Source organism: Mesoplodon densirostris, chromosome 16 (assembly GCF_025265405.1).
Source record: "Mesoplodon densirostris isolate mMesDen1 chromosome 16, mMesDen1 primary haplotype, whole genome shotgun sequence".
Lineage (NCBI taxonomy): Eukaryota > Metazoa > Chordata > Mammalia > Artiodactyla > Ziphiidae > Mesoplodon > Mesoplodon densirostris.
In genome coordinates, this window is record NC_082676.1 from 34,285,810 (window position 1) to 34,399,074 (window position 113,265).

Genomic DNA, 113,265 nt, shown 5'->3' on the forward strand with positions numbered 1-113,265 from the left:
GTGTGGGCCTATATCATGTATATGTATAGATAAAAAAGCTTAAATAAAACACCACCAAATAAAATTCAGGACCATTTTTACCCCATGCCTCATAATTTTAATATGATAAAACAACTGTGTGTGACACAACCTAGTTATGTTATTCTTTTTTATATTTTTGCATAACATGTATTCTTCTTAGTGAATTATCTAGTTACTATATTCATGAACCTACCTGTCTACCTTCAAATATTATACTTCACCTATAATGTAAGAATCTTACAACTGTAGACTTCCATTTCTACCCCCCATCCTTGGTGCTATTGTTACATATTTTATTTCTATATATGATACTAACTCCACAATACATCATTATTATTTTTGCACTAGACCATGCATTCTTTTTTTTATTATTATTTTTTAATTTTATTTTTGGCTGCGTTGGGTCTTCGTTGCTGCGTGCAGGCTTTCTCTAGTTGTGGCGAGCGGGGTCTCCTCTTCGTTGCAGTGCGTGGGCTTCTCACTGTGGTGGCTTCTCTTGTTGCGGAGCATGGGCTCTAGGCACGAGGGCTTCAGTAGTTGTGGGGTGCAGGCTCAGCAGTTGTGGCACAAAATTTGTTTTATGGCTGAGTAGTATTCCATTATATATATGTATATTTTATATATCTATGTACCACATCTTCTTTATCCATTCATCTGTTGATGGACACTTAGGTTGCTTCCATATTTTGGCTATTGTAAATAATGCTGCTATGAACATGGGGGTGCATGTATCTTTTCGAATTGGTGTTTTTGCTTTTTTTCAGATATATGCCCAGGAGTGGGATTGCTCTATTTTTAGTTTTTTGAGGACCCTCCACTGTTTTCCAAAGTGTTATCAATCTCTCCTACAATTCTAACTGTAAGTTTGCCCCTTTTCTTTAGAAGACCCTTGCCAGACCACTGACTTCCTGTCTTATGGGATGTAAAAAAAAAAAAAAAAAAAAAAGCTGTTCCACACCAAATAACAGACGCCAAAAATGTAAAGTTGTGAGTTTATTGCATATGTAACAAAATGAACCTGACCGCCGGGGTCCAGCCTGCTGTACAATCACTGTTTGTTTTGTGTTTCCAGCTGGTTCTATAACCACATTAAATAGAACTAGTATTTCTTTAAATACTTTTGATTTTGACATAAAACAGAACATTTAGTGTACAACTTTCACAAAATAAATGAGCAATAAAAACAGTGGGAAGGATAACAAGGATAGCAGCAATACTTAAAAACAAGACATTACAAAATAAATTAAAAAATACATTATAAAGTGGTTGAGAAACAAAAATAAACAAATTTTTAAAATTCATACTACGTTTTGGGAAGGCTGCCATGCGGCACACACCTGGCTGCGGACGGGGGCGGAGGGGCGTTTTCTCGGACAGCTCCGATCGGAGGACTACCTGACCTGCATTTGGACCACGCGGCCAGGCAAGCTCTGGGGCCGCAGTTCCAGGCGCTTCTCCCTGCAGGAGCCCCTCCGTTCTCCCCACAGCACTGGCAGAGCGGTGGTTTGCTACATCCCTGAGGGTCGGCTGATGACCGCTGGTGAGGCAAGCCTGGAAGTCGGGCCCTGAAGCATCTGGGCAGAGAGCTGAGGGGACCAGGTGGGTCGCTGGGGTTCCCGAGAAGGGCGACAGGTGGGGAGGCTCCCGCAGACCCCAAAACCCACGGCTTGCCACACTGTTCTTTGGTGGGGGTGGTTGGGGGTGGGGAGTGTTCCAAAGGCCCAACCCACTGTGGACAGTTTCGGTTCTAGGAGCAGTGCCACCGACAGCCCTGCTTGGCAGGAGTGACCTGGAGCTCCGGAAGTTGCTGTGCTAGGCTCCACAACAACCCACGCAGCTGGTGAGGTGCCCGCGTCCCAGTACGAAAGCAGAGACCCAGGCCTTGCGGGCAGGTAAGTCAACTTACCCCAGCAGCCCGTGGAGGAGCCAGGACGTGAGCCTCTGGATCTTGCTGAGGTGACACCTGACACGTGAGGGCGGCCTGGGGCCGGCAGGGGCACTGCCCACCCCACCCTCCAGCCCCCGCCATCAGCAGGAAGGCAGCTTTAAAGGAGGCAAATGGCACATTCCTGCTTCCAAGTCTTTCCAACCACTAGACCCTTGTTTCCTTCCTCATTTACTGCGGATTTTGGCCGACACCACAGGATAACTGGGTGGGCCTTCCCCCCTCAGTCTTGAGGGCTTCAGTTCCTGGATGGAAGTCTCCTCCTTGCGGTTTAGGTCCATGTTACAGAGGAGACCTGTCTCGGCGGGGAGAGTGGGGGGGCGGTGTCTGTCTGTATCATTCATTTCTTCATTCCTCCAGAGGAGGACCCACGGCAGCCAGCTTCCAGGACGCCAGAAGGTGTAATGGTAAACGAGACACAGGAGAAGCCCAACAGGCAAGGCAGGACTTTGGAAAGACTCGGCCCGCACTCCAGCCTGGACATTCTGAACGGATTACATTCTCCTTCTGCAAGCCAAGGCATCCTTCCTATTCTAGAACCTCAGCAAGTCACCCAGAAGCACGGCTTTCTCTCGCTCCTGGAACCTCCAGCCAGCGAACTCTGGCCCGCCAAACGTCAGACCACTGTCTGCTTCCCGGTCAAGCAGAAGAACCACAGCAAGATGCAGAGGGTAAGTAAGTACGCCTCCAAACCTAGCACCGTCCACAGGTGTTAGTAACAAAAAGAACAGACGGGACAGTCGGCCAAAAAGCTCCTTCCAAACCCACCTCAGACCCACAGCTGGATCCCAGCACTGAACCCAGAACCTTACAAAAAAACTTCAACAGTGGAATGTCTTGCTAATGAATTACCCTGCACTCGCCCCCCAAACAAAAACCACCACCATACGGGAGAACTTGCTGCCACTGCTGTTTTTCTGCTGAACTTTAACTATCTGAAATCAAACCACTTTGTTAAAATACTATTTGATCTTCTGTGCAAATTGGGAAATGGTGGTAGAAATCTAGGGTCAAGGCTTGCTTTGGCCTTGCTCATCATCTGGACAAGTGAGTGGAGCAGCAGTTGTTAGTGTCACCATCAGACGTTGGGGAAGTGGGCTGACGTATCAGGGTGGAGTGGCCCCTCTCTGCCTTCAGATTTCCATCCACGACCTCCTTGTAAACGAGTAACCTGGGGTGGATTTAGGTCATGGAGGTTATCCGTTCTCTCTCTCCCTTTCAAGCTAGTTTGCACCAAACCAGCAGCTACAGTGATGGAATTTTGTTCTATTAGTTTAGTTCTTAGTGCTTTCCGCAGAATGGTTTGTTAGCATCCACATGGCCCAGTCGATGCCCTTCCAAGTACAGGTGGGGGCAGCAGCCACAGCCTGCGCCTGGCTGCGAGGATCTGAAGCTGGGTTTGGTCTGCTTGTTTATAAGCTCTGTTATGTGGTGTTTTCGCTGGGAGAATTTTTCAAACTGGATAGATAACGTGGCTAAAGGGACTCTTAAAAGGAAAGATCATTTTTCTCTATGCAAAACAAATTTTTCAGCCAGGAAACCCTGAAAAGAAAGAAATACCCAGGCCTCCAGCACAAGCTGCCCCGATTCCCTTACCTTTCCAAAAGGGAAGCACAGTTTTGACGCCAGCTTCCTGCAGTGGCAGAATTCCAATAAGCATATATTATACGGTTATTGTTCAGTTAGAAATTAATCTGCTACCCAGAGCAGGCTGCTAGGATGTGAAATTTGGAATTTGAGCTGCTGAACTTGAAAACCTCAGGTCTGCTTTGAGACAGAAGAGCTAGTCCAGCTACCAGGGCCGAACCCTCAGGCAGCCCTGCTCAGCTCCATAACTGTGGGTCAAGACTCCTCTAAAGCCCACAGGGCAGTGAGCCTGTCACCAGAAGTGTTACAACCGTAGCAGAATATCCTGTGTGACCGAAGCAGTGCTAAACCTGGCTGCGTTTTATTGGATGGGTGATGGAAGGGGTGGGGTGGGGTGGGGTTCTGTCAGGAGGAAAATATGGGTGAGAGCCACCAACTGAAGTCCCCCCGCCCCGCCTTGCTCCCCCTACGAGAAGCAGGGGAGACAAGGCTTTCCCTCGGGTGTTCTAGGATTCCAGGGCCTCAGCCGGCTTCGCAGAGGCACACAGAGAGCTGTCGCTTGGGGTCTGGTGGCCGTGAGCTAGCGTCTGCTGCCTTGGGCTGCACATCACTCCACAGCAAACCCACAGGTCTCCTCCACTGCTGTCAGCAGCTTCTCATAGAGCTTCTCATATGACTCGTAGGGTGGAATGTCGATCCGGTTAAAGCTGGAACGGGACAGAAAGGTGAGAGACTCACTGCTGGTGCTGCCTGGCCTGAGGACCTGCTCCCAGGACAGGGTCAGGGCCAGGCCACAGCAGAGCCTTTGTGGCCACAAGCGCACACATGGTGGGGACAGGGCAGAGAGGACGGGAAAGCATCTCATCCACCAGGTTCTGGGAGATGGAGGAGAGTTTTCCCCTCTCCTCTGGTGCTTTTCTGCTTCTTAGGCAAAGATTTTCAGTCAACACACATCAAAACAAATCTTGTAAGATCTTCCAAGTGAGTATGTACTGGTTAGGTTAGGACAAAGCTCTCAACTTGTTTTGTCTGTTGTTTTGGGGAGAAGTTACTTCTCAGACCAGGCACACCACGTTTGCAGGGCACTGCAGTCCAGGCTGGCTGCAGTCAAATCACCACTAACAGTTCACTGCCTGTGTGTCTAATCCCCTGTGACTTAGATCTGAGAGCAAAATGGGGCAGTCTGGAGTATTTCCTGCAAAAACAGAAACTGTATCTCAAAAATAATAAAACGTCAAATACCTGATAGAGGATTAAACGACTGGGTTAGCATTTCCTCAGGGAAGTTCATTCCCAAAGCTATGGCCAAAAGACACCTCTGTAGACGATATTACCTCATAACAAATCAAAAAATGCAAGATTCTGACTGAGAGGACATATAGTGCCTCTTGAATTACTAGAAGTTAAGTGATTGAGGATGGCTTTTGTCAAGAAGGAGTCGGGCTAAACAGTGTGGAAGCTTTTCAGGGGGCTTAGCACTGTGGACGTTCTTCACGTCCATTTTACTCGAAGCACTAAACCATTAGAGGACACAGCCTGCCGGGGCGGGAGCAGCCCTGTGCATCAGCACGCACCACCCCAGGACGGCCACGCTGGGTGCAGACCCTGGGCCCGGGGAGGGTGCGTCCTCTATCTCAAGGATGTGGAAACCCAGTTCGATGTCGTGGACGGCGTGGGAACCCACAGCCTTGGTTCCCAACCAGGAACCTCCCATCACATCACCATGCATCCCGGCAACATTTGGAACTGACTCTCGTGAACCAGAGGTGGCTCTCATCTCAAGAAATGGCTCCCAAAGTGCATGTCAGTGACTTGATTTTAAACCACAAAGGAAATAACCCACTACAGATATTGTTTAAGTGAAAATCAAGGGAGGAAACATTTTTCAATACACAAGGTACACCTGTCATATGCAGAGTTCTGAGAGGAGACCAATAACTCCAAACTTAAAACTGCAGTGTTCCCTCCTGACACTGCACGTGTGCGTACACACACACGCACACACGTGCGGCAGGACCCAGCGAGGTGACAACTGGGGCCGGGGAGCGGCTCCAACGTCAGTCACGTCTCCAGCTAAAACTGGGTTCATGAAAGAGCCTCGTGCTGACCCTCACGTGCGTGCTGTCCCACTGCAGAGTCCAAGTAAGAAAACAGCTCAGAAAAGTCACGCACGGAGACGGGCTCCCAGGGCGCTGGTCCTTACCAGGTATGGGCCTTGGGCAGGTTGTCTGTGTTCGCGTCGATCAGGTGGATGGTGAACAGCCGCGGCCCTGCGGCGCCTGTAGAGCCTTACAAGACAGCATTCTAGTTAACACGCTTCAGAGGCCGAGGCTGGGCCTTTGTCGCCACCCCGAGGCCCTGGTGCCAGGCGGCCGTCCTGCCAGAAGGTCACGGGGCTCACAGGGCCACACGAGCCTCTGCCTGCTTTCAGGATGCACCTACCATGACCATTAAGTGACTAACACCAGACATTTTAGAAAATCACAAGAGCAAGACAGAGCAAAGGCAGAGACCACTCTCCTCTCACACCCGACCACGAGCCTGCTCCAGGGCGCTTATCTGAAAGCAAAATCCTTCAATCGCCAGTGATTTTTTTTGTTTTTTCTTTAACAGAAATGTCTAGCAAGCAGGATATGGAGTCAGGAAACCTCCCCAGGCAGAGGCCCAGTGGCAAAAGAAAGACACAAAGGCTGGGACCAAAGCCCTAGGACGAGAAGTAACTTCTCTCACTCCAAGAGGAGGAGGAGTCTACAGGGAACGTACACGTGAAATCTATCTGCTCCCACTATTAATATGCAAAGTCCCATTTACTAAGTTTTAATATATTAAGATGATTCTTCACCTTACTCCTGCCAGTTGTCAGGGTTATCCAGTGACAAAAGCCCCAAATTTTACAAATCAGAGCCCTAGAGAGGCCTTCAAGGACTTTCCCAGTTGGCTGTGCTGAGCACGAGCCCCTCCAGGCCCCTCCTGAGGCTCAGAAGCCTCACTGTGGACGGCCTCCCACCCCCTCCTCCTCCAGCTCCAGACCCAGGTGAGCCAGAGACCCAGCCGGAGCCAGAAGGGATGCATGAGAGGATGGGGACCTAACTGGACAGGGGAGCCTCTCAGGCAGGCCCCTTGTACAGATGAGGAAACCAAGGGCCCGGGAGGACCCCTGGAGCTGTGACCCACACGGCGGCAGTGTGCTCTTAGAGACTCAGGACTGCAGTTAGAGAGCTGCTGTCAGAAGGTTCAAAAATTAATCCATGGTGCATTTTTAAATGGCTTTCTTTCCCCAAAGCCTTGTTGCTCTTTGTACCCTCTCCCTGTCACCAATTCTGTTGAGGGAGGGAAGCGGAGGCCCCGGCTCCCCTGGGCCTTCCTGGCTCAGGTCTTTCCAGACCCAGCCCTGTGTGGGCACCAGCTGGCCAGCACCCACCACTGCTATGTCATGTGGCTCAGAGGCCCTGGGAAAGGTGGTCTGAGGGGGGCGGGGCTCTGTGTGATGGACATGCCCTCCTACGTCTTTCCAGATGTTTTCTTTCAACTTGGGCAAAGGATAGTAGAGCCTCGAGCCCTGAGAGCAGCAGAGAGAAGGGCAACCGGAAGGCCATGGCCCTTGTGGAGGGAAGAGGGTCTCTCCAGCCCCTTGGCCAGGCAACACCCCTGCAGTGCCGAGTGTCTGTCATGAAGGACCCGACGCCATGTCGTCTCCTGGCGACGTCCCAGGACGACCACCCACCACAGCCCGCGCCCCGGCCCAGTGCCAGCCCCACCGCCACATCAGTCACCTTGCAGCGCCTTGAAGCCCTGGAGGGGGACCCGCGTGGAGCCCGTCACGAACTGCAGCAGCCGGGCCCTCCTCTCCTCGTCAAAGGTCTCCACCGCCTGCCAAAACCACCGGACCACGTTGCTGTCGGCCCCGCAGTGCTTCAGCCTCGTGTTGGACTTCCAGTCGTCCAGGTCGATCTTGTCCAGGCCGCCGATGATCAGCTGTGAGGGCATGAAGGCAGGTCACCTCCCCGACGTACAAACCGACGGGTGCCCAGCTCCCAGGACACAGCATTACAAACCACGTCCCGACAAACCGGACACGCGTTCAGACAAGTCGACAGACACGTACACAGCGGGCCTGAGGCCCGCGCTCTGTGTCTGCACCTCCGGGCCGGCTGCCACCCCGAGGACGCTGGTGTGGCTACTCATGAGACGTTTCCTTAGCAGCGCGTGCATGTGCGTGCATGAGCGTGCGTGTGCTGCACTGGGGAGGACGGAGGACCAAAGGACCAGCCAGAATGGCTGCACGGGGCCGCCTCCTGGGGACGCATAGGGCTTGAAGTCTGAGGAGAAAGGAACAGGCCAGGGACGTGCTTGTTGCTGCGACCCGCTCCGGAGCCATCGCTCCCCCCGGGGAGGCACCTCGGGGCCCAGAGCTCTGGCACCACCCTGGGGGGCAGAAAGGCCGGGAACAGCCTGAAAGGCAAGGGCTACTTGGCGCCAGAAGCGGATGCGGTGCGAGGGAATGGCTTTGTTCACGCCCACGAAGAAGGACCAGAAGCGACAGGAATACTTTGTTCTGGGCCTAATAACAGCCAGAATCAAACAAAAGTGGAGCAGCTGGTCATGATAACTTCCTCCATCTGAGGTGACCCCACAGGAGGGGCTTAGAAAGCTGTGCTGCTGGCGAGCCTGCCCAACAGTACAAGCCGCACAACGCCCGGAATGATGTCGCAAGAGTTATCCGGATTCCCTGCCGCCAGGCGGGCACCAGGCCTTGGCATCAACTGCTCAGGCCTCCCCGACCCCCCACTCCGCCCCCAGCCCTGCCTCTGCTCTCCTGCAGCCCCGGCGGCCCCTGGGCCTGCAGGGATGGAGCAGCCGAGGACCGCCCGTCACGCGCCCTGGCTCCGCAGGCACTCACGCACCTCCAGCTCCTTCTGGTCAAAAGGCTTCAGTAAGTGTTGAGGGATGAGTTCATTAAACCCCTTCTGAAGAGCCAGGAACTGGGCCTCAATCCCCCTCATAAACCTCCAATTTACATATAACCTGAAAGAAAAATTCACACGTTGGAAGCAGTATCAACTGGTTCGTGAACATCATTTTTTTCTCCATTAGTTGGTTCTGATATCCACTCAACCCTGCCCACCATCCTCCCCTAATGGGGAGGAAAACCCCACTGGCGGGCAGTACCCAGCCTAAGAGTCAGGTTAAACCTAAATCAGCCCCTCCCTTAGATGTTCTGATTCTTTGCTTGAAATAGCAGTAGGATCTAACCTGACCTGTGACAGGTGCCATAATGTAAAAATATGTTTGAAAAGAAAATACAGGGCACAGTGAGAACTACACACCAGTCTGACAGCCTGAGCACAGACATGCCCACGTGTCTCAATTTCCCATGGAAGTCACTAGTCATTTATTTGCCTCAAGAGGTGGGAAAACAGACTATAAAGAGGTGGACTTCCATCACACCAAGTTCAAGGAAACTTCGCCAAACTTGAGGGAGGCCTACTCCTCCCTCCCGTGGCTATACCACCTTCACACCCACAATCAGGCGGTCACTTGAAAGCTACCCCTTGGGCTCTGGGGTCATGAATGGCCCCCTTTAACGGGTCAACCCTGGAGCCCACCGCTGACCCCGCCGGTTTCTGGAAGTCTCTGCCGCTACCATGACTCTGGTCCAAGCGCTCCGACGACCTAAATGCGGCCCCCCATGCCCAGGACAGTCCCAGGCCCCGCCAGTCCCAGCGGCAACCCCCAGGTGCCCCCGAGCATTACCTACCGGACGTATTCTTTCTTGTTCTCCTCTGTGACAGGGACATTCCTGCCGTTGGGTTTCAGTTCATGCTGAAGAATCCTCCCGAAAGCGTTGTGCTCCACACAGAACGTGTGGTCCAGCACAGGGGTGATGTCGTTCTCTCTGGGAAGTTAGGACAGAAGATGGATGTCACTTAGGCCTCGGCCACCGCGCGGGAGCAGATGGAACACTGAATCAACAATCGGTAGGAAGAGGGACCGGCTCCTCCTTTGCAGAAGAGGGGTGACGGTAGTGACACTGCCCTGTGACGTCACGGGACAGAGCCAGCCGACTGCTTTGTACCCTGCGTCTCCGAGCGGACAGGAGGGAAGGATGAAGGGGTAACTGAGTCAAAGGGAAGCCTCGCCAAGAAAATACGGCGCCCCCTTCTCCAGGCAGCCTTTCCAAGGGCATCAGTTCAAGGAAGCACTTGAAAGTCAGAACTGGCTCCTTCATCTGCCATGTTTCTGGAAACACAGACTAGGAGGTTCTCTATAGGATAAAGGCCCTGGCCCCCCGCAGACCTGCCTTTCAAGCTGGGACACGTGGAAGGAGGTGGACAGAACACAGGACACGATCGAGTCCTCGGCTTGTCCCCCAGTCCCAGAGCCTGGACCTCTCATTCCCGTGAAATTGGTCCTCACGAGGACCCCCGACACCTACGGTGACCGTGTAACTGTGCCTGTTGCTTTTAAGAGAGTTTTAGGGTAATCCTAAAACAAAGGCACCTAAATATTAGGGTGATTTTGGATACCTTCTTGGCTGGAGACACCCCAGAGTGTCACAAACCAACCAACCACCAGGCCTGGGGATTAACATTCACAATCATAACTTAATAAGTCAAGGAAACAGCAAAAGAAACTAGTCCATGATGAGAAACTGGCCAGACATTACGAGGAAAATGTCAATTAAGTATTTTTGTTGAATCTACTTTTATGTTTCTGATAGTTTGTTTCTATTCTCCGATTTCACACCCATCCCCCAAATACATACCCACGTGCACACTACACAACACAAATGGATTTGGGGCACGCTAAGACAGGTGACGATGGATGCATTTTCAGTTAACTGAGTCAGTACTTACAGAATCCACACTAAGCTCTTATGAAGTTCCGGGTCCACCGATTCCAAGTCAGAAAGCTGGATGGGTTTCCCCAGTAGCTGCTTGTAGAAGGGAACTGTGAAACCCCCGTTTATGTAGTGTCCATGGAACACAGCCAGACCCATAATCCGACCCACAAAATGGAAATAAGACAAGTGGTCCTGTAGGGGGCACCAGAGAACATGAATTCGTGAGAAAAATGACCGGCCAAGGCAGATGGGTATCTTGTACTTTCTCCAGGTTTCTTGAATTAGTTACTCACAGGCTGCACTCATGACCAGATGAAAGACCGCTACGTAGGAGGTCAAATTTAGCGCATGACTTTTGGAGAGGTCATCTGAACGATACCTTATATTATGCCCTTGGTTCAAACACCTTCTCAGAATTGCTACCTAATTTGCGGGACCCAGTGCAAAATGAAAATGCAGAACCCCTTATTCAAAAGTTGAGAATATCAACATGGTGACGGCAGAGAATCAACCAACCCTGGTCCCTTTTCAGCACAGGGCCCGGTGCTGGCACAGGTTACTCGCCCAGGAGGCCGCCGGCCCCTCCCTCCCACTGCACCACGAGGAAATAAAGGGCAAAAAGATAACCCCCCTTCTTCCTCTGCCATCCCTCCCCCATCCCACAGAAGAGAAAAAGTCCCAAGGGAGTTGAGTCAGGGACACAGAGGAAAAAAACTGTGAACAACCCAAGTAAGAGAACCGTTCTAAAACCACCGCTGTTCTGGTTTGTAACTAGGGAACCTCCTGTTTCTATTTTTAGGTTGGAATTTTAATCAGAGAGTTAGCTCCCATGTTGGTAAAAGGTCCTGTCACATCGACTGCTCGTCAGGGGCCACGTGCACGGCGAGGACTGCAGGACGCAGCCCCACATCAGAGCCTTCCTCCTACCCGCTGGCCACCCTCAGACCAGTTACACACACACCGCGCCTATCTCCTCATCTCTCTGACAAGCAGCTAAGAACATCAGCACCAGTGGCCAAAAAGGCCAATTATGGGAATATTCCCATTTCGATTGGGAGGAGGATGGACCTTGTAACCCACGTCTCAGAATGACACCCACCATCAACAAATACAGCCGTCAAGCCAGAGCTCCCCTGAAACGACATACTCAGTGATACCAGTCACTGAAAATACGGGATTGAAACCGTCCATCTTAATCCAGTTCTCACTCTACCTTGCAATGTTTTATTTACCATAGACTCTGAGTAAGTCTACAATGAATCAACCAAGAATTGAGATTGAAACTGGAAATCCATTTAAGAAATTCTCCAACTAAGTCTCCGACCTCTTTATTCATTAATACTTACAGGGTTGATGGAAGAATCGGGATTGATTTGCAACATGTAAATGTTGTCCGTGGAATATTGGAAGAGTCCATAATACGGATTCAACATCTCATGGCACAATAAGTAAAGCCACTCCCTAGAAACGACAACAACAAGACATTTTAAAACTTCCTAGTTTCAGGTCTTAACAAAAGGACTGATTCACCATGCCCTAGAAAGCCAAACTGGTAAGGCTGCCTGAGTCTGAGAGGATGTGATTTGTGCCGATTGGGCAAATAAGCTTAATGAAGTAAAAAGAATTGCTTCTGGTGGCGTCAGAAATGGATTTTCTGGCCAAAAGTCCAGTAACTCTGAAGCTGAGAAAGAACTGTGGTTGCCTGGAATCAGTACCAGCTCAGAGGCACAGTGTGCTCCACAGTCTGTCAGCTTTCTTGCACCCCAACTAAGGTTTTCTCTGTTACTTTGCAGAGATCAAGAGCTCAGGTGATGATGTTAACAATGTGGTAAAAACCAACAAAAGTGCAACAGAAAGCCGTACGATCCTACTTCTATGTCAAAAATGCGTGTGCACGTACACGAAACAGAAAAAATATATACGCAGAGCATAGAGAAAGATGGGAAGGATTTATACTAACATGTTGACAGTAGATAAATGGAGAATTTGCATTCTGGGCGTTTTAATTTTTTTTCACTTCTTTCTAGTTTTTAGATTTCTGATGGTATCATGTTATTAATGTTTAAATAAGGAGAAAACATTTCCCAGTCTAGGGAGACAGGGATTATTTAAGAATGACTTTTGCCCTCATAATTTTCTGTCCTGTTGAATTCTTATTTTTTGCCATAAGCGTTTATCACTTTTATAATTTAAAGGACTAGTTTAAAATTTTTAAATGTTAATTCTAAGAGTTTAAAAATCTGGATAGGGTACGTAAAATGGATTATTTTCTGAATTCCTTTATTTCTGAATTATTTCATTATAAAAAAGCCCCAAATCAAAACCAGACAAAAAAAGCACTCTAAACAACCCATATGACTCAGCTGCTGTGGCCAGATTGTGATAAGCCCAGGTATGGGGGTCTATACAACACTGTGTAGCCTTTTATTCTTTCTACTCAAGACTCCTTTAAATGGACGAATCTTATTAAGATAGCTGCCCCAAGTTTTACTCTGGAATTTCTTACTCCTTCAAACAGAAAAGACAGAATTGAGAAAATACGAAAAGGATAAGCACAAGTGCAAATCATCTGTTGGAGAAAATTGTGAAAATACACACAAAATGATTACACCAACACAAAGTTGTGTATCAAACTCAAAAGAACAGGAAGGAACTACCAGAAGAGATGAGACAGACACCAAATCTTATGAAGCCTCTTTACTAGGAAGGCAGAATTTCCCAACTCTGGTGCTTTGATTTATCCCCAAGTTTTGGAGTTTGGATTTATGAAGAATTGTTTTCATAAATGCCAAGGACCTGCAACTGTCTAGACAGGAAGTGATTAAAATACAAGCAAACATTCTGACCGAGCTGTGGACAAGGTACAGAGCACGAGGTATGTTCTGGAAGTGGTCAGGGAAGAGCTAACTACACAGGCAGAAGAGGGAGAGAAAGGAAAAGGTTCAGAGCCAAACACTGGGGAGATGAGCATAGACTGATTGCCATCCACCAACATAAGGGACACAGACACACATGTATGTGTAACACACATGTAACTGACATCTCTCCTCAGCCCTACACGACAGGTGTGAGCCACTCAGACACGAGGAAGACTCAGCTGAAACAACACGAGATCAGACTGGAGGCAGAAAAGCAGGGCTTCTCAGCTCTTCCCTCTGTAGCATCATGTTAATCAAAGGAGCTACACAAAGACTTGATAACCACGGAAAATGCAGAGGAAAGTGAATCCTAACCAGACCAAACCTAACCCAGCTATTCACGTGTGTGCCTAGGAACCTATAACCCCAGCTGTGCACGGGAGCAACCATAAAGCAAAACAGTTCAGGATATTGACTTGAGATATCTCGAGACTATAAAGGAAAAGGCAGAGAAGAGAAAATGGAAGTAGTTTGATCTGAATTTAGGACAAATATGAATGAGGAAGTAGGAAGAGCCTCCCTGAAAAGGGGGACGGAAAGCCTAAACCCCTAGTCAGGAACCGGAATTCGTGTCTTCAAGGGCAAACAGAAGTTACATTCGCCAGAAGAAAGATGGTTCCTAGAATCAATATTGAGAAGATCAAGGAAGAAACTTGGAACAACCTGGAAAGGAAAAGCATTTCCCATGGAGAGGCAGTGCCAGTGCAAGCGCGCTATCAGGAAAGCTGGGCTTTTCTGCATCCCTCACCCCAGACGGAGTCAAGATCAGCTGAGGAGCAGGAGGGGAGACAAAGGAAGACAGCGATGGGAAGAGGCTGGAGGAATGACTCTGTTCTGGGGCCCAAGGGCACATCATGGCTTTTGTAATTATTTACTTTGGGCTGCTGAAAAAAATCCCAATTCCACCCAGAAACCTGATGAGACCCCCTATAATGCTTCTCAGAACCTAATTTTGCTGGTGCTGACTGCTGCAGCGCTGAGAATCCACTTGTGTTTTCTAAATTGTGAGGGTACGAGGCTCTCCTGTCCCCTGAGCCCCAAGGCCGGGCCACTATCACACGTCCGCACAGGAACGAGGCCCCTTGGCAGCATCTACCAGCGGTGTGGTCACTTGTGCAATGTTATGATTAATGTCTGGACCTCGTCAGGTTGAGGACTCCTTTGCACGGGGGGCGGGGTGGGGGGGTGAAGGGAGCAGGGGACACGTTGCTTTGCTCACATTGTATCCCAAGTACCCAGTCCGCGGTGGAGTCTCAATGCTTACTGGTTAATGAATAAATACAGAAAATACTCCCTCCGAGGGCCCAAGGGTGCACTGGCTCCGGGCGGGAGGGGGGCATGCAGCACAGAGGGAGGCTGTGAGGACCACCCACATCTGAGCCACAGGGGCTGGGTGGGCAGTTCAGTGAGGAGGGAAAGAGCAAGGAGCAGCTGGGGGGAGGGGCAACCCGAAATGTTGAACTGTTAGGTTTAAGAGGCTAAATACCCAAGCACAGATGAGAGGCAACTGGTCAACAAGTCTGGAGCTGAAGGAGGGGCAAGGAGGGGTGGCCAGGAGGCTCCAGGGCTACGCTCAGATGCCCGCAATGTCCAGTGGGAAGGAGGAGGGGGACGCACAGCAGAGGAGCCTGAGAGGGAGATTCGAGGGAAACCAGGTGCCCTGGAAACCAAGTGACAAAGGTGTTTCGAGAAGCAGGGGGCCAACAACTACATCAGTTCCTGCTGACAGACCAAGACTGAGTCGTCATCACTGGGTTTGGTGAGATGCAGGTCAGGGGGCCCTCGACACAAATGGCTTCAGAGGGCAGGGAGATCTGCTCAGAACGTGTTCAAGAGAGAGCGAAGGTGTGGCAGCGGGAACTGGGGTCGCACGACTCTTTTGAGGGGTTTTGCTACAAAGAGAACAGAGGAACAGGGCGATGACCAAGCTATGCATTCTTGAGCGCATCTCTGTCTTTCCTGGAGTTTTTAATTGTTTTTCTTTTTCCTGTGCTTTCTTTGCCTTTATTGCCTCCTTTATTGAAGCTTCAACAGGAAGCGGATATAGTATCTAGGAAAGGTTGGGGGGGGGCATGTTTGTTTCTTTTAAGAAGGGGAGTTGCCGTAGCACATCTGTATGACCCAAGAGAAAGGGACATTCTGATGAAAAGAAATAGATGTGAAATAACAGGAAAAGCAAAAGGGCCCGGGGTGCAGTGTGCCAGAGGCAGGGTTGCTCTTATACGGGGACATGCGTGCGCCACTCAGGGCCACGGCAGGGAAGTCTGACTGTACGAGTACAGACAATGGCAGACTTGGTATCTGGTGGTGATGGTGAGGAAGGACCTTTCAGATTGCTTCTGTTTCCTCAGATAAATAGGAAGCAAAGTCAGCAGCTAAGAGTGAGGATGGGTGGAAGTGATGCCAGAGATCTGAGAAAGAGAACTACAGGGAACTGAAGTAGGTGCTGAACCCTCCTTGCGGCCGGTGGCTATCGATGCAGAGAAAGGCCAGCAGCATGGAAGTGTGTTCTCCTCCAGCCACATTCAGCCGCTCAGGCAATGCTCAGAGCAGCCTGAGGAGGGGAAATCTTCAGAGCTGGCACTTTGCCAGGTAAGCACAGCAAATGGAAAGAGGCAGGGAAGTTACGAGGGGGCATAAGGGAGCAATTATGAGGGTGGATTACAGGTAAGGAGGAAGTGAAGACAGGAGGGGTGTGAAAAACAGAAAAAAGGTGGTGGAACCTGTGGATGATGGGTGGCCATGGATGGGGTCAAATAAATTAGACATGCCCAAAGCCAGACTGTTCTCCGACAGTGACTCTGGGTGCTGAGAAGCAGCGGAGCAGTGTCGTCAGAGTTCTGAATGAGAACTGTTTTCCTTCTAGAAGCCTATAAAGAGCTAAACTACCAGTCAAACTGTAGATTATGACATTTTCAGACTCAAGATCTTGGAAAACCCCCCTCCCATACACACTCCTTCTAAGAAAGCTACTTGAGGATATATTCCAGTAACATAATGGCGTAAGCCAAAAAAGAGGAAGCCATAGGACCCGTACGACAATGGCTCTAAGCCAAGAAAGCAGTGAAGTCCCATGAAGGCAACTGCAGCAGGTCCAGAGAATCAACAGTCAGTCTGGACAGAGTCTCCACAAGAGAGATACATGGAGCAAAGAGGGTGGGTGAGGATGGCAAAAGGTGAAGTTTAATGGGGCAACAGAGACAAGACCTGGTTTTAAGAAAAGAAGAAGAAGAAATTCTTGGGAAAATTAAAATTTGTTCAAAAGGATAAACTAAATGATAGAATACCACTTAATCCCTCAATGAACAATATTTAAATTGTCATAATAATATAAAGCAATGTATTGATTTTTCAACTCCTATAAATAATAGGTAGACAAGCATGAGAGACTGACTTAATTTTGGTGACAGAACAAAATGTAAATCTCGAACCTTGACAATATAAAAGTAATACTACAGATGACAGAATGTAAGAGGTAAGAGGTGGAAGGAATGCTGGAATGCTGAAGGGAAAGTCAGGAGTATTAATATCCTTTTTGTATGAAAAAGAGAGGTCAAGAGATAATGTCTCTAGCTGACCATGAAAAAATAATGGTGAAAAAACATTGTATAAAGTTACAAAGACAATGATAGAAGAACTAAAAATACTGATATTACAAAACTGAGAAGTGAGAGTATTAAATTAGATCCTCACCACAACCATTACCTGGTCTATCTGTGCCTATGACCATACATCATGAAATCAGTAGATAACATCAGAACTTGATCGAGTTAGTGATCTAGATGGTTGGTTATATTAGAAGAAACAGTTAAAAGAGCAGAACAGTTGTCTCAAAGGTGAAAAGAGGTAAGACAGGAAACAGAATATAATCATGAAAAGCTACTATCTTTAAAATCATTTGCATGAATTATTTTGACCAAAATCTCATTTTACAAAACTTGTTTGACACAAATGCAACGTATATGCCTTCCTCTCACCCCTGAAAGTCGTCTAGTGAGAGAAGCAAGGCTGCCTCCGTATTAACTTCGGGTTCAAGTCGGGCCACATGGAGAAGGGAGTAAGGGTAGAAGTTTAATAATTCATACTTTCTAAAAAGGAAAGTGATGGTGAAGTGCACGTGCGTTCTGATGGGTCCTGGCAGGATGCTAGCGTGGCACATGCTCTTAGGAATTCTTTTTCTAAGAACGCTCTCTGATGGCAACACCTGAAGTCCTGACTGCTCCAAGACCAGCACCAGAAAGGGGCAAACGACTTCTCTGCAAATATTTGCTCACAGGTGTGCTCAAATCCATGCAGTAGGGAGGGGGGTACACGAGCCTCACCTCGCCACCCCGCCATAGTCCAAACCTTCTTCTCCTCGGAATTTCACCATCAGTCGCTTTTTCAAGTCTTTTGGTCGCATCTTCATTATCTGGCGATAAGACTCCTGCACATCAAAATTACAGTTTCAGAGAGAAGAGCTTATCTTATTTTTAAAGTTATAAAATTATGAAAGGTTATTTATAATGGAGCTCAATTACAAATAAGCATCTGAGCTTATTTTAAGCCTTTGAATCTGATTTTTGTCTGGTTCCTATTGAGAATGTTTATTTGGCATCTAGGACATTGCTGCTTCCTTCACTTTTTCTCCCTCAGAAACAGCAAAGCACATGGCAGGGGATACTGTACCTAAAGGAAACACACATTTATTCTCAGCACAATCATGACTAAAGAGTTGAACATCCTCGCTAGGGTTGACTTCCTCTACACAAATTAATTCCAACGTGTCCTATAAATAATTGATATATTTTAACCAAAATGAAGACATCACAAGAGAGTCTGAACATTAAAAGAATTCTGAGCCTGATTTTACATCTGAAGTCAAAAATCACACTTTCCCATGGAGTCAAAAAACCCAAGGAGTGTTTAAGTAAGACATAAAGCAGCTTATCAGACACAGAAAACATGTGGTCAGCCTAATAGTCCCTCAGATTCAGCATCTGGAGTGGAACCAGCTAAATGTCTAGGTATTTTCAGTGAAAAGGCACTTAAGGATCTTTTCTTGCTTTAAATTTAATGTAATTCAAAAGCTGGATCCCAAGAGGTAAGAGGACACTGAGTGGAAATGATCTGTCAGCAGCACCTCAAGAATTCAGCTCTTCTCTACCCCCAACAAACACTTACGATGCTCAGTGGGCAAAATCAGGCACTTCAGCTGATCCACTCATCTGGCTGTGCCCAAGCCTCCATCCCTCTGCGGCCCCCTCAGCTGCTGTGGCCCAGTGAGAATCTGTGTCTCGTTTGATCATTTCTGCCAAGGATTCCACAAAGGCCCAAACACAGCTGAGATTCTACTCATGATCGTGGGCCTGAGAAACGGGCCCTGCCTAGCAAAGGCCCTGCCTGTTTAGGGACCCTGATCCCGCAGGGGAGCTGGACAAAGGCCAGAACCCTGCTCAGAACCATCAGTTCTTCCTCCTTCCAGAAGGGACAACAGGGAGGCCACTTAGCTTCTCTGAGGAGGCAACGCCACGAGGGGAAATTGCGTGCAAGGCTGCAGCAGAAGGAATGCTTGATTCTAGGAAACTGTGCAGATGGCAGGAAATAGAATCTGTACAATGCGGGCACAGGGATTTACAATGTTATTTAGTACTAGTTTCTGTACAGATCTCTACCTTTTCACTCAGAAGTCAATGATTTTTAAACCTTTACCACAGGAGGAAATACAGTTCCCTCTCTCACCTTGGGCTTTGGCCCTGATAAAGCTCTGCATTTCACTGAGCGATAAAATCAATGTCCGAAACACCAGACAGAAAGCAGAACTCACTGTCTACTGACAGGAAGATTCTGTGCCCGAACCCCGTACCTCAAATATTTCCTCTCTGGATACTTCGATGCGGCAATGGCCAGCTTGGGGTTGCTGAAGTGAGAGCTCGTGTCTGAGGGCCTTCAGTTTCTGGACTAAATCTCTCTCATATCTCTGGGCGGGAAGCTCCTCATCTTCCACAGAGCCCTCACTGGGCAGTGGCAGCGGCTGGCTGGGCTCCTTTAGTTGGCACTGGTGACTGGAGAAGAACAGAAGCATCGAGGTCGCCCCAAGAGCAGCGGCCAAGGTTGCTGCCAGCAGTGCGCCCACACAAAAGGGACTGAGAGGGGAAGTCATTTCACCAAACTAGTAGTCAAAATTTCTTATGGAAAAACTGCTGGTGGCCACCCTCAGGCTAAATACATGTCTAGGATTCAGTCAAGGAGACCCTCCATCTCCGTGTCTCATACATTATCATCGCCATAAGTAAAAACAGAAACTGCTAGCATTCGTCGTGCACCTAGTGTGTATCTGTGAGCCTGACCAACGCGCTATTAGATGTGCCTTGGGTGTGAGAGTTAAATGGAGTTGACGAGAGCACTTTCAAAGCAGATGACTGTGGAGGGGGGCAAAATGCACAGGAGCAAACAAGTGAAATGCAGTGGTAACTACTCCTGCTCATAACCAAGAGATTTCCAAGCCCACTCATCAAAGGCAGAAGTCCAGAGACCTTTTGGACACAGTAGCATCTGTCCTGTTCAAGTTTTGCCGGTTGCGTCAGCTGTCAATGACAAGTGCCCCGTGGGCTCTCATGTTCTGAGGACACAGCAAACCTGGAACGTGGAGTGTGGGAGCCAAGGTCATAGCGAGGTCCACGGCCCCCGGGCATCATGGCCCGGGAAGAGGTTCCAGCAAGCAGTGCTCTGGACCAGCCCTCCCAGACAGTGGTGAGCAGGCACCAAGGAAAGCCTCACTTCACTGCTTCTCTAAGGCCATGTATCCCATCAGAGTGCTCGCCACGGAAGCTTCGCGAGTGAAGCTGCCCCATACTGCCAGCTCAGGGGATTTCATTTAGGCTGCAAGCTAGAACAGGGTGAACACAACATAGGACTTCAGTACTGCTCACAGCGGCTTGAGAGTTTAAAACGCAATTGTCCACCAAGTATTTATCGTATTTTGCTTACACTTATTCTCTGCTAACCAACAATGCAATCAAGAAATGAAGAAAAAAGTTAGTAGGAAACATGAAATTTTAACGAGGTCAACAAAGATTTGTTAAAAGTCTTACTTCATGATGTGGTGTAACCTTGGGTCTGTAAACTGGGTTGTTCGGTTATTATGATCTACAAAATATATTCTCCCGGAAACTGTACTTCGGACTTCCCAACCGGGTGGCAGTGGTCCAAGTTCATCACAGTTCACGCTGTTAAGGTCTCTACCAAAATGGAAGATACAGAGAGGTTTGTCCATCTGTGTGTGGAGGCCTAAGACCAAAACTTCCATGAGAGAACCCGGGGCGTCCCCTTATCCAGGGGCCGTGTCCTGGTCCTGCTAAGAGGGACAGTCGCGGTGTTACTTACGCCAAACTTGCACCGAGCCCAGGCCTCTGTGCCGCAGGTGGCAGCACAGTCCCACGGATAAACCACAACCCTCAGAGCCTTGACCATGACAGGGAATGTGGTCTGCCCGGGGAGTACCGTGCCATGAAAGAGGGCCAAAACACTAGGAAGTATCTGAAGGCTGCTGGAAAACTCTCTGGATTCACAATTAAATGCTCAAGGTCAGAAAGGTTTCTGCGTGGAAAGGCTCCCAAACAGTACAAGTTTTTTCAAGCTGATGGGGATGTATGAACATGCCTTCAAAATCTTCCAATTCTAGACGTCTGCACCGGGTAGAGGCCATCTCATTTTTTTTTTTTTTTTGGCGGTACACGGGCCTCTCACTGTTGTGGCCTCTCCTGTTGCGGAGCACAGGCTCCGGACGCGCAGGCTCAGCGGCCATGGCTCACGGGCCCAGCCGCTCCGCGGCATGTGGGATCCTCCCGGACCGGGGCACGAACCCGTGTCCCCTGCATCGGCAGGCGGACTCTCAACCACTGCGCCACCGGGGAAGCCCGACCATCTCATTTTTGAGTTGGCTTTGTTAATAAGCAAGTCTTTCTAATTCTAACCTCTTGATTCATTATTTCAGCACACCCCACAGTCATCTGGGAGCACAGCATTACTGACCAAGATGCTTTTCTAATCAAGACCAAAGCCTGACATTCCTTCCAGTGAGTACTAAAGAGACACCTCATTCATTTGCAGGTAATATTTCCATTCCAGTTACAGACACTGAATTGTAAATTCAACATAGATTTGGAAAATCAAAGACAAGAAGCTTGTTCTCAGATGAAACAAATTATGAATAAAAACAAAATGAGCATTACTAAAAATGTTATTAGGAAGTAATGCTATTCTGAAACAAAAGAAAAACTTTTTTAAAGAAAAAAGGAAAGCAAAGCAAAGAGAAAAAAAGAAACTTAACTCCATGACGGGGTGGGGGTGGGGTAGGGGTCTCTCTGACCTGGGCTCAGATGTATGGCCTTGTAGAAGGAATTCGTATAGAAAAGCTTCATCTCCCCCAGGATTAGTCCCCAAGGGACTGAGGCAATAGGGACAGTAAAGTAGAAGAGAGAAAGGGTAATAGTCTTTATATTTCCTTTTTAGCTTTTTATTATGGAAAGTTCTAAGCATATTAAAAAAAACCAGAGAGACACCATAGTGAATAACCAACTCTAACAACTACCAGCTTATCACCAACCTGTTTCCAGTGCTCCCCTATTCGCACCCCAATTATTTAAAGCATCACATCAGACATCATATCATTTCGCTCAGCAATATTTTTAGTTTAGAATGAGAGCAACACATCTTTAAGGGTTTAACGGTTTTTTAAGTAAGTGCATTTGATTTAATCTAGGGGTGAGGGTCTTGTGCAGTTACGTGATCTAATTTCAAGATCCAGGATTGCTTTCTGAAGGGCCCCTTGCATTACGGCAGCTGCTGATCTACCAGCTGGAGAGTCGGTGGGGGGCATCAGAGCTGGGACCGTCACCCAGAGAGCCTAAGTCCAGGACCCCTGTTACAGATCCCTCTCTCCATGCTGCTGCTCTTCCAAGTTTACATCTTCACACCAAAGGGGCTCTATCACCCACAGTCCGGGGTGGGGGGTCCAGGAAACTCCTGGAAAATGGCCTTGATGGTGAGAATTTTAGGAAACTTACCTGGGTATCCTGGGGTCGTGCCACGTGCTAACTCCAGTCTGCGTGTGCAGGAAGTAAACCTGCCCCTGCACCGTTGTTCTCTGTTCTGCATGAGAAAGTGGGGGATACGGTAGTTACATTCAATTCCAAAGAGAGTTTTCAACCAATCCTGTAAGCACAGAGTCCCAGCTTCCTTCCAACAGTCTTTAAAAGCACCAAGAGAAGGGTTTGAAGCACAGCAGTTAACTTCTGCCTGGCATCTGCGAGTCACAAGCCCTGGTGGACCTTACTTCTCCTGTTCACACTTGGAGAGGCGGCCACACCCCTGGACCTGCCACCTCGGACTGACCCTACCTTGACCTCTGTCCCCTGCATTAGCTCTTACTTCCGGTCTGATCTGCCACATCTACATGGATTCCTCCTGCATTTAGGTGCTCCCTCTGTGGTTGTCAAAAGATCCCATCCTTTCACTCGTACCCAAGGCCATCCTTCCCACGTTCAAATCCCAGGGCACTACAAATACCCCCATCCAGACCCCTGCCCCACTCCTCTCGGTTTTCTTTGATATTCATTTGCCTAAAATCTTCATACAACTGCTACACGGGGAGATTGGAGCAATCGCGGACAAATTCATGACGAGAAAGATTTGTCAACCATCTCGGTTTACTTTTCTTTACACAGACACAACTCGTGGGGCACACCTCTGCAAACATCAGCACTTCTGGCAGGTATGAGTCACTAAAAAAAGCTTAAAACATTAAAGCTGTCTGAAACATCACCGATCACTCTCGGGACAGCGGGGTGGATGCTCTCACCGTAGCCTTCAGGCAGCTCCGGGGACTGGTGGCCGTGAGGTCGGTTCTGCGGCGTCTGGAGTGACCCTCGGACCTCAGGACTTCGCAGTCGCTGGGCCTGAAGTCTTTGATCCTGACTTGGGGATTCCACAGACCTGCAGCCACCCCCGCCAGCAGCAGCCCCAGTGCCATCCGTGTAAGGGGCTGGTTCCTCCATGAAGCAGCTGAGTGGCCTTCCAGGCCCTGAGTCTTCATACGCAGTTCTAGAAGGGGAAGACCACAGCCCACATCACACCACCAGCTGAAGACCAGGAAGCACGTGAGAGTTCCATGCCACGCTCTCACTTCCATTTGTTTTGCTTTTCTTGAGCAATATATTGATAGAATGTCCCCAGTGCTTAGTTTCATATAATTCGTCCTGTCCTATTTAATTGGAAAGCCAGACTTTTTCATGAGGAACCAGTGACCAAAGGGAGCCATGTGTAAAGTGCCACTGAGGCCACTCGTAGGATTTCATCCTCAGGCAGAGCCGAACGGTTGGAAAAAACCAACCTTGTACTCTAAGAAGCTCAGAAAATGAGATTTCAGTTTTCTTGACTCAGAATCATATCCAAACATTCCATTTTCCTTGTCATTTTATTCTATAATAGAACTCCTGGTTACATAAAATACCACAATGACTTTAAAAATGACTTTTAACATAAATCTTGATCCCCTGAACAACTGTGGAGACAATTTACCTTAATAGGCTATCTTCCCTTATAAACAAGTACTTCTGAAAAACGTTCTACATTGAAAAAGTGCAAAGAGACACACAAATTGAGAGACTAGTTCAGTGAATGCCCTGGACTCATCACCCAGCTCCAGTGATTGTCTCGTGGCCACGTGCCCAACTCCTCCCCCCCTGAGCTGGGTTATTCTGAAACCAATCCCAACATTTTACCATTTCATCCTTAAATATTTCAGCACAGACCCTCTGGAAGATAGGCCTTTTACCATTATCATGACCCCAAAAATGTACGTTAATTTTTTTAATATCATCAAATACCAGTCAGTGTTCAAATTTCTCCAGTCAGCTGTCTCATTAATCAGGATCCAAACGAGGTCCACACACCGCATTTAATAGGTACGTCTCTTAAATCTCTTTTATTAACTTATAGGTTCTCTCCCTTCCTTTTTAGTTATTTTTCTTGCAGTGTATTTGTTGAAGACACCAGGTTGTCTGCTACACTCTACAGGGTGCCCCCCTCTGGATGGAGCTTATCCCTGGGGCTGTGCAACCCATTCCCATCCCCTGGACCTCCAAGATGTAAGTTCATGTCAGATTATCTCTCTTTCATGATGTTGTCAGCAACTATTAATGACATTAATAGTTAACTCATTGGGGAACTGAAAAATTGTGATAGTGACCAATGAGAATTTTTGAGGGTGTTTTTCAGTTTGGGGTTTTTTTAGAATTTATTTCTCCTTGTATCATTATGAACTCAATGGATTGCTTCAATCCACTGCAGTTATAATTCTTTACTGATGCTTTTTGGCCAGCGGGAACCTCTGTAAATTGGATCCTGAGCCTTTGGGGCACTACCCCACTAGTTTTGACAGCTTCCTTTACAAACGAGGAAACTGGATCCCAGTGTTATCCCAAGACTGCAACTCAAGTATTCAACGCAGTGAAAAGGTGTGAAGGAAACTTTCATACAGTGCGAGAGCCTGGGCAGCAGAGAACTCAGTGGCCATCGCTGCAGTGATACGTACCCTTCATTTTCTAACAGCCCTCTGCAGTCTACCACGGACCCTCCAGTGCCTATTCTGTCTCGTGTCTGTAAACTGACTAAAAAGAAAAGAACATCCTGCATTAAAATCCAGTGGTATTTTACACAACTGTAACACAGTGAGCCATTGCAAATGTGTAATTTATGTATGATATTATTTTAAAAAGTGAGGCATATGTCTATACATACACATATACATTCCTATGTTTTCAAGTATGACGCATCTCACTCATTGGCTGCACAGAACGCATACCACTTGGAAGACTCCTTGTAAACGTGGAGCAGAAAGAGATGCTGTATTGTCTGTGCTCTTCATCAAAATAACAGAACACAATATTCGCTTCCTCCAAGGTACCTGATATTTTAAGAAGATTTTGACTTATGTTTAATAAGGACACGGAGAGCACTGTCAGTATGTGCAAGGTCTGGATGCACCTACGTGTCGATTCTCTGTCCCTACTATGAACAACAAAGACACTTATGAAGCTGCTTCCAGTTATTCATTTTTCCCCGGCACATCCCTCCACAAAGAAAAGAAGAAATCACAAACAGAAAGGCAGTAAGTGGGAACTCTGTCATGACAGGAGTTTTCAGGATGGATACTCACTGTCCATTTATCTTGGGTCAGGTCTACAAAAGACAATACCTAAAAGATTTGGGGCCATAAGTCACTCTGGTGTGCTGCTGAAATACTGTTTTCTTTGATTGCTTGCAATGCATACAGTCAATATTTGGGTTACCCTGAAATGCTAATAAAAATGGGATGGATAACAGGATGAGCTACTTAACAGATAAATTACTTCCAATGGAATACCTCCAGTCAATGCTTTATGACATGAGCACATTTTATTTCTCCATTCTAAATAAGTCAATCCTCTGTAAAATCATATTACATGGAAGTCTTAAGAAATTCTCTTTGCCTTTTACATATATGATGGGTCCTCCTGAAGAAACTATTTCTTAACTCTTGCATATGTGGCCATCATTTTTATCATCTGCACTTGGATAATATGACAAATTGTCAACTCATGTGATGATTAAAATTACATTAAAAATTATAACCCTACATCTTTTTGTACCTTAGTTATTTTAACTCCACCTTGAATGACAGAATGAAGGGAATTAGATAAAATAATAAAAACCACATAAGATGAAATTTTTTAGTCCTTGGAGAGATGGCCCCCGTATGGGGCCTGTCCTTCGAAGTATGTCACCATCGGTCAGTGCCTTTATGTGTTTTCTCAGTGATGAAGAGCTGAAGGTTAAGTCTGTAAAAGTTATCTCTTTATACAGATGAGAAAGTTCTTACCCACTATTTGGCCACGAACTGCATCAGTATCTGAGGGGTTTAGTTTGCATAGATCCAAACGCTGGTCTGCAAACAAACAATTCAAAACTTAACCCAGGGAAATGTTAACTAGAGAGGAAGGCAGGAATTCTGTATTCAGTACTCAAAAAAATAAAATAAAAAATGATGCACCATAAGCCTTCTTCAGTTGCATTAAGAGACAGAAAAACGTTGGGTTCTTACATCCAGTATCTTTTAATCTGCTGATGGCATTGGAGAGCAGCCGCACGCACCCCAGGAAGCCAGCTCCCTGCTTCTTGTGAATTTTCTTGTGGTTCCACACGCTGATGGTTATAGAATCTGTTTTCCCAACGTATCTGAAACCAACATGCAAACTCATTTTTAATTGTATTTCTCAATTGCGATAGCCCATTGAGATTTTATCTGATTGACCTGTTAGTCCAGAAGAATCCTTTTAAAATAATGTTGGCTCTATATCCACAGCTAACAGGCGCTTAATAAGTATATATCTACTAACTTCAATGGGCTGGGAAAGGACTACAACCGGTTATGTAAGAAACACATGTAGACAACCACATAATGATAATAATCTTTTAACAGAAATTTACTATATTTTTATATTTCCAGAGGATAATGGCAGGATTCAAAAGTTCCCACCAGGACTTCCCTGGCAGTCCAGTGGTTAAGACTCTGCACTTCCACTGCAGGGGCACCAGTTTGATCCCTGGTCGGAGAACTAAGATCCTGCATACTGCATGGTGTGGCCAAAAAAAAAAAAAAAACCCACCAATTAGTCTTAATAGAGAATACTAATTTGCAACAAAGGACTACTTACAAACCCTCCATCCACCCAAAGTACACAAAAGGGCACTAACTCAGACAGGAAACCTGCCACTTTCTCTCAGTGTAGGTCAACCACAGAAGAGAGCTTTCAGGACATGGACTGACAACCACTTTCCAGGCTACTTCCGGTGCCACAGTGTAACTGCAAATGAGCCTCAGGATCCAAATGCTAAAAATCCCACTCAAACCCAGTTCAATTTGTGTTAGTAAAAAGCCAATAATCACTCAGCATTACTTGGACAAAAATTTCTTAGCAGGGACACGAAAACATAGGTGCCTACAAAATAGAATTTCAAAGTGCAATCCATTTAACAAATGAATATAAGAAATTGTCTGATCGTGTGTGGGCTTATATACCTCCAGTCATACCAAACTTTATTTTCTCTTGCAGAAAATATATTTGTACTAAAAAGCAAAATTTTAAAAAAATCAACAGAAATATATATATATTATATATTTGTATCATAAATATGTAAAATAATAATAATGTATTTCAAATAATGCATTTTACAACCATGTTCAGGGTTTTGCTGAAAAAAACAGTAGCATATAGAGGACCTGAACTATGGCCCTTTTTTCCTGTTAGTATGGCCAGGAGACTGAAAGTTTGAAGACCACAGTTACAGAAGCAAACCATTAAAATGTATGAAAATGTCAAACACAAGAACTTCCAAGTATATGAATTCTAAAAGTAGGCAGTATGTATTTGTTTAGCCATCCACGTTTGTTATCAGTAAGAAGTTTAATAATCTCTTTTTAAAAAAAAAAAAATTAAATGCTTCTCTTACAAGTTAGATACCAACTTTCCTGCTGCTCCCCAAGTGGCTTATAGGATATTCAACTCACAGATCGTAGTGCTGGTTCCACTTTGGGTCCAATGTGTTCTTCACAGTGTCCGTTGAGTGGCACTGCCCAGATCCATCCACAACGATCTTTGCAAAAGGGTCAGGGAGTCCTAGAGGAGAGGGGACAGCCACACTGGATGAGAAGACAGAACCCAGTCCCGCAAGTAAAGCGAGCTTCAAGGTCATCTACTTGATTAAGAAGACTACCCTGGTATATTTTATTCTCAGGTTTAAGGTTAGTTTCAATCAGCAAAATAAATTATTTCCATTAAGCTTTCTAAGAAAGACAACCCGGAATGACATCCTCCTCAGATTTTTAGAGGCTAGAAATGAAAACTCTAAAAATAGGCTTAAATTCAAATTTCCATTTCTGATGATCACTCAGTGGGGCTAGCTAAATGGAGGGAAAGGTGTCTACAATTACTTATATTTATACTTTCTAAAAAATAATAATACCTAGAAATCTTGTTTACTGGTCTTCATCTATTTTACCTCTGAAAGCAAGTATTCACCGAGTTTTAAATTAGGTAAGTTCCTAAATGCTGGAGTATGAATCAGACAGGTTTATAAGATCAGAGAGGTGGCCAGGTAAGGGTTTAGAGATAGACCTGGATGTGAGCCATCACTCTGGAGCTTCTTAGCTACTTGAATAAAGCCTGCGAACCTAAGTTTCTTTACCTTTAAAGCATGAGTAGAACCACTTAGGAACTGAGCAGCATTCTTGTGAGGGCAGAAAGAGTGTGAAAAATATCATGCTGCAGGCACCTACTTTATAGTAGGTGAACTTCTTATGAGGTGATTCCTTCCTTTAGAAAAGGATCCTCCATTTATATTTTTATTACAATTCCTTTAATTACAAGGCTTTTAAAGTGTGATTTAATTGATCAAATTTGACCAACAATTTTACTCAAACCCAGACGTTTTATAGAAAAATGTCTTGTCTGTATAGGAGCTGAGGATACTTCACCCAGCAGAAAGCAATACATTAATGGATGGAAAGACAGAGAAAACAGGGTGTGGCCAGAATAGGGAATGAGAGAGAGTTGTTCTCCTATGAGTTATAAATTCTGTGCCTTGGAGCTACAGAGTCTCTATGTGGTAGTCAACTGGGAAAGGAAGCTTGTCAAACTGTGGATTTCTAGTCAGCAAAGGGCAGGACTTTTAGAAGAATACTCCCAGGGTTGGTTTTTTTTTTAAGTTTTAAATTTCAGAAATATGTGAAGAACATTAATATTGTAAGAGAGCAAAAATGGGTGTTTTACTTACTGAAGAAGTCTTTCTTTGCAAGGTTCTTGGCACATAATACTAAACACAAACAAAAAAAAATGCTAGGGTTAGCACTTATGGACAAGATTTCCATCATAGTTAGTTGCTATGGACGGAATCGTATCCCCACCCAAAATTCATATGATGAAGCTCTAGCCTGCAATGTGATATTTTTAAAGGTGGGGTCTTTGAGAAGTGCTTAGGTTTAGATGAGGTCATGGGGATGGGGCTTTCATGATGGGATTAGTGCCCCTATAAAAAAGAGACCACAGAGCTTGCTCTCACAGCAAGAAAGAAGGCAGGAAGAGGGCCCTCCCCAAGAACCTAATCTGTCAGCACCTTGATCTGTGGCTTTTGCAGCCTCCAGAACTACAAGGAATAATTGTTTGTTGTTTAAGCCACCAGTCCATGGAATTTTGTTATAGCGGCCCAAACTGACTGAGGCACTAGCCTATATTTGCAATGGGGAAAAAAAAAACTCAAAATTATCTTTGCCATAGATAGACTGTCTTTCAAATTTAGCATTACATTAAACAAAAAGCTGACAAGTAACAAAAAGTCTTTCTCCTCCCATTGGGCATCAACTATAACAAATGCAAAATGTTTTAGTTTAAACTTGAAATCTTACTTAAACACATGCAGATGGATTTATCAATGTGCTCTTAAAACTCACAGGATCACATTAATACCAATTCCAATTAAGACCTACAGTATTTACCTTCATAGCTACTGCTAACAATAAAAGGAACTGTCCATTTTTGATATTCTGATAAATAATACAATTTTGTAAATGTAAACTTTGGTATGTTGGAGAGAGAAAGGGGAGAGTTACAGAAAATACGGGGCCATCATCAAGTGTTGTGAAAAACAAAGACAAAATGCATGATAAGAATTTCGCACAGTGTTGGCATACAGAAAGAATGCAATAAATACTAATTGTTGTTAGTATTTTATTAATGAGGGGGGATCGATTACTGGTAAGAAATTTTGTCACCAGATTTGTTACATGATTAAAGCTACTATATCACTAATGTCTCTTACACTTATGCAAACTTCACAAATTTTGCTAATTTTTAAGAATATAGTGTTTTATTATGAATTTATACTATTTCACAAAAATATATTCATATCATATATTGTTCTGCAAACTTTTCACTTAGTACTTTTTTATACAACAATTTTTATCAAGATATAATTCATACACTATACAATTCATCCATTTGAAGTGTATAATTCATTGGTTTGTAATATACTCACTGGGTTGTATAACCATCAGCACAATCAACTTAGAACATTTTCATCATCCCCAAAAAAAGAAATCCTGTACCCATCAGCAATCACTCTTTATTTAACCTCAAACCCCACCAGTCCTAGCAACCACTAATCTACTTTATGCCTCTGGATTTGCCTATTCTGGACATTTCACATAAGTGGAATCATAGAATATGTGGTATTTTGTGACTGACTTCTTTCACTTAACATGTTTTTAAAGTTCATCCATGTTGTAGCATGAAATCAGTTCTTCAATCCTTCTCATGACAGTGATATTCTATTGTATAGATATACCATATTTTCTTTATCAACTTATCAGGTGATGGGCATTTGGCTTGTTCCTACTTTCTGGCTATTGTGAATAACGTTGTCCAGGTTGTTGTGTAGACTTATATTTTTATTTCTCTTGTAAACCTATGAATGAAGTTGCTGAGTTATATGTTTAACATTTTTAGGAACTGGCAGAATGTTTCCCACAGCATCTGCACCATTTTAAATTCCCACCAGCAGTGTATGAGGGTTCCAGTTTCTCCCCATCTTCACTAATACTTGTTATTGTCGGTCTCCGTGGTTTTATATCTCTGTGGTTCTAATTTTCATCTCTGATGACTAATGACTTTGAGCATCCTTTTGTGTGCTTTATTAGCTACTGATATATCTTCTTTGGAGAAATTTCTATTTAGATTTTTTTTTTTTGCCCATTTTTAAATTGGGCTATTTGCCTTTTTATTATTGAGTTGTGAGAATTCTTTGTATATTCTAAATACCCTTATCTATAGATATCTATATTCAGTTGCACCCTGCCACAACTCCATATCACAGGTTCCGCATCCATGGATTCAACCAACTATGAAATGAAAATATATATTTTTTTAATTCCAGAAAGTTCCAAAAAAGCAAAATGAATTTGCTGTACCCCGGGCAACTATTTATACAGTGTTTACATTGTATTAGGTATTATAAGAAATCTAGAGATGATTTAAAGTATATGGGAGGATATGCATAGATTATATGCAAATACTATGCCATTTTATATAAGGCACTTGAGCATCCATGGATTTCAGTATCCAGCAGGGTGGGGGTGGTGGTCCTGGAACCAATCCCCAGCAGATACCAAGAGACAACTGTATATAAATATCTACGTATCTATAGATAAAATATCCTTATCAGATATGTGATTTGCAAATATTCTCCTACTCTGTGGGCTGGCTTTATACGTTGTTTGAAACACCAAAGTTTTAAATTCTGATCAAGTCCAATGCATCTGTTTTCTTTGGTTGCTTGTGCTTTTGGTGCCATGTCTAGTAAGACTTTGCCTAACCAAAAGTCTCAAAGATTTACTCCTATATTTTCTTCTAAGGGTTTTATACTTTTAGCTTTCTTTTATAATTTTAGCTCTTAAATAGGCATTTAGGTCTATGATCTATTTTGAGTTCGTTCTTGTATTTGATGTGAAGAAGGGGTCCGACTTCATTCCTTTGCAAGTGGATATCCAGCTGTATCAGCAACATTTGTTAAAAAGCCTATTCTTTAAAAAAAAAAAAAAGAGCCTATTCTTTCCCCACTGAATTATCTTAACACTCTTGTTGGAAATCAACTCACTGTAAATGTGAGAGCTTATCTGTGGTCACTCAATTCTATTCCATTGATCTACAGGTCTCTCCTCATGCCATGACCACTCTGTCTTTTTTTTTTTTTTTTTTTTTTTTTTGCTGTACGCGGGCCTCTCACTGCTGTGGCCTCTCCCGTTGCGGAGCACAGGCTCCGGACACACAGGCCCCGCGGCCATGGCTCGCGGGCCCAGCCGCTCCGCGGCATGTGGGATCCTCCGGGATCGGGGCACGAACCCGTGTCCCCTGCATCGGCAGGCGGACTCTCAACCACTGCGCCACCAGGGAGGCCCAGACCACTCTGTCTTGATTACTGTCTTAGTCCATTCGGTCTGCTAACAAAATACTATTGGACTGGGTAGCTTATAAACAACATTTATTTCTCACTGTTCTGGAGGCTGGAAGTCCAAGATCAGGGTACCTGCATGGTTGGGTGAAGGCTTTCCTCCAGTTTGCAGACTTCTCATTGTATTTATACAGAGCAGAAGGGGCTAGAAATCTCTCTGGCATCTCTGTTATAAGGCACTAATCCTACCCATTAGGATTCTACCCTCATGACTTAAGTACCTGCCCCAAAGGCCCCACCTACTAATACTATCACTTTTGGGGGTTAGGGTTTCAACCTATGAATTTGAGGGGGACACAAACATTCAGACCACAGTAATTACCATAGCTTTGTGGTAAGTTTCGAAACTGGGAGGTATGAGTGCTCAAACTTTGTTCTTTTTCCAGATTGTTTTGGCTATTCTGGATCTGTTCAACTGTCATATGAATTTTAGGATCAGCTTGTCAATTTCTACAAAAAAGCCAGCCTGGATTTTGATGGGGATTTCACTGAAGCTGTAGGTGAATTGAGGGAGTATTGTCATCTTAGCAAGATTAAATCTTCAAATCCATGAACAAGAGATGTTCTTCCACTTATTTATGTCTTCTTTAATTTTAACTGTTTTGTAATTTTCAGAGTATACATTTTATACTTCTTTTATTCAATCTATTCCTAAATATTTTATTATTTTTTATGCTATTATAAATGGAATTTTTTTAATTTTGCAATATTTCTTCTTTATTATTTTTGAAGAAGATATCAACTTTGGAGTAATCCAAACAAAGTTTCAGTTTGTTTTTTTTTTAAGAATCAATTTTATTTATTTATTTATTTTTGGTTGTGTTGGGTCTTCGTTGCTGTGCATGGGCTTTCTCTAGTTGCATCCAGTGGGAGCTACTCTTTGTCGTGGTGCACGGGCTTCTCATTGCGGTGGCCTCTCGTTGCAGAGCACGGGCTCTAGGCGTGTGCACTTCAGTAGTTGCAGCATGTGAGCTCAGTAGTTGTGGCTCACGGGCTCTAGAGCGCAGGCTCAGTAGTTGTGACATACAGGCTTAGTTGTTCTGCAGCATGTGGGATCTTCCCGGACCAGGGATAGAACCCGTGTCCCCTGCATTGGCAGGCGGATTCTTAACCAATGTTTGCAGGAAGCCAAGTCCCCAACACATTCCAGACTTCTCATATGGTACCTCTGGGATCTTAGGGCCTCTCATTACCAGAGCCGGACCAGACGTTTCCTGCATCCAGAGTTGCTGCCGTCACTGCGGCTGCTTGAAACTCCCCAAAGTTGCGAGCCAACGACTGGAATTGTTTTCTCAATTTCATTTTCAGATTGTTCATTTCTAGTGTACAGAAATACAACTGACTTTTGTATATTCAACTTGTATCTTTCGACTTTGTTGAACTCCTTTATTATCTCTAATATTTTTGAATTTTCATATATAAGATCACATCATCTACAAATAAAGATAATTTTACTTCTTCCTTCAAAATCTGGATGCCTTTTCTTTCTTTTCCTTGTCTAACTGCCCAGTACCCTCAATACAATATTGAATAGAAGGGCTGGACATCCTTGTCTTGTTCCTGATCTTCGGAGGAAAGCATTCAATTTTTCAACCATTGAGTATGACGGTAGCTGTGGGCTTTTCATAGATGCCCTTTATTAGGTTGGGGAAATTTCCTTCTGTTCCTAGCGTATTGAGTGCTTTTATCATGAAGAGGTGTTAGCATTTGTCAGATGCTTTTTCTACATCTCTTGAGATGATCATCTGGTGTTTGCCCTTTACCTATTGATATATGTAGTACATTAACTGATTTTCAATGTTAAACCAAACTAACAGTCTGAGATATTGGGTTGGCCAAAAAGTTCATTTGGGTTTTTCTGTAACGTCTTATGGAAAAACCCAAACAAACTTTTTGGCCAAACCAATAAAGTCTACCTGGTTATGGTGCATAACTGATCCTTTTACCATGCCTGGGCTTTTCTTTGTAGAAAGTGTTTTCAATTACTAATCCATAATTTCTTTACTCTTTATAGGTCTATTCAGATTTTCCATTTCTTCTCAAATCAGCTTTGGTAGGATTATGGCTTTCTAGAAGCTTGTCAATTTCACTTAAGTTATCAATTTGTTGGCACACAGTTGTTTACAGTATCTTCTGATAATCCTTTTTATTTCTGTATAGTCAGTATTAATATTTCCTCCTCAGTGTAATCCTTATACCATTGCTTTCCAGTGGAAACACACACACACACACACACACACATATACATACACACATACAAACTCTTCCGTCTTTTTTGTGGCTAGATCATAATTTATTACAGCTCCTGTTAGTGTTTTATTTCTTGTTTCTCTAATTACAAAGGTAATATGTACTTATGAAAATATGAAAACTCACAGATGTGTAAATAGAAACTGCATGCCTCTAAAACCTCATCATTACTCTTTGTTTAGCATTTTCCTGGCTAGTCTCACATGCTTATTTTTTCCCATTTAACTTTAGAATTATTTTCAGCAAGTTTAAAAAAATGACTTCATAAATAAATTTGAGGGGAATTTACCTCTTTACAATATTAAGTATTCCCATTCTTGAATGTAGCATATTTATCCATTTATTAAATTCTTCTTTAATGCCTTTAAGTGACGCTTTCATAACGTATATTTCATAAACGTTTTCCACATTTCTAATTGGGTTTACTCTTAAGTGTTTTGGTTTTTGTTACTATTGTAAATGGGAGAGTTCCTTTCATTGCACTTTCTTTTTCTTTTTTTAAATCGTCAAGATACCTTTTTTTTTTTTTCATTGCACTTTTCAATTGTTATTTGGTTATAGGAAAGCGATTAATTTTCTTACGATAATTCTAAATCTGCCACCTTTTTCAACTCTCCTCAAAGAGGCCTGTGATGTCCTGTTTCCTTCCACTTCCCTTTGCTTTTACACAGCTGCTTCCAAATCTTAAGTTGAAATCTTCCCAATCTGCCTAGAAACCTGGTCCTCGCCCAGGGTTCATGACTTCAGATCATCAGCAACACCCATCTGCTGTACAGGCCAGAAATCTGTGCACCATGCTTTGACTTCCCAGCCTCTCTCAGGTGTGCTGACTTCTCACCATCTCCACCCTTGTTCAAGCTCCCAACATCAGCTATCACAAAGTCATCTCTTCAAAATTTAAATCTCATGTCTTTTTCCTTTTTAGAAATTCCCCAGTGGCTTCCCATTGCAGAACTCCAGACCTGTCAGGCTCTGACCCCAACTGCCCTCACCTCCAGTCTCAAACATTTTCCAACCAGCTCGGGGCTCTTGTTTTTCCAAGGTGCTGATGCTGGATTGCTTCTGACTGGAAGAATTCTGGTAACATCTCAAAAAGATTATGTACATATGTTCATATGTATAAGACTAGCAATGTCTTGTTCATATGTACAAGATTAGCAATGTCTTAATTTAAGGGTCATTCCAGTGGAATTTGGTTATATCAAAAAGTGGAGAAGGTTTCAACAGAGTCAGCACAAAGAGAACTTTGCCTCGATTTTGTGCAAAGATCATTTAGGGTCATACTGAGTTTAGTTCATGGCATATGATTTCTCCTAGTAGAAAAATTTTGTGATCTTGAGATAGAATTCTCTTTGTCCTCTCTACCAGATATGATAAAAGATAATTTATTACACAGCATAAAATCCACTCTATCTAGATCTACCACTCATTTTTAAAGAAATATGTTATGCACCAATTATGAGTGAGATTCTGGGGATACAACAGTGAGCAAAAGAGACATTTACTCTTAGAGAAAATGAAGCTTATTTTTTCAGAGTATACTACCGCATGGTTTCTTCAGCTCCAACTCTGAAGTGCCCCTCTTCTTTGGACAAATCATGTCTAAATCCGTAATTTCCTAATCACATACCATAGTTTCCTAATTTGGGGGGATAAAGAAAGAACAAAGTACATAATGTTCACTTAGCTTCTGAAAACACATGGGAAGGAAATGTTTTGCTCACATTCAATTAGTAAATCAAGCTTCTTTACCAGGTCCCTGACAGAAGCATAGGGTCCCCAAAATACTATTTGTGGTTTCACCCACTCCCAGGATAAGCTACAACAACACAAATTTAGTACTTTATTACATCAACTAAGAAATTGTCAGGGAGAGGGATAAATTAGGAGGTTGGGATTAACAAATACACACTACTATATATAAAATAGATAACCAACAAGGACCTACTGTAGAGCACAGGGAACTCTACTCAATATTTTGTAATAACCTATAAGAGAAAAGAATCTGAAAAAGAACATATATATGGATATATACATAACTATATATATATATAAATGAATCACTGTGCTGTACACCTGAAACTAACATGACACTGTAAATTAACTATACTTCAATAAATAAATAAATAAAATTACATATATTTTCTAATTTGTGTCAATATTTCCACTATTTTTCAATTCTCCAAGGCTAGAAACTTTGGCTGTCATTTTCAGTCCTCCTCCTCTTATGTTTATGTGTGTCACCAAGTCCTATCTTTTCTTTCTTCTGAAGTTTCTTGAACTTGACCTTTCCCCTACCTGTGTACCCACTCTCCTATTCTGGGCTCCACCCACTCGCAACTTAATCTAAGAGCAACAGGGCCCCCAGCCCCCACTCAAACCTCCCAAGTTCACAGGACATTAAGCCACCAGATCGATCTTTTGAAATGCCATTTTCATGTTCTGAGGCTCAAAAAGCTCCAATGGCTCTGCATTGTACATACGGCAAACCTGAATTTCTCCCTGGGTTTTAAAGTGCCCCATTCCCTAGTCACTTACATTTCCCGCTATCCTTCATCGCCCCTCCTGTGGGCCCCAGCCATTACCACCTCCAGGTGATTTTTCCCAGTCCTTGATGCATTTGACAACCCCTCTCTCTTCGCTGTGCTTGGTCCAGGCAAAGTCCACTTTCTCAGTGACGTCTCATTCAGGCCAGTGTTTCTTAAATACCACTCTGTGATAACATTTTCACTAGTGCCGAAATTAAAAAGATAAGGACGCTATCGTGGAGGTTTTCATAAAACTGAACTAATTTATTTTAAATGCCCGCCCTTTGTTCTAGTGTAATGTCTTTTCTCTTTTTTTCATGTTAAAATAGCTTCCCCTTAATGAAATGAGGTAACAAAAAATGGTGATAATTTCAACAATGACTTGGCATGACAAAAAGTTGGCAATTTTAGGTTGATAGCCACAATTACATAAATGTTTTGACTGATCTGGGAATCCCTTCTCTAGCCACCAGCAATCTCTTCCTTCTTTTTGCTCCCATTTACTTGAAGGGCCACAGAGTTGAGCGCTCAAGGTCTCTGCATTCAGGTGGCTTTGTGCCCCCAGCTAAGTTCTTCTGAAGAAGGAACCTCTGCCCCGACCCTGTCTTCCACCCCTTTAGACATGGGCTTCACGTGGTGCTGGCCACCCAACAGGCAGATGACACAGACTATGATGAACCAGAAACAAAAAGCCAAACACAGAAACAGTGATAAAAATATAGAAAACTAACGTATCTCAATAACTTTAAACATCTAAGTGAAATTTTAATTCATTAGGAAATATAATTTCCCACCTAGGATAGGTGCCAGCACATAAATGTGCACTTAATGTATGTTATTACCTGTCTACCTCAGCTAACTTCTTTTTTTTCAGTTGCTCCGCGGCATGTGGGATCCTCCCGGACCAGGGCTTGAACCAATGCCCCCTGCACTGGCAGGCGGATTCTTAACCACTGTGCCACCAGGGAAGTCCCCCTCATCTAACTTTTAAGTCTAAAACTCATTTCTTTTTTTTAAATCAACTTGGGGAAGAAATCCTTTAAACTGCAAAGAGGGGTAAAAACAGAATCCTGGCTAAAGGCAAAGAGGAAGTTTTCCTGATCAGTGTGTTTTCACTAACATGCCATTTTCTAGGCCAGAGTCACTCATCTATCAATTCTCATACTTTAGGAAATCCTCAAATTTGCATTAAGTGGGGGAAAAAGAATCACATTTCAGTTATATCAACAGACTCAAAATGCCAAAATCTTCAATCCGTACAGAGCTGGACTCTGTTCCATTATTTGCTTAATGAAATAAATAACTCTTTTTTACCAATAAATCCTACTCAGTAAGTTTAGACACACACACAAGACATATACGTTTCCACTCTTCAGATACCATTCGATGATAAAATGATTTCTTAAAAAACAAGGTCCTACTGTAGAGCACAGGGAACTATATCCAATACCCTGTGATAAACCAGAATGGAAAAGAAAATGAAAAAGAATGTATGTATATATGTATAACTGAATCACTCTGCTGTACAGTAGAAATTAACACAACCTTGTAAATCAACTATACTTCAATAAAATAAATAAAATGATTTCTTCTCTGCAGGGAAAATGGTCTAAGTTAACAAAACACACTTTAGCAACCACAAGCTGTCCCTGTCGGCTTTGGAGGTGAGGGTTACTCTGGGAAACTGACAGTCCTTAGATGGGCTTCCAAACGTGTTGTAGCTTCATCTTCTATACGTGTATTCAAGTAAAAGATAAGGGACAAAATACCGTGAATTATTTGAGCTCAGAAGTGTGGCAGAGTTCAGCCCATACTCCCAAACCCTGCTGGGGGCGGGGGGGGGCGCGGCGGGGGGGGGGGCGGGTGTGGCAGGGCTGCTGTGGCAGAGACTGTGCCCGCGCCTATGCCTGTGCCTGTGCTTTTACTTACTTTGTTTTCCACCTAACCTTTACAGGATGAGGCAACTGGACATGAAGGGAAGCTGTCACTTTTTCCACTTTCATTGGCTAAATTATTAAGACTCAGAAAGATTAAGTAGCCAGCCCCACTTCTACCCCATTCCATATTACACTATCACAGCAGCATCGTCGCTGTTATCAGAGCTTGAAATTAAAGCCTCTATTATTTTTATGCTGCTTCATGTCTGCCTCTCCCCCACAAAAATGTCCACAGAAACAAAGACTGTGTCTTTTGTAGGCACTACTGTGTCCAGAGCTTGGTATGGTGCCTGGCACAGAAAGGTTAACTTCTACAATATTTGCTGAGTAAACATTAGGTTTATTAGGTAACCTTTTTTTTCCCCCCTTTCCTTCACTGTCTAACTACTGACTAGGACATAAGCACTAAGAAGGAAGAAACTATTTTTTTGAACCATTACATTCCTAGCATGGAGCACGGGACCTGGCATCAATTAAATGCTCAATAAACGTTTGCTGAAATAAATGAGTGAGTGAATGAATGAATGAGACAGTTTTCCTGGAGCCTCCACTGTGGTGTCTGACTGCCACCCCATACTCCACCAGGGGTCCAGGGCCTGGCAGATTTGCTCACACACTCAGCCACCTGATAGATGATGTTCTTCGGAATGAGTTTATGCTATTTCATTAGTGACATTTGGTTGGCACTAAGGATAAAAATGTCCCCCTGCAGTTCCAAAGCCAAAGAGTACATGACAGTGAGGGAGAAACGCAGCACATGTTAGAAAGAAGTAATGAAGTCCAGAGGACGTTTGGAACTTTTTATTTGCACAAAGCCCTCATTAATGAACGAAGCCATTTTTACAACTTAAGGGATGATTTTCAAGGACTGATGAGGATATTACATTCCAAGAAAATCTATAACTGAGGGACATTTTTTAATTTTTTTAAACTTAAATTTAAAAAAAATTTAAACTTTAATCTTAAAATGTTGCTTTTCTTGACATCCTGGATTTGCCCCACAAAATCTACAGGAGGATGACTGCTTCCTGGGTGAAGGAAGACGACAGGCCTCAGAGGAAGCAATTTCCAAAGCTACTGTTGGCTTTTGTTTGATTTTTCTTTTCCCAAGTATTACAGGCTAAGCACCTTTGCCTTGGAAGATAAGAAAAATAGCTCATTTAATTTCTATCTACAGATCCTGTTTCTGTCTTAAGTAAACCAAATGGGATGTTTTTCAACCACATCAGAGTGGAACAAAGACTTCAAGAAGAATTAGGGGGATTTTCTAGGTAGAAGCATATTCCCTTGCTAAGAATATAGGAAAATTCAGGTTTCCATTAGAGAAAGTTTTGTCTAAATAATTAAAGTTATATTCCAAAGTTAATCAATTCCTTTGATCAGTTAATCATCAATGTTGTCTCCCTAAATATGTTCTTCTTTTGAATAAAGACACTTTTCTTTCAAGTGTCCTTATTCAAAAGCCATATGTGATGACAACGTTTATTAACTCCAAAACTTAAAAAATAAAACTCCAAGACTTCAGCCCCGATGTCTAGTATCTCATTTCCTGAAAAGCTCATGGTGATTTTACAACCAGGAACTAAGGAGCAATTTGCAACTTGAGCTTCCAAAGCCACCCTGGAAAGCAGACTGTCTCCCAGGCAACCATCTGACCAATTCATCTGCCAAAAACACTGGATGAAATCTATCAATGGAATCTCAGTGGGAGGTTTGGAAGGTTTGGAAACTTTGTCATTGTTTTGCCAACCTTTCAAAATACAGTCTAATTCCCCTTCCTAGACCTAATAACAGCAGCTAAAATGTATCAGATGCTTACAAGGTAATTAGGCACAACCCTAAGTGTCTGATAAGCACGATCCCGTTTTTTCAACACCACAATTCCATGAGATAGTTACTATTATATTCATTTTCCTGATGAGCAAACTGGGGCTTTACAAGATCACATAACTTGACCAACAAAAGTCAGTTAGTAAAAGCTGCTGCTTTTGCCTAGTGCATCCGTTTATCCATTTAACAAACATCCGCTGATGACCCACCATTGGCCAAGCCCTGTTTCAAGCTCTGAGAATTCCATGAAGAACAAAACAAAACAAAAAGGTGCTTGTCCTGGGAAACTTCTCATGCCTGAAGGTTTGACTTTTAAGGAAAGTAAACTAAGATCATCTTTTCTTTTCTTTTTTTCCTTTTAAACAACTGCTTAAAATTGACTTCTCAAGCTTGAACTATCTTCCTAAGGCTATACACTGTAAAATAAAACTCAACTTTGTCAGGAAGGAGATGAATTTTAACCCCAAAAAGCTTGTCATTAAGTGAATTATATTTGATTGTCACCCTAGAAGGAAACTGGACAAACTCCATTAACAGGAGATAATCCAGGGTTAACAGCCAGGAGAACCTCGCATAACCCCAAACATCCCCACCCATCTGACTTCTAAAGACCTGTTAATATACAATGAAGCTGTGCTCTTCTAACTACATCATTTTAAACAAGGTGATAACTGCTGAGGGTAAAGGGGAAATGGAGGGATTTCCTGGGAAGAAAGCTAGAGTTAAGCAAACTCACCTACAACCTAATAATCAGTCCCGACCTAAAACAAATCGGCAAGGAAAAAGTAATAATTAATAAATCATAGCCAGAGAAAGTTCTGTCCACATTTTCTTTCAGTTACTGAGCTGACAAATGAGGGTTTATTAATTTGATGCATAGAAAGGTCAACAGAATACTGAAAGGGGAGGACAGAGTTTAGCAAAGTAACACATGCAAATATCCCCACACATGGCCATGAAAAACCCACAATAAGAAATCGCCTCGAAGTCCCTTATCATTGCTTTCTTATTATCATTTTATAGTGCTAGTTTCTAAAGCACTGAAGTATTTAAAGGTATCATTTGGCATGGTTTTACCATAAAATCTTCTATAATTACAAAGCTAATCATTATTCACATCACAACATAAGTCAGGGTAAAGTTAGTATGCTCAGTTTAGTCAAGAAAAATAGAAGAGCAGGAGATTGAACAACTTGCTCAAGGTGACCTTGAAAAGTTAGTGATGGAGACAAGAACTTGATCCATCCATGAATGAAATGCACGTACCTCACTGAATTATGCTCCTTAAGACGACTGAGTGTTAAGACTGAAACAATTTGTTACAACATTAAAAAATTTAAGTCTACATGGTCAGTATCGGATTCATAAGATCATTTAAATTAAAAAAAAAAAAAGATCTTGACCCAGCAATGCCTACTTAGGTATGTAATTAACAGAAAAACACTTAGACATATGTTAAGCATGTACCATTGAGATGATCATCAATAGTACAATGAATAAAGAAGTTGTGGCATTCATAAAATAGAATATTATACAGCAATGAGAAAAACAACCTACACAGAATTATGAATGAGTCTCACAAACACAATATTCAATGAAAAACATAAAATATATTGTATGATGTCATTTATATAAAGCACAAAAACAGTCAGACTAATGTACACTGTTGAAGTCAGGTGTGATTATCCTTTAGCAGGAAAAGTAATAACTAGAAGGGATCATGAATAACGTATGTGGGGAACTAGCCAGGCTCTGCTTCTTGATCTGGGCACTGATTACACATGTGTATTCAGTTTGTGAGAATTCAGTGAGCTTTACATTTAAATATTTCTAAATCAATCATAAAAATCAATAGAACAGAATAGAAAGCCCAAATATAAACCCATAGGTATGAGATCAATTGATAGTCATCAAAGGTGCCAAGAAATCCAATGAGGAAAAAGCAAAAAACAGACTGGAAAATGGGCCATCCAGTTGAAATAAATGGGATACCCTTGGGGGGTACAAATAAACAACCCTTACCATACATCATACACAAAAATTGACTTGAAATGGAGCATAGACTTAAACATAAACACGAGGTATCATTAAGAAAATGCAAAGGTGGGACTTCCCTGGTGGTGCAGTGGTTAAGAATCCACCTGACAATTCAGGGGACACAGGTTAGAGCCCTGGACCGGGAAGATCCCACATGCCACGGAGCAACTAAGCCCATGTGCCACAACTACTGAGCTTGCACGCTAGGGCCCGTGAGCCACAACTACTGAGCCCTCGTGCCACAACTACCGCAGCCCACATGCCTAGAGCCCGTGCTCCGCAACAAAGAGAAGCCACCGCAACGAGAAGCCCGCGCACCGCAACAATGAGTAGCCCCCACTCACGGCAACTAGATAAAGCCCGCACGCAGCAACGAAGACCCAACGCAGCCAATAAATAAATAAATTTTAAAAAGAAAAAGAGAATGCAAAGGCAAGAGAAAATTCTCCCCGTCAGGAGAAAATCTTCACAGTGCGTGCATCTGGCAAAAGACTGGTATGCAGAATTTATAAAGAACTCTTCACAACTCAATAATCATAAGAAAAACAACCCAAGTTTAAAATGGGCAAAAAACATAGGCACTTCATCAAAGAATGAATGGTCAATAAACACGTGAAAACATGCTCAACATCATTAATCATCAGTGAAATGCAAATGAAAACCACAAATGAGGTACCACCACATGCCTGCTAGAATAGCTAAAGTCAAAAAGTCTTTGGGGCTTCCCTGGTGGTGCAGTGGTTGAGAGTCCGCCTGCCGATGCAGGAGACACGGGTTCGTGCCCCGGTCCGGGAAGATCCCACATGCCGCGGAGCGGCTGGGCCCATGAGCCATGGCCACTGAGCCTGCGCATCCGGAGCCTGTGCTCCGCAACGGGAGAGGCCACAGCGGTGAGAGGCCCGCGTACCGCAAAAAAAAAGTCTGATAACTCTATGCACCAAAGGCACAACTTTAAAACAATGGCTAAAACGAACATTTCTTTCAGAAACATATAAATTGTCAAAATTGATCCCCCCCAAATAGTAAAACCCTGACCAAAAACTATAGAAGTTGAAATGGTAATTGAAAATCTACCCACAAAAACAAGGCATCAAGCCCAGATAGTTTTACTGGAGAATTCTATCAAGATTTCAAGGTACAGATAATTCCCACCTCATAAAAACTATTCCCACCTTATTAAAAAAAAAATGTGGGGAGAAGCCACTCCAACTGAGTTTATGAGGCTCACACTAAAACAAGAAACTACAGGAAAAGGAAGAAAAAAAAAGAAGAAGTATAGGCTCTGGTAGACACCCCTGGTCCTCCGGCTATCTAGTCCTCCTCTCCTTCCTGGCAAACGTCAGACCACACTTTGCAACTCCCTAGAGTGGGCTTGGACCACATGACTGCAGTACTTCTAGCAGAAGCAGTGTGCGTCATGTGCGTCACTTCCGGGTCAAAGTCTAGAATAACTGGTAAGAGAACTCCGTGCCTCCGTGAAGCCTGAAGCCACCGTATGGTGGAACGGTAGAGCCTCTCTCAGCTCTGATATCCTAACAACCTTGTGGAAAACGGCCTCCACTGGCACACAATGAACACGTGCAAGAATTCAATAACGGTTACCTGGGGAATGGGGGTGGGTATAAGGGAGGGTGCAGGAGAACACCAGGGCTGGAACTGGTGGGCAAGGGGGTCTGTAGCCTAAGATTTCTGTTCTTCCTTATGGAGGGTGCATTTATATATTGTTTCTTAATTAAAAATAAATCTCATAGGTCCAAGAAAAAAAAGACAAAGAAAGAAATGGACAGAGGAGTAGAAGAAGGAAAACTTGAAAGGGGAAAGAAAAGTTGAGGGGAAAGGGGAGGAAATTTAAAATTTAACATCAGGAGAAGAATCTCAGTATTCGTAGAATCTTGGATTGGAAGAGTTCTTGAGACCACCCTTTTAAACAGATATGAGGCTATCTAAACTATTTACTGGTGCTTTTTTTTTTTTTCCTGTTTATCTTCTTTTTAAACCAGGGGAAAAATAAATACGTTAAGATCTGTTTTTCAAAAAAGTTTCTAGGTTTTATTCTGTAGGAAGCCATGTCCCTAATATGAACAGATACATCTAGAGAGAGATTTAATAATGATTAACTGTAAAACTAACAGTAACAATAGCTAATATTTATTGAGCTTATTCTGTGCCAGACATTATTAATAGAACTTTACAGATTATGTCTTATTTAGTACTCACAACAGATAAGGAAACCAAGATTAGGTGAGATTAAATTACTTGCCCAAGACCAGAGAGCCTGTAAATTTCCTCCTTGAGTCTGACTTGAGAGCCCAGATTCTCTACTGCATGTACTCTGATACAGTATGTTTCAAAAGGTATAATTATGGTGACAAGTTGACATACAACATAAGGAAGCCAGAATACTCTAGAGAAACATATTTTTGTTTAAAAAGCAAACAAATATGACTTAAAAAAGTAAAAAGGGAACTAACTCTGCTAGATCCTACTTCTAACTAGAGAATGAAAAATATAATTGTAAAGCAGTGGTATCTCATTAAGGATACATTTTAAAATACAACAACTTGTTAAGTTATAATTTACAACTATAAAGCTCATGCCTTTAAAGTATGAATTCAATGATTTTTAGTATATTCAGAGTTGCACAACCATCACCACCATTTAATTTCACGACATTTTCATAATCTCCCAAAGAAGCCTTGTACCCATTAGTGGTCATTCCCCTCATTCCCCACTTCCCCAACCCCTAGCAACCACTAATCTCCTTTCTGTCTCCATGTGTTTGCCCACCCTGGACATTTCATATACATGGTCATGTAAGGGGGAAGAGCTAAATCGACTCTACGCTGGATCTGTTTCTTTGACTTTAACCTTTGCTTTTCGTTGCTTTTGTTATTATAATCATACAGAATGGCCTGCCTCAGGGAACCCTGCCCACCTGTGAAAGGCTACAAGAAACAAGAAACTAACACATCCCCTCAGGGAGGCTGGTCGTTCCAGGAGATATCTGCAAAACTTAGGGCCTTTTAACTTTACTTCTTCATCTCCTCCCCCTCTCTGTGCTATAAAAGAAACTGGCATCCAAACCCCGTTAAGATGGTTTTTCAGAGGCACTAGTCTGCCATCTTCTCGGTTTGCCGGCTTTCCGAATAAAGTATTCCTTGCCTCAGCCCCTCGTCTCCGATTCATCGGCCTGTCGTGCGGCGAGCAGAGCGAGCTTGGACTCGGTAACAGTCATACAATATGCGGCTTTTTATGACTGGTTTCTTTCATTTAGCATGATGATTTCAAGGTTCATTCATGTTGTAGCAGCAAGTATCAGTACTTCGTTCCTTTCTGTTGCCAACTAATACTCAGTTACATGGATATATCACATTTCATTTATCCATTCATCAGATAATAGACATTTCAGTTGTTACCACATTTGGGCTACTGTGAATGATGCATGAACATTCACGTAACAAGGTTTTACGTAGACATATGTTTTCAATTCTCTTGGGTATCCACCTAGGAGTAGAATTACTGGGTCATTTGGTAACTCCATGTTTAACATTTTGAGGAACTGCCCAATTGTCCTCCAAAGTGGCTGCCCAATTTTACATCCCCACCAGCAACGTATAAAGGTTCCAATTTCTCTGCATCCCTGCCACTAATTATTTTTATCTGTCCCAGCACCATTCGTTGCAAGGACCTTTCTTTCCCCCATCTAGTTGTCTTGACATCACTGTTGAAAAGCAATTGAATGTAGATGTGAGGGTTTATTCTGGACTCTCAGTTCTATTCCATTGATCTTTATACTTCTATCCTTACTGTCAGTAACACTCTGTAGTAATTACCATAGATTAATTGTAAGTTTTGAAATCGGGAAATGTGAGTCTCCAATTTTGTTCTTGTTTTTTCAAGACTGTTTTGGTTACTCTAGATCCTTTGCATTTCCATATGAATTTTAAGATCAAATTCTGTAAATTCCCCAAATAAAGCCTCCTGAGATTTTGAGTCTGGGCACTTAACAACGTTAAGTCTTCCAATTCATAAACATGGATGTCTTTCCATTTTTTAGGTCTTCATTTTCTTTCAACAATGTTTTATAGTTTTCAGGGTGTAAGTCTTGCCCCTCTATTGTTGAATTTATTCCTAAATATTTTACTGTTTTCGATGCTATTTTAAAAGGAATTGTTTTTAAATTTCTTTTTCAGTAGATTAGTGGTTGCAAAGGGCGTTGAAATGAGGGGATTTGGGGGTGACAGCTAAGGGGTACAGGGTTTCTTTTTGGGGTGATAAAAAGTTCTACAATTGACTGTGGTGGTGGTTACACAACTCTGTGAATATCCTAAAAACCACTGAATGATACACTAAAATGGATAGATTTTATGATATGTGAATTCTATCTCAATAAAGACGTTACTCAGAGAGAGAGACAGAGAGACAGAGAGAACCCTATTGAGTAGATAAATTCTTTGCATTTTGTACTTTTTCATTTATCCCAGTAGGAAAGAGGGTCCATTTCTCTAGGTCAATGTCAAAAAGACAGTGCTTAAGACTGATGATTTACTTGGAAATATTAACTCCCATTAAATGAGTCTGAAACAAAGTTTGATTGCCATAATATTAAATTAGGGAAAGAAGAAAACAACAGCAACAACAAAAAACACCTCTGTTTACTTTTATAATGTTGATCAAGTACATTTTAGATCGACAAAAAACCTGCCCATTAAACAAGCCAACTAAAGACTGCTACAATGATTTCAAAATGATTGGAATAGTCTCAACTGAAATCCCTGCTTCCTATGTTGATTCAAACTCAAATTATTCTTAAAACATTATCAAAATCCTTTTTGATAATATCTCAAGGGTCTCCACTGCACAGACTGCTTTCTTTGGAGTTTAAAACACAAAATAAAATTTCTCTTGAGCTACTTTACCAAATTTATCACCCAAGTATGGTTTTACTGAACCTGTCCCAGACCACCACGTAGCAATTTTTGCCTCTGGGCCTTTCTTCCTGTTGCATACTGTCCTCTTTCTGTGACATCTAAGCAGTATTTTTTGGAGCCAGAATGTGGGTTCAACAATAGTGCATGATTTACAATAGTCAAGACAGGGAAGCAACCTAAATGTCCATCGATGGATGAATGGATAAAGAAGATGTGACTTTTATATATATATATATGCACACACACACACACACACACACAATGGAGTACTACTCAGCCATAAAAAAGAATGAAATAATGCCATCTGCAACAACACAGATGGACCTAGAGATTATCATACTAAGAGAAGTAAGTCAGACAAAGACAAATATCATATGATATCACTTATATGTGGAATCTTTTTTAAAAAATGACACAAATGAACTTATTTACAAAATAGAAACAGACTCACCAGACATAGAAAACAAACTTACGGTTACCAAAGGGGAAGGTGGGGGGAAGGATAAATCTGGAATTTGGGATTAACAGATATACACTACTATATATAAAATAGACAAACGTTGGGAATGATATTCAGTATCTTAAAATAACCTATAATGGAAAAGAATCTGAAAGAGAATATATATCTTACATATAATCACTTTGCTGTATAAGTGAAACATTGTAAATCAACTATACTTCAATAAAAAAAATAAAAATTCAAAAACAAAAGAACAAATTTAAAAAATAGTGCATGGCCCAGAGTAGGTGTCCAGTCAATACCCGCTGAGAGCTCTACTTCTTATTTCATGCTAGACTCTGTCCTAAGCACTTCACCTATGCAACCTCCTATAATCCTTCCACAAGCCCCAGGAAGAAACTAAGGGTCTAAGAAGTAACCTACCCAAGACTGCACACAATGAACCACTGTCCGGTCACTGAAATTCTAATCATTCTTTGGGTTACAGCTCAAATCTTATTTTTTCCCTGTTAGGCCATCAGTGATTTCTCCTTTCTCTGAACTTCTAAAGGACTTCCTGCCTTTGACACATACCTGTACCACCTTGAATTGTATTTTTAAAGTAGACTTTATTTATAGAGCAGTTTTGGGTTCACAGCCAGATTGAGTGGGAGGTAGAGAGATTTCCCATATTCTCCCTGACCCAGCCTTCCCCACCATCAACATCCCTCACCAGAGTGCCATCTTTGTTACAATTGGTGAACCCACACAGACACATCATTATCACCCCAAGTCCACAGTTTACCTTGGAGTTCACTGTCAGTGTTGTACATCCTGCAGAGTTGGACATACCCACCATCATAGTATCACACAGAATAGTTTCACTGTCCGAAAAATTCTGTTTTGCTTATTCATCTTTTCCTCCCTGCTCATTCCTGGCAATCACTGATCTTTTTAACTACCTCGATAGTGTTGTCTCTTTCAGAATATCATATGGTTGGAATCGTACAGTATGTAGCCTATTCAGATTGGTTTCTTTCACTTAGTAATATGCATTTAAGGTTCCTCCTTGTCTTTTCATGACTTGATAATTCATTTCTTTTTAGTACTGAATAATATTCCATTGTCTGGTTGGACCACGGTTGCTTTCAAGTTCTGGCAATTATGAATAAAACTGTAGTAAACATCTGTCAACAAAAGAATTAATCAATAGTCAATCTGAGAAAGAAATAGACAATTTTGTTTGAGCCAAGCTAAGAATTATAACCCAAGAGACAGTCTTTCAGAAAGCTATGAGGACTGTTCCACCTTTTAGAGGTCAAGGCACAGTTATGTAAGTTTTTGAGATGAAGGGTTATACATCAGAGTAACATATTGAGTTTCATAGTCCAACAAGGCCAGTAGTGGGTTATGGTGACCCCTTACAGCAGCGGTCCCTAACCTTTTTGGCACCAGGGTCTGGTTTCATGGAAGACAATTTTTCCATGGACGGGGGTGGGGAGATGGTTCAGGCGGTAATGCGAGCGATGGGGAGTGGCAGATGAAGCTTCACACGCTCGCCCGCCACTCACCTCCTGCTGTGCGGCCCAGAGGTTGGGGACCCCTGCCTTACAGGATTGAGAAAGGACTGTTATCTCCTAAGGAGTTACCTTGCTGGCGCCAGGGGAAATTGCTTTTTGTTTTGGCGAGTAGGCATTCCTGTGTCTTCTAAGGGGATCTAGTTAATGTGTAATGCAGATGCACAATGCTCACTAAAGGGCAGAGGGTAGTGGCTCAAACGGGCAGAGAGAGAATTTTATGTTTAAGATTTTTCTTGTCCTGACTTAAAAATAATTTTATTTCATCACATCCATGTGCAGGTTTTTGTTGTGGACATAAGTTTTCAACTCCTTTGGTTAAATAGCAAGGAGCACAACTCCTGAATTATGTGGCAAGAGTATGTTTAGTGTTGCAAAAAAAAACTGCCAAACTATAGTCTAAAGTGACTGTACCATTTTGCATTCCCACTAGCAATGAATGAGAGTTCCTATCCTTCCACATCCTCGCAAGCATTTGATGTTGTCAGTGTTTTTGGATTTTGGCCATTCTAATAGGTGTGTAGTGGTATCTCATCATTGTTTTAATTTGCATTGCCCTGATGCATATGATGTGGTGCATCTTTTCATACACCTATTTGCCACCTGTATATCTTCTTTGGTGAGATGTCTGTTCAGGTCTTCTGCCTATTTCTTAATTGGGTGGGTGAGTGGGTTGTTTTCTTACTGTTGAGTTTTAAGTGTTCTATGTACACCTGAAACTAATATTATAAATCAACTATAACTCAATTTTAAAAAAGAAAAAGAAAATATAAAAGTTTTATTATTTTGGATTATCAGTCCTTTTATCAATCAGACATATCCCTTGCAAACATTTTCTCCCTGTCTGTGGCCCTTGCATTGTTCTTTTATTTTTCACATTTTTATGTCTTTAAGCCCAAATTGGGCTTAAATATACTCAAAGTTATTTTGAGCAGCCATACTGCTTTCCTTGGGAAGTAATACTACCTAATGTTTAAAGTAACTTTGATGAAAATTCTTATCATCCATTTAGAAGACAATGGGTGGCCTTTCTGTTTAGTGGCAGCCATCAGTTAAGCCAGATGGGTGATTCGCAGTGTACTGGGAGCTATGGAGGAGAAAGAGGCTCATGTATCCCAAGCTCTCTAACCCCAACCTTGTCCCATAAAGCATGCAACCTGGCTTCGAGGCTAGTCCAGGTTATGTCATTTATTGGATTTGTGTCTACTGTAGCGGATGCAAGTGCCCAGTTCCTAAGTGTGCAACCCACAGCAAACCTAGCCATCATGGTGCCACCCACCTGCAGTTTACATGGAGCCAGAACTGGACACCACTAGCACCCTAAGAGTCCTGAGCTCTTACTACACTGGTGAAAACTCTAAAACTAAATTCTTTGAAGTTATCCTCATTGAAGCAATCCATAAAGTTATCAGAAAGATCAGAAGAAATCAGGGGTAACGCCAAGCCAACCCATAAACACAGGGAGATTCATGCCATAACATCTCCTGACTACAATCCTGTGGCTTTGGAAAGGAACACAAGTTTCATGACACTAACAGCAGTTCTCATGCTGTTGCTTGAAAAAGTCCCAATACACTCCAAATCCGCAATCACCACTAACTGAAGCAAGCTCTGTAAAATTCAAACCCAATAAATAATAATTTTTACTTAAAGTCAATATAGTAAAACAATTGATGTCTGCACCTTACTTCATGAATGTATTGTCAAACTTATGAAAATTCAGATTTAACAGTGATGCCAAGCCACTACAATGGGAAGACAGCAGTCTTTTCAACAAATGGTGCTGGGACAACTGAGTAGCCACATGCAAGAGAATGAAGTTTGACCCCTACCTCACATTATATATAAAAGTTAGAAGAAATCATAGCCCTGATTAAATAAATCTTCACATCTGGGACAAAGCAGTGGTTGCTTAGATGTAGCATCATACCCACAAGCAACAAAAGAAAAAATACGTAAGTTGGACTTCACTGAAATTAAAAACTTTTCTGTTTCAAAAGATACTATCAAGAAAGTGAAAAGACAAACTACAGAATGGGAGAAGATATATGTAAATCAAGTATTTATAAAATTTGGTAAGGGACCTGTATTCAGAATATATAAAGAACTCCTACAAACCAACAATAAAAAGACAACCCAATTAAAATATAGGCAAAGGATCTGAACTGACATTTCTCCAAAGAAATATACAAATGGCCAATAAGCCCATAAAAGATGCTCAACACCAGTAACCATCAGGGAGATACATATAAAAACTACAATGAGATACCACTTCACACCCACTAAGATGGCTAAAATAAAAAAGATAAGACAAATGCAAGGGTTGGCAAGGATGTAGAGAAACTAAAACACTCATACATTGATGGTGGGAATGTAAAATGGTACAGTCACTGGAATACAGTTTGGAAGTTCCTCAAAATGTTAAGCATAGAGTTGTCATATGAACAAGCAATTCCACTACTAGGTACGCTCAAGAGACTTGAAAACATATGGCCACACAGAATCTTGTACACGAATGTTCATGGCAGCACTATTCTTAATAGCCGACAAGTAGAAACAACCCAAATGTCCATAATCTGATGAATAGATAAATAAAATGTGGTACAGCCATACAATGGAATATTATTCAGCCATAAAAAGAAGCACTGGTATATAATCTATGCTACAGCACAGATGCACCCTGAACATTTTATGATAAGTGAAAGAAGCCAGGCATAAAGTACTGCATATTGCATGATCCCATTTATGTGAAGTGTCCAGAATAAGCAAATCCATTGCTACAGACTGAATGTTTGTGTCCCCTCAAAATTCACATGGTAAATCTTAACACCCAGTGTGATGGTATTTGGAGGTGAGGCCTTTGGGAGGTGATTAGGTCATGGGTGGAGCCCTCATGAATGGGATTAGTGCCCTAATAAAAGAGAGCTCCTTTGCCCCTTCAGCCACAGAAGGACACAGTGAGAAGACAGCCATCTATGAACCAGGAATTGGGCCTCCACCAGATACCAAGTCTCCTGGTGCCACTTCCGAGACTCCAGAATTATGAGAAATAGATTTCAGTTGTTTACAAGCCATCCAATTTTATGGCATTTTGTTATAGCAGCCTGAATGGACACCTATAGAGACAGAAAGTAGATTAGTGGTTTCCAGAGGCTAGGGATAAAGAGAGGAATAGGGGTGACTGCTAAAGTATGTGGGGGTTCCTTTTGGAGGTGATGAAAATATCCTAAAATTAGGTGGTAATTGGTTATACAACTCCATGACATACTGAAAACACTGAACCATACACTTAAAAGGGTGAAGTTGATGGTATGATAATCATATCGCAATTAAAAAATTAAATGCAGGGCTTCCCTGGTGGCACAGTGGTTGGGAGTCCGCCTGCCGATGCAGGGGACACGGGTTCGTGCCCTGGTCTGGGAGGATCCCACATGCCGCGGAGCGGCTGGGCCCGTGAGCCATGGCCGCTGGGCCTGTGCGTCCGGAGCCTATGCGTCCGGAGCCTGTGCTCCGCAACGGGAGAGGCCGCAACAGTGAGAGGCCCGCGTACCGGAAAAAAAAAAAAAAAAAAAAAAAAAAATTAAATGCAATAGTGATTTGAGGACTAATGGAAGTGGTATTTGTTCCTCATAAGACATACCCTGCAGTCTTAGCTTTATCTTATTAGAGAGTTATAGGACAGTTTTTAAATGCCACATTGTGTGGAATAACAAGTGTCAATAAATTCTTTAAACTGGAATAAAAAGACAATGGGCACCTACCATCAATACAAAAGGAGTATAAAACGTAGTGTGTGTCCCAAAGAGTTTACAGTTTAGCTCAACAGACACAATAAATCAACAAGAAAAACAAACAATAGTGCAAAGCAGATCCCTTTTGTTCATTACTCATCAAGTCATATCAATTCATCCTTTGTCATATCTTTGAAATCTGTTCTTTCCAGTCCCGCTGCTGTTGCTAATTCCAAGCCACTCTTGTCTCCTGTCTGGGTTATGACAATAGGCTCTGGCATCTCTTTTCTAGAATTCATTTTAATCATGAAATAATTATTTGTTGGCTAAATGAATGAAACACTATTATATAACCCCACACACACATAAACCTCTGAGCTCAGCACCACTTACAAAATAAAATATAAAGTCCTCCCTGTCCACCCTGCCCCCGCAAAAAAAAAAAGAGAGTGAGAAAGAGAGAAAGAAAGTATAAACTCCTAGCATCTAGCATGTAAAGCTTCCCATAATCCTGTCCCACCCACTTTCTGGTCTTATCACCCATCCGGGCCCATAAAGCTCTTCCCCTACGGTCAGACTACTGTACTGTCTTCCAGATCTCTCTCAAGCTTTTTAAAAAATTTATTTTATTGAAGTATAATTGATTTACAATGCTGTGTTAATTTCTGCTGTCCAGCAAAGTGATTCGGTTATACACATATATATATATTCTTTTTCATATTCTTTTCCATTATGGTTTATCACAAGATATTGAAAATAGTTTCCTGTGCTATACAGTAGGAACTTGTTTATCCATTCTCTATATAATAGTTTGCATCTGTTAATCCCGAACTCCCCATCCACCCCTCCCCCACTGCCCCTCCCCCCTCATGATTTTTTTAATGCTCTCCTTTGCTTGAGACCCTCCCACTGCCCTCTTCCTCCTCTTCATCCCTCCAGATCTCTGCTTCCAGTTCAAGTCTCCCATATCCTATCATCTGTCCCCTATCGTTTACTGCCCTGTAGAGTTACTTACATTTTTTATTAGTTACTTACATACCTCTCCAAACAGATTTTAAACTGAAAGTAGGATCCACGACAGAAATGAATCTAAGATTAACATCTTGCTCAATAAACTCCACCACATGGAATCAGATTTCAAAATGAGCTCTACAGACAGATCACAAGAATTCAGAGAAACACAATATTATTGTGGGAATGCTAAGAAAGGTGGTTTTTGTTTGTTTATGTGTAAGTGAGACAAGTGGGTTTCAAAGGATGGGTAGGTTTTGGATTTATGGAGAGGAAATATTGTCAGATCAGAGCGGGCTGGCAGGGACGAGGAGGCATACCCGGGATCCATGTGTCAATTGCTTGCATTTCGCTGGGAGGACCTAGACACAGATACAGATTGAATCTTTAAAATGCAATTGATTAGTTTTTTGTCTTCAGAAGCCTTTCAGATATTTACACTATTCTTCAAAATAATGTTGGAAAGGGCTTCCGCGGTGGCTCAATGGTTAAGAATCCGCCTGCCAATGCGGGGGACATGGGTTCGAGCCCTGGTCCGGGAGGATCCCACATGCCGCGGAGCAACTAAGGCCGTGCACCACAACTACTGAGGCTGCTCTCTAGAGCCCACGAACCACAACTACTGAAGCTCACACACCTAGAGCCCGTGCTCCGCAACAAAAGAAACCACCGCAATGAGAAGCCCGCGCACCGCAACAAAGAGTAGCCCCCACTCACCGCAACTAGAGAAAGCCTGCGCGCTGCAACGAAGACCCAACGCAGCCATAAATAAATAAATAAATTTATTTATTTAAAAAATAAAAATAAAAAAGAATGTTGGAAAGTAAACTAGCATTGATCCACTTAACCCGAGGTTTGCACAGACACCATCAGAAGTCTGTTTTCAGTCTGTTACTCACCTGTGATAGGAGTTGGGGTTAACTTTCCTGCAAACCTACCTGCATGGATCTTTTTATCACACTACTATTCACTGCTCACTCAACTTAAATCTCCAACTGGAGAGTGTGTGTGCAGTAGAAAGAGGCTCATTCTTCCTATTATAATATTACCCCAAATGCTTAAAGGATGTGTGGCCTTCACATGACAGCATGTAAAAGAAAAGGACCTAACACCCTGAAGAAAAAAAAAACAATAAAACAAAGCACTGAGAACTATATTCAATATCCTGTGATAAACCGTAATAGAAAAGAATATGAAAAAGAATGTATATATGTAGAACTCCATCACTTTGCTGTACAGCAGAAATTAACACAACGCTGTAAGTCAACTACACTTCAATAAAATAAATTAAAAAAAAACCCAAACCATGAATTTATGAAGCCTGGCAACTAAAAAAAACACACACACACACATGTTCATGGACATGAATTAGTAAAAGTCAGTTTGGAAAGCGGTGGTGGGAAACTGGGGGATAACTGCTGATGCTCCTTGACCCTGTGCCATTTTTCCCAGCAGCAGCTGAACACACACCATGCCTCCTCTGTGGTCTAGACCAGGCGAGCTCTGGGTGTAATCTCAAGTGTTTTGAGCAGGGGGCATGAAAACACAGCTCTTCAGAAATGGAGCTTCTACTAAGTGATCATGATTAAACCACCGTGGAGGTGAAACAAGTTATCACAGGTTGAGAGCTGGAAACCTGCCCCTTTCTTCCCCTACAGCCTAAAGCTCTCTCAGGGTTGGAGGTGGGGACATCTTGCTGTCAGGACCCCTTGTCTCTTCCTCCCACATAAATCCACACCCCCTTACAGGCAACCCCTCTAACCCAGCACATAGGGGTGATGGGGAGAGGGAAAAAAGGGAAGAAGAGGGGGAGAGAGACTGCACTACATTTTAGGGGGGAAATAAATTAGCATTCTCCACCTTCTGTCCTAATATATTAAATACCCCCCAAATTTTTCATTAAATGCACAACTTGTACTAGAAGAAAAACTAATATGATGTGTGCAAGCTGTCAGAGTTTCTGGTATTTAATTTCACCACTAACCAAAAACGGTTCAATGAACTTAATACCCTGGTATTAGAATCTTTTCCTTAAAGTGGAATTCATAAGAGATGATAAGTTTTCTATATAACATTATTTTCACTGTCCAAGGTTATAATGCCAACTTTAAAATGCCACATTCACAAAAATCTACTAGGGTTTAATTCTATAAAGATGTTATGAAGGTCTTAAATAACAGCTATGCTCTAGATCAGAAACTGGCAAACTACGGTCTGGAGGCCAAATTTTGTGAACAGGCCTACTGCCTGTTTTTGTAAATAAAGTTTTATTGGAACACAGCCACGCCCGTATGTTTACTCAGTGTCTGTGGCTACAATGGTAGAACTGAAGAGTTGCAACAGAGACCAACTCTTGGCCAGCGAAGCATAAAATATTTACTGTCTGGGCCTTTCAGAAGGTTGCCAGCACCTGCTGCAAATGCACAGTAGTACTGACTGTACATACATAATAACCTCAGTGGGCAAACTTCTTGGGGATTCATGAAGTCAGAAAAACATAGCCACACAACACCACCCTGGCTTCTGACTACTTATTCACTTATTTCTATGGATGTTAAGTACAAACAAAATTCAGTTAACTCATGCAGCGCCTACCCACCAAACCTGGACCAGATGTAAGAAATAATCATCCCCCAAGAACACCATGAAGCCTTCCTCTCGATCTTCATAGCAATCTATGTTGTAGTCTACTGAAAAATGTTTGCAGATTACAAGTAGAAAATGATAGAAAACGTCCATGTGTGTCTCTGAGCTTCTGGGCTTTCAAAGCACTCTGCTGAGTTTTGGCTCAGAAAAACCCCTCTGCCGCTGTTGGGAGGGGGGAGCAGAAAGTGCCACTGGGAGACCTCCACTTACCAAAGGGCCAGTTAGGGCTCTACAAGAACCGGGATGGCTCCCAGTTCATCTCACCTACAAGACACTGGGTGAGTATGACAAGCCCTTCCCTAAAATCACCGGAAAAAAGGATCCCTGTCTGGAATAAGTAAGACTTTGAGGAAAAGAACACTCTCAAGCCAGTCATTTGGAGAACTTTAGAAACAGCACTCACAAAATGCTAACTTTCCTATAGACGTTAGGACCTATGAAGGTCAGAAATACATATACAGGAAAGCAAATTTAAGTGCCATTCTTTACAAGTCCAGTTTTGCATAGCCAGGAAGACGACCAACACAAGCACCTGATAGCAAAGAGTCTCAAATTTACCACCTTCCTCAAAACCAAAATGTTCCTTGCCCAGATCCCCATTCCAGCTGAACCCTAGCTAAGGCCTACTCTTTCTAGCCGCCCTTGACTTCTACCCCAATCTAAGGTATGATCACTTGGATCACTCTGGGCTCTACCTCTGCCCTTAATTTCTCCACCTCTGGACAATAGGTATAACCTTCCTCCCTCAAGTGCACTCTTCTTTGCCTAACCACCTTCAGCCTCACCTGGATGCACTCCATAAAGACAGCTGCTATTATTATTAACCTATCTTAATAACTATTACTAACACCACTAGCACTTATCAAGGACTTACTCTATGTCTCCCAATGTGATAGTGACCTTACTCACTGAAGTTCACACACTTCTGATGTAGGTTATATTTATCTCCATTTTACAAACACAGAGAAATAGGGAGGTTAAGTAACTTGCTTAAGATAATACGTCTAATACAGACGGCCAGCGGGCACATGAAAAGATGCTCGGCATCACTAATTATTAGAGAAATGCAAATCAAAACTACAATGTGGTACATACCACCTCACACCGGTCAGAATAGCCATCATTAAAAAGTCTTCAAATAACAAATGCTGGAGAAGGTGTGCAGAAAAGGGAACCCTCCTACACTGTCAGTGGGAATGTAAATTGGTACAGCCATTATGGAGAACAGTATGGAGGTTCCTCAAAAAACTAAAAATTGGGCTACCATATGATCCAGCAATCCCACTTCTGGGCACATAACCAGACAAAACTATAATTTAAAAAGATACATGCTGCTATGTTCATAGCAGCACTATTCACAATAGACAAGACATGGAAACAACCTGAATGTCCATTGACAGAGGAATGGATAAAGAAGATGTGGTACATACATACAATGGAATATTACTCAGCCATAAAAAAAGAATGAAATAATGCCATTTGCAACAACATGGATGGACCTAGAGATTATCATACTAAGTGAAGTCAGAAAGAGAAAGACATACCATATGATATCACTTACATGTGGAATCTAAAAGACACAAATGAACTTATCTATGAAATGGAAACAGACTCACAGAGAACGGACTTGTTGTTGCCAAGGGGGAGGAGGGGTGCAGGAGGGATGGACCGGGAGTTTGGGATTAGCAGATGCAAACTATTATATACAGGATGGATAAACAAGGTCCTACTGTAGAGCACAGGGAACTATTTTCAATATCCTGTGATAAACCATAACAGAAAAGAATATGAAAAAGAATATATATATGTATAACTGACTCACTTTGCTGTACAGTAGAAATTAACACAACATTGTAGATCAACTCTACTTCAATAAAAGAAATTTTTTAAAAAAGATAATACGTCTATTAAGTGGTGGCGTCAAGACTCCAATCCTAATCTTTCAAGTACAGCTAATCCTCCTTATTCGTGAATTCGGTATTTGCAAATGTGCCTACCTGTTAAAATATGCTTGTAACCCCAAAATCAATACTTGGGGCACTTTTCTTGTCATTCATAGACACATGCGGAGTGACATGAGCAGTAACTTGTCACCCAGTGTACACATTCCTAGCTGAGGTTGAACAGGTGATATTTTGCCTTCTTGTTTCAAGTGTCATACTATCAATATATACAAGTGTCCTTTCTGTGGTCTATTTAGTGCCACATTTTCATATTTTTGTGCCTTTGTTGGTGATTTTGCTATTTAAAGTATAGTGTTGAAGTGCTATCTAAACTCAAGAAGGTGATGTGCCTTACAAAAAAATCATGTGTGTTAGATGAGCTTCATCCAGGATGACTTACACAGGGGTTGGCCATGAGTTAAATGTTAATGAATCAGCAATTACCTTAAATAAGATGTCAATGGCCAAACCCTGTGCCATTGGAGAAGTAGAGACGATTGAGTCTCTGCCTCTTTAGCAGCAGCAAAGACAAGAAAATGGGTAATACAAATAAGGTTCTGAAGACACTGCAGTAGGAAGATGAGAAGGGGGACTGGCCTCTGCAGAGCAGGAGGGGCAGGGGGAGGGGACTCTACAGAGAAGGAACATAGGTGAAGACATGTTTGGGAGGCACGATGCATTCAGGGAAAAGTGTGTGCTTCTATGGGATGCTTGGTTCAGGAGCAAGAAGAAAGGCTACAGCCAGACTGAAAAAGGTCTTATCTGCAAGGCTCAGGAATTTAGATTTTAGCCCCTGGGCAACCAGGAGCCAGACAGACTATGTTAGGAAGCTATAAACTCTGGTACTGGAGTAGAAAATGAGAAGTAAAGGGGAGAGGCAGGAGGCAGGAAGACTGACCTATATGGAGTTTGTTTGAAAAGTCTAAGGAGGTCTTATTCTACTTTTCCCTCCCCCTGCGGCAGCTAGCACAGTGCCTTGGGTATAGTAAGAGAAGATAATGTTGAACTAAATTGACTCTAAGAGAAAAAGACCTAAATTTCTTACGAAGTGCTTTCCTGTTTTCTAAGGCATAAAATCCTTTCTCAAGATAAGGAAAAAAAAAAGAAGAAGCCACATGGTGTACACTCTGACAATGCCTTTCACACCATTCTAATATATAGCTAAGACCTTGAAGAATGCTGCTTCTCACAAATTTTCCGCCTTTGTTTTATCACATTTTCACTGTCTCAAAATATTGGTGGGAAGAGTTAAAAAACCTGCAAAGCAAATAACCTGACCAGAGGATGCCACATCTATATTTTTAATAATGAAACTAAGGAAAGGGTTTAATACATAGATAATGCCAGTTCAGTGTTTCTTCAAAAAACTTGGACTTGCACCAAGATACAAATCTCCTATGCATATTCCCAATAACTAAGACCTGTTCCAGAAATTGAATGCAATCTACTATTGATTATAATTGCTATCAAAATTCCAGCTTTTTTTGCATAAATTGACAAGCTGAGCCTAAAATTTATATGGGAATTCAATGGACCTAGAGAAGCCAAAACAATCTTGAAAAACAGAACAAAATTGGAGACTCACATCAATTTCAAAACTTATGACTAAGCCATGGTAATCAGGACGGTGTGGTACTGGCATAAGGTAGACATATATATAGATCAATGGACTAGAATTGGGAGCCCACAAATAAACCTTTACATTTATGTCAATTGATTTAGGACAAGAGTGCCAACATAATTCAATGGGGAGACCATAGTCCTTTCAACAAATTGTGCTGAATATCCTCACACAAAACAATGAAGTTGGAGCCTTCCCTCATACCATACACAAAAATTAACTCAAAATGGATGGATCATGGACTTCAAAGCAAGAGTTAAACTATAAAACTCTTAGAAGAAAAATAGGAGTGAATATTTATGACCTTAGGTTTTGCCAGTGGTTATTTAGATACAACTTTTTAGATGCCAAAAGTGACAAAAGAAATAATATATAAATTGTACTTGATCAAAATTTAAAACTTCCGTGTATGAGGACACCATAAGTAAAAAGATAATCCACAGAATACTTCAAGACTATTTGAAAATATATGAGACCTGTATACAGAATATATAAAGAACTCTTACAAATCAACAATAAAAAGACAACCAATTTAAAAATGGGCAAAGGATCTGAAGAGCCGTTTCTCAAAAGAAAATATACAAATGGTCAATAAGTACAGGAAAAGATGTTCATCAGAGAAATGCAGATCAAAACCACATTTAGATACTACTTCATAACCATTAGGATGGCTAAAATAAATATGACATTAACAAGTACTGGTGAGAATGTGGAGAAATCGGAACCCTTTAACATGACTGGTGGGATTGTAAAATGGTTCAGCCACTTTGGAAAAGGGTTTGGCGGTAGCACAGGGAGATCAGCTCGGTGCTTTGTGACCGCCTGGAGGGGTGGGATAGGGAGGGTGGGAGGGAGGGAGACGCAAGAGGGAAGGGATGTGGGAACAGATGTATATGTATGACTGATTCACTTTGTTATAAAGCAGAAACTAATTAAAAAAAAAACTAAAAAAAAAAAAAGGGTTTGGCAGTTCATCAAAATGTTGAACATTGAGTTGCATATGAGCCAGCAATTCCACACTTAGGTGTATACCCAAGAGAATTGAAAATGTATGTCAACATAAAAACTTGTGCATGAATTTTCATTAGCAGCATTATTTATAATAGCCCCAAAGTAAAAACAATTCAAATGATGAGTGAACTAACGAAATATGGCATATCCATACAATGGAATATTATTCTATCATTCGGCAAAAAAGAGGAATGGATTGATGATACATACTGTGACATGGATGAACCTTGAAAACATTATGCTAAATGAAAGAAAAAAAAAAAAGACCACACGTTGTATGATTCCCTTGATATGAAATGCCCAGAAAAGGTAAATCCATAGAGATAGAAAATAGCAGATTTCAGGGGCTGGGGGGAGGAGATATAGGGAGTGATTGCTAACGGGTACAGGGTTTCTTTTTACAGTGATGAAAATGTTCAAAAATAAGATAGTGGTGATGGTTGTACAACGCCATGAATATACCAAAGGCCACTGAATTGCATGCTTTTTACTTTTAAAACATGGATTTTATGGTATTGAATTGTATCTCAGTAAAGCTGTTTTATATATATCTGATGGGTACCCACCCACAGGTACCACCCACCTGTTTATGAACTAAATTGGCATCTGTGTTGATGGGTTATTTTCCCTTCTATAAACAATCAAATAAGATTTATTTGGAAGAATACGGAACCAAAAAATCATCACAAAGGTGAGGTGAACAGCACAGAGATATGACTCTAGGAAAGATTCTTAACCTTAAATAATGCCAACATGTTATATACTCTTTCTAAATATATAGGATAAAATCTATTTTAAAACTGTCGGGCTTCCCTGGTGGCGCAGTGGTTGAGAGTCCGCCTGCCGATGCAGGGGACGCGGGTTCGTGCCCCGGTCTGGGAGAATCCCACATGCCGCGGAGCGGCTGGGTCCGTGCGCCATGGCCGCTGAGCCTGCGCATCGGGAGCCTGTGCTCCGCAACGGGAGAGGCCACAGCAGTGAGAAGCCCGTGTACCGCAAAAAATAAAAAAATAAAATAAAATAAAAATTAAAAAAAAAAATAAAACTGTCAAGCTAAGCTCTTCAGTTTGATGAACAGTCCCTGTTTTTACAAAGTCCAGAGCTATTCAGGCATGTGGGCTAAATAACAACAAAGGGGGGAAAAAGTACGTGGTAAAGACATGGGCTGTAACAACTTAATCAGTTGGGACAGAATGGAAGTACAGCCGTTTATTTCTTGTGTTCAAGGGTTTGAAGCAAATTATGCTTAAATTTCAAAGAGTTTTATTTGCCTTTTATTTTAAACAATTGGTCCAGGATCATTATTAATAACTATTTATATCAAATAGTCACTTAAATACACTGAGGTTAGCAACAGGCCAGATGGCAGGAAATCTATGAATTTAGTCCTGGAAAGATGTTGCACTTTATTTAGTGAAAAAGGAAGAGAGCAACCAGAGCCTCATATAAAAATGCGAATTGCAAGTTCTGAGCTCAACATTATAGAAATATATATCCAGCCTTCCCAGGTGATGTGTATAAAGAAGCACATTTATTTGAATATGTTTTATATCTTTGTTAGAACAACAATCATTAACTCATAGCCATAGTTTAGAAGTTAATACTAGAAACATTCTATCAATGATCAAACTGAGGCTTAAACAGAAGATTTCCTGATATGGGATGAGGAAGAGATGAAATTCAGCCACACCCTGTGAAGCAACAAGAATTTTCAAAGTCAGAGAGAGATATAAAACAATCTGCATCAAATTTTAAATCCAGATCCAAGAAACAATGGCCAGAGATAAACCGGGTAGGAAAAAGAACTCTTTACTTAGTAAAGTGATTTTAAGACTTTTTTTTTAGTAATTAGAGGAAGAAGTTTTTAATTTCACTCAATAAAATTTTCAGCCATTTATTTCCATTTTAGAATTCAGTTCGATCTTCTGAAAAGTTACCAGTGAACTTGATTCTTGTTGAGGATCAATGCTATTGTTATGTCCTGAAGAAATCTGGGGTCCAGGGTGGGGAATAGTGATAAGAATGTCACATCAACGTGACATGCAGTTTCCACTAATTTAAAAACTAAGGTACCATGTTCCTGGCTCACATTTGGATCAGAAGTTCAAACATACAGATAAATACACTACAGGAGACAGGCACAATTAAATTTCAAACTGAAACACAATACATATATTTAATCTACTGTATGAGGTACAATCAATTTCTGTAAATGGGGGTAGCAATTCCACATCTGAAGGTCCAGAGATTTTAATCTCACACTAAAGGAGAAAAAAATGATATATACAAAAACACAGAATAATTTAGTTTATCTCATTTTGCATTTCCATATCTAGGCAAGTTCAAAGACTTTTAATATGCTATTATGGGGGGTAAATAAAATATGATATTATGGTGTGCATTTGAAAATTTGTAATATGGCATCACAAGTTGCCTTTTACAGGCACATACTAGGATTCTGGTTTTTGATCCCATTTAAATCTATAATCTACACAAAACTTAGGCAAAATATGATCTTCTATAAATAGTAACTTGAAATGTCTATATCTAAGTCTAAAATCTCGCTGACGTTTTAATGGAATCATCTCAATATTTTTCTGTTCTTTGTATATATTACTAACATCCTATACATCTGTCTCTAAAGAGTTTTGAAAGAGAAATTGTCTACTCAATAGTCATGTAAATATTACAACAAAGGCATGCCATATGACGGGAAGGGTGTTATCTTCCTGGAGTCACTGGTTAAAGAAACCTAGGACTAGGGAGGAAAAGATCTGGTAGAAATTCAGTAATGGAGCAGGGACTATACCCTGGTCTAATGTGCAGATGTGATACTTATAAACAAAAGTGGGTGGAGGACAATCATGCAAAAGCTAAAACTACAGACACCTGCTACCTTTAAACCGAGTCTATGCAAACCTGGAAGTTCTCACAGCGTAGCTACACGGTTCTGCAAAAATAAGTAGACATTGAGAAGTATACTGTATTATGTGGAGAAACCAAAGGAACTAAAAATAGAAAACTCAAAGAGGAGAAAGGAAGGGAAAGATATTGTCTTTTTTTTTTTTTTTTTTTTTTTTGCGGTACGCGGGCCTCTCACTGTTGTGGCCTCTCCCGTTGCGGAGCACAGGCCCCTGGATGCGCAGGCTCCACGGCATGTGGGATCTTCCCTGACCGGGGCATGAACCCATGTCCCCTGCATCGGCAGGCGGACTCTCAACCACTGCGCCACCAGGGAAGCCCGATACTGTCAATTTTTCAGCCTAATCTCTTTTGTGCTTCTTTACTATTTTATTTATTAGCACATGCAAGGTATTAACTTTTTTTAAATAGAAATTTTGAGAATAAAGTAAAGTGAAGTTGCTCAATTTCCCTACATACAGATCTGTTTCTAATATGAAAAACAAATTAGAAAACGTCAGTATGATCCCATGACAGTAGAATATGGTGACTACAAAATGATAGCAATAAATGTTGATATAGGCCTAGAACAAAATCTGTAGGCTCATATTCCTCACTCTGTAATCAATAGTCATGGGTTAATAGCAGGACGGGGTGGGGCAGGGGTAGGATAGGCAGGCAGCTGTCACTTTCTATAGCAAATAATTCTATAATTTAAAAATTGAGTATATATTACTTTTGTCAGGGATTCTAATGATAAAGAATATTAACTAAAACATATATGCTTGGAAAAAAAATGGAAACAAAATCAGTAAAAGGTTAATAATAGTATTTCTGGGTGAGAGAGAGAAGAATGGGCAGGTTACTTTTTTCTTCATATTTTTCTGTTTTTTCCCAAATATTGTACAAAGAGGATGTATTCCTTTATAATGGGAAACTTGTATTATTTTTAATGATTTTTAAGAATATATTCAGATGAAAATCTTCTAATACAGGCATGTTGACCCACCATATCCTTAAAGGCACTCAGCTTTATGGAATATCAAAATACAGTATTTATATCCATTCTAAGACCTGCATTTTAACGTCTCTGAAGTTGAGATGCACTTACAATCAGCCAGTGACAACTAGGATGTAGTTGTCATTACCCGTGTGTGTGTGATCAAAAGTAACAGCATTAAAACTTAGAGATAACAGAAAGCTAAACATAGAATTACCATATGACCCAGCAATTCTACTCCTAGGTATATACCCAAAGGAATGGAAAGCGGGGACTCAAATCATACTTGAACTCCCATGTTCACGGTAGTACTAGTCACAACAGCTAAAATGTGGAAGTAGCCCAAGTTTCCATCAACTGACTAATGGATAAACAAATTACAGTATATTCATACAATGAAATATTATTCAGTCATAAAATGAAAGGGAATTCTGACACATGCTACAACATGAATGAACCTTGAAAATATTATGCTAAGTGAAAGAAGCCACATACAAGATGACAAATAATATATGGTTCCACTTTTAAGAAATATCTAGACTAGGCAAATTCATAGAGACAGAAAGTACATTAGAGGTTCCTGGGGGGGTTGGGAGAGGGGGAAATGAAATGGTATTACTTAATGGTTACAGAGCTTCTGTCTGAGGTGATTAAAAAAAGTTTTGGAAAGAGATAGTGGTGATGGTTGCCACTGAACTGTATACTTAAAATGGTTAAAATGACAACTTTTGTTATATACATTTTACCACAGTTTTTAATTAATAAGGTAATATACCAAAATGCACTGAATTTCACACTTAAATGGGAGAATTGTATGGTATGTGAATTTTATCTCAATAATGTGGTTTTTAAAAACTTAGACATAAGAATGGACCACTCTTCTTGTGGTTACCAAGGGGGAGGGGAGAAGGAGAGGTATGCACTGGGAATTTGCAGTTGGTAGATGCAAACTATTACATTTAGAATGGATAAACAACAAGGTCCTAGTGTATAGCACAGGGAACTATATCCAACCTCCTGGGATAAACCAGGAGGAGTAATGGAAAAGAATATTTTAAAAAGAATGTATATATGTGTAAAACTGAGTCACTTTGCTGTACAGCAGAGACTGGCACAACATTGTAAATCAACTATACCTCAAATAAATAAATAAATAAATGAGGGAGGGAGGGAGGGAGGGGGGAAAACAAAAAAGAACAGACCACTCTTCCAAAAAAGTTCCATTGCCAACACTCCTTATGGCTGGCATGTAGAAATACACAAACATTGTTGACTCTGGGTCAAACAGTTCACTCAGAAGAGGTAAACACTGAATGTGAGGATATTTTAGGAATTCTTTAATCTACTTTACTTATACTTTTTAATTATAATGCAGAATACAACATGATAAAAAAATCTATACTTAAACAAGTCTCTCCTTCAATTGTATAAATAAAAATTATAGATAATAAAAAAGCACTGTCATTTAATTCACAGCATTTTTTCTCTTTCAGTGGGGCATATAATGACATCTCACAATCAATCTGGTTTGAGATTTGAGTTGAGACTTATTAAAAAGGATGAGGAAATGGGAGACATTTGCTTTTAATTTTCTAACAACTATGCACACACTACCCAGCACCATATATATATATGCCTGTGTGCATGTACACATGGGCCCTTTCCCTGACTTCCTGTGAAACTGAATATCAATTTTCATTCCAACAAAGTAATTTTTGGAAAGTAATTAAAAAAACATGGGGAAGAGTATTTAAAACTAATCCCAGTTTGCCAATTCAATGTTTGCTATTCCAAGTACTAAAATAAATGCATGGCCTTCATGTTAAGGTATGACAAAGCAGAAATCTGATACGGATATAATGTCTATTACTCATCTGAATCCATGACTCAGAGTATTTTAAATATACATATGGAAACCGGAGTCTTTTCATAACCAGACTACAAACGAGAAACTCGTGCCAAGACGTGACAAACACAAATCTTAAAAAGCTTCACAGATTTAAATCTTCCATTTAAAACATAAACTATGTTATCGATGCTTTGATATAATCCTGAAAATGCAGCAATGCTGAGTTTAAAATCCCAATAACGTTCTCTGGTTTTGATGATGGTAATCACTTGTTCTATTACTGGTAAACACACACTGTATAACACATACAAGTTCAAAGAGGGAATTCACAAATTGCTGGAGATAACTTTTGAGATTTCTTGTAACATATCTGTAACATATTTACAGTGGATATCTCTGGACACATAACTGGAAGAAAAGTCTCCTAAAACTTTAAAATTTTTACAATAACTGAAGAGTCAGCTTGGTCACTACAGAAGTAACATATGCTCATCACAGAAGTCAGAGTAAATAATAAAAGCACCTATAACCTCACCACCTAGCCATAACCGTTATGACTGTTTTCAATTAGAGTGTGTCTTTGTCAGAGAGCATGCAATGAAGTGCCACTTAGTTCTGAACTCCCAGGTTTAAATCCTGCCTCTTCCACTTCCTATCCCTGCGCCCGTCTGACAAATAGGAATAATAATAGCAGCTACTTCATTGAATTTTTAAATATAATTATCCTACCCATACAGTTTTGCTACCTGCCATTTTCACTTAATAGAATGTGTGACAGTTTCCATGTCAGTAAATATTCTTCTATAAAATGTTGAAGGGTCACAATGCATTCCATTACATGGCTGTTCTATAATGTATTCTGATCCCTATCTCCAGATATGTAATCTGTTTCCAATTTTTTGCTATTATAAGGGGGGGCATTTACATGAGGAGGTGGAAGGAGTGGAAGGTGGATGTCCTAAATTTCAGTGACACTGACGAGGGCTGCACACAGACCAGGCTATTTGCCTATGAAATGGCTGTCGTGCTTCCTGAACACCCAGGCTACTCAGTTCTTGCCTTTTCTCAAGTTGGGTGCTTAGCCTTCTAGCCATTCTAGGAGTTCTCAGCAGCCTTCTAATAAATTATCTGATGCTTAAATTAGCCCAACTCAGTTTCTGTTGCTTGTAACCAAAACACTTTACATACACACACAACATCATTCTCTTCCTTATTATTCCATTGCACACACACAAACAATAAGCTACACAACCAACCAACCTTCACAAGAGGCTACGTCCCAGGAAGCAGTCGGTAACTAGACAGCTGCAATGCGAAGCACCCAGGTTCTCAGACAGACATTTTTATTCCAGTGAATAAAGACTTCACAAGAGTCTTCGTGCACCTACAGGCCTAGGATGCTACAACTTCACTAATGCAAAATCACACAGAATATATCACCTACAGAAAGGCTAATCTAATCTTTCTCAGAGGAAAAAACTCAAATTGCACATTATACCCAAATACTAATGCTATCAGGGACCTCCCTGGTGGCGCAGTGGTTAAGAATCTGCCTGCCAATGCATGGGACACGGGTTCGATCCCTGGTCCGGGAAGACCCCACATGCCGTGGAGCAACTAAGCCCGTGTGCCACAGCTACTGAGCCCGCAAGCCACAACTACTGAAGCCCACGCACCTAGACCCCGTGCTCTGCAATGAGAAGCCACTGCAATGAGAAGCCCACACACCACAACAAAGAGTAGCCCCCGCTCGCCACAACTAGAGAAAGCCTGCGTGCAGTACTGAAGACCCAACACAGCCAAAAATAAATTAATTAATTTAAAAAAATACTAATGTTATCATCACACTACTACTACTATTACTACTACTAGTCACTAATGCTTATATACCACTCTACTGTATGCCAGGCACTGTCGTAAATACTTTACATATTAGCCATTTAATCCTTGCAATAAATCTGTAAGTAGGTACTAGTATCCCCAGTTATGTGTGAGGAAACTGAGGCATCAGAAAGACTGAGTAACTTGCCCAAGGTCACACAGCTACTCAGGATTCAAACTCAGGCAATCCGGCTTCAAAATCTTGTGTCCTAGACTTCCGGGTAAGATGGCGGAAGAGTAAGACGCGGAGATCACCTTCCTCCCCACAGATACACCAGAAATACAGCTACACGTGGAACAACTCCTACAGAACACCTACTGAACGCTGGCAGAAGACCCCAGACCTCCCAAAAGGCTCGCCCCGCACTCTGTGCCCCTCCCTCCCGCCCGGCCTGAGTGAGCCAGAGTCCCCGAAGAGGCTGCTCCTTTAACCCTGTCCTGTCTGAGCGAAGAACAGACGCCCTCCGGCGACCTACACGCAGAGGCGGGGCCAAATCCAAAGCTGAGACCCAGGAGCTGTGAGAACAAAGAGGAGAAAGGGAAACCTCTCCCAGCAGCCTCAGAAGCAGCGGATTAAAGCTCCACAATCAACTTCATGTACCCTGCATCTGTGGAATACATGAATAGACAACAAATCATCCCAAATTGAGGAGCCAGGAGTCAGTGCTGTGCCTCTGAGGTGGGAGAGCGAACTTCAGGACACTGGTCCACAAGAGACCTCCCAGCTCCACATAATATCAAACGGCGAAAATCTTCCAGAGATCTCCATCTCAACACCAGCACCCAGCTTCACTCAACGACCAGCAAGCTACAGTGCTGGACACCCTATGCCAAACAACTAGCAAGACAGGAACACAACGCCACCCATTAGCAGAGAGGCTGCCTCAAATCATAAAAAGTCCGCAAACACCACAAAACACACCACCAGACGTGGACCTGCCCACCAGAAAGACAAGATCCAGCCTCATCCACCAGAACACAGGCAGTAGTCCCCTCCACCAAGAAGCCTACACAACCCACTAAACCAACCTTAGCCACTGGGGACAGACACCAAAAACAACGGGAACTACGAACCTGCAGCCTGCAAAAAGGAGACCCCAAACACAGTAACATAAGCAAAATGAGAAGACAGAAAAACACACAGCAGGAGAAGGAGCAAGATAAAAACCCACCAGACCTAACAAATGAAGAGGTAATAGGCAGTCTATCTGAAAAAGAATTCAGAATAATGATGGTAAAGATGATCCAAAATCTTGGAAATAGAATAGACAAAATGCAAGAAACAGTTAACAAGGACCTAGAAGAACTAAAGACGAATCAAGCATCGATTAAAAACACAATAAATGAAATAAAAAATACTCTAGATGGGATCAATAGCAGAATAACTGAGGCAGAAGAACGGATAAGTGAGGTGGAAGATAAAATAGTGGAAATAACTGCTGCACAGCAAAATAAAGAAAAAAGAATGAAAAGAACAGAGGACAGTCTCAGAGACCTCTGGGACAACATTAAACGCACCAACATTCGAATTATAGGGGTTCCAGAAGAAGAAGAGAAAAAGAAAGGGACTGAGAAAATATTTGAAGAGATTATAGTTGAAAACTTCCCTAATATGGGAAAGGAAATAGTTAATCAAGTCCAGGAGGCACAGAGAGTCCCATACAGAATAAATCCAAGGAGAAATACACCAAGACACATATTAATCAAACTGTCAAAAATTAAACACAAAGAAATCATATTAAAAGCAGCAAGGCAAAAACAACAAATAACACACAAGGGAATCCCCATCAGGATAACAGCTGATCTCTCAGCAGAAACTCTACAAGCCAGAAGGGAGTGGCAGGACATACTTAAAGTGATGAAGGAGAAAAATCTGCAACCAAGATTACTCTACCCAGCAAGGATCTCATTCAGATTTGATGGAGAAATTAAAACCTTTACAGACAAGCAAAAGCTGAGAGAGTTCAGCACCACCAAACCAGCTTTACAACAAATGCTAAAGGAACTTCTCTAGGCAAGAAACACAACAGAAGGAAAAGAACTACAATAACGAACCCAAAACAATTAAGAAAATGGGAATAGGAACATACATATCAATAATTACCTTAAATGTAAATGGACTAAATGCTCCCACCAAAAGACACAGACTGGCTGAATGGATACAAAAACAAGACCCATATATATGCTGTCTACAAGAGACCCACTTCAGACCTAGAGACACATACAGATTGAAAGTAAGGGGATGGAAAAAGATATTCCATGCAAATGGAAACCAAAAGAAAGCTGGAGTAGCAATTCTCATATCAGACAAAATAGACTTTAAAATAAAGACTACTAGAAGAGACAAAGAAGGACACTACATAATGATCAAGGGATCAATCCAAGAAGAAGATATAACAATTGTAAATATTTATGCACCAAACATAGGAGCACCTCAATACATAAGGGAAATATTAACAGCCATAAAAGGAGAAATCGACAGTAACACAATCATAGTAGGGGACTTTAACACCCCACTTTCACCAATGGACAGGTCATCCAAAATGAAAATAAATAAGGAAACACAAGCTTTAAATGATACATTAAACAAGATGGACTTAATTGATATTTATAGGACATTCCATCCAAAAACAACAGAATACACATTTTTCTCAAGTGCTCATGGAACATTCTCCAGGATAGATCATATCTTGGGTCACAAATCAAGCCTTGATAAATTTAAGAAAATTGAAATTGTATCAAGTATCTTTTCCGACCACAATGCTATGAGACTAGATATCAATTACAGGAAAAGAGCTGTAAAACATACAAACACATGGAGGCTAAACAATACACTACTTAATAACGAAGTGATCACTGAAGAAATCAAAGAGGAAATTAAAAAATACCTAGAAACAAATGACAATGGAGACACGACGACCCAAAACCTATGGGATGCAGCAAAAGCAGTTCTAAGAGGGAAGTTTATCGCAATACAATCCCACCTTAAGAAACAGGAAATATCTCGAATAAACAACCTAACTTTGCACCTAAAGCAATTAGAGAAAGAAGAACAAAAACATCCCAAAGTTAGCAGAAGGAAAGAAATCATAAAAATCAGATCAGAAATAAATGAAAAAGAAATGAAGGAAACGATAGCAAAGATCAATAAAACTAAAAGCTGGTTCTTTGAGAAGATAAACAAAATTGATAAACCATTAGCCAGACTCATCAAGAAAAAAGAGAGAAGACTCAAATCAATAGAATTAGAAATGAAAAAGGAGAAGTAACAACTGACACTGCAGAAATACAAAAGATCATGAGAGATTACTATAAGCAACTCTATGCCAATAAAATGGACAACCTGGAAGAAATGGACAAATTCTTAGAAATGCACAACCTGCCAAGACTGAATCAGGAAGAAATAGAAAATATGAACAGACCAATCACAAGCACTGAAATTGAAACTGTGATTAAAAATCTTCCGACAAACAAAAGCCCAGGACCAGATGGCTTCACAGGCGAATTCTATCAAGCATTTAGAGAAGAGCTAACACCTATCCTTCTCAAACTCTTCCAAAATATAGCAGAGGGAGGAACACTCCCAAACTCATTCTACGAGGCCACCATCACCTTGATACCAAAACCAGACAAGGATGTCACAAAGAAAGAAAACTACAGGCCAATATCACTGATGAACATAGATGCAAAAATCCTCAACAAAATACTAGCAAACAGAATCCAACAGCACATTAAAAGGATCATACACCATGATCAAGTGGGGTTTATTCCAGGAATGCAAGGATTCTTCAATATACGCAAATCAATCAATGTGATACACCATATTAACAAACTGAAGGAGAAAAACCATATGATCATCTCAATAGATGCAGAGAAGGCTTTTGACAAAATTCAACACCCATTTATGATAAAAACCCTGCAGAAAGTAGGCATAGAGGGAACTTTCCTCAACATGATAAAGGCCATATATGACAAACCCACAGCCAGCATCGTCCTCAATGGTGAAAAACTGAAACCATTTCCACTAAGATCAGGAACAAGACAAGGTTGCCCACTCTCACCACTCTTATTCAACCTAGTTTTGGAAGTTTTAGCCACAGCAATCAGAGAAGTAAAGGAAATAAAAGGAATCCAAATGGGAAAAGAAGAAGTAAAGCTGTCACTGTTTGCAGATGACATGATACTATACATAGAGAATCCTAAAGATGCTACCAGAAAACTACTAGAGCTAATCAATGAATTTGGTAAAGTTGCAGGATACAAAATTAATGCACAGAAATCTCTGGCATTCCTATATACTAATGATGAAAAATCTGAAAGTGAAATCAAGGAAACACTCCCATTTACCATTGCAACAAAAAGAATAAAATATCTAGGAATAAACCTACCTAAGGAGACAAAAGACCTGTATGCAGAAAATTATAAGACACTGATGAAAGAAATTAAAGATGATACAAATAGATGGAGAGATGTACCATGTTCTTGGATTGGAAGAATCAACATTGTGAAAATGACTCTACTACCCAAAGCAATCTACAGATTCAATGCAATCCCTATCAAACTACCAATGGCATTTTTCACAGAACTACAACAAAAAATTTCACAATTTGTATGGAAACACAAAAGACCCCGAATAGCCAAAGCAATCTTGAGAACGAAAAATGGAGCTGGAGGAATCAGGCTCCCTGACTTCAGACTATACTACAAAGCTACAGTCATCAAGACAGTATGGTACTGGCACAAAAACAGAAATATAGATCAATGGAACAGGATAGAAAGCCCAGAGATAAACCCATGGACATATGGTCACCTTATCTTTGATAAAGGAGGCAGGAATGTACAGTGGAGAAAGGACAGTCTCTTCAATAAGTGGTGCTGGGAAAACTGGATAGGGACATGTAAAAGTATGAGATTAGATCACTCCCTAACACCATACACAAAAATAAGCTCAAAATGGATTAAAGACCTAAATGTAAGGCCAGACACTATCAAACTCCTAGAGGAAAACATAGGCAGAACACTCTATGACATAAATCACAGCAAGATCCTTTTTGACCCACCTCCTAGGGAAATGGAAATAAAGACGAAAATAAACACATGGGACCTAATGAAACTTCAAAGCTTTTGCACAGCAAAGGAAACCATAAACAAGACGAAAAGACAACCCTCAGAATGGGAGAAAATATTTGCAAATGAAGCAACTGACAAAGGATTAATCTCCAAAATTTATAAGCAGCTCATGCAGCTCAATAGCAAAAAAACAAACAACCCAATCCAAAAATGGGCAGAAGACCTAAACAGACATTTCTCCACAGAAGATATACAGACAGCCAACAAACACATGAAAGGATGCTCAACATCTTTACTCATTAGAGAAATGCAAATCAAAACTACAATGAGATATCATCTCACACCAGTCAGAATGGCCATCATCAAAAAATCTAGAAACAATAAATGCTGGAGAGGGTGTGGAAAAAAGGGAACACTCTTGCACTGCTGGTGGGAATGTGAATTGGTACAGCCACTATGGAGAACGGTATGGAGGTTCCTTAAAAAACTACAAATAGAACTACCATATGACCCAGCAATCCCACTACTGGGCATATACCCTGAGAAAACCATAATTCAAAAAGAGACATGTACCAAAATGTTCATAGCAGCCCTATTTACAATAGCCCGGAGATGGAAACAACCTAAGTGTCCATCATCGGATGAATGGGTAAAGAAGATGTGGCACATATATACAATGGAATATTACTCAGCCATAAAAAGAAATGAAATTGAGCTATTTGTAATGAGGTGGATGGACCTAGAGTCTGTCATACAGAGTGAAGTAAGTCAGAAAGAGAAAGACAAATACTGTATGCTGACACATATATATGGAATTTAAGAAAAAAATGTCATCAAGAACATAGGGGTAAGACAGGAATAAAGACACAGACCTACTAGAGCATGGACTTGAGGATATGGGGAGGGGGAAGGGTAAGCTGTGACAAAGTGAAAGAGCGGCATGGACATATATACACTACCAAACGTAAGGTAGATAGCTAGTGGGAAGCAGCCGCATAGCACAGGGAGATCAGCTCGGTGCTTTGTGACCGCCTGGAGGGGTGGGATAGGGAGGGTGGGAGGGAGACGCAAAAGGGAGTGGATATGGAAACATATGTATATGTATAACTGATTAAATTTGTAAAAAAAAAAAAAAAAAAATCTTGTGTCCTTGGGACTTCTCTGGTGGCGCAGTGGTTAAGAATCCGCCTGCCAATGCAGGGGACACGGGTTCGAGCCCTGGTCTGGGAAGATCCCACATGCCACGGAGCAAGTAAGCCTGTGCGCCACCACTACTGAGCCTGCGCTCTAGGGCCTGCGAGCCACAACTACTGAGCCCGCGCGCCTAAAGCCCGTGCTCCGCAACGAGAGAAGCCACCGCAATGAGAAGCCCTCGCACCACAACGAGCAGTAGCCCCCACTTGCTGCAACTAGAGAAAGCCCGTGTGCAGCAATGGAGACCCAATGCAGCCATAAATAAATAAATATATATAAAATCTTGTGTCCTTAACCACCATATTTACTGCTTCTTGATTTCTGTCTTATAATGACAGATGTTTGAGTTCTGCTCAAATATTACATTTTTATTATTATGTGTCATCATTGGTACTTAAACAGCAAGAGGATACTTACCACACATATGGACTCCAATAAATACCCCATCTTCTACTGTAGCTTCTCTGGCCAAGACTAGGATCCCACACACAGAACTCATCATCCCCCTCCCCAGAAACAAATGCCAAGTACTGTTCCACTTCTAAGCCTTCACTCAAGCTATTTCCATTACTTTAAATGCCCTCCCACCCCCTCACCCTTCTACCTATTTCCATCCAGTAATGCAATGCCAAGTTTGAATGCCACATCCTCCACAAAGCTTCCTCAAGCCCATCCAGATGGAATGAATTTGCTGGCCCCCTATGTACTTGTGATTCTGTTTACCTCCAGTGGAACAAGTATTACAATCTGCTAGTTTTCCTCCCCTTCCCTCCCCTCCCAATGTAAGAGTCTAGAAAGCAGGGACTACATCTGATCAACTCCCTTCTATTATTTGGTATCCTACACTGTATAGAAAAAAGTTATTGCAAGAAGTAGATGCTTGATTCATGACTACTGAAATAAGGAAATAAAACAAGGTTGTGAAGACTTTGTCAAGACGGATTATCTAAGGAAGCAAATGGAAACTATCAAAGACTTAGAAAAACTTAGCCTATCGTTAAACTACTCTAAGCCCCTGTAAATCTAAATCTAAAAACCTATCATTAAGAGACACTCTCATTTGTGAAATTTTATCTCATTAGGTCCTTTTATGGTCTGAACATGCACACCATGGGAAATGAAGGAGGAAACTTTTTGGAAAACTATTCCAAATATTTGGTAAATATTGGGAACACAAGGTCACACGAACCATAAGGAAAAAGCCTATACTCTGGCTGCCGCTAGAGCCAGCCAACAGAAGGTCTTAACTTTAGGCAAAGCAGACTGGTGGCCAGCCCCCGAGTGAGGAATCCATTGCCTTCTGAGATCTCTTTTCTTCCTTCAGATGGTTTACCTCAAGTGATTTGTGGATTAAATCAAAGCTAAGAAGCTCTTTGCATGTTTTTTGTTACCTGCTCATCACTGCAGTGAAGATGACATATTATTCCCTTTGTATTTTTCCCAGATTGGATAAGTAATTGTGGGAAATGGTAGGGAGAAATCCAAATGTAGTCATAGTTATTAACCACATGGAAATAATCTACCTAGATTCTGTGATCAGTTTATGGTAAAGGTGCAGTCCTGTGTCACCAAAAGGAACAGGATTTAACAAAGACAACCCACTACCCACACCACCTGCACATCAAACACAGAAAGGGCTCTCCCCACCCTCACTGGGTAACCCATTAACTCCCCTGCCACGAGGAACCCTTGGTGGAGCATCTCAAAGCATGCACTCTTTCCTGGAAACTAAAGCCTCACTTTAAAAAATATGAAACCTACATTGTGATCTTCCTGATTGGGCTTGGTTGATTCCTCATGATCCAGACTCATAAGAAGTTCCTGGAAATCCCTCGCACCGAACACAACAACAGGAAAACAACTGTTCTCAGACACAGAGGAAGGTGGATAACTGCCTCCAACAGCCCCGGTTGGAAAGGATCATTCTGTCCTGGTTGCAGGGCTGCCCTGTGCAATACAGGGCAGTTATAGGAAGGAAGCAATGTTAAGCTGGTCCCAGCCTTCCCAAAGCCAATTCCAAAGTGGCATCAAATGGCCTTCCCAGAGAAAAGAGTACCCTTAACAAAATCTCACTTGCTCTCTTGAGTATGAGAAACTACACCAAAATGAGTGAGACATTTTATTATTCACCTCAACAGCAAGCTCATCTGCATTTATCCATAGCTGACCCAGAAAATACGTGACAAATATGCCCAAACTGTGAAAAGGATGAAGAATGAGGTTGTTAACCTAATTTGCCTATATGAGAACACGTTCAAAAGTCATTTTTTTGGGCTTCCCGGGTGGCGCAGTGACTGGGAGTCCGCCTGCCGATGCAGGGGACACGGGTTCGTGCCCCGGTCCGGGAGGATCCCACATGCCGCGGAGCGGCTGGGCCCGTGAGCCATAGCCGCTGAGCCTGCGCGTCCAGAGCCTGTGCTCCGCAACGGGAGAGGCCACGGCAGTGAGAGGCCCACATACAGCAAAAAAAAAAAAAGTCATTTTTCTTTGGTGGGGAGGTAAATTAGGAGTTGGGGATTAACATATACACACTACTATATATAAAATAGTAAATAACAAGGAAACAAGGACCTACCATATAGCACAGGGAATTATACTCTATATCCTGTAATAACCTATAATGGAAAAGAATCTGAAAAAGAATATACACACACACACACACATACATACATACATACACACATATATATATATGAATCACTTTGCTGTACACTTGAAACTAACACAACATTGTAAATTAACCATGCTTCAATTAAAAAAATGAAAGTCATTCCTCTCTTTTAAAAAACTAATTCAGGGGACTTCCCTTGTGGCACAGTGCTTAAGAATCTGCCTGCCCATGCAGGGGACACGGGTTCGAGCCCTGGTCCAGGAGGATCCCACATGCCGCAGAGCAACTAAGCCCGTGCGCCACAGCTACTGAGCCTGAGCTCTACAGCCTGCGAGCCACAACTACTGAAGCCCAAGCGCCACAACTACTGAAGCCCATGCGCCTAGAGCGCATGCTCCGCTACAAGAGAAGCCACCGCAGTGAGAAGCCCGCGCACCGCAACGAAGAGGAGCCCCCGCTCGCCGCAACTAGAGGAAGCCCACGCACAGCAACGAAGACCCTACGCAGCCAAAAATGAATAAATTAATTTTTTTTTTTTTTTTCTTTTTGCGGTATGTGGGCCTCTCACTGTTGTGGCCTCTCCCGTTGCGGAGCACAGGCTCCGGATGCGCAGGCTCAGCGGCCATGGCTCACGGGCCCAGCCGCTCCGCGGCACACGGGATCCTCCCAGACCGGGGCACGAACCCGCATCCCCTGCATCGGCAGGCAGACTCTCAACCACTTGCGCCACCAGGGAGGCCCTGAATAAATTAATTTTTAAAAAATCATTCATAACAGACATCTCCAAACTCACTGAAAAGTTTAAGAAAATCCCTTGAAAATATGTGAAAGGCACCAGGAGAGCAGACCTAGTCAAACCATAATGGAACTCACACCCTGCTCACAACCTAAACAACAGTGGCCACTGTTGCTGCGTGGAGTCTTCACAACTGGCCCATACCAGGTACTCCCTGATATGCCCCTGCACTCAAGACTTTCAATTTTTAAAGGACTAATACACTGAAGACAGGAAAATCTCTTTATAGAGATGTGCATGTATTTGGATGTACGGGTGTACATCCTGCCAAAGCACATATGTTGAAGATCTTGTATATGTTATGCCTATGTATCTACATATACCTTTAGCCTCAGGCCCTATGTTAATCCCGACCCCAGACTTGAGCCTCTCTCTGTATGACTTCTTCGCATGGTGATCTATGACGTAGCTAAACATCTGAGGAGTTAAGTTTCAGAATTTCTAAGAATAGAACAATACCAGAGAAATTGGCTTGATCACCAGTCAGGTAAGTTTTATACCAAGTGACCATATCAACCAAATGGGAGCCCTTTTTAGAAAAAGAAAAGGTACTATTATTAACTATGCCAGGTCAATAGGTTTAAACAAAAGGTTAAACAGAATTGTTCCAGGCAGAAGCAGAAAGCATGGTTACTCTAGAATACTCCCACCAGATAAAACTTTTTTTCCAGGTCTAAGAGATTATTTCTGCTGTTCTCTAGATGCCAAAACATACAGTAAGTCACCTCCTCTTAGGCAAGCTACAGACATATCTTGTTTTATTGTGCTTTGCTTTATGGCACTTCACAGATTCTGCATGTTTTTACAGATTGAAGGTTTATGGCAGCCCTGTGTCAAGCAAGTCTATCAGTGCCATTTTTCCTACAGCATTTGCTCACTTTGTGTCTCTGTGTCACATTTTGGTAATTCTCACAATATTTCAAACTTTTTCATTATTATCATATATGTTATGGTGATCTGTAATCAGTGATCTTTGATGTTACTATGACTCACTGAAGGCTCAGATGATGGTTAACATTTTTTAGCAATAAAGTATTTTTAATTAAGGTATGACATTGTTTATTTAGACATAATGCTATTGCACAGTTAATAGACTACAGTACAGTATAAACGTAACTTTTATATGCACTGGGAAACCAAAAAGTTCATGTGACTTGCTTTATTCAATGTTCTCTTTTATTGCAGTGGTCTAGAACCAAACCCACAATGTCTCCGAGGTATGCCTGTATTTGATAATGGCAGAAAAATAGGAACAGGGGGAAAAGGAAAGTAAAATATGGCTGAGACTTGAAATATATTGCTCGGCCAATAAACTAATGCAGGAACTGACAGCATTCTTGCTCATCCCTGATTTGAAAAGGGGCACAGTAGCATTAGATGCATAACTCTTTCCAGAGTCATTTTTTCAATTCAGTCACAAAAGACAAAACTGCGAGTCTAAAGTAATATTCACACCTTGAATCAAGAGAGAAGGTTAGGAAGAACAAGGGATAGGATTCAGAATAACAAGATTAACAAATCTGTGATGTGATCTGTAATTTATGAGATTGATTTATCCTAACATGATATCAAAAAATTAATTGAATTTTAAGAAGTTAGAAATCAGTCTGTACATTTGGAAATAAGATGTTAAGGGAACAGGATGATTTCTTATGTGCAATTGTTTACGCATCTTCTATCCTCTCTAAGCCCATTTTGCTATACTCTACTCTGTGAAGCTGGGGCTGGAGCTCTATAATCTACATTTCCAGGACCCCATGATGGCTGGCTCCCTGTTCATTTCTGCCAAAGGGAAATCCTAGAGAGAGGCTAAAAGATGAAAGGAAGAAAAAAGCGCTTCCTTCCTGTTTTCCTATTTCTGTCAGCATCACTCCAACAGCAACTGGATTTCCAGTTGTAGACATTTACCCACAGATATGCCTGCAAGATGTGTAAGATGACACATATTCAAGGACATTCAGTGCAGAATCATGTGTAAAAGCATAAGACTAGAGACGCCCTACATGTCCATCAGAGAGATCCAACTGATTTAACACAAACCAAAAAACTACATAAGGCATACAGAAAACAAATATCAAAATGGTAGAAAGCTTTCTTTATCAGCAAGTAGATAAATGTAAATGTGTTAAACTCTTCAGGGGCTTCCCTGGTGGCTCAGTTGTTAAGAATCTCCATGCAGGGGACACGGGTTCGAGCCCTGGTCTGGGAAGATCCCACATGCCGTGGAGCAACTAAGCCCATGTGCCACAACTACTGAGCCCATGTGCCACAACTACTGAAGCCCACATGCCTAGAGCCCATGATCTGCAACAAGAGAAGCCACCGCAATGAGAAGCCCACGTACCGCAACAAAGAGTAGCCCCCGCTCGCCGCAACTAGAGAAAGCCACACACAGCAACAAAGAACCAAAACAGCCAAAAATAAATAAATCAATTAATTTAAAAAATCTTCAATTAAAAGGCAAAGATGAACAGAGTGGTCACCAAAACATGATCCAACTATATGTTGTCCACAAGAGACACTTTTTTCTTTTTTTTTCTTCTCTTTTTTCTTTTTTGCTGCCCCACGTGGCTTTTGGGATCTTAGTTCCCCAACCAGGGATTGAACCCAGGGCAGTGAAAGCACCGAGTCCCAACCACTGGACCACCAGGGAATTCCCATAAAAGAGAATAATTTTAGATCCAAATACATGAATAAGTTGAAAGGACAGAAAAAGATATTCCATGCTAACAGTAACCAAAGACAGCTGGAGTATCAGCTATGTTAGTATCAGACAATACAGACATTAAGAGAAAAAATTGTTACAAGGGACAAAGAAAGACCTTATATAGTGATAAAAGAGTCAATTCATCAAGATGTAACAATTATAAATATATATGCACCTAACAGTGGAGCCCCAAATATATGAAGGAAAAACTGACAGAGCCGAAGAGAGAAATAGAAAGCTCTACAATAATAGTTGGAGGCATCAATACCCCACTTTCAGTAATGGACAGAACAACTACACAGAAGGTCAACAAGAAAACAGAAGACTTAACACTGTAAACCAACTAGACCTAACAGACACATATAGAATATTCCATCCAAGAATGGCAGAAAATGCATTCTTCTCAAGTGCATGTGGAGCATTCTCCAGGATAGTCCATATATTAGGCCACAAAACAAATCTCAATAAATTTTAAAAGACTGAAATAATTCCAAGTATCTTCTACAACCACAGTGGAATGAAACTGGAAATCAATAAAGGAAGGAAATCTGGAATTCACAAATATGTTGAAATTAAACAACACACTTAAAAAAAAGTGTGTCAAGAAAAAAATCACAAGGTAAATTAGAAAATACTTTGAGATGAATGAAAATACAACACATCAAAATGTATGAGATGCAGCAAAAGCACTGCAGAGGGAAACTTATAGTTTTAATGCCTACATTGAAAAAGGAGGATCTCAAATTAATAACCTAATCTTCCATCTAAAGGAAGTAGAAAAAGAGCAAATTAAACCCAAAGCAGGCAGAAGGAAATAATAAAGATTAGAGCAGAGATAAGCAAAATAGAGTATAAAACAGTAGAGAGGGGGCTTCCCTGGTGGCGCAGTGGTTGAGAGTCCGCCTGCCGATGCAGGAGACACGGGTTCGTGCCCTGGTCTGGGAAGATCCCACATGCCGCAGAGTGGCTGGGCCTGTGAGCCATGGCCGCTGAGCCTGCGCGTCCGGAGCCTGTGCTCCGCAACGGGAGAGGCCACAACAGTGAGAGGCCCGCGTACCGCAAAAAAAAAAAAAAAAAAAAAAAACAGTAGAGAGAATCAACAAAACCAAAAGTTTGTTCTTTGAAAAGATCAACAAAAGCAACAAACCTTTATCTAGACTGACCATGGAAAAAAGAAAGATGACTCAAATCACTAAAATGAGGAATGAAACTGGGGTCATTCCTACCAATCTTACAGAAATAAAAAGGATTATAAGAGAATAGTATGAACAATTGTATGCCAACAAATTAGACAACCTAAGGAAATGAACAAATCCTTAAAAACACATAAACCATCAAAACTGCCCAAGGGGCTTCCCTGGTGGCGCAGTGGTTGAGAGTCCACCTGCCGATGCAGGGGACACGGGTTCGTGCCCCGGTCCGGGAGGATCCCACATGCCGTGGAGCGGCTGGGCCTGTGAGCCATGGCCACTGAGCCTGCGCGTCCAGGGGCCTGTTCTCAACGGGAGAGGCCACAACAATGAGAGGCCTGCGTACCGCAAAAAACAACAACAACAACAACAACAACTGCCCAAGAAGAAACAGTAAGTCTGAATAGACCTATAACTAGTCAAGAGATTGATTCAGTAATCAAAAAACTTCCAAAAAAGGAAAGCCCCAGGACCTGACCTGATGGCTTCACTGGTAAACTCTACCAAACATTTAAAGAAAAATTAACAGCAACCTTTATAAATTCTTCCAAAAATAGAAGAATTTATGGTATTTATTCATTCCGTGAGGCCAGTATCACCCTGATACCAAAGTCAGACAAAGACATCACAGACTAATATCCCTTGTGAATATAGCTGCAAATAATCCTCAATGAAATTCGAGCAAATTAAATACAGCAGTGTATTAAAGGGATTATAGCCATATCCAAGTGAGTTTTATCACAGAAATGCAAAGATGGTTCAACAATCAAAAATCAATCCAGGACTTCCCTGGTGGCGCAGTGGTTAAGAATCCGCCTGCCAATGCAGGGGACATGGGTTTGAGCCCTGGTCCGGGAGGATCCCACGTGCTGCGGAGCACCTAAGCCCGTGCACCACAGCTACTGAGCCTGTGCTCTAGAGCCCAAGAGCCACAACTACTGAAGCCCACGCACCTAGAGCCCATGCTCCGCAAAACGAGAAGCCACCGCAATGAGAAGCCTGCACACCGCGACGGAGCCTGCGCGCAGCAACGAAGACCTGACACAGCCAATAAATAAATAAGTAAAATAAATTTTAAAAAATAAATCCATGTAATATATTAAAAGAATAAAATGAAAAAAGCAACATCATCTGAATTGATGCAGAAAAAAAGCATTCGACAAATTCCAATACCCTTTCATGATAAAACAAACAAACAAAAATACTCAATAAACTAGGAACAGAAGGGAACTTGCTCAACTAGATAAAGGGCATCTATGAAAAACCCACAGCTAACATCATACTTAGTGGTCAAAGAATGAATGGTTTCCCCCTAATAACAGGAATAAGACTGGAATGGCTGCTCTTGCCAGATAAAGGGCAACGGATTGGAAAGGAAGAAGTAAAACTCTCTCTTTAGAAATGGCATAACCTTATATACAAAAAACTCTAAAGAATCCACATAAAAACTATTAGATCTAATAAATGAGCTCTGCAAAATTGCAGAATATAAGATCAGCATTCTAATATCAGTTGTACTTCTATATACCAGCAAAGGACATCCAAAAATAAAGAAGACAATTCCATTTACATTAGCATTAGAAAGAATAGTTAGCAATAAATTTAACCAAAGAAGTGCAAGACCTATACACTGAAAACTACAATACATTGTTATAAAAATTTTTAAGAGACCTAAATAAATAGAAAAAATCCCATGTTTATGGACTGTAATATTTAATAATGTTAAGACGGCAACAATCCCCAAAATGGATCTACAGATTCAAAGGCATTCCTATCAAAACCTCAACTGCCTTTTTTTTACAGAAATGGACAAGCTCATCCTAAAATTCATATGTTGGCTAGGATATGGAGAAATTGGAACGCTCACACACCGCTGGTGGGATGGTAAAATTATGCAGTCACTGTGGAAAACAGTTTACCAGTTCCTTAAAATTTAAACATAGAATTGCATATGACCCAGCATTTCTACTCCTAAGTAAATACCGAAAAGCACTGAAACACGTGGTCACACAGAAACTTGGACACGAATGTTCACAGAAGCATTATTCATAATAGCCAAAAAACGGAAACAATCCAAATGTTCATCAACTAATGAATAGATAAACAAAATGTACTACATCCATACAATGAAATATTATTCTGCCATAAAAATGAAGTATTGACATACACTACAACATGAATAAACCCGAAAAACATTATGCCAAGTGAAAGAAGCCAGACACAAAAGGCCACATATTGTATGATTCCATAAAATGCCCAGAATAGGCAAAGTCTTAGCCAAAAAGCAGATTAGTTGTTGTCAGGGCTAGGGTTGGGGGAATGGAGAACGACTGCTTAATGGGTACTGGGTTTCTTTTTGGGGTGATGGTTGTACAACACTGATAATGTACTAAAAGCCACTGAATCATACACAGTGAATTTTACTTCAATTAAAAAAAAAAGAATGAGGCAACTCTCTCTATACTGATATGGGAAGCTCTCCAAGATGCGGTATTTAGTGAAAAAAGCAAGACTGTGAACAATATGGTCTCCCTTTGAAAAAGGTGGGTGGGGGCAGGGTAGAGGAAGAATATACATACAAGCATTTTTACCTAACATGTCTTTGCAAACATTCACAAGCACTTGTTACTGGTGAACTGTTCCTGGGGAAGAGAATTTGAGGGCAAGGGTAGGTGTGGAGGGCCTTCCTTTTCAAAATAAGCCCTCTTGTACAATTTAAAAGTGCATATTATATATTACCTTTCCCCCAAGAAAACAAATTAACCTTTTTAAAAGAATACAAATTTAAATAAAGGGGTGCTTATATAATGAAAATATGCTTATGAAAAGGTTGTTGATCCATGCTGGGGGTGGAAAACAACTGGGAATGAGATTCTACAAGTGGTTATCTAACAATGACAAATATCGGAATACTTCTTTAGAGTATAATTATACATTTCCCAAATGGAAGATTATATAAACAGCGTGATGCTTACATAAGAAGTTGAAAGGCTGTTTGAGTCTGTGACAGCAAGCCGTCCTTAGGACCCCTGACTCCCTCGGGGCAGGAAACCTGGGCTCCTTTTTCCTCCCACTTAAGATCTCAACCTGGGCTCCTCAGGCACTGACAGGTAAGGGAGTTTTCCATACTGAAAGGAACCTTCCTGAAAAGACCTTCTCTGTAATTCCAGAAGAAAGAAAGATTGTATAAAACACCCATGATTACAATTACAGTCCAAAGGCCTATTTTCAACTCTTTCTCTTGATTCTGAAGATCTTCCAGTTGTATCACCTAACCCCCCAAAGCAAATATACTGCTTTAATTCATGGCTAAAGAGTCTCCAGGTACATTGACAGGTGTCAGACAAAAAGAAGTCCTATCGGTGTCTACTACCACCTACAACCTACAATACAACCCAAACAAAGGGCTTGTTTCACCCATACTCCCTCAGACTCATGACTGTTTCCCATTTCTGTCAGATTACCACCAAATCTTCTCACCTTTAAGTTCATTACAGAGGCTGCTAGTGATTCTGGCTACAACGGCAGAACCTTCTGGAGCAGCGGGGAGTGAGAGCTGGTCCTTCCTGCCCTGCTTCTTTATTTCTAGAGCAGAAAAAAATAACAAACCTGGAAGCCCCACGTAGCAGCAGCTTTTGTAGTCTGTGACTTCATTTAAGGAAGTATTCTATGAAACCTCTGAAAAGAAGCTAAATTTAGATTGAAGTCTTTCACCAAGAATGCCAGCCTCTTCAGCTAGGGAACCCACATGCCCAGCAGCATAGCGGGGGGTGGGGGTGGGGGGGTGGGGGTGGTTAAACAACTTTAAAATACATAAAAATGTGTCATCATTGAGGGAAGTGAAGCTGGAACTATTCAGCCCAAAGAAGTTTTCTTCTGGTACCACCAACATCTTAATTCTCGATAAAGGAGTAGTGACTACAAAAACTTTTGTAGGGAAAGAAACAGTGAAACAAGGGAGACAGGTTTTCTTTATAAGATTTCTACTAAGAGAGCAAGGAACTACTCTATATATCAGGATGTCTGTCATGGTATAATCTGACATCGAGGTATTGAAATCAACATATTGTCTGAAAACAAGTTCTCTAACACTGAGTCAGACAGAAAGGAAAAACCATCTACTTACATCTACTTACTTACCAGTACTACTTTCCCAACACCTTACTCTTCCCAAATGTGTCAATTTAGACCTTGATGATAAGAGACACAGCAATAAACAAAAACAAAAAAAAAAAAGAAAGAAAACAAAACTGGTATGATTTGAGATTAACGACAATTAACAGGGAGAAAATGCTCTTTTCTATGCATTTTTTTAACCTTGAAGAGTAAGGCTGAGCCATTTAAAAGCTAATCTTCTCCAATGTTCCATTCCCAAAATAAAATTAAAATATTATATATAATTTTAAAATTAACATCTAACAGCCTCATCCTACTTCATGCTCCAAAACTGGTTCTATTCTGCAAGCCATATCTCTAGACAGATTTCGGCAGATAACTGTGTAAGAGACAAACAGAGAGTGAGATTTCCTTCGTTCCTTCAGATTTGCATCCTCCTCTTCTCCCCGCCCCCAATCAGCTGGGAAGCAGTCCCAGATTCTTCTCAAGCTTAGTTTGGAAGTAAAGCTCAGCCTTGATAAACACTCAACCCAGGAAATGCTTTGGATCGTAGACCACTTAGAATACTCAGTCTGTCCTTTCCCAAGAGGTCTCTTTTCAAACTCCATTTGATAGGCGGTTTGGCAGTTTTATATTTTCACTAAAACCTCCTGGAACATTGCTGAGAGATAAAATCATAGCAGGCTGGAAACTATACAAATGGTGGAGGGAAGCACCACACCCAAGGAAAGCTCCTCAAACTTCAGGGGGAAATTACTGTTCAAAAGAGCTGCCAAAGTACCTATGATACCTAGGTACAAAAGTACCTACTCCCCGTGGGAAGGAGGGAGGGGAGGGGAAGAAGTCCCCACTCTCTGTGCCACTGGGCATGTTTCTTTTACGGTGTCACCTCAGTAGGGGCTTGATACTGTTAGGACACAATGAAAACAACTAGAATGACCCGTTTTCTTAGTGTTTTTGAAATGTTAATGTCCTGGTCCCTGCACTACTAAAAAGGCTGACTCAGTCACAGTGACATTCACCATACATCTTTTTTACAGAATCAGCATTTCACATCATTTCTCTTGTGTCTTTTGGACCACCTCTGGTGTTGTGTTTGGGTGCTGTTCAAAATGTCTCCAAGACCCAACAATTATCCGTACTGGCAAATTCTCTCCTACACTTGGTTCCTGAGTTCACAGACAGATTACATGAAACCACAGAACACTCGATCTCAGAGCGACACCAGCTTCATGACACTGAACAGAATGCCAAGTTCTTTCACAGAGAGAGTGTGGTGGGGAGACCTGGGGGCCAAACCAATTAGAAAAACAGCACCGCGTTAGCCTAAACCAAGAATGTGCAAGCTTCTGGAAGTCACCAGAAATTTATTTTTTCCGTGGAATCGTAATAACAGAGTAACATTTCAGTAATATATATGTGATAAATAATAATAAGGCACAGTTGATGCTGATGTTTAGTAAATAATCAATAGGGGTATAGGCCAAGGAGGAAACGGCTAATAAAAAAGAAATCTTAGGTTGGTAAGAGGTGGTGGAAATTTGGGGAGAATAAATATACTCTTTGCTTTTTATATTGTTACTCATCTGTGTCACAATAACGCCAGGGCCATCTCCCCCTCCATATAACAACCCCTGAAGTGATCGCTTTCCAGGAAGGTCAGTGGAAGGTGGGAGTTCCTCACGGAGTGATGTTTAACGAAGGCCTTAATTTGGAGACAAAAAGGAAAAGAACCAGATTCAGAAACAACGTTGACACCAACTTGTAAAGTAAGATGCAAAGTAACGGAGCAATTAGACTTTAGTGCGGTTACTAGATCCTCAGTGAAGCCTTAGGTGAGGTAGCCCCTACCATACACTGGGCACCTGGCTACTTCATTTCCTCTTGGCAACAACCTTAGGAGGTGGGTACTGTCTGCAGCTAAAAGATGAAAGGTGTGATTTGCCCAAGGCCACTGGTATGTAGTCGGACTGGCTTGGCTGAATTCTCTGCACTCCACCATCTCCAAAATGGGGACAAGACTCAGTACCTCCCTGGTAAGTTTACTGAGAGGAGGAAACAGACCTCATGAAAACTGCTTAGCATAGTGTCCACCTGGCAAGTAGTAAAAAGACAGTAATGGACAGATATCTTGATTATTATTCCCTAGGGTCACCCAGCTCCTGAGTAGCAAAGTTGGAACTGAAACCCAGGTCAGCTGTGCTCCAAAAGCCATACTCTGCGCACAGGGATCTCCTTAGTTCTACGGCATGCAGTTTGCTTACCTGACCTCATTTCTATAAAAAAGGCCACAGGACAGAAGGGCATTCCAAAGAAGGACATCCCGACACTGATGCTTTAAAGCCAGCGCTTGGCAGACACTCATTCTAGAATATTTTGGGGGAGATTCCAAACTTTGGCAGTAAAGGTTGCCCAGCCCCAGCCTATGTGACCCAGGGCAGAGCTAAGGGAAGGGAAACAGGACAGGACCTTCCACGGGGTCTGCCCCCGACCAAGGTGCAATTCCCTCCTGTGCACTTTACATTTGACCTCCTTTGCCTGCAAAAAGATTTTAAACAGTACCTGACTGTAAATGGAAGGAGGCCCAGTGTCCAAATAAAAAACACATTTTTTTAAAAGCTCACCACACGAACACCTGAATGCCCACAGCATTTTATCAGGATGCCCAACCTCATTTAGTGTATTTTTGTTTGTTTGTTTGGTTTTTTGGCCACGCTGCGTGCCTTGGGGGAACCAGGGTTTGAACCCCAGCCCCGGCAGTGAAAGCACCCACTGCCGAGTCCTAACCACTGGACCGCCAGGGAATCCAACACCGTTTAGAACTTAAAACACTCCACTCCCTTCACAGTCCCTTCATACCTCCTCTGGCTGGGAAGGTTTTTCTAGGGCTAAGTAGGGAATCTGATGTCAGCTTTGGAACAATGCAGAGACTACATAAACAGTATGTATTTCCTTCCTCTGGCCTCTAACCCTTTGGGACGTCCACTATGCTACTAGCCAGACAACCTAGCACATAGTAGTCATTCAATAAACATTGGTTAAAAGAAACTCTGAAGACCATGTAGCCTAAACCTGGCCCCAACGAAGGATCCCTCATCAAGCACCCTAGAAAGACTATGATCCAGCATTTGCATAAACACTGTAACTCAGCACTAAGTACTTTGTGAAGGGGCCTCCAAAGAATGAGGCCCCTCTGGGCTTCCCTGGTGGCGCAGTGGTTGAGAGTCCGCCTGCCGATGTAGAGGACACGGGTTCGTGCCCCGGTCCGGGAAGATCCCACGTGCCGCGTTGTGGCTGGGCCTGTGAGCCATGGCCGCTGAGCCTGCGCGTCTGGAGCCTGTGCTCCGCAACAGGAGAGGCCACAGCAGTGAGAGGCCTGCATACCGCAAAAAAAAAAAAAAAAAGAATGAGGCCCCTCTAATTATTCCCTCATTGGGCAGTTCTCACTGTTAACAAGTTCCTTCCTAAGCTGCGGCGGCAGTTGGCATCACAACTAATGTTCTCTAAGCACTTACCCTGTGCACCCTTCCCAGCACTTTACACAGCAAAAAAGTGGCAAAGCCAGGACTGGAACCCAGGCCTCCCTTGCCCAGGCTCTCAGCCACCACCTAGTCCATTCACTGGATCCCATGCTGCCCTCTGCACACAAGAGTCCCTTATACACAGCAGGCCTCAGAAATTAGAATTTATCAACTCACTTCCTGATCAAACCTCTCTGACATCTGACCACTGCTACGAAGACCCCACCCCCATCCAGGTTACCACTGCAGCCTGAGTCCTCCACGCCCTCCACCCGTCTGGCATCTCTTACTTCAGTCTGACCTTCAAAAAGGCCACACTCTTGCTCCATTCCACCTGTCTCTGCATGTGCTATTACCACACGGTCCCTCTCCCCATCCAGATCTTTCCAGAGCCACATCAAATTGGGCATCCCCAGCAGCTGCACTTCTCTGGCCCACAAGGAGTTTCCTGTTCAATCTGGCACTTTTCTTACTGAGCTTAAGTGTTTCTAGAGAACGTCTCACTTCCCTAGGTACTGTTAGGTTCCTGGCAGAGATGACTATATTTCTGCAATGCCTCTCTCATCCTTAAGCATCATGCTTAACAATGAGTAAAGCTAGTATAGATGGCTTGAGGCTTATCTTCCTTTAGAAGTAATCTGACTAGAAAATCAACATCAAATTCGAATGTGAAAATTATGCACTTCAATGTTAAATAATCAAGCCTCATTAAAATAATAAAATGCATATTTCTTCTTCATATATTTCAATAGTTATACATTCCTCAAAAAAAATACTACATAGATAGATATGCTGCATTTTGTAGTAATACACTGGGGTAAAATGTTTTTCTTTGGTATTTATTTAAAAAGATGATTCTTTAATTAGAAGCCCTTTTATTCTTTAAGAAATTATCAGATACTCTGAACTGGGTTCCTTCAAGTGTTATGCATTTCAGAGCTGTTACGAATCAGGCTACATCCATCAGGAGAGGCTGATATGATGTAGAAACAGAGGTTTATTCCTTGCTATCACTATTTTATCCAACATAGTCTGGGTCTGGGGCTCAGGCCAGGGCAGAAGAGGACCCTCTGCTCCACATAATCATTCAGGGACCCAGGCTGATGGAGGATCCCCCCCATATAATACACACACAGTTCAGGGTGCTCCATGGTAGAGCTGGAGGTGCTTATGGCTTCGGCCCCCGCGTGAGACAGATGACTGCTTCTCACGCTTCACTAGCCAGAATCAATCACGTGGTGCCACATAACCTCCAGGCAGCTGGGAAAAGTTGAAGGGCACAAGGACAGTCATTGAGCAGCGCTGTTCCTGCCACAGAGGCAGCTCTGGAGCTCCAAAGGTAGAGCAGTCCCTGCTGACGTGAAAGAAGCAAGGTGCACAACAGTGCATATAGTACGCTGTCACCTGTGTTAACAAGAAAGAGGGAGGAAGAGATAGAGAAAAGGAAACAGAAAACCTCTGGAAGAATGCTACTAGAGAAATTAATAATACCATGGTAATAATTGCTGCCTCTCTGGAGGCAAGATGGTTGGCAAGGGGCAGGGAGGAGGAAAAGGCATTTTTAATGGGTACCCTCTTCTATTACATGCATGGGTCATCTATTTTAAAACTCTAAAATCATTTTTAGGCTGTGATTTATACACTTCAAATTAATGGGTTGTTTGGGGATTTTTTCTTTCCGAATCAAGTCCAATCTATTCTAACATAAGAAACACCAGATCCTTGACTCACACTGCCTGAAATTAAACACCTGGAGTAACACTGACATAATCACATCCTTTAGTAAAGCCTTGCTGAGACATCTTGCACTGGCTTCTCTCTATTCTAAATATAAACATTACTACTATGTAGGTGATGAGAAAAGTACTGAAGCCGATCAAATGTCTGCTTTTGGAAATAATTTTCCTGTTATTTCAATTTAGGTACCCTTTATTTTCTAAAGTAAACCTCCTTTTCTAAAATAAAAGTGTTATTTTTGGTACTGTAACGCTGAATTCTATACAAAATACAGCAAACAAAGTCTCCTGGGTTCCCCCGAAAGACAACAACACTGCTGTTTCAGAATGCATTAAAATATGGACTGCACTGAGATACAGTCTTCGCCAAAACCATGAACAACACCCTCAAATAACATTTAAATACTTCATGTGCCAGATGCGCCAGGGTACTGCCTCTGGGGCTGTGACAAGGTAACCCAACAGCACATCTGCCCCACTCACTCAGCTGTCGTCAACAAGAGTAGAATCCTGCTGACATTCAGCTGATGACGTAAGCCATAAATAATGCAATAAGTAAACAGTTAGGTCGAGTCTCCGAAAAGACTTCTATCATTCATTTCAATTTTAATATCAAAAACAGGCCTTAAAAAAAACAAAAAAAATAGGCTTATACTACCCCATTCACCACGCTCTAAATACCAGAGAATTTCCAAGAGAAATAGCACTCTATCGAGTTATGTGATATCTTTATGGGTTTTACTTCTAAATTTATGCTAAGCATATTACATAGCTACTTTTTACTACACCAAGTTGGTACTTAAATAGTCTGTGACTGTCTCTCAAGTTCTACAATATACTGTCCGCATTTATATTTTAGTGGAAAATCAACTACCACACATTTCTTTCAAACAGCAATATTACTCTTTCTAAACTCAATGTGTTTGGGTGTACCAGAGGCGCTTTCCTAAGTTGGCTTTCTGCCTACAACTTGTGCTTTTCTAAAAGGTAATGTGCACTATCATTTAACCTGCCTTGAGCTTCCAAATAGGTTTATTCAACTGATATTAATGATTCCAAAAATGTATCTCAAATTTCTTTCTAAATCACTGAAGAAAAGCAAATAACCCAAGTTTGCAAAGCCTATGGTGGGTCTTGTAGCATCCGCTATTCAACCTACGTAATGAATTAGTAATTATGAAATTGCCAATATTGCAACATGTGAGACCAAATACAATATATGTTTAGGACAAAAACAAAAAGGAAAGGAAACTTTAGATCCCACTGTGTTATGTTTAAACTGAAGACAGATGGCATTAATTTGTGGGTATACAAACAATTTCCAGGACTTTCAAGTCAGAGGCAGCCGTAATACCATATATCATTGATTCTAAGACACATTTCTTCATATTTTAATATATCTGAAATCTTCAAATGAATCATATTGTAGTATAAATACTGGTGTTTCTTTTTTAGTGGTATATAAAACAATGGTGTGACTTTCAATCAAAGTCATCTTAGAGTCACCGAAATACGACAATGTTAATATTAGCTAACATGTATTGAACACTGTGTACCAGACACTGCATGTGGATTATTTTATTTAATACTCACAATACTCTGATGTGGCTTCAATTATTTTCCCCATTTTTATAGCTGGGGAAACTAAAAGATGAGGTCAGTTGTCTAAAGGCACAGGTTGGCTCTTAACCACCCAGCCTCACTGACTCCACAGAGGGAAGAGCTTGAGGGTCTGAGAAAGCCAACCATTCCTTGGAGCATGGGTTCGAAGCCCAGCCAAGTATCTTCTAAGCACTTTTTTTTTTTTAAGGAATATAGGAGTAAAAATACAGAGCTCCAGATATCAAGAACAGATATTAATTATTAATTCAAAGCCTTTATTATAAGGAAGGGTTGGTAATCACCTGAGAAAAATTATACTCTTGCATAAAAACCAATTTTTTCTGTTTTTATACATCCTGAATTCAATTTATAATTAACATGTATTTTTCTTCCTTAAAAATATTCTATTATCTCTAGAGAAATGATATAAGAATGTATTCCTACGTTCTGTACCTAAATTTTATTTAAATCAGTATTGAAATAGTCCCAAATAAAACAACACTATACAACAAACCAGAAACATTCTATAATACAAATTGATAATGAAATTTGTTGGGGTAAGTTCACATATAAAGCTACCATTCCTAGCACCTGGCAAATATGTTTGGCACTTCTACAAAAATACATCTTTTAATTCCCACTACTACAAAGAGGGCATTCTTTTTTTTCAGAAGTTCATTAAATGGTATTGTCTACTTATTTGTTGGTTGCCTTCCTAGCATTTCTTTACCTGTTCCCTCAAATGTCCTAGTCCTATATGTTGGGTGAGACTAACACCATTACTGGATTCCAAGATGGACCCTAATTCCCATCATCCTAGCCAGTGGTTGGCTCAGAGATGGACATGTGACCCAAATTAGGCCAATCAGACAAGAAGATTCAACTCCAGAACTTCTACTCTAGGCATGAGCTACTGGGGAAGTGTTCTCTTAACATCTGCTAGTTAAAGCCAGAAGCAAATAGCCATGGGAGCTGCTGGTAGCCACGTCCTACCTTTGGAACACAAGTGGAAGGGACAGCCAAGAATGGTCTGAGGTCACAGCACTGAGAAATGGGAAAACCAGGTCCTTGCCATGCCACTGGAACTACTTTTGCACTTTGCTGTTAATTTACTGAAGGAAATTCTTTCTATTGAGACAATTTAAGCTAGGTTGTCTGCTACTTACATCTGAAAGCATTCTGTTTTTTTTAAACTAATAAAAAATCAGTATCAGGAAGTGTGGTATTGTAAATACAAGACAGAAGTAAAAATGTGAAATTGGCTGAAGAAAGGAGACAGGGTAAAATTCAATGAACACATCATGAACCCAACCTGAGCATTTAACTATCTTTGAGAAAAGAAACAATCAGGCTGTGGCCTGTGGCCTGTTGTGCCCACCAAGACTACAAGGAACATTAAGGCACTCAATAGGAAAGATGCAAGATAAGGAAAGTCTCCGACTACTCACAGCATTTAGTAAGGATCTTTGAGGAGACAAAACGAAAAGGGAGGAAAATATGCCTTTGCTAAAAGAGGGCCTTTCTGCTTCAAATGCAATCCAAAGGGACCGAGAGATGTGAAGAGAGAAAACAGGATAAAGAGAGGGAGGGAAATGGTAGCCTTGGCAAGAGATAAGACTGTGGGGTAGGGTGGGAAAAAGAATCCTGACCCCCAGGCATCCCCCAAACACCCTTGTGAGGTATTCTCAGCCTGAAAATGGGAAACATCATTCAAGATGTTACTGCAAAACATCCCATGGGCAAGGGACAAATTCATGATGTCCCTCCATCCAACCACTTATTTCCAACAGCCTTGAGGGAAAAGCAAAGGAGGCAACGAGGAAACCAAACGTTATGAAGATGGGCCAAATTCTAGACTTGGGAACATTTCAGGCTTTGGTTCAAACCCCTGGAATTGCCCAAAGTCCAGGAGCAGACTAGGTTTTGGGGTGTCATATGGTCACAGACCTCCCAAGCTGAGCTGACAGCAGGCTGTGATTGCCCAGTTCCCAGCCCCTATCTCACTCTGTGGCCAAAAAGAAGCAGCCCACAAACACTGCCCCCAAGAGGGGTCTCCTCCAGCGCCCAACTCAGATGTGGCCATGGAACCCAATCTACAAGAAGGTCATTAATTCTTTCAACCAGCGAGTGTTTGTGAACACCGCTGTGTACCAAGCAAAGTTCAGTGGGAACACAGATGTAAACAAGACGTACGTAAACAAGACGTCTGTAAGCAAGGCCGCGGGCTTCATGGAACTTACATACCAGGAGCAGAGAGAAAACCCGGTCGACTAGACAGCTAGCTGTTATATCAACACCCAAAAAAATATCATGAAGTGATGATTGCTGGTTAGGAAGTAAGGCTGCTGTGACAGTGAGGGAGTTACTTCAATGGGGTGGTCAGGAAAGGTCTTCCTGAGGAGGTGACACTTGGACTGGGAATTGAATGACAAGAAGGACCAGCCATGGAAAAAAAACAATCAAGGGAAGACCATTCAAGCATTTCATTAAGAAAGAAGACAACAAAGAAGACGCAGAAGAAGAGGAAGAAAAGAGAAAAGTAAAGGAATAATTCATGCAAAATCCCTAAAGCAGGAACAAGCTTGCCATGTTTTACGGCTGGGTGTCTGCAGCCTAGAGAACAAAGGGAGAAAATGACACAGACCAGGCCAGAGAGGCAGCCGGGGCAGGATCACACAGGGAGTTTGATTTTATTCTGAGTAGGAAGCCACTGGAGGACTTTAAAGAAGGGAATGACATGAGCTAATTTCTGCTTTGAAAAGAGTTTGAGATGGTGAACAGAGTAGTGATTGCCAGGGGTCCCAGGGATGAGGGAGGGGTGGATGTGCCTTTAAAGGGAGAGCACCAAGGACAACACAGCACAGTTCTGCATCTCGATTGTGGTGGTGGTTATACAAATCTGCACATACAGTTGGTGAAATCTGACCTGTGGATTGTACCAGTGTTGACCGTCAGCTTGTTTTGATATCATACCATAGGTATGCATGATGTTAAAAATGGGGGAGGCATAGTAAAGGGTACACAGACCTCCCTGTACATTTCTTTGCAACTTCCTATGAATCTACAGTTACTTCAATTAAAAGTTAAAAATATTTTGCAAATTTGAAAGTTGCTAAGAGAGGAGATCTTAAAAGTTCTCATCAAAAACATTTTTTTGTAACTGTGTAAGGTGATGGATGTTACTAGACTTACTGTGGTGATCATTTCACAGTGTCTACAAATATCAAATCATTATATTGTACGCCTGAAACTGATACAGTGTTATATGGCAATTATACCTCAATTTAGGTAAGTAAATAAATAAGAAAGCTAAAACCATGACTAAATCACATTTAAACAAATCCTAAGATAAAACTCATAATATTTGACTCACAAAATGCAAGTCACTTTATTTGGGGCTTTAGGGAGAACAAATGTGTTTATGATAATAAAAGATTAAATAGAACTCACGTGGCAATTGTGTGACGTGTGCATCGATTTCTTTTTGGACAAAAATATTGAATTTAGGTTTGTAATATATTAGTCTATACGATTCTCTGCTAATATTATTTTAATACAGTACTAGTTATTTGCAAAGAAAACAAGTCTGAACCTACACAGGAGATCTCAGGAAGGAAACCTGGTATGTAGACAAAATATTACCTATGTATAAATTAGAAATTATTCATAGAAACAAGATTTTAAGGTTTCTGACTAAATTTTTTTTTACCTTTTTCACATTACATCCAAATACAGACCTAGATTTTTTAAGATAAATATATATTTGCTAGTGGCTGAGGGTGGCCCTGGCAATCTGAAATTTAACAACTCACAGGTGATTCTGACACATACTAGGGTAGGTCATTCATTCTCAACAGGATAATATTGCCTAGAAGGGTGTGAAAATTGTTTCTTGGGAGAGGAAAAAACCTTAGCTTATGATGCTTACACCAAAGCTCTACCTTACCTAAAAAAAAAAGAAAGAAAAAAGAAAAAAAATGTTAAAAAGAAAAGATGTCTTAGGCTTCCATTTAAGATATGGATTGGAGAAAAGTGAAAGCAGAAGTAGAATCACAATGTGATATTATGCTGCACTCACCAAAAGGGTTAAAAGAAAAAAGAAAACACCAAGATTGGCAACAATATGGAGCAACTGGAACTCTCACACTGCCCGTGGGAATGTAAATTGGTACAACCACTTTGGAAAACTGTTTGGCAGTTTTGTTAAAGTTGAACATATGCCTACTCCATATGACCCAGCAAGTCCGCTCCTAAGTATACACCTAACAGAAATGCATATATATTCTCACCAGAAGACACACACTCAGATGTTTATAGCAGCACTATTCATAACAGCCAAAAGTAGAAATTACCCAATTGCCCATCAACTGGTAAAGGGATCAGTTATATTTAGTTTGACATAATGTAATACTCTACCGCAAAAAGGATGAATAATGTACAACCACACAACAATATGGGTGAATTTCACAAATGTAATGTTGAAGAGGTCAGTCACAAAAGAATGCATACTGTATGGTACCATTAACATGAAGTTCAAAAGCAGGCTGTTACAACAGGACAGTGATTATCTTTAGGGGTGGGGGGTAGAAACTGGGAAGGTAGCTTGTGGGTATTCCATATACTGGTAATATTCTATTTCTTGATCTAGATCAGAGTTTCTCCAGCACTACTGACATTTTGGACTGGATAACTCTTTGATGTGGGGGGTTGTTTGGTGCATTGTAGGATGTTTGGCAGCATTCCTGGCCTTTATCCACTATGTGCTAGTAACACCCACAAAGTAGTAATGACCAAAGATGTCTCTAGACATTGCCAAAAGCCCCTTGGTGGGCCAAATTACTCCCCAGTTGAGAACCGCTGATCTAAGATATAGTTACACAAGTGTGTTCAGCTTATAAAATATCAACAAACCGTACACTGCCTTTTTCTGTATGTATATGATATTTCAATATACAGAAGCAGGGAGACCATTTGGAAGACTATTGCAAGCATCCAACGAGAGGTGATGATGCCTGGGACTTGGGCGGTAAAAGTGAAGATGGAGAGAAGTAGAAAGATGCAGGAGATGGTACATGAGGCACAGCTGACAACTTCTAGAGGACGAGAGAGAAGAAAATCAAGGAGGACACCGAAGTTTTTGGTCTGAACAGCCGAATGGTTGAAGACATCACAAAGACGGGCCAGACTAGGGTCAGAGCATCTTGGGAATGACTGCGGGGGGTGATCAAATTGTGAGTTATCCAGAGGCAGCCAATGTGCTTTTCTTGTACAGGAGAACATAACATGTGCTCTGGACCATAGAGACTATATGTTTCCCATTCTTCACTCTTTCAAATCATAGTCTTCAATTGGGTTTCCTGATCCCGCTCCACCGTTGTACACAATTCAACTTGTCACTGGCCATCCCTCAATCATCAGACCAAGAGAAGCTCCATGTAACCCTGACAAAGACACCTGGACATCCTCACCAAGGCTCCTGGAGCTGAAGCCGGAGGCAGTGAACACAGAAGCAGGAGTGAAGGAGCCACACTGGCTGGGAGGAAGGGCAATGTCAGCCAGTCTCTTTCTGTCTCCACTTGAGGATTTCCCCAAGCAAGGACTTTTATCATAAATTATTTAACATCATTGAAATAGAGAAATAACTAATACTGCAGCCGGATGGTTTTGGTTACAAGTAGCACTGGAATAAAAAAGGGCAAGCAGCAGCTGTCCAAGCAAGAGTTGATGATGGTGGCAGCTGGAACTAGAATGAGGGCAATGGACATGAAGGGGAGACACATTCCAGAGGAGACACATTCCAGATAAACTGTGGTAACAGAAATGAGAGGACTTGAGGATAAATTAGATATGAAGAATGAAAATGAGGCTCGTTTTTTGGTTTGGGCAACTGGGGAGATTTAATGAAGTGGGAATGACTGTTAGAGAGAAGGGTTTCTGGGGAGAGGGGATCAAGAAGACTGTTTTGGACACATTAAGCTTAGTCTACTAGGCATGTTTGGGGGAGAAGAAGAATGTCATGTTTCCAACCTCAAGTAATTGTGGAGAAAAAATGCTACCTTACCGCACCCCAAAAAAAACTTATCTAATTTTGTGAGTGTGGATTATCCTCAGTAAAGACTAAGAAGAGTTAAATCTACATCCCATGAGTACATGCAGGCCTTCTGCACATCAGTATTGATTATTGTAAAGCATACGAATTTATTATAGTTGGATTAAGCGTGCTTCCGAGAATTTTTTTATCGGCCCGTGAAATGATTATCCATTTAGGATGAGAGAAACTATCCTTTCTCTCCTGTAAAATGTGTTTTTAAGAACAACAAAAAAAATTGCATGCTATTTTTTAACCTAGAAACAAAAACACATTTAAAAAACAACAAACAAACAAAAAAACCAAAAACTTTTTGAGGCTGGCTTGTATCTTGCCTCAGGTGAGGAAATGTTTATGAGAACTCTCTGCAAACTATGAAACACCGTACAATATAAGGCATTACTACTACTCATATGCACGAACACCCGTCAAGCAATCAGCAGACCTATGATTTGTAGGTAATATATGTAGAAATACAATACAGTAAAACTAAGATTTTGATCCCAAAAATCTAAGAGAATAAAAAGGCAACAAATTACATGTGGCTATAACTTTGTCTACTTCTATAGAGTCAGATATCAATATTTCTTTTTTAGGCACCACTAAAATTAACAAACAGGCCTTTTAAAAAGTTCAAAATAAACCTATTGATTATAAATACTTGGGAAATATACCAAATTATTATTGCTGGCTTATGCAAGTTAACATTTTTATCCCACTTTAGGGAGGAGGTTATTTTACAAAAACAGGTCAGAGATAACCCCAAGTGACATTCCAAATAAATGATATAAACCAGCTCTATTATTCAGAATCAAGACCCCAGTCTTTCAAAAGGCTCTCTATAAAAAGTAGGTCTAAGTAGGATTAGATTCCTGAATCTGGAAAGAATCATTCAGGCTGGAATAAGTTTTTAATATGCTAGAACAAGGGCATTTGTTTTGGGGGAGTATTCTCAGTATCAGAATGAACATATTCTCTGGGAAAATGTCTGTTCAGACCTGCAATGCAATGTATTTTACTCTCTAGTGAGGAAATACATATAAACATGGATATATACCCTTAGATGCTATTTTAGCCCTTTAAAATACATTTGGCACAATTTGCATTTTCAGAACACCTACATTTGAAAACAATTACAATTAGCAATTAATATACTAGTTGCTCTAAGAAACTCTTTTCTTCTTAAGAGTTGTAGATTCTTTTTTTGTTTTTAACATTTTTAATTTTTAATTTTAATACATGCTCAAGGGGTGGGAGGGAGAAAGGGGGCAGGAGGGGAGATGAAATAGTAAAAGGAATACAATAAAACCAAGTCTCTCTCTCTCTCATCTGGACCCTCAACCCCAGTTTTCCTCCCCAGAGGAAATCACAATCAATATTTCGACAGAATCCTTCCAGTGATATCTATGCAGATAGATCTAGAAATTTCCCTTTTATCTTTATTTTGTTTTATTACTCAAATAGTATGTACAATTTCCACTCTTCTGAATCATGCTTTTCCCCCACTCAATAACATACCTTGGAGAATATTCCATATCAGAATACAAAGCACTATCTTATTCTTTTAAACAGCTACGCCTCCCTGGGGATATACCATAATTGATTTAACTAGTTCTCTATTAATGCGTATTTGTTTTCAGTCTTTTACAATTTCAAACAGTGCTACAATGACTTTGCACATAAGCCTTTACATAAATGTGTGAATATATCTGTAAGAAAAATTCCTAAGGGCAGAATTGTCAGATCAAAGGATGTATACATTTATTATCTGATACCAGACTGCCCTTCTAACTATATTGTACCAATTTATATTCTCAACAAACAGTGTAAAAGTTTCTGCTTTTCCACACCTTTGTCATCATGACATATTTTCAAACTCTAGTCTCTGCCTATCTGCTAGATGACAAACTGTTTCACCCTTAGTTTTTTGTTTTTTGTTTGTTTGTTTTGGCTGTGTTGGGTCTTCGCTGCTGCGCGCGGGCTTTTCTCTAGTTGCGGTGCACGGGCTTCTCATTGCGGTAGCTTCTCTTGTTTTGGAGCACGGGCTCTAGGTGCGCGGGCTTTGGTAGTTGTGGTGCACGGGCTCAGTAGTTGTGGCTCACGGGCTCTAGAGCGTAGGCTCAGTAGTTGTGGTGCACGGGCTTAGTTGCTCCGCGGCATGTGGGATATTCCCGGACCAGGGCTCGAACCTGTGTCCCCTGCACTGGCAGGTGGATTCTAACCACTGCGCCACCAGGGAAGTCCCTCACCCTTAATTTTAACTGGTATTTTGTTTGGAATGAATAGGGCTGAGTGTCTTTTCACATGCTTGAAATCCATTTTCATTCTTTTCTGTGAATTGTCCACATCCTTTGCCAAATAGGTTATTGGCCTTTTCCTAATTGAGTGTGAAAGTTCTTGATATATTAAACAAGCTTGACTTTCATGATATATAGATTACAAATTGTTTTTCCTACTTTGTCTTTGGCTATCGATTTTTATCCATTTTATTTTTCCATGGAGAAATTTTCTATCCAACTACTAAAGTTTTTTTATGGTTTATAACTGTTTTTCAGCTGCTTCTTTTGGATTTTAAAAGTTATAAAATCATACTGCCTGCTAATAATAGGAATTTTGCTTTCTGATGTCTTTATCTAGTTCATAACAATTGTCACAGTGTACATCCCTGTGTTGCTCCTGATTTTAATGGGAATGCTTCCAAGGTTTCACAATTAAAAATGATGCTCGGGCTTCCCTGGTGGCGCAGTGGTTGAGAGTCCGCCTGCTGATGTAGGGGACATGGGTTCGTGCCCCGGTCCGGGAAGATCCCACATGCTGCGGAGCGGCTGGGCCCGTGAGCCATGGCCGCTGAGCCTGTGTGTCCGGAGCCTCTGCTCCGCAACGGGAGAGGCCACAACAGGGAGAGGTCCGCGTACCGCAAAAAAAAAAAAAAAAAAAAAATGATGTTGGCTTTGGCTCGTGACACTACTTCTCTAAGGAACTTTCTGAATGCATAGAGAATTTAACAGTTCATTCTTGAGTATTATTTTTCCATGTTTATCAATAGATTCCATTGATTTTCTTCAGTTGTCAAATACATCACTAGCTTTAGCACTTACGTGATTATTTAGGAATAAAAAATGACAGGAATCTATGACTTTGGATTTACACTGTCTACTCTAGAAATAATTCAAAACTACTCATCAAAATATTTAATCCGTATCAAGTCCTCACCTGATATAAAAAGGCAGGTACTTCCCATTACAGATAGGAAGACTGAGTCAAAAATAGATTATAACTCCACCCACCCCCTTTCTTCACTGTGGCACTTTTGAGAGTTAGAAATAAAATCAGACCTTCTGAGTCCCAATCTGGTGGTTAAGCCACAAGAAAGCACCAAGGCCTTTAGAGAATTGAGCAGATGCCCAATGTACAAAGAAGAAAGCAGGCTGCCTTCTACAACCCCCTCACCCCCGCTACAGCTTCACAACATTCTCTTCCAGACTCCCTGTAAGCAACCTTCAAGTTGGACTCAGGAGCCTAAAACATCTGAAATGCATCACCCAGCAGCGAGCATAATAGGTCCGTTCTCCGTGATACATGATGCTGCCGACATTCCTCAGCCAATTAGAATTCCTTTCAGCTGCAATGGAGGTGAACACAGCTGGAATTACAGAGTGGGGCCATCACCAGACGCACTGATTGTACATTATTTAAGCCTTGTTTTAAGACAATAAGAGGATTTTTTTCCCTTTAATCTAGAAATATGGAAACAACATTTCACTTAGTTTAAGTATCTAAATGGATTCGATTTCATCTGTAGACACAACAGGAATTCTAACATTTTAAAAAGAAGATATGTCTGATTCACAGGGTTATGAGCTTTTGGTTTTTTTCGAGAGAGCTCGACAGCTCTCAACTAGAATGGCCTTAGGGACTTTGGGCAGCTAGATGCGGAGGACAACAAGCCAATTTAAGTGAGGGGCTTTCTCTCAATAAAATTCACTTACAAAACAACAAGCAAACTAGTCATTTGAGTTGTTCAGTGACAAAAAAACAAAAAACAAACATAACAAACCCACGTATTTTTTTTACTAACTCTTTGTTTAAAAACATTTAGCCACTGAAATGGTTTTGAAATAACAAAAAATTGATTTAAGTGAGAATCCTGAAAGTTAGGGTTTCTCACCCAGAAAATCAGAGCATGGCACAGACACCAAATAATTTCATCCATTTCAGAAGGTTTTTTGAACTTCCTTTTTGCTCTGAGCACTCAATAAAATGCACGATTCAGCTATTTTAACTTTTAACCAGTGCCCACAAACATGTTACAGAACAGCCAGGCTAGTGAACTGGATAAGTGAGCTGATGTTGAAATATTACGGGTCAGTCTTTCTTTTTTTTTTTAATTCAGGAGGAAATACTTCTTCACAAGTGACTCAGGTCCCAGGACCCTCCCCATCACCCAATGTTCCACATTAGAACTGGCCAACGTGACCAAACAGAAAAGGAAAATCTGCAGAAGAGAAGAAAAAACCTGAAGTTCAGACACAACTTTCATGTTTGCAAAAACAGGAGTTTTTGAACTGACAAAGAAATAGGATTGAAATAAAAAATGCTAGTTTGATAAATCACAACTACTATAAAAATACAGAGAGAGCATACGAAATAGTTCATTTCTCAAGCCAGTTAGGTGGGTCAAGAAGATTCTTTTTTAATGGATTTGGGGGGGGGAAGGTTTTTCTTAAGACAGCACAGATGTGACCAAATCACAAAATCAACACGAGAGGGACTTCCCTGGTGGTCCAGTGGTTAAGACTCTGTGCTCGATTCTGCGTGTGCTGCCACTAAGACCCCAAGCAGCCAAATAAATAAATATTTTCCCCAAAAAATCAATACCAGAATGTGTACTTGGCAGAGGGTTATTGCTTTTAAAGTATAAATAACTGCAGTATCAATTTTGCAGTAGCATTTGATCTAGCCCATCCCACATCCTTAGATGATTCGGCTCAAAGAAGTACCTTGGCTGCACCTGCATGAACTTGAGGCAGACCCTAAGGAAAATGTTAGGCAAACTCAGGTGGAGGGTGAATGCTGGGTAACTAGTGATGACTTATTCCTTCTTATCACAGTTCCAGTTGTTAAAACAAGAGTTCTGCCCGCCTTACATAAGTCAGGTACAAACTGACACAGGCAACATCTTCAGAGATTTCTTAATCTTTCTTAAGAAAAACCTACTTCAAATCAATTAGGTCACCTGTGATTGATCAATTAATGTTATAAACAGTTATGACTACAAACTACTTCTCTCCAAGTTGGATCATCTGGATGCCAAAAAAAAGTCAGCCTTACATTACATGTGCTATAACTCTAAAAATAGTTTCAATTTCCATAGGCTATCAAGAAGGTTTCCCTTCTCTACTTGGAATTAGAATTTTTCTCCCTTCCCGATATACAGTCACACTCCAAAAAATATAAAAACACAAGGAGATCTGAGAGTATTTCAAGGCATAACAGCACCAAAGAAAAAGTTTAGGCATTTGGTATTTCAACTAACTGGTTAACATTAGAATAAAATTTAATTTGTTTGAAGAGCGCTGTGGAACCCTGAGCTCAAAATTCCATTCTTTTACCAAAGTGGCCTAAATAACGTATCTGGGATTCATATGTGTACCATGTAAGAACAAAGTTTTTGCAAATCCTGCTTGAATTTAAAATAAAAATGTTTCCAAAGTGTTTGATTTGCCAGGGGACTCTACAATGTCTGCAAGATAATGCTCTTCAACCAAGATCACTTGATTTTGTACATATTATGCTCCAAACCTACTGAAACCATTTAAAAATGATTTTCCTGTTAAAATACCACAAAGACATTCATTAAAATCATAGTCATTTCAATATAAAGACTCACACATTCTTCTACTAGTTTAGGCCAGCTTTCCCAAGCAGTGCAACATACGACCCAATAGTTTTCAAAAACAAAAAAGGTTCCAGAGGAAGGGGAAAAAAAAGAAATCATAAATGTAACCAATACACAAAAGTAATGCTTGACATAAATCAAACAGGAGGTCTGTGTTTTAACACAAATTCTGAATATCAGGACTGAGACTTAACAAAAGCAAGCATAAGCAAATGGTAATTTGGAATAAATAGGCAGACAAATTGACATATCCTTGAGAAGGAAAGAACGTTATAATGGAGTTGAAATCTCATTTTATATATTAGGAAACTGAGAACCCAGAAAGGTTAAATAATTTGTTCTATATCATGCAGTTAATGGCTGATCTTACCAGAATCAAGTCTCCTAATTCTAAACCCACCAACCGCCTAATACAACCGTGGACACCAAAGTTCTAAATACTCTTTTATAATCCAATGTCTTCATACTTTCCATTGAACTGTGCCCTGTGTGGTATTCACTGACTGGTTAGAAGAACAGCCCTCGTTTTAAAAAATCATTTTTTCAAATATCACACAGGGAAATAAACTCTGAAGCCTGTAACAAAAGTACACACCTCTTGAAAGATGGCATCCCAAGATGCCAGAAGTGCAGAGATTTCAAACTCTCCCCGACAAGCTCAAAGATAAGGCCAAAACCTATTCTACCGCCAACAAAGTATCTAGTTCTGACGTTTCCACGTAAATTAACGTTCAGCAGACAACTGGCATCAAGTGTGTCTGCAATCAACGCTAAATCCTCGCTGCAGGGAGGACCACACTCACAAAGCCCCTCAGATCATGAATAACATCAGCTGGGGGAAAGGGAAAAGGCATTTTGGAAAGAACACTCATCACCTGATCCTGCGATAGCAAACACCATCCAAAAACTCTTTAAAGCATTTCTGCATCTATGACATCTAAATTTCTGAGTCCAAAATTAATTTGGGACGAAGGACAAAACCTCCACTACAGGAGGAAAAGGCTCACATCCAGACCTGCCAACTAGGCTTGATTAATATATAAATACACCTGACACAAACGTTGTAATTAAAACCTAGTCCTTCTAAAACATTAATCACATTTCTACCCCAACTCACAAAATCAGTTACTTCTGCTTTTAACAAGAAAACTGAAACTAATCTGATGTCACTTATAGATTACACTGTAAATGAGAACCAAATGAAAGTTGTCAGTAATTAAAATTTTACAAGCATTACAAAGTCAAAAACGTGGCTTTTATGTAACCATAAAAATAAGAATGTATATACTGTATCTACATAGTGAGTGAGAGTTTCCTACCAGCCCTGGAATAAAGAATTATGTTTCTCCTGAAACAAAGATCCCTGGGATATACTTGTCACTTACAAAACCAGGGCCTGGGTTTGGGTCCAAATCATTATCTGATCTGATTGTATTATCTGGTCATAACCTGATCTGACATCTTTATACAAAAAAAACAGACATCTTTATACAAAAAAAAACTATCTCCCTTTTCTTGAAACAAAAAATGGATCATGCAACAACTAAGAACTCTCAGAGGAAATTTTCGTTTGAAAAAAAAATCACCCATTGTTGTTTTCAGGGATTTCACCAATAATTGAGGGCCATGCATTTGCCATAAAGTGTCCAAAATGATCATTCTCTTTTTCAAAGAATCTGACCAGACTGACTTTTAAGGCATCATCAGACCAGTCACTGAACACAAAAATCCAGGGGAAAATCCCCAACAGGGATTAGCCTGAACTTTTTCTTTCCTTTCCAGAGCGGGAAATATTCACGTTTGGAAAGTCCCCCAGCAGAACCGTATTTGTAGCACTACAATCTGGCCTCAGGTGTGAATTTAAACCGGAAGACGGGGCAGCAGACCCGCAGGAATGGGGAGAGCGAGAAAGAGCAGATGAGGGTGCAGACTGGTCCAGGATCTCTGGAGCCCGCTAGCGAGGGGCAAGCCGACAGACACCGCTGGCAGCTATACACATCCGAACCACCACGTCGCAGGCCCAGAGCAGAGCTTCGCGCTCACCCTTGAAGGTTGCACTATGAGCCACCTAGGAGACACGGGCATTTCATTGAAGACTCAATGAGAGTGAATCAAGGAGTCTGCGTTAGTGCAGCTGCCAAAGCCTCCAGAGTGTGCGTGGGGTGCGGGCGGGGAGGGGGGGAGGTTTTTCAAGGATGCTGGCGGGTGGGAGAGGGGTGACAGTAAAGGAAAGAACTGAAGAAGCACAGTCAAGAGGAGGTAGTGGCCTGGCCTGAGAGAGGAAGGAAGTGGACTAGACTGAAGAAAGAGGTCTGGACCAGAGGGGAAGTGAGAACAGGACCGGGAGAAGCTACGAGATAGGATTCAGGAATTCGAGGCTGAAGGAAAGGGTGGAGGCCGCCAGACAGAAGCAAGGGGGCGGGGCTGGGAGATAAGCGGGGGCGGGACTAGGTAGAAAATGAGGGGCGGAGTTTAGGGGAAAGTGAGGGGGCGGGGCTGAAGAGAAGAAAGGGGCGGGGCCCGGAGGGGAGAAGCTAGGGGGCAAGTGGGGGGGTGGGGAAAGCAAGAGAACGGATGAGGGATGGGGTGAGAAGTCAGTGGGTGGGTGGGTGGGGGGTAGACTTGGAGGGAGAAGCGAGAGGCAAGGCCGGGAGGGGAGAAGCGAGGGGGCAGGTGCGGGGAGAGATAGGGAAGAGCCAGAGAATGGGAAGGTGGCGAGAATCGAGGGGCGGGACTGAGAGAGAAAAGAGAGGGGGCAGGTGAGGGGAGAGAGAAGAAATCCTGGGGGAGGAAGGGGTTGAGAAGCGGGGGGCGGGGCCAGGAGAGGAGAAGCGAGGGGCTAGAGGGAGAAGGAAGGGAGCCAGGGGGATGGAGGGGAGGGAGACGGAGGGGGTCCAGGAGGGGAGAAGTGAGGGGGCGGGTCCAGGAGGGGGAAGCAAGAGGAGGGGGCAGGTGGGGGGAAAGGAGGGAAGCGAGAGGGTGGATGGGGGTGAGAAGCGAGGGGGCGGGGCCGGGGAGAAGCGAGGGGGCGGGGCCGGGAGGGAGCAGCGAGGGGCACTCGCCGAGGGGGGCGACCAGGTCCTGGGACAACGGCTGGCGTGGGGGAGGGCCACTTCCCCAGGGCGCCCTGCGGGAAATTCCGGGGCTGCTGAGGGGCCGTGCGGGGTGCGAGCGGGCGCCGGGTGTCGGCGGGGGCCTCCCGCCGGCCGTACCTGTCAGACGGATCTTGATGCTGGAGCCGTTCCTGCGCGTCCCGGGGTTCGACATCTCCCGCCAACGATCGGGCAGCCGCGGATCCAGCGCTGCCGCCCCCCGGCCCGGCCCGGCCCGGCCCCGCCGCCGCCGCCTCAAGGTTACGGCTCCGGGCTGGGCGCCGGGGTCCGAGCCGGGACACAAACTCCGCGGCCCAGGCGTCCGGGCGGCTGGCGGATGGTCGAGCCGGGGGATCGGCGCTCGACCCGGCGCCCCCAACCCTCGATCGATCCCAGCCGAGCCCAGTCCGGAGCCGCCGCCGCCGCCACCACCACCGCCACCACCGCCACCACCGCCACCACCTCAGAGCCGGACGCCCGCCGCCCTCGCCGCTTCCGCCGCCGCCACCGCCTCCCGGAGCCGCGCGCGCTCCCGCCGTCGTGCCGGCCCGGCCCTGCGCGTGCCCGGGTCGTGCAGCCCCACGCCTGCGTGCGTGCGCGCGCCCGCGGGGATGGCTGGGCGGGGCGCGCCGCGCGGCTGCGTCGCCCGCTCAGCCCAGGGCGCTAGGGGTCCGGATCTGGTGGCCGGGTTCCCTGCACCCGTCGGACCGGGAGGCGGGAGGAGGAGATCGGGGGCTGGGGCCAAGCGCTTCGGAGGCCCGCGGAACCCGGCGCGGTGTGCAGAGCCGCGGGGCCGGGAGCGAGCGCCGGGCACACACCTAGGCGGGCGGGACGGCTGGGCCAGCGCGTGGTCGCCTTCGGTCTTCGCCACATTCTCGAAGGGAACCGGTTTGCCGATGCGGACGTTGAGGTTCAGAGAACGGAATCGATTTTCCAGGTCTCTCACTCAAGGCTCTGGGCTCCTGAGAGCTGTTGAAGGGGGGCTTACAGGAAACGGTGGCCTGTTACTACACCAAGCACTTTGCACGAATAGGCATGCAATCCCAGTTTATTTACTTTTAGTAAAGAGCGTCTAGACAACGCAATTTCAAGGGAGGGACTTCTCAAAGAGACAAAGTCCCCTAGGTGTGTTCTGGGCAACTAGTGCGCTCTATTGACCCATAACAAAGTTGCCAGAATCGCAGGAAGTGCCATATATGGACAAGGTAAACAAGATGCGAGAGACGGATAAAGAGGTAGATAAGATGTTTGTTATTATCCAATCTGCATACAGTTTAGCCAAACAAAAAGGCAGCTTTACGGCCTGTGTTTCCCTGCCTTCTGTTAACACTTCTCCCACAGTCGCAAGGTAGAACTAAAAGCTCATTATGCTTTCTCCTGCAAACAAACTCCTCTGTTTGTTAACCCGTTACAGAGAGGAAATACTGTGTTGATAGAGAGGAAAAGCTGGGTTTGTTTATCAGACTTGTTTTTGACCAACTACCTGATTCTTTGAATGCCTTTTTTTTTTACTTGTTGACAGTTTGCTTTATTTATTTATTTATTTTTGGCTGTGTTGGATCTTCGTTTCTGTGCGAGGGCTTTCTCTAGTTGTGGAGAGCGGGGGCCCCACTTCATCGCGGTGCGCAGGCCTCTCACTATCGCGGCCTCTCTTGTTGCGGAGCACAGGCTCCAGACGCGCAGGCTCAGTAATTTTGGCTCACGGGCCCAGTCGCTCCGCGGCATGTGGGCTCTTCCCAGACCAGGGCACGAACCCGTGTCCCCTGCATCGGCAGGCAGACTCCCAACCACTGCGCCACCAGGGAAGCCCCCGAATGCCTTTTTTGGTTTGTGTTCTAAGGAAACTAGGCTCTGAGCCCTTGCAGCCATCCCTTGCAGCCAGAGACCTTTCTTGGGGTCACAGTCTTCAGAATAGATCCCGCTTCCTGGAGCCCCTTGACATGTCCACCTCCTCAGGCTGAGCTCAAGACTCTCTCCTGGGCTGGATTCAAGGCTGCCTCTCCTAGCCTCAGTCAGTGACATAAAAGGACAGGCCTAGATCGTTTTTCTATGGCCCCTTGCAGCTCAGACTTTGATTGTAGTGAAATATCCAAGAATACAAACTATGTTGAGTCAACAGAGCAGTAGATCCAGAATCCAGCTCTGTTTCTCTTTGAGGCGATTGTTACTGAGTTCCTGGATCTGAATCAATCCATTTAGAGCCTGCAATGCCTCGAGTAATCCCCATTCTTCTTCTTTCAGTCCAGTCAGTATTTCTCCCTCTGCTTTGTTCCCATATTCAAGAAGTCTCTTCTCTGTAAACCAGACTAAACGTCTTTCTTTCTCTGCTTACCTGAGTGCGGGCCCCTGTTCTTACCTCAGCTGTTTCTTACCTGAAAACCTTTCATTTCTTAACCTCATTGTTTTCTTACCTTCCTAGATGTCTGGGCCTTTTCTTGTTTCCTCAACACCTGAGTCAGGCCACTTCTGGAGGTTACTGGATTGCATTTCATTTATCATTAACAAGTAATACATGGCTAGGGACAAGGAACATAAATAAGTCAGAGCTCCAGCACTTCCAAGGCTCTGTTGGTTGGATGAAGCAGACAAGAACTGATAATGATACAGTGGTGGAGATGTGTACAGAGGCTAGGAATAGGACCATTCTACCTGGGAGGAGAGAGATGGGAAGAGCTTAGAAGAGTCACAGAAGATCTTGATCTAGGGCTTTAGAGGCAAGTTTAAGTTCAAGTTTGTTGGGCAAAGAGGTGGGGAAGGGCATAGACAGAGGGAACAGCATGCGCAAAGGCAGGAAAGTGAATGCATTTCCCAGCGCAGTTTTCAGTGTAAGTGCAGTCACGTAGCTGCTGGATCTTCTCTCCTTACACCCTACTCCATTAAAAGTTGATAGAGGGGGCTTCCCTGGTGGCGCAGTGGTTGAGAGTCCGCCTGCCGTTGCAGGGGACGCGGGTTTGTGCCCCGGTCCGGGAGGATCCCACATGCCGTGGAGCGGCTGGGCCCGTGAGCCATGGCCGCTGGGCTTGCACGCCCGGAGCCTGTGCTCCGCGACGGGAGAGGCCACAACAGTGAGAGGCCCGCGTACCGGAAAAAAAAAAAAAAAAAAAAAAAAAAGTTGATAGAGATGATAAAAGATATTTGCCCACTTAAAAATCATCACCCACAATTTTGTGCTAAGGCTGTAGGCAAGCCCTTATATTGAATTTAAGATGTAACTTGATACCCTTTCATTCTGTACCAGATGTGTCAAAAATTCTGTCAGCCCTCTGTATGCACGGGTTCTGCATCCGTGGATTCAACCAATCTCTGATCGAAAATACTCGGAAAGAAAAATTCCAGAAAGTTCCCCAAACCAAAACTTGAATTTGCCCTCTGCACCAGCAACTATTTACATAGCATTTACATTGTACTTGGTGTTATAAGTAATCTAGAGATAATTTAAAATATACAGGAGTACAATGAGGTATCACCTCACACCAGTCAGAATGGCCATCATCAAAAAATCTACAAACAATAAATGCTGGAGAGGGTGTGGAGAGAAGGGAACCCTCTTGCACTGCTGGTGGGAATGTAAATTGATACAGCCACTATGGAGAACAGTATGGAGGTTCCTTAAAAAACTAAAAATAGAACTACTGTATGACCCAGCAATCCCACTACTGGCCATATACCCTGAGAAAACCATAATTCAAAAAGAGTTATGTACCACAAAGTTCATTACAGCTCTATTTACGATAGCCAGGTCATGGAAGCAACCTCAGTGTCCATAGACAGATGAATGGATAAAGAAGATATGGCACATATACACAATGGAACATTACCCAGCCATAAAAAGAAACGAAATTGAGTTATTTTTAGTGAGGTGGATGGACCTAGAGTCTGTCATACAGAGTGAAGTAAGTCAGAAAGGGAAAAACAAATACTGTAAGCTAACATATATATGGAATCTAAAAAAAAAAAAAAAAAAAAATGGTTCTGAAGAACCAAGGGGCTGGACAGGAATAAAGAAGCAGACACAGAGAATGGACTTGAGGACATAGGAAGGGGGAAGGGTAAGCTGGGATGAAGTGAGAGAGTGGCATGGACATATATACACTACCAAATGTAAAACAGATAGCTAGTGGG

The 113,265-nt window shown here is 42.1% G+C and overlaps 1 protein-coding gene across 6 annotated transcripts; it reads right to left on the minus strand.

Moving 5' to 3' along the window:
- Positions 1 to 996: 996 nt before the first annotated feature.
- On the minus strand, positions 997 to 109,553 carry SMURF1 (SMAD specific E3 ubiquitin protein ligase 1). 6 transcript variants are annotated; one of them, XM_060079547.1, is made up of 21 exons: positions 87,230 to 87,314; positions 86,570 to 86,674; positions 86,065 to 86,247; positions 36,194 to 36,287; positions 29,171 to 29,209; positions 27,906 to 28,014; positions 26,439 to 26,572; positions 26,217 to 26,282; positions 24,891 to 24,966; positions 23,157 to 23,398; positions 22,363 to 22,447; positions 20,389 to 20,535; positions 19,161 to 19,359; positions 17,638 to 17,741; positions 11,744 to 11,858; positions 10,411 to 10,589; positions 9,312 to 9,449; positions 8,458 to 8,578; positions 7,327 to 7,528; positions 5,757 to 5,841; positions 997 to 4,260 (listed from the first exon to the last, which is right to left on the minus strand). In XM_060079547.1, the coding sequence occupies exons 4-21, from the start codon at positions 36,246 to 36,248 to the stop codon at positions 4,161 to 4,163; spliced, it is 2,196 nt and encodes a 731-aa protein (XP_059935530.1). In that variant the 5' UTR covers positions 36,249 to 36,287; positions 86,065 to 86,247; positions 86,570 to 86,674; positions 87,230 to 87,314; the 3' UTR covers positions 997 to 4,160. The 6 variants fall into 6 exon arrangements, 5 of the variants coding, with proteins under 5 accessions (XP_059935530.1, XP_059935531.1, XP_059935532.1 ...); XM_060079548.1 differs by lacking the exon at positions 86,065 to 86,247; XR_009530189.1 differs by lacking the exons at positions 36,194 to 36,287; positions 86,065 to 86,247; positions 86,570 to 86,674; positions 87,230 to 87,314 and adding an exon at positions 109,264 to 109,553 and having other exon boundaries at positions 997 to 2,659; positions 3,563 to 4,260.
- Between the last annotated feature and the right edge of the window lie 3,712 nt (positions 109,554 to 113,265).

Bases quoted from the DNA above. Each gene is read 5' to 3' on its own strand.
- SMURF1 (XM_060079546.1), bottom strand. From the start codon at position 109,318: ATGTCGAACCCCGGGACGCGCAGGAACGGCTCCAGCATCAAGATCCGT. The intron at 29,210-109,263 runs GTACGGCCGGCG...GTTTGTGTTTAG, and splicing joins CATCAAGATCCGTCTGACAG to TATTATGTGCCAAGAACCTT. The intron at 7,529-8,457 runs GTGCGTGAGTGC...ATGCCCTCACAG, and splicing joins TTGACCAGAAGGAGCTGGAG to CTGATCATCGGCGGCCTGGA.